The sequence below is a fragment of the Paramormyrops kingsleyae genome, chromosome 13 (genome assembly GCF_048594095.1).
Source record: "Paramormyrops kingsleyae isolate MSU_618 chromosome 13, PKINGS_0.4, whole genome shotgun sequence".
NCBI lineage: Eukaryota > Metazoa > Chordata > Actinopteri > Osteoglossiformes > Mormyridae > Paramormyrops > Paramormyrops kingsleyae.
In genome coordinates, this window is record NC_132809.1 from 8,815,585 (window position 1) to 8,939,245 (window position 123,661).

General features: G+C 44.1%; 2 protein-coding genes and 2 long non-coding RNA genes across 5 annotated transcripts in view; 1 reads left to right on the forward strand and 3 right to left on the reverse strand.

The window, feature by feature from the left end:
* The window catches only part of LOC140578151 (uncharacterized), a 22,844-nt gene extending 17,230 nt beyond the window's left edge, over positions 1-5,614 (reverse strand). The window contains exon 1 of the long non-coding RNA XR_011982173.1: positions 5,163-5,614. This is a non-coding gene — a long non-coding RNA (uncharacterized lncRNA). The remainder of the gene's footprint in view (positions 1-5,162) is intronic.
* Positions 5,615-8,574: 2,960 nt separating this feature from the next.
* LOC111848224 (uncharacterized) lies at positions 8,575-49,692 on the forward strand. The gene is made up of 4 exons (XR_011982174.1): positions 8,575-8,896; positions 20,981-21,091; positions 22,785-22,952; positions 48,329-49,692. It is a non-coding gene; the product is annotated as an uncharacterized lncRNA (long non-coding RNA).
* LOC111848223 (thrombospondin type-1 domain-containing protein 4-like) lies at positions 38,663-85,174 on the reverse strand. Its single transcript, XM_023820063.2, has 19 exons — positions 84,975-85,174; positions 83,866-83,906; positions 83,577-83,619; positions 83,406-83,484; positions 82,016-82,320; positions 80,922-81,306; positions 80,141-80,243; positions 73,304-73,440; positions 52,660-52,864; positions 50,125-50,300; positions 49,947-50,034; positions 49,163-49,318; positions 48,949-49,078; positions 46,673-46,877; positions 45,908-46,081; positions 45,581-45,754; positions 45,298-45,477; positions 44,181-44,325; positions 38,663-39,381 (listed from the first exon to the last, which is right to left on the reverse strand). Exons 3-19 carry the CDS (start codon positions 83,603-83,605, stop codon positions 39,239-39,241), a joined length of 2,814 nt encoding a protein of 937 aa, XP_023675831.1. The 5' UTR covers positions 83,606-83,619; positions 83,866-83,906; positions 84,975-85,174; the 3' UTR covers positions 38,663-39,238.
* A 4,390-nt stretch (positions 85,175-89,564) lies between these two features.
* Positions 89,565-105,208, reverse strand: LOC111848225 (leucine-rich repeat-containing protein 49-like). Of its 2 annotated transcripts, none has more exons than XM_023820064.2 (9): positions 104,954-105,208; positions 102,217-102,294; positions 99,571-99,737; positions 99,387-99,479; positions 94,977-95,211; positions 94,688-94,873; positions 94,498-94,607; positions 91,578-91,731; positions 89,565-91,438 (listed from the first exon to the last, which is right to left on the reverse strand). In XM_023820064.2, the coding sequence occupies exons 1-9, from the start codon at positions 105,074-105,076 to the stop codon at positions 91,196-91,198; spliced, it is 1,389 nt and encodes a 462-aa protein (XP_023675832.1). In that variant the 5' UTR covers positions 105,077-105,208; the 3' UTR covers positions 89,565-91,195. The 2 variants fall into 2 exon arrangements, with proteins under 2 accessions (XP_023675832.1, XP_072554229.1); XM_072698128.1 differs by lacking the exon at positions 104,954-105,208 and adding an exon at positions 104,630-104,808.
* Positions 105,209-123,661: the final 18,453 nt, after the last annotated feature.

The window sequence follows — 123,661 nt, forward strand, 5'->3', positions numbered from 1 at the left end:
GTATCTGCCTTTGAACGTACATGTGCAGGTAAAAGGATACAGCAAGTAAATAGAAGGTCTATGGACTCCCCTATGCACTGCATGATGATGTGAGAAGCTTAGTGGGTGTTATCAGATGGCTGCCCCCCCATGCTGCCCCCCCGTGTTGCACGCTTCCAGGTTCCATTTCTTTCCCATGTAATGGTTGTGTCCAGTTGGTTTCATGCAAATAATCCATTCCATTATCAAATAATGCAAGAAAGAAGGTCAGCCAGACGGCTTTGATTCTGGTAAATCTGAGATCAAAAGGGTCTGCCCTTCCATTCAAAAGAACACAGAGAATAAGCAAATGGTGATGCCCTAATGGGGAACAATTCTGACTCTTAACTTGGCTCAGCATTTAGATATGAATAGTTTAATCGTCCACCTCCCCCCACCCACGCATGTGCACGTACACCTGCTGCTGTTGCTTAAATAAACCAGTTTGTGGGATTCATGAATAATGAGTACTGCCAAATGGAGGAACAGTCATCACAGTGCCAACTAATGTAGCAGACTAATGTAGATTATCCTAGTATTAACTACACAAGCAGCCACATGCTACCAAACCCCGTAGATGAGTAAGGGTATACTCACACTAGCCGATGCATACCATGCCTGAGCAGGTTAGACCCCCCCCCCCCAAAGTCCAGTTTGTTTGACTAGTGTGATTGTTCCTGGGTCGCTTGATAAGATGGGCCAGAGCACAAGTAGTCGGATTAGGGTTCGGTACGGATGCAGTGTGATCCCTAGCTGAGCCCAAGTACGGAACACTGACATGACATCAGTGATGCGACTGACGCATGCATGCAACATGCACCCTATACAGGAAATGGACCTGGAAAGCGCTACCTGACTGGCTGGCAAACATGCTCCTATCGTCATGTGCTACCTGTTTCCATGCCCAACACTCCTCACAGAATCCAAGCACATAATCTTAATACCATTTTGCAACCTTTCATAAATAACATTTTATTAACCCAAACAAGTTCTTAACTGCATTTCCTTCAGTCATTGTTTGCAATGAGAGCTTAGTCTACATTAAATTTGGTGCACTTTTTCTAAAAATTCCAACTTTATCTATGAATTAAAGTGTGGAGACATCATTATTCAAAAGGAATCCATCTGCTGTAAGATATTCGTCCAAAGCATGACTGTAAATTTTAAGCATTTGAACCAAATTGCAGTACAATCTGTCCTCCTTATCACAGGCTAATAGTATTTTAACTTATGGGTTCTGGTAGTTAGCATAGTTTCATAGATGGTTAGCAATTAGCATGGTTTCCTAGGTGGTTAACAATTAGCATAGTTTCCTAGGTAGTTAGCTATTAGCATGGTTTCCTAGATAGTTAGCGATTAGCATGGGTTCCTAGGTAGTTTGCAATTAGCATGGCTTCCTAGGTAGTTAGCGATTAGCATGGGTTCCTAGGTAGTTTGCGATTAGCATGGTTTCCTAGCCATAATGAAAGTGAGTGTAGTTCCCTGTATTTTTCTTCCTTCTGATTTTTTTTCCCTCATGGTTCTGAGTAAAAACCCTGTACCATGCCTTGTATACCAGTAAACAGACACGTCTTCACATAGTACACATGAGCTTCATGAAGCAACAGTTTCTTTTAAGAAAACATCTTACTTTTTAATAAAATTGTGTTAGTCAGAGGAAGAAGTAGTGTGGAAAGATTTACTGGTATAATATAGATTCAAGCCTTTTGTCTATATTCAATTGTTCAATTTCCATTAGAAATCCAATGCGTCATGAGCATCCACATGTTATATTCAGTACATTTGTTTAATTTAGATGGACAGAACAGGTCAGTGTGAAGGCCATCAAAACCTATTAATAATGAAATGCCTCTTTTGGAAAGCTTCTGCAGTATCTGGCTTTGGGGGTTTGACAGTTAATATTATAGTAGCCACAGCAGATTTTAAAGTGGTGTCATTATTGCATATTCCTAGTCTTTGGTTGCTAAAACAGAATAAAACCAAAAGTTTATGCTGATTACACGGATTTAAATTATTTTCTCCCAGGGTAGCATCATACATCAGTTTAATTATATTTTTTCTATTCCAATATACTCCCTATCATTTAAGTGTTTTTTTAAAAAAATAAAATAAATCTGACCCGGTGAATGGTAGATTAAAAGTTAATCTTGCTTCTTCGAGCCCTTAAATTGAGCCTTATGTGAACCTCTTAAACCTAAGTGCATGTTCACCAGTGTTTCCCAATCCGGTCCTCAGGGACCCACATGACAGTCCATGTTTTTGTTCTCTCCCAATTGGGGAGCAAAAATGTGGACTATCCAGCAGGGAGCTGGGAGGGAGCAAAAATGTGGATTATCTGTAGGTCCGTGACAAACAGGTTGGGAAACACTGAGGTACACTACACAAGCATGAGCACCATGCCAGCACTAAGCAATAGTGATCCACTGGAATGCAGATACATTATTCGCTAATGCACAGTCATGCATTGTAAAGAGTTATTTGTTCTACCCTAAGTTTTGTACTATTATTTAGTAAAATTCAGCTCCAGAACTGACATGTCTGTGTTTCTTCAAATCGATTCATATCATTGTGGATGGCCACAAGATATAAGTGCTCATTCTGTATGAAACACAGGACTTTGTTTTCACTAACTTGTCATTTCATTTGCTACAAATGATTTAAAAGAGATCCCTATACTCTGCAGCTGACCCACCTAACAGGCAGCAGGCTGAGAACTGCCCTTCGCAGCTGGGAAACTCGTAAGGAGGGGGAGGAGGTGTCAGTGTCATGTGCAGATTTCTTTCAAACCCAAAACCCCAAACCTATACATAACTTGTCATTTTTAGCTGCATGTGTTAATTCCCTCCCTAATAAAAAAATATTTTAAAAACGTAGTACTTCATGCTTCCCTAGCGAACTGTGGTAATGTTAACATCAACAAGCTGAAATGCTGCATTATTGTAATTTAAGATTATTCCCTTCAACTGAAGGAGATCTATCTATCTATCTATCTATCTATCTATCTATCTATCTAGTACCATCAGTACACAGATTTGTCATACAGACTTAGTGACAGCATTGTGCCCAGCTAACTCATGCATATTGTGGCTCTTATTTTAAAGAGGCACCTCTATAGACTACTTTCCCAGTGCCTCGCTTTCTTCCAGCTTTTGTTAAGTGAGCAGCTCTCACTGTTGAGCGGCTATAATGTGACCTCAGTCCTCTCTGCCCCCTAATGAATGGCTCAGATGCAAACGGCTGGTTGACCCTGTAACCTTGCCTTGTTTGTCTTCCTTTAATTGGCTGGTGGTTTCTGTGCCGATCACAGATTTCATGCACCACACTTAGTCCTTGAACTGTTGGCCCCTGTTGTCATTTTTAGCCGCCCTTTTGCCCTCAGTACAACACTCCCATCAGCCAGTAAGGAGCGGGACTGCAGGAGGACAAAAGTTTCCAGCCTGTCCCTGGGAATAGCTGACAACAAGTCATTCACAAGTGCTTTTGTTGATTTTTATTGATTAGCTATCTAAGGCAATCTCTGCATCCCTAACTATGATGATAATTTTAGTTTAATAAATTTCCAGTAAGGGAAACTAACAATGTTGGTGCAGCCATTTTAATTTGTTTTTTTATAAGTAGCTGTAGCTGATTTGGCTATCCATTTTCAGGGTGTACCTTTCCGCCATCACAGGGATACTGTCACGCCCAACCAATCTGCCCCACCCGTTTCTCCCTGTTATGCATCAGTCTTACCTCTTGTTCCTCCTGCCCTTGTGTAACACACCTCAGCAGCCTCTCGTTCTGCCCCCTACTTAGTCTTTGTATAAAGGTGTTCCCCAGTCCTGACACTGACCTTGTTATCCTTGTTAGTCTAGTTATCCACAATCTTATCCACAAAGGACCGGTGTGTATGCAGGTTCTAGGGATTTAGGTCAGCTATTCAAATCCAGGTGTGAGGACTCTTCAGCCAGTCCTTAGTAATCCAATTAGGGAGTTGCTGCGAAGACCCACATACCCAACAGCCCTTTCTGTATAAGACTGCCACCCCCCAATCTAGTTCCAAATCCCAATTCTGAGCTTCCCTGCAATCCCTTTGTTTTTCTGTTTTGACAGTTTTTCCTTGTTTTTTTTTTTTTATTGGAATAAACCCATCTTGTTTTTGTTTTGGTCTGGATTTGTACTTTCTGGACCTGAACTTTGCATTTCTGATGTTTGCCCTTGGTACTGAAGGTCACCTTTCAGCCAAAGACCAAGCCACAGAGTGAAGCAGAATGTGAACAGGGCCCCCAGCCCACTTGGCTTTTCACTGCACATGGCAGGCCGCTTCTCCACACTCTATAAATCTTCAACCTGTCACGACCTTCAACCTATCGATCCTACTGCAGCCCAAAAGATGCAACGTCATTGGAAATGAAGACACCGGTAGATCCCCCAACCCCCACCTGAGTCTGATCAAGTTTAAGCCACAAGGCTGGATGATTATTGACGTGTTTAAATTGCCATTCTCAAATTGATAGGGCTACATTGTGCAAAATTTTATGCAGCAGGAATTAAGGTTGAAAGCACCATTAGTCTCAGGCACGAAATAAATTGGATTTCTGTGTTTGCATAAAAATCACAGGCAGTTAGAAGGCTTACAGCCTTAAAGAGGGACCAACACTTTTGACTTGTGAATCAATTGCTTTTACAGCTGCCACTTTGTCTCCCGTTCCTTAACCTTGTAATTGTTCTTCTTCATTATTCTGACATTTTGATACCTTGAAGACCATTTTAATTTCTTAACATACATATATACCTATTTCCTACAAATTTCTTTCTTCCTATTATTCTGAACCTTTTCACAGAAATGATTTCTACTCAGACCAAGGTAATATTTCTCCAGGGCTGGACACCTTTCAGAAAACATTGTTGAGAAAACTTTGTTCAAAAGCCTACAAAGCATATAGAAATGACACCAACATTAAGCATATTTGATATTGATCTACAATTCTGCTTTTCTTGACTGTTTGTCATCTGAACAACCGCCTTCAGTTGAAACTGGATTAAATGAAACATTGACTTTTCCATGTGTTATAATATAACTGCATTCAGGGTAATCTGCGGTTTTATGACATTACATAGATCTGCAGATCATCCTTTTTTGAGATTAGCAAATTTTCATTTACCTGGTCAATATGGCTTTTTGGAGGGTTGGAGATGAAGGTTGTCTGCGTCTTGCGTTTGCCAAACCAGTCTTGGCCTTCAGTTTCTCACGTTTAATTCCTAACGAGCATCAAGCGGCCGGACTGAATGGTAGCAAGATATTTCACGGTGAGGGTTCACCTTTGCCTCCGTCATTCATTAGTGGTTCATCACCTCCGTTCATCTGAGTCCGGGATTCAGTGCTACCTAAAGTGACATTTAGACTCACGGCCACTGGGATCCTCTGAGAGGATGTGCCATTTAATGTTCTCGGTATCGGGGGAGTCACAGTGTCAGGCCCGGGCATGAGCAGATACTTCTGTTTGCAGCGCAAAATGATAGGGAGCCTTAAACCTATCAAGTCGTTGTCTGGAAACATACAATTCGAAGGGTGTAATTTTCATTACATGGCTGGTTTGTTTTATTTATTATTAATGCTGAGCTATTTTCCCAGCACTGGCATGTAGAGATGGGATGGAATCCCGCCACCTGGCTGGTCCCCGGGTGCTCGGCGCTGGACCGTGTGCGACGCCGGGCAGCCATTCCGTGGCAAGCGTCCCGCTGATGATGGGATCATGTGATACGGCTGTCATCCCTCTGTCTCGATGCCCAGTGATGCAAGGAAGATAAAGTCAAACTGCCGTTTTTACTCACTTTCTGTCACTTTTGTAGTGGTTTAGAATTTCTACTACTGCTAACAGGTGCAGTCATTCCAGGAGAACCACGGCGCTGGTGAAATCTTAAATCTGACGGGTCAGAAGGATAATGATTTATGTTCTGTAACCAAGCAATCATAGTTAACATAAATCAATAATAACACAATTACTACACCCTTAGCTTGCACATTTACACCTAAAGATATTATTTTGACAAAACCTTGTCTATAGAATAACTGATTTATCTATTGTGTAATTAGATTGTTAATCTTATTATTTGATTCTGTCGTGTGCCCTACCCTTACATATTTAATCATATTACTTTTATATTGTTTGAAACGGCCTTAAAAACCTTGACAAGACCTTCTTCGAATCTCATCTAAAACTTCCCTCTGGCTCCATACACCCTGTAACCTTCTAGAAGTGTAAAATTAGCCAGGCTGGTTTCATAAACCCTTTAATTATGTATACCGCAAATTTGTGATTATCAAAGGTCATGAGTATCAAATAAATACTACGGCTGTGATTAATGTATAATTTATAATTGTCAATAATTAATTAAAGTAATTAACCTCAACATAATTGTTATCTTGCAATTTAATTATTATGTTTACTACATTCCACTGGTGTCCAGCACAATTTAATCTGTAAAGGAGGACAAAAAAACACATCATGTCTTCTCTTTATCCAAAGCAGGACTGGGATGAGTCTGTGGCAGCCCTGCAAGCTCAGGGCACAAGGCGACGTCGACGTGCCTGTGCACCTCAGGGCCCAGTGAACTACATGCAGTTTAAAATCCTGTCATGCATGTTAAAAAATTGACTTTGTCAGATTAAGCCAGACAGGGCATTGTTTGCTCATTTTATTTTATAGGAGCAAGTGATAGATGTATAAAAACACTCTAAACGATTCACAGACGGCTACTCTCTTTGTGAAGTACTCACATTTGCTTCGCATTAAAAATTCAGGATTACTGACACACCGTATATAATTTAGCAGGCAAAGATCTTGACACAATTTCTTGTTCTGATGGTAAAATCTTGCTGTTCTCTGAAATCAATATCTATTTTAGTGAAACCGATTACTGTTTCGAGGACTTGGCTTAGTAGGCACCTTGCCATTTACGTTTGTCCTCCGTAGTAATTAAGCTGTGTCTGTCCACAGACATTCAGCTGTAAACCATATTTATTGCCAGTGTGATGAATCTGTGTTCTTGCCTCGTGTCACCTTCTGTAATTTGACAGCCAGTGCCTGTTCTGCTCACGCTGCAGAATTGGTTACTCTGCATTGTTTATGGTTCACACCCCCATCCACATCCACACATGCACATATGTCTGTATTGTTTTATTTTGTTTCAGTGTTGATTCATGATATTGTTCCTCACTTTACTAGCCAGCGTGTCTTTATGCCGAAGCTGATGCCCTTGTTTTCTGCCAAAAACTAGGACCAGACATTTAAAAACATTGTGAAATGTAATTTTTTAACCATTTAATATGTCTGTCTGCATCATTCAGATTGAATTAATGATTAAATGAATATAAGAAATATATTTAATACAAATTCCAATCGCCTTGCGCCTGTCATTTCTGGGATAGGCTCTGGACCCCCGCAACCCTGCATAGAACAAGCAGGTATAGAAAATGGATGGATGGACAAATTACAATAATTCTTTTAACTGTTTGCCCCCCTCCCCCCACCAAAAAAAATCATGGATCCAATAATTGACCTAATGAGGTTAGTAAATATTGAACTTGGACCATTATTGATTTTGCTAAATCTTCCTCAACTGTAGAATAAATTGTTATCCCTAGTTAAATTGCAGAGCTTTTTTAAACTTTTGAATAAAATCCACAGATGAGAAATATTACACAGCCAAGACAGCAGAAGACATTCTGAGACAAAATAAATTTGCAATCGAGGGGCAATTTAAAGATTCAAATCTATCAGCTTCCATTAAGGAGTCTATTTGCATGTAACAAATCAGGAAGAATTTGCTATCTTATGTGGATGATGATCAGGGGAGGACAGTCTTCCAAACTGGAGTCATTTAATTTTATGGGTATTTTCGCAGAGAATACATAATGAATCTGTGGAGGAATGTGTTGTACAAAGCAAGGATTGGTTTGTTTCTTTGTAAATGAAACCGCATCTTCTTATAAAAAAATATTCAGCTCCTTTAAGGTAGAGAATACCTTAGTGATCTGCATCTGAATCTTCTTTCTGTTGATTAAAAGCAGCATCATAGAGATTGTCTTTATACGATTTTTATTTATATTAAGTATATGCTCTTCAGTGAGATGAAATTATGCTTTACTTGCCATTTGCACAAGTATAAGTACAGGTACACCAGAATGCTTCTTTTCACCATCATGCTCTCCACTGAGACATACACACATATGATATACAGTGGTTCCTCAGGACTCGAAATTAATCTGTTCAGAACTCTGGATCGAATCCTAAAAAGTTCGAGAGAAATCCTGTACAACGGTTACATAAATTATAGTAATTAAGCAAAACAAATTATTTAAATTCAAGGTTCAAGAAAGGCTGAAGCTGGAACGCAGACAGTCCCCAGGTTACGAACGAGATCTGTTCCCTAAAAGCTGGTTCATCTTCTTCTCACGCGTACTAGTGGACGCGTCCGCTCAAACGTTTATGACGCGTTTGACGTAATTGTGCGTCTCCGCGGACGAACGCCCGCTGCGCTCCAAATTTGGGTACGTGCAGCGGTGTACGCAAAGCTCTGGACACACTGCGCATGATCGATTCGTAAGTCTGTCTCTAAGTCGGAGCAGCAATAATACATAATGAAATTAAGTATGAGTTGTCCGTAAGTCAGACATTCTTAACTGCTTTTGGAATTGACACAATGCAAAATGTTTCACCTACCCCATCTTGTTCTCCATGACACACACATGTTGGTGAGAGTAAGCTTGGGTGGGGTCACAATGCAGGATTAACTAACCTTCAGCACCCCTGGAGCTGGGGGTTCTGGGCCATGCTGAGGGACATTTGACCACCGAGCCTGGATCCAGTGACCTTCTGATCACAGACTTATTCCGGTGAGTCACACATCGAAACAATGCACGATAAAAGTAATTTAAACATTCTCCTTTATCGTCTCCCCCCCATACTACGAAACTGCTTATCAGTGATTTCAGCTTCTGGTCTTTAGTTCACTAGCAGACTGATGTTAGGCTTTGTTGAACCTGCAGCAGTGAGGGCTCTGCTGGAATCATACACGCAGATTATCCTTGCTCATTGTGTCGGTATATAAATGCATTGCACTAAAGGTCCTGGCCCAGGCCGTAAAACTCAAATGTCAGCCGATTCATTATTCACCCACAAATGCTAGAGGATCAACTCTCATGTCACAATAATCAAAAGAAAGCTTCTCTCCTCCGAATGCGGGAGATCGGTGTTGCATTCCAATACTGTTTCTCTCTCCCGGAGACAGTGCACAATTATTGTTGTTTGTTCGCCAGTCTTGTCATTTGTGATTGTGAGATGCAGGTAAAGTCTTGGGAATATTGTAAGTGCTTGTCAGTGACAGATGACAGTACATATTCAGGTAATCGCGAACTCTATTATAGTTAGAATGATCTATGCGTCCTGTGGTCTGCTGGCAACTCCTAATATATTCAGGAAATCCTTTTGGGAGGGGGTCTGTTAGGGTGTGTTTATAGAGATGGACAGAGGAGGGCGTGTGTTCAGAGAAGCACTGAAAGTGAGCACTTTCACGTGAAGTTTAATCTGCAAAATACAGCTTCCATAAGCTCATTTCCCATTATTCTCTACACGTGATTGAAAGTCACCCCACAAATAGCCTGGGATTGCTTGGGAAATAGGGAGGCTTATAGGTATAGCCATTCAGCACAGCCATCTCCATTCTTACGTATTCACCGTCAGCTCAAGGGACGCAATGACCATCATCTTGGCCCGTTACTAATGAAAAATGGCACTGATCAAAGGTTTGAGTCACCGCTCCCAGACCGGCAGTGAGATCGAGTGTCTGTGGCGCTTTCCAGAGTGATTTCCTGACACTCGATGAAAACAGGACTTGTCTCGCCGCTGTGCTTCCTCCCTTGGGCAGCGCCTTCAGGCAGCCCGCTCCGCCGTAATGGTCTCCGTGACTGCCCCGGTTGCTCGGGGTATTAGTCCCAGACTCTCATCACTCTGTGGGAAACAGGTTCATTATAGTTACTCTTCACTGCTCTGTAGGCTCTCATTTTTCCCCCCACTCTCACTCATTACTAAAAATAACAAAACGGGGTTCGAGGGAGCATCCATCCCGATGAGCTTGACGCCTGGCAAATAAGGAAGAAAGCCACAGCAGCACACATTTCTTGTGTGTAACATTGACTTTAACAAAACCATTGAAAAACTTCAACCCGCGCTGACTCATAGTGCTTATATATGTGCCTGAGCTGAATGTCGTCCAATTAAGGAAACTCCTCGCAATAATACAACGGCAAAGGCTGTGAGGTGGAATGAAGCCGAGTATTACAGTGACCTTTAACTGATCCTGTTTTCCTCCAGATGCTTTGCCTGTCTCCTTCTGTCGGGGGGAGCTGTAATGTATCTATATGTGTAACCGCCTCGTCTCACCTCTGCTCTATGTGTGAGGAGTTTGCATGTTGTTTTCATGATAGGCCCCTCTTAGTAGATTTCGCCGATAAGAGCGTGGGAGGGTCTCCCTCTGTAGGGGGGGCAGAAGCAAATTTTAAAGGGGGTTCCGGCTCGTCGTTTTACTACCTGGCTACATGCCTAATAGGTAGCAAACAAAACCCATCATCTTACTACGTGGCTGCGTGCCTGAGTTTGGCTAATTGGCACCTATGGCCTATATTGTGTGACTGTGTTCATGGTGACATGCAGTCCCAGCCTGGTGCCATATGCTGCTTGGGACGGGCTCCAGCTCCCCCCACCCCCAACCTGTATTGCATAAACAGATGGAAGTAGGATGAATATCATTATAACGAGAGGTTTCTGTGTCTTGTGTAGCCAAGCACGTGTCCATCCTTCCATTCCTGTGAATGGCTGCATTCTCCTCACATTTCAGCAGTAAATCTAATAGTTTAGTGCTGTGAAAAAGTGCTTGATCCCTCCTTAATGTTCAGGATCATTTTGTATTTTATTCCATATTACATTTGTTCAGAGATTTTTTATTTTTTTTTTTGCTAAAATCAGCAAACTGAAGGAACTTAAGAACCGAAAAGGGCACAAAATTTTGACCCTTTTTAACTTGGCAACCAAGAAATGTGATTTTTTTTTTTTACTGTTAAAAAGTGTTCCCATATACTGTAGTTAACACAACCCTAATGAAGAGGTAATTAGGGTCCCCGGTGGTTTGAATGCTAATCTGAGAAATTAGTTTTCAGTGACTGGATTTACAATAATCGTGAAAACTCCAAAATACCTTTTTAAAATAATAAATAAATTTTAACGTCTACCAGCCTGGAAAGGGTTTTCAGTACTGGGACTCCTTGAAACTTAAGCAGAGTGATGTTATGTAAGCGCGTGCAGACTGGGAGAGGACTGAATATTCTTCAGAACAGTCTCTGCATTCCCACAGTAAGAATTTGTTCTCGCATCAAGGTTTGGTATCACGATTTAAAGATTCCTCACTACATTTGGGCCATTATGGGTGGAAACTTGAATTCTGTTCCTAACCAGAGATGACAGTGGAATTACATCGACCCCGCCAGTGTAGTGACACCGTAGTCTGATACACAGGATATGGTCAGATGAGGGTCTAGTGACAGATACTCTTTCCACACAGAGGTGCTGTTTGTCACTTAGTATTTGTTTGCTAATTTGCTGTCCTTTGATTGCCCTTCTTCCTTTATCTAATGCACAGTTTTGGTTTAAAATCAATAACAACATTAACAATTAGCAAAAAATCAGACCATCTACGATTGTGTTTTGGTTTTTTTTTCCTTAAAGTACGGGACTGTTACAGAATGTCACAAGTGTGTGCTTTTTATAATACACTAATGTTAGATTTTCCCAGCTATATAAAAAACAGCTTTTACGGTTCCAACTGGCTCCATTCAGCATTCAGTACATTTTTCCAGCTCTGACCATGGCCAACTACTGGGACTGACTAGAATTTAATAGTTCGCTCATAATGCATATCCTTTTCCCAGTACGAGTAAGACTGTTTTTTTGCAGGTGGCTCTGGGCTTGTGACCTGACTGAAATCCCATAATAATGACATCAAATGAGAAAAAATGGTTCCATAAAAATGAAGTGGTAAGGCAATATTTTACGATTGTAATGTTAAATTAAAAAATGATTCTTTTTAAAATTCATCGTCGGCTTCTGCATAAGAAATTCTGCAGCTTTAAGTACCGTTAAGTACCGTCAGTGTCTGGGTAGATGAAGGCAGTTTCTGTCCCAAGCCGGAAATCAGAGGGAAATGTGAGCTGATGAGTGCCGCTTGGGGGCCAAACCATGGCTTGTTGTCTGCTTGCAGGTGGTCCCAACCCACAGCTACCGCGATGTCCATGAAGCGAATCGGGGGAATTTAACAGACGGCGCAGCGTACCGCGACTCTGCTTGTCATCTCGCTGTTCTGTAGCTGCCTGATGCGGCACATGTGTCACGTTACACGCGTGGCAGGTTGTGGCAGTCGATTCTGCTATGTGGTGCTGTCACGGTGACAGTTTAATTGACTGAAATGTATAAACCGTCTTTAGTGAGGCTGAATAATGGAGACAGCTGGGAAAGACTGGGCCAGAGTTAGGAAATGGAGGGGATGATTGTTTTTGCACCTGGCATTTAAATATGAGGTGTCAAAGCAGAAGTTTATTTTTATTTTCTCTTGGCGCAACTGTCATGTTCCACTACAAAATTAAATACCAGTTTGAATATCCACTCTTATAGTGTAGATAAGTCATTAGGAACAGTTTAGACAGGTGCTTTTAAAACAAGCACTACATGGTCAACATAGTCTTACTGTGACTGTAATTAAAATACATTTCTGTCAATATCCCTTTCGCTTGATTTAGCCATTACAGCAGTGTTTCCCAGTCCGGTCCTCAGGGACCCATAGACAGTCTACGTTTTTACTGGGGTGGGAGGGAGCAAAAATGTGGACTGTCTGGCAGGGAGTTCAGGGGGAGCAAAAACGTGGACCGACTGTGGGTCCCCAAGGACCGGATTGGGAAACACTGCCTTACAGGGTTGCAGTGAGCCTGGATTCTCTCCCAGAAATCACAGGCCACACGGTAGGGGACATCCTGGATTGAATGCCTTTCTCTCTCAAGGTGGACACAAACTTAAACATTAAACATGTTTTCCACACACCAATTCATCTAGCCTCTTGTTTTTGGACTGTATTAAGGCTGCTTTGGAGGTGATGTCATGGCACTAATCAGTCAGCTGTCGTGATCTTATGCCAATAAGCACTAATTTATGAACGTGTATCATGTGTGACTGTTTTTCCTTCCAAGTGACCTCTATACCAGAAGGCTTCAAAGGTCATGGGGCTTGTACTGTAGGTAGCAAAAAAAAAAAGGACTATTTACCACCTACCTGAGAAACAGTGCTGACAAGGTGACTGCAAAACTCTGATCGGTGTGACATGACTGGCTCACGTTAGCTCCCCCCCCCCCCCCCCCCCGGGTAATTAAAGTCCTGTTTTAAGCATCTGGGCCTGTTTAAGTTGTCTGGTCACGTTAGGCCTCTCTCTTGCCGTGATGTGACGTCTGTTTCGCGGGCTCTCCTCCAGCTCTAAATCACGTCGAGGGTTCCTTCAGAGGACGCTCCCTGAGCGCTTTGAAATAAATCGTGAATATTTGATGCCATTGAGTTTGGGGTCAGAGCAGTGAAAATCTCCATGGCACTGGCTGACAGGGGTCGCCCTTAAAACCATTACGTCATCTTCCAGGCATTTATATTTGTAAGGTACGGATGAGACATTTTTTGGACCCGAACAATCTAAAAAATTACACATTGCAGAGACAACTCCATTCCATAAGGAACTTCTAAAACTAAAGTTACACTAGTAGCCAAAATTGTGGAAACACCTAGCATTTTTGGCATTACGCTTTAAAAATTACTACCCGAATATTGGTGGTAATGTTTATCAATGATCAAAGAATGTTACAAATATCATACATTAGACGATTAAATAAGTAACTAGAGCAACCATTACTGTATAAAGTGTTTCCATGATTTTGGCCACTAGTGTAGTTTGCTCTTAATTTTTGAGTTTTAGCAGTTTGATAAATTTTAATTAACAATCCCAACCTCCCATACATAGTTCCCGGAAGTACTGTGTACATGCTTATCTGTGGTTTCTGTTGATGTATTTGGTAGCAGCCTGAGACAGCTTTCCTCTCAGTATAAAAATAATAATAAAGTCCTGTGTTATTCTTGCCTTGTTTAAACGCTGACAACCATGAAAGTTTTGTCCAGTGAACAGAAACAGATATTCATTGGCATGATATGTTGTGTTTTGACTGGCGAATCTGTTCCATGGAGGCCGTTTGTGGGTTTTTGGATGGCCTCTCAATCAGCCAATAATAAAGCAGTGGTTCTCAATTCCAGTCCCGGGGACCCACTGTTATTGGCTGATTGAGAGGTCATCTCAAAAACCCACACCTACACTGGCTCTCCATGGATCAGGATCGCCATGTTGGTTTTAGAAAATGAAAATGACTGACGGTCATTTTCCATTCTTGTACACTATGCTTCAGATGAGATTTTTTTTCCCTTGTGCTTGTGGGTATTGGAAAGTTCAGGAAATTTCCTGGTGGGCATTCTAATGAGGGCCGGTCAGCAAATTATACAACAGGGACGCCCTCTCCACCCTCAGTGGCAAACTATCAAATTGGGGCCACTTAACAGCAAATTCCTGGGCTGTTTTTTGTTGCCAGTTCGCCCCCTCTAGTGAGTTGGACTTTGTCTGCAGTAATGTAGCCTTGTGATTAGTGTCTACAGACCCTGCCTTTGCTGTAAGGCAAAAATCTTTATAATATGATTAGTAGGACCTGTTCCCTAGCATGTCTGTCCAGCTAAACGGCAACATTATGAGTACGCAAGGTAAAATGCTGAAAATGTGCCTGTAGGAAAGCATGCATTTAGTCCACATGTGAGCTAACCTTTTGGAATAAATCGTTAGGTGATGGAGCCATGCCTCACTGTGCTTGAAACGTAGGAGGAGGGGGGAGGGGTGGTAATTCATGTGGTCCGGTTCAGTGTTAGTGACATTTGTGCATCCAGTGGTGATGTGGCAGAACAGGAACAACGCTGCCCCCGCAGGCTGCAGTAGGGTTTGGCTGCTGCGTTTATGTTCCTGCTTACGACTGTGAGAAATACTCCGTGACAGGTGGACGCCTCGTGTCAGACGCCCCCTAGCAGGCTGTCATTGCATCGCGGTCAGCGGTGAGAAGCGCTGTCATCTGCGCCTTTGTTCCTCCACTGAGTTGTGGTTTCTAGGTACATAACCATCTCCCGGACTGTAGACAAACCAACAATGCTTGGGGTGGCTGTGTCTTCCAATTTGGGTTAAAGGTGTTGCCATTTCAGCCACGCGTGAATTTTTTGAAAGAAAAGTTTTCATATCAGGTTTCTCCCTTATGATTAAAAATCTAAAAACATTTTTGTAATAGGAGTTTTTCTGTCAAAGCGCACAGGCACTGTGATTCAGAGCCATATAGAGGCAGCTGGCTTACCTTCAGTTTGGGCTGTTTCTGTGTTGTCACCTTGAATAACTACAAAGAGAACAGGACAGGTGGATGTTATCCTGACTGTGCATTAGATGTCTCTCAGAAGAGGTGGCCACAGCCCAGCCAGGAAACACGTGTCTGTTTTAGCGGCCACTGAGATTTAAAGGTGCTGTCCTTTGGTAGGTGGTTAGCCGTAGGTGAGGAAGCCGCCGGTCACCCACCACACTTGGAGGTTAATGTTGTTGCTATCTGAGGTTAATGTTGAAGAGATTATTTGAGAATATCATCCAACAATATAGTTGAGGTCCACTTAAAGCATGTGGTCAGTGTTATTTACAGGAAGAGCCTGGTGCTCTCTGTTCTATTGCACATAATTTATTTTCATAGACTTTATCAATCTTATTGTAAATATGTATTTGTAGTATAAATTGTATTTGTAGTATAACAGTATTCTGTTTTCATTGTATTTTATTTTTTACAGTATACAGATGCTCCCCAGGTTACAATGGTCCATATTATGATATTTTGACTTTATGATTGGTATGATTATTTAATTACATGGGATATTCAACACTTTATTATAAAATAGGCTTTGTGTTAATGATTTTGCCCAACTAATGCAAGTGTTCTAAGCATGCTTAAGGTAGGCTAGGCTAGGCTATGATGTATGTTAGGTTAGGTGTGCTGTATTGAAATGCATTTTTCCCTTTTTGCCTTACAATAGGTTTATCGGAGTATATAACCATCGTAAGCATCGGTACTTCTTAAATCTGTTTGCTCTACGTTGTACTTTGTTTGCACGATGTGCACTGTCTCTGCACCTTGTCTGTTTAGCACTATATGCACTTGCTCTTGATGGTGTACGCACCAGCATTTGACCCTGGAATCAATAAAGTTACTCTTAATGTTTTCTTAATTTGGCAGCTTTATTTCCATCTCTGCTTATCATGCAGATACTGACACTCTTAATTTAGGGCATGATGTGGTTGAGCCTCTGGGCCGACAGATCACACCCCGGCCCAGACTAACCTGGATCAGGATCCATCCCCATGAAGGGAGCTGGTGGGGCTGCACTCGTTCTCCGAGGCTCTTGCGGCCTGAGAGCGAAGGCAGGCAGCACTGCTTCTGAGATGAAAGGACGTACGAGACCACAGGCATGAGGGAGAAGACCAAAGACGCTCCTCCTGGCAGCGATGGTCTCGCCGGCTGCCCTGGAGCACAGCGGCTCCTTGCAGGGACGCTGGGAGCTCCTGGCCTTCACAGGATGGGCCCAGCTGGCAGAGTCTGGCTGAAAGACGACCTGCTGCAGTAGCGCAGACAGGAGCTCCTCATGAGCACGGGCCCGTCAGAGCATCGGTGCTCTTTGACTGCGTATCCTCACACTTACTAACAGCTGTCTGGAACGCACATCAAGCAGATTAGCGTTTCCTTTAGCCCATTTGTGCCGCCATGGGGAAAGAGAGCTCCAAGTGCCTCTTCCCAGATTTCAGTGTTTTTCTTCTTCTGTGGAAAATTTGGCACTTGTAAGAACTGGTAAGAACTGCACCTTCACACTAACCCATCGACTTCTCTGAATGCAGGGTTACAGTATTGTATTCAATACTCCCTGTAATAACATACTCGCATGGTGTGCTGCCTTTTCCCTTAACTTTCACAAATGCTCCCTTTACAGTATATACTGTAACCGTGGTCATTCTGCTATAATACACTTAAGATTCTGATTCACCCAAGTACCTTCTGCATCATTACAATTTTTTTAAGAAAATGGAGAGCTTGGGAATACAGATATAGCATATAGATGGGCAAAAATGGGCTTGGTGTGTGTATGAGTATTCTATAGTCTGTTTTTCTATATAGACTCTGGATGCCATTATGCTCGTATATAAGTATTTTCTGGTGGAGCGGAGTATCCGAATCCAGGATCCAGTGGGAGGGCAGCCGGTGCAGTCGCGGTGAGGAACAGAAGGGGCACTTTGCCCCAGAATGCACCACAGCCATGCAGAGGAGTGTAACCAAGGGGCACTTCCCAAAGGGAGCAATTAGTACTTAAGGAAGTTTCTCTTTCTTGCCCATGTTGTGGTCTTTGATTATCAAGCAGCACCTTAACCCATCCATGGCACTCATTTGTTTTCCTGGAGGCATGTTGCCAGGGATCTTCTGTGTCGCTCAGCATGGTTTTAGTTGCCCCCACACCCTGTTTGAGAGTCAGATCAGAAAATTGTAGGAAAGCGAGATGTCACCCTTCAGTTATCGGTGTGTCAGCAGCTTCTCATATAGCTGGTTTTCTGTTACTTTTTACTTATTACCATTGTGACGGTTTTCTGCGAGTTCTGCGGCCCTCAGCTGTGTATTTTTAAAAGATGGCGTGAGTGTGTTAGGGACTTCATGCGATTCATCAAACTTTTCTGGAAATGACAATTAAGTCACATGGCTGTGTAACACAAGCCGTACAGATGTATCGCTTGGAGGTGTGTATTGCAGTATTTGTTCATTTTTTTTCTCCCAATCCACCTGGAAAGTTCTTTTCGTCCAAATACACATGTGCATTAATACATCAGAAACATGAGTTAAAAGATGACTATGGTCTCCCAGGAACAAAAGGAAATGGGTGACAGGAATTCTCACAGCCCGGTGAAGAAATTCTGCAGTTGTTATGGTTACAGGTTATAAATAGAGTCGGTGGGTATGCAGGTGACAGGGGAGTAGAGAGTTCTGGGATGAAAGGCAAAACTGAAAGGCATCCCAGAATTCATTTCTGTGTGGTTCTGTCAGGAAAATGAGTAACTGACAAGTCTGCAAACTTTTGGGAGAAAAATGAGACATACTTTTATATGAAGTTTTGTATATGCATAACAAAGTTTTAAAACTGTTTTCTTGCTCTTTTAACAGTAACTTTTATTCTGCAGTTACTGGGCGAAATTCAACATATCCGTCTGATGACATTTAAATTAAGTTTGCTGATCAGTAAATGTCGAATTTTGGTGACATTTCACTAAGGTTGGCACTCACTGGTATGATTTTAAATAATAATAATAATAATAATATTTAAAAATGTTTGCTCCTCCCCTTTGGAGATGCCAATGACTGTTGCTATACACAGGTTCAGGACAGTGAGGTGGCCCTTGGTCATTCTCAGAAACCTCGCAAAAACACAGTCCCTGCTTCAAAGTGTGAGATGGCTGTGTGGGAATGGCGGAAGGTGATGATCCGTCATTACTGGTTACAGAATGGTGCTAGCAGAGTAATGGCAGCACAGTGCTTATTATGGCAGCACATACACTAAAACCGGAACGACACAGAGAAGGCCAGCATGGCCTCAGTGCAAGGAAAATTTGGGGGACAGCGAGCGGCTTGGTGGACTAAGCCCCCGTGCTTGTGATTGGAAGGTCACTGGTTCGAGCCTGGCTTTGGTGCAATAGCCACATCTGTATGTACTTCAGCAAGGCTCTTAGCATCCATCTCCACAGGCACCACTATAGATGGCTGCCCTTCACTGGCAAGCTTGCTTTCACCTGTCTTTGTGTGTCATGGAGAGCAAGATGGGATGGGCGAAAAGAGGATTTCCCCACAGGGATCAATAACACTTCATTTTCATTTAATTGAATGTGATTCCCCCAATAACTAACAAATAGGCCTAACAAACAAAACAACTTGCTCATCCTCCATTATTTGGGGGTGGCGGCGTAGCTTCCTTTGAAATTACGTGTGAAGTTTAATCTACAAGCTTTTTGCATCTCCCGTGCTTATTTAGCATAAACATCCCACCTTGCGGTATGAGAGCGACACACAAAAGTAGCTACATAAATTCCAGGTGGAGACCGGAAACTAGAGACCAGCAACGAGGTTCTGGAACTTTGGTGTGAAAGGATCAGTGTACAATTTGTACCTTCATAGTTCTCTTGCGACCGTCCATCATCTCCAGTACCATAAATAGTTCTCATGTAAGATTCAGAAACTGCAGGGCTCTGTATGGGAAGGACATGTTTCACTGCATGGATACACTTGCCTTTCCTCACACTGAAATATAATTGTGATCAATCTGGTTACATGCCACAGGTCATTTAGAGAAAACTGTGTCTCTAAAATTAGCATTCTGTATTCTCACTCAACTGTTCTATCTGTGAGTCTTAATAGAATCACAAGCTAGAATGATTGATCAATCCTTTATTCGCCCAATTAATCATTGTTCAAAATGTGTAATCAGTTTTATTGTTGAAATAAGCCTTTTAAGGTCCAAAAGTATTTGGATATTATGTTGTAAATGTGTTATGTTGTCACTCGTAGGAATACCTCAGTCGATTTGTTTTAACACCACAAAAATTACATGAAATACTAATTTTATTTGAACAGCTCAATTAAGCCTAATTAAGTACTCAAGAAATAAAGATCAAGCTGTAAAAAAACAGTGATCCCTGAAGAACACAGATCCTAAGACAGTTATTATGACACGCTTATTTTAAAATTACACACAATTACAGGGTTTTATTCCTCTTGTCTCTCTGTTATTCATAGAACTGCTGAATGGTGTCAGAGTCCCAGATCAAAACTGGTCTATTTCATCCCACCATTGTTTGCAGTGATTCTAATTCTGGATAGATGTGTTCCCCAAACTCAGCTTTTTGCCTTGTCATCTTTGGCTAATCTTGCTGCCGACGTACCACATAGAACCAAATGTGGCACAAATTTGTTGTGACCAGCAGAGTCTTTTAAGTGGATTTTTTTTCGGACTGAGTTGCTGCTGGACATGGTGCATATTGCTGCCTTTTAGAACATCTCTACCAGTGTGTGAGGACTGAATTTGCCAAAAAATAATAATAAAAAAAAAGATTAGGGAACAGTCCCAGACAGTAATGGCACCCACAAGCAAAATATAGGCCATCTGTAATTTTCAGTAAAGCAGGTGCAGATGATTCTTGTAGCACAATCAGTTTGGGCACTAGACCTGCCAGCAACTAGTGGCCTGACAGCAACAATCACTATTGTTTATGTAAAAAAACAATTGGCTTGAATGGACCACTGATGGTCATACAGTCTTGTTCCTTTAGAACATGCATTGACCCTTGGGCTTAAAATTGCATTTTTATCTGTGGTCCATGAGATTTTGCTAAATGCATAAAATATGCATGTTCCAGTTTTGTTACGCTATAGACCCAGCCTTTGTTCATTTCAGCCTTGGAATTATTCCCCGGGAAACGTCTTCATTATTTAGCATTTAAATAAATCAGTCAGGGGCTTAATTGGAGCATTTGGTATGGCTGATCTGTATTTTATTTTTTTCTTAATAAATAATTCTTCAGTTCATTTAATTGCAGTTTGTCAGTTACATAGATACATGGTGTTAATTTGGTTTTAAAAACACTTATTTGTGGGTAATTAAAATCCATGCTGCTTTTCTGAAATGCAAATGTGTTTGTCTGCGTTTGCCCCGGAGAACCTGTCTCATTACTGCTGCCCCCTGTTGTTCACTAGTCATGTGCACTTTCCCACGGTGCTCCTGGTGCTCAGAGGGAGAGTCAGACACACCAAACATCTGCCAAGCGCAGCTCAATAGGCGGCAGACCTTGAGAGACTGAGGGCGCCGTAAGTATACACTATACAGTATACAGTACTTACAGTATACACCACTTATACACCACTTATACACCACTTATACACCATATACTTATACACCACTTATACACCATAAGTGGGTGTCACACTCTGTGAAGTATTGTACGTGTGTTGTAATGGAGAGTCCCCACAAAGATATGAATACAATCATGTGTCTGTGTCTGTATGGAGTGCCTGTGTCTGTTTTCATGTTCTCCCTATGCAGCACAAATTTAATCCTACAGTTCGGCTAATTGTATGCGACAAGTTCCCTGTGCTGCTTGTGATTGCCACCAGGCCCCCTGTTACCCAAACCAGGATAAATGTTTGTAAATGTTTTCTTCCCAAAGACATATATGACCCAAAACTGTCCCAACACATTTTGCATTCTATCATTGCAAATAATAATTTATATAGTTGCAGCTAAATGCAGCTACAACATTGTGTGCTCTGTTGATCAGACTGTACCTGGTCTTTCTGAGGATAACGATGAAACCAAACCAAAAGTCAGAGGCTTTAATCTACAGTCTAATATTCCATAATAAGCAGCTGTCCTGTGCTATTCATGTCATGTCATTTTTACCAGTGTGCTTTGATCTAGATTTTTTTTCTTTTTTTTTCGTCCAGGCAGCTGCAACATCCCCCCGTAATCTTTCTCTGCCATCTGTCATGTTTCCATCACCTAATAAATTCAAGGTTTTTAATATGAATATTGGTCTAAATACATTGTTAGAATGCAGATGACTGCTGTTGGCTGATGACTCTCATAGCCGAGGTAAAGAAAGACCTCCATTAGATAACAGGACTGTCGTTAAGCTGGATTTGTAAATGATACAACAGCTTTTGATGCAGAATATTATCAGAGCACAGCACCCTCTTAAGAAGAACTAATCTGCCACTACGATTGTCTTGCACTTCTGCTGAAGCCACTGGTGTGTTAATGGAATTGATGGGTTATAGCAGGTTTACTGTGACGTAAAAGTATAAAAGAAAGGGGAGAATAAGGCTTCAGTCAATTCATATAAAAAATATCCGATCTGAATCTCTTAGCAGGTTTAATTATACTCATAAACACTATCAGGTCCATCCATCCATCCATCCAATCATCCATCCATCCATCCAATCATCCATCCATCCAATCGTCGTTGCCAATCCTGTGGGTGCTGGAGGGCTGGAGCACCCACAGAGCAGGCCTAGTGCTGCGGGAAGGGTCGAATGCCTATGTTTTAACGTGATTGGCCAGATTCCCTAGGTGCCGGGGTGTGGATCGCAATCCACATTCTTTGTGAGGTCACGTTAATTACAGTGGTACCTCAGTTCTTGAACTCATTAGAACTCGAATTTGGTTGAACCAACCAGTTCGAAAAAAATGTACCTAGAGCTCGATCTTAATCTCAGAATTCAAACCGTTAACGCTGATCTAAGATAACTTTTAAGCGCAGGGAAATGAGTCACGCAGCACGTCTCAGCGGAAACAAAGGGTAAAGCTTCAGTCTCAGCCTCGCATTCGCTGTGATAGCATCCTGCATGTTTACACTAACTGAATACATATATTTAGACAGTAAAAATACATTTAGACAATGATAGACAGTAACAGTAATTATTATTATATAATAAAATACATTTAAAAATAAAGATTTCTTATAAATTATTTTAATACGGGGAATACGGGGTTTAATTACAGGTAAGGCAGGCAAAACGCAGACGGACAATACAATGACCAGACTGGGGAAACAAACTGAAACGCGGACGAAATACAGAGGACTAATGACAACAACCAGAAACAGCTGATCACACAGGGATTCCACACTGGGTTAACGAGGGGGCGTGACGGAAGGAGCGGACGATCAGGGTAGGACACATTGTTTGGATACATTTATTTTCTTACTTAACAAATTACTGTTTTGATAAATGTGCTTAGATGTGTTTAGTACAGTATGTGCTCTTCTTGTTTTATCCGGTTCATTTTGTATTTAAATGCTAAAAAAACATATTTAGGTGTAATTTTTTGGGGCCGGGAACCAATTAATTGGGTTTTCCATTATTTCTTATGGGGAAAATTCGATCACAACTCGAACTTTTTAGGATTCGATCCGGAGTTCTGAACGGATTAGATTCGAGTTCTGAGGTACAGTACCACTGTATATGCTTAATGTATCTGTGTCAGGTTGTATGTATAAGTGTGTTATAAATATTACAAGTCTGGGAACATTATTTAAAAAGTAATTAATTCTGTTTAGGCAGTTATGTCCCGTTTTGTGGTAACGTCGACCAAGTCAATCTGGATTTATTTTCACTGTTTATTTTCAGTTGCTAGTAGTTAAATTTGTATATGTTGAAATATACACTCACCTAAAGGATTATTAGGAACACCTGTTCAATTTCTCATTAATGCAATTATCTAATCAACCAATCACATGGCAGTTGCTTCAATGCATTTAGGGGTGTGGTCCTGGTCAAGACAATCTCCTGAACTCCAAACTGAATGTCAGAATGGGAAAGAAAGGTGATTTAAGCAATTTTGAGCGTGGCATGGTTGTTGGTGCCAGACGGGCCGGTCTGAGTATTTCACAATCTGCTCAGTTACTGGGATTTTCACGCACAACCATTTCTAGGGTTTACAAAGAATGTTGTGCAAAGGGAAAAACATGCAGTATGCGGCAGTCCTGTGGGCGAAAATGCCTTGTTGATGCTAGAGGTCAGAGGAGAATGGGCCGACTGATTCAAGCTGATAGAAGAGCAACTTTGACTGAAATAACCACTCGCTACAACCGAGGTATGCAGCAAAGCATTTGTGAAGCCACAACACGCACAACCTTGAAGCGGATGGGCTACAACAGCAGAAGACCCCACCGGGTACCACTCATCTCCACTACAAATACGAACAAGAGGCTACAATTTGCACGAGCTCACCAAAATTGGACAGTTGAAGACTGGAAAAATGTTGCCTGGTCTGATGAGTCTCGATTTCTGTTGAGACATTCAAATGGTAGAGTAAGAATTTGGCATAAACAGAATGAGAACATGGATCCATCATGCCTTGTTACCACTGTGCAGGCTGGTGGTGGTGGTGTAATGGTGTGGGGGATGTTTTCTTGGCACACTTTAGGCCCCTTAGTGCCAATTGGGCATTGTTTAAATGCCACGGCCTACCTGAGCATTGTTTCTGACCATGTCCATCCCTTTATGACCACCATGTACCCATCCTCTGATGGCTACTTCCAGCAGGATAATGCACCATGTCACAAAGCTCGAATCATTTCAAATTGGTTTCTTGAACATGACAATGAGTTCACTGTACTAAAATGGCCCCCACAGTCACCAGATCTCAACCCAATAGAGCATCTTTGGGATGTGGTGGAACGGGAGCTTCGTGCCCTGGATGTGCATCCCACAAATCTCCATCAACTGCAAGATACTATCCTATCAATATGGGCCAACATTTCTAAAGAATGCTTTCAGCACCTTGTTGAATCAATGCCACGTAGAATTAAGGCAGTTCTGAAGGCGAAAGGGGGTCAAACACCGTATTAGTATGGTGTTCCTAATAATCCTTTAGGTGAGTGTATAGGCTGCAGTGTGTGTGTGGGTTGTGGAAGGGGGATCAATCATTTAGGACCCCCACTGACAGAAAGATAAATTGGCACCCTTGTATCCATCCACTGAATGCAGGGTCACGGGTTTAGAGCCTATCCCAGAAGCTACAGGTGTAAGGCTGAGAATAACCGAGGACAGGACACACACACAGCATTCTCACTCGCACTGACACCTACGTACAGTTTGGCACCTCCAGTTCACCGTAGCATGTTTTTAGATTGTGGTGGAAAAATGGAGAATACAGAGGAAACTCACGACAACGGGGGGAGACCAGGCAGAGTCCGCACATGTCGAGCGGGGGGCTGAAACTCAAATCCCAGTCCCAGAGTTGTGAGACACTATGCCACTATGCTGGCCCAACATCAGGTCTATAGCACAAACTGTTAAGGATACAGTATATTGATGTTTGATCTGATACTGTGGCATTTTAAGTGTGCATGTGTCAGATCCCTCCCCAGTAAAGTTGTACAAAAGAGCTGACAAACTCATTCTCAGTTGTAGCAGGACTTCCTGAGCACTTAAGACACATGGAAGGCAGTTCTGCCCCAGAGTTTTCAATGACTGCATTTCATTCTCACATTAGCTAGCAGGTTCGGCCACCCTGGAGAGTTCTTGGTCATGCTCTGTTCTGCTTCATAAGGTCCCTTTGCTTGTATCTGGGGTATCAGTATCAAGCCATGAGTGGCCTTTTTGCCAAGACTCTGCTGCTCCTGTCTTGGGGTTTTCAGATAGGTTTCTGGCAAACTGACAAGAAATGTACAGAAAGCAGTGCAAGAAGCGAGCCTAAGCTTGTAATCATAATGTCACCTTGAGAATATGATGAGCTGAACTGAATTTATATGTAGTTCCGCCAGGGAAAAGTGTGCTTGCAGCAAATTAAGGTCCCATGTGCAAGGGCATAACTTTCAGTTGGGGGGGGTTTGAGGTCTCCACCCATTTAAGCGCGTCCAAGGGGTTGTATTGGCTGGTTTTGATTATCAGGGGGGTTACAACCCCAACCCCCACATTATTTACGGCCCACGTGTCTTCTGCAGGTGAATACATACATGAAAGGTTCAATTCCCATTTGTACTTGGATTTTGTGTTAGAAACCCAGCATCCACAAATTACACGGACTGCTGATAGTGATGCACAGTCCATTTTCACTGTTATGCCGGATGGCGGATTGTGACAAGTGATTTCATTGAATGCTCCTTTCTAAGGATCCACTATCTCGTTAGCCTGTTACCAGCTTAAACTCAAATCAAGCCCAAACACAAATCCTATAAAGTATTACATTAATGCTGCAGGAATAAATGTATTATTAGAGTCCTCTCCAAAGAATCGGTGTGTCTGATTTGTTGAGCTATTTCTTTCACTTGTGGATGACACTTACGGTGTTATTGTTTATAATTATTATGGGTCACATGTTGATGACCTTGGCCGCTAGTACTTACAAGCTCAGCATCAAATAAATGCGTAATCAAACAGCTGCAGAATCCAATCTTGTGCGTCAGTGAAGAGACGGTCCGAAAAAGCCTGCTAGTCGCACATTGTTAAGCCGAGAGGCCAAACGCACCCATGGATGCCGTGCTGTTGTCAGCAAACTGCCCTCTGTCCTATATCCTATCAGCGGTTTCCTGTTTACTTGATGCAATATAAGAAGCTGGATTTTGTTAGTGCTAATGATCAACGGAAGAAGTCAATCACCAGTAATATGCTCAGTGTCCGAAGGTGTCTCCATTAGGTTCAGCACATGTTTTTGAGGGCTGGTGTTACATTGTCTAAATGTATAAATTGATATCTGTCAGTGAAACCTCACGTATCTGCAGTGTCGGCTGGGGGGGCGGGGGCGGAGGATGTGGTTAGTACAATTCAGCTTTACTTAACGGCAAGGTCACATCCCTGTGTGCAGTACAGGGAAAGATGGTGCCGTAATTAATGGCCTCCAATCTGTGAGAATCATGACTCATTTAAAGCAAAATCCTCATGGTTGAACAACAGGGGGCACAAAGGTTTCCCTGTTATCAGTTTGTAAATATTAAACTTGCTTCAAACTCGCTTTTTTCTGCCCCGAAACCTGCCTGCTCTGTGTTGCAGAGCCATTAGAGAGATTGTGCTGTTTGATCTGCCGCCTTTTTGGGTGATTAGAGGAATACAGAATCACTTTTGGAATCACGGGTCATGGCTGAGGCAGAAATGTTTGAGCTATTCTCTAAGGAGTCTTCTAAGCACAGTCATCTTTGATCAGCTATGTTGTTTTTCTGGGCTCGCCCCCAAAAGGATGGGGCTTTTAAAAATAGCTTTCACCACGTAAGAGGAAATGTGCAGAAAATCGCCTTTAAAAAGACATTAAAAAGACTAAAAGCTGAAGCTTTGGGATTTATGAGAGCGTTTCCTGCTAACGACTTTAGATAATCAATTGACAGGTATCATTTCTGCATGATATTAATGGCAGCCTGATCGATCCCTTTGCATTCGATACCCATTACCTATAAAAGCAATACATCGTGATTCTGAAAATGTCACCCTTTCACTGCAAATGCATAAATTAAATAGCGTTTATACATAAAAATGCAATGAATGTCTTCAGTACTTGCCATTCATTAACAGCCTCAGACACGTGATCCTTTGATCTATCTGCTCTTCTAATTAAAAGGTCTGATCTCCACACAGGTCTAATGGTAACCAATCAGTGAGCAGAGCTTACTTCCTGTTTCTCTCTGACACCTCATTGGATTTTAATTAAAGGCTCATTCTGGGTGCTGGAAATGTGTAAATCATCTAAATACAGAAAGCTCCCCTTGGCATCCCTCTGTCAATGTAATTAACTGAACAGCTTAGCTAGGGAAGATGCCTCTCTCCCAGTTTACTTCCGCGTAGCGGGTCTCTCCCTCCCGCAGTTCGTGGTCTCTCTCCATGGAGCTACTCTCCCTGATCTGATTCTCCCACACACCTGACAGGAGAATCAGCCTTGACCTGCACTGGTGCAGACTTTTGTTGTCTTGAATCCCACTTCCTTTTGTCCTTTTTTGACCTTTTATTTAAAAAAAATATATGTATTTTAATTGGACTCTGCAGACTAATTCCAGTGTGAGCTCAGATTTGCTTATGTTCTATTTTTTTTGACCAATGAGATGACGTGAAACTGGGTATTTCTGCCTGCACACTTCTAAAGGATATCTATACTTGAACTCTGCTGATGCCTCAGTTAAGCAGTGCTGCTGTGCTGCTGTGTGTGGTAGTATTTTTACACTGCATGCACACACTTCCAGTGACTCTTCTGCAACACTGGCATCACACAGTCTGAACCTGCAGTAACCGGGAGCCATTCCGGGAAATAATTGGGTTTGTCCAACTGCTCACAGGGCTTTGGCAAGTGGCCAAATGAGTTTCTTAGAGGTTTCTCTGCAGACTCAACGATATACACAAAGTACCAAAATGCACATCAATCAATCACATTACGGCTGCACCTCAGTACTCATTAAGCAGGGAAGTTTACATGGCTATTGAGGTTGAACTACAATAATTGTATAGCACAAATATAACAGAACGGCAGCATACTGATATCTTATCAGATGATGTTTCTCCTGCTGCGTGTTGCTACAGCAACTGCACACAGCACGCTAACGCTACAGATGTGAAAACTTATATATAGAAATCGTGCGCCGAAAGAAACACAAAAGACTGCTTATGTTAAAGCAGAAGTTTTGTTCCTCCCCCACTGCAGCAGCGCGATTAGGATCTCAGGCGCTGCTTTTGCTCTCGGAGGCTCTACTCCTTTGTCTTCTTCCCTGGAGCAGTTCGAGGCCTAGAATCGGGGTTTTCAGTTCAAAGCTGGTGGTTCTTCTGCACCATCAGTTAGGGCAGCTTGAGCTGGAGTTAAAGCAGAGGACGCTGCCTGCTCTCACTCTCTGGGTACATGGTGAGTGGTGGAGTTTCTGCTCGGCCCTTCCGGGGTCCCCATGAGAGGTGGCTCGTTCCAGCTTGTGGCTCCAAAAAACTCTCATAGTGACTGCAACCCAGATGAGCTTATCAGCATGACCTGAGCTTTGAGGCTAGCATTCAGGGCTAATATTATAATTTTCTGATGGTTCCTGTGATGGCAAAATGAAGATAACTAGTTGAAATTTTTGATTTAAATCTTCTGGCTGTAACTCTTCATTGTCATCCTGATTGCTCTCACCCAGCACGCAGAAAGTGTCTGAGGAGCCAGTGAAAATAGGTATTAAGCCTAATAGCAATGAACAATTATTCTCTCTATGACACATAATCCTTCATTTACAATATGAGGAAAAGGAATTATGGATAAAACCAGTAATTACACACCACTATCCAGTTTCTTTGCTTTCTGTCCTTCTTGGAAAGAAGCATGACTTGTGATTCAGTTGTCTATGTCCCATTGGCAGTGGTCAGGCTGTATTTACATCATCCCCCCTAGATTGATATGAATGAGTTGGCACCATGCTGAAGCTCCAATGGTGTAACTGGGTCAGGCAGGGATAAATGTATTCGGCCACCTTGACCTGTCTGACTTCATTATGAATTCATATTTTCTTACAGGAAATGAGTATGTTAATTTGATGCATTTGGCGTAGAGCCGAAAGGGTACGAAACCAGGTGACCAGTAAAGCAAAAGCAGAAAAACACTGAAGGAACTTTTGAGGGGGGTGTGCATAGTTGTGAAGAGGTGCTTTGGGGATTGAGCTGTGTTCAGAATTGTACCTGGTTTGATAAAGTAGAGATTAAAAGTAGGGATCTACAGTAGACCGTATCAGCCTTTGTCTCCATTTACTACTTTAATTGCAACCAGAAGTCTACAGCTGTACAAATACTCATCATATGTTCTATAAAACCCATGAACAAACATTACTAGGGATTGGTTCTTCTCACTAATTAAACTATATACAATTATGTTAGTAAATTCATCTGATATAACTGACTAGAGTGATGATTAATGATGCTGCATTATGAGTATTTTTAGGATTTAGATTTTTTGTTTTATAGAGTGTAGCTATGTGACAGTTAGGACCCTTGTGTCTATTTGACCCCTAATCCAACTTTAGCACCTAACTTTGAAGCTGATGGTCCTTATTATCAAAATGTACAAATTTTAAGGGTTTTTCCTTCAAATTTGAGCCGGTTTGGCGGTTTTGAGTAGATGCAGTCGTATTGTAGACATTTGGAGCAGATTTCCAATTAGGACTAGATAACACTGACAGGTGGCCGGCAAATTTATATACAAGTGTACAGCAGGTATTGCTGGTAACTAAACAGGTGGATATCACTATTATCTAACAGAAGATGTACAGAGCAATGTTCTGGCAGAAGGAATGGAAATGTTCAACATATCTGCTTCCTTCAAACTCCATGTTCAGCTATCGCTCGACATAAGATACACACAGCAAAGGCAGAATACATTATACATCATGCAGTATACCTTGGTTTGCTATTGCCTGTTTATGCCAGACGTTTTGTGATTCTTCACTGCATATTCAAGTTTACATAATTCTACTGCTCTGTGTACATAAGCAATAACATTTGCATAATGAAGAATCAGCTCCTAACAAGATAATTAACGTTAGAATAGTATGTAGGTTTTTATACTAAAGCTTTAGATCCATCACTTCCAGTTAAATTGCACTTAGGTTTTTCTGAAAGCGTCCCGAGTATTAGTGTCAACAGTATCCTTTTTAGTTACACTTGAATAGACTTAGGCTATGTTGTATCTCCCCCTGGTGGCAATTTTGTAGTCTTGTTTAACTTTTTGTGTTTTTTCATTAAGTGCATAGTTTATGTTGTCATTCTTCTGCATATGAATGAGGAGTTCTTCGATGTTTATAAAGTAAACATAACACTCAGCGTTTGACTATATCGGATGTGCCTGAAATCCATCACTATGCACATCCGGCATTATAAGTATCAAGTCATGCAGACAGCAATTTGAATCTGCCACTGGCTTTTAATGAAACAGTGGTGATAGTAAATGAAGTGTTCAGGACATCTTGTCAAGTGCCCCTGTTGCATCTCTTGGTTTTTTGCTCACAGTCTCTCCCAGTGGTATTTGATTATAGTAGAGAGCAAAGCCCTTCTCTCCGTCCCGCGCTCCTTTCATTACCAGTGCAAATAAGAGCAGCGATCGGAGCCTGTCCAGCCACTGCCCGATTCAGTCCTGCAATTCTGCATTTTATTCATTCCACTTTTGTTTTGGTTAAATTGACTTTTTCCCCCACATGGTTTTCCTTTGGAGAATCCTTCAAGACTTGAGCTACATACGTGGATCTGTGGGGGTGGCAAGGGGTGGCCACGGCCACCCGAGACTGAAACCAGCCCACCCTATTTTCTAGGTGCCTTATATTCATATTTAGATTTACCTGCCACCCCAAAATGGCCTCTGGTCCCACCCTGGCCCACCCCACTAAAAATGCTCTGGCTCTGCCACTGTTGAGGTACCCCTTGGCTTCTGTGGTACCCTGGCATCGTTGTTTTTTAAGTTTCATTTCCTTAATATTAATCTTATTATTAATAAGATGCCAATATTATCTTAATATTAATATTAATCTGACTGAACTGTCAGTAACTACACAAACTCTGCTAACTGCTAATACAACGCAAAGAGCAGCTTTCTGTCAGCACTGGCAGCACTACATCACTTGTAACTAGGTGTGAGCTTCTTAGACAAAGGGGTCCAACAGTAACCTCTTCTTCAAACTAATTAGTGTCATCCGTGCTGGTCATAGCTCATGGGGTGCACTGGGAAAGCTTCAACGTTTTGCTCCCAGACGATGGCCCCGTATGTCACCTAATGTGTTGACTGGTAAACTCCATCGACCAGTTAATCCCACAATGGATTCTTGTTGCTCTGACACACCTCAGGAGTTTCCTGCTACACTATAACTTTGCGATTCTCCAAATATCTCAAGGAAAAAAATCTCGCTTTATTTAATTGCGCCATTTCGTGTCTTTCTTCTTCATTTTTATTGCATATGACAGCGCTAAAGGAGTTGTAATGCAGGCAGATGTCCCATTACACACAATGCTTATCATCCGGGTGTTAATTAGCAGAAGTGTTTGTTTTTGTAGGCAGTGATCCTGTTGGGCTGAATGGTGGCCATGAAAGCGTGACCAGTAAACCTGCCGGCCTACTGTGCTGGGCACTGGGCCGCAGCGGAGCGCAACCAACAACCCCTATCCAATAAAAAGGTTGGCGATACATTTACGGCAGCTAAGGCTGTTTGCTTCCAGAAAGTCGAAGCGTTGGAAAAATCATGTGACAGCAGTGAACCTGGCGGGGAGGGCGAGGGCACAAGGGAGAATGATAGGTGGATGTATGATTTCGGCCTACAGAGACAAGGGCCACAGGCTGTTGACATGGCCTATTTATTACTAAATATTAAAATCAGCCAAATTGTGGTACTGAGGGACCCACTCCATCTCTTGTATATGATTCAACCTTATTTTCAGTGGGAGCTTCTTCTACAAAGTTTAGAATCTGAGGAACTATGTGTTTGACATGCAACTATATCAACTGGGAGGGGTGACGGTAAAAGTTGGGGGGTGGCAACAGTAAAAGTTGTTGACATTAGAACACCTTCTGCTGTCTTGTGCACCGTGTGTGTGTGTGTGTTAACATGTGACACCCAACCATACCAAATTTCCACCATTTGAGTAAAAATTTGGTATCATTGTGAAAAATGTCCATGAAACATCTATATCTTGAAATGTTTCACAAATGGAACAAAATGGTTACTCTGAAATGAAGGTGGCTCACTTGCATCCATTTACATAGCAAAATATTTATTTATTATTTTGCAAACATGTTTTTAGTTTACATTTTGATAGCATGGATGGGATTGTGACCCATGGCAGATTACATGCATACTGACACATCTAGGGCAATTTACACACCATTTTACCTAAAAACAAATTTTTGGAGTTTTTGAATAATGGGTGGATAGTCAAAATCTGTTTCATAGTCATTGTAGATATTGTGTTTCGCCTCTGGAGGGCAGAATAGGGCACTCATTTATCACGGAGACAAAAAAAAAGATACCAAGGGCAGTTTTTATATTTATCATTTTCATTTGAAATCCAGTTTAGTTTTAGTTTTTAATGTGGTTTTGTTAGTTTTTTTTGAAAATATATTTCTATTTAGTTTATATATAGTTTCATTTTCATTTTTATTAGCTTTATTTTTAGGGACAGACTGTCTGATCTTTAGAGAATCCTTCCTGAATACACAGTGCATATTATGTACTAATGTCCTCAACATGTTCCAGGTATTATTAATGTTAATTAAATATAAACAAATCATTACTTTAGCTATGTAGTATTTCAAAATGACACCCAAATGTATTTTTTTTTTTGTGCATTTTTTTTTATTTCAAGCAATTTCTGAAGCAATATTTATGGTTTTGTTCAGTTATATCCTTTCATGTTTTCTTATATCAGAATTATATCATACATATTTCAACTGTTGGAAGATAAGATGTTTTCTCGCCTTTGTGCCTACCGACACTTCAGGCGTTAGTCAAGATTACAGATTACAGTTTACAGTTTTTCTGAGTCGCTCTGGTACATTTCTCGAATCATCCTTAAAATTTGCCAAACAGCATTTCTTGGAGCAATTCATACAAACAGCACCATGTGACGGATCATCTGCAAAAGCCTGTAACTTCCTCAAAATTCTTAGTTTACTCCTCAAACATCAATATTTAGGTCAATAAACTTGTCAGTGTCATCAGAATGAAAAGTCATTGTGTCATTGTTCACAAACAAGATGGTCAAAATGCTTAAACATGTTGTCAATATAACAATATACTATATTATCAAATGTAAACAACGGCTAAGGTTTTGATGACAATGACTAAATATGCACGAAGTTGTACTTTTTCTGTATGACGTATATCAGTTTCAACAGTACAAAGTTACAAATACTGTATATATACTATAACACACAAACACACACATATGTATACATATGTACACACTAAGTATGCATGCATATATGTGTGTGTGTGCGCTACAGTATACACACAGTATGTAACTGTATAAACTATATTTACTATATACCATAAAATGCAAGTGGAATACTGTAATATGAAGCATTGCAGTAAGTACACAATATTACAGTACAGTGCACATTGTTGGATTACATATCTGTTGTCTCTTTGAAACGTTTGACTGATTGAGGATATGGATGTTGTCCCAACATTCAACCGTACCCTTCGACAAGCCTCGGCCATTGTAAGGCCACGATGGAGGATATGTTCATTTCCTTGTTGTCCTTCCACTGCCAAATTGTAACATTGTGTTGTGCTCTGTCAATATATGCTTGCCAACTGAAGGTTCATGAGATGTACCTCTGAACAATTTTAGAGTTCTGGTTGATCACTGGTCGATCTAACGCTTTAAACATTCCCCTATTGGTGAAAACCAAGATTCAACTCATTGAGCAATTCAGGACACATTTATTTTTTAAAAAACTGTAATAGAAGATGTATAGACAATAGGTTCGACTGATTATGTCAACTGGTTCATCCATTTTGCATGTAATGACTTATACAATGAACTAATGCCTGGATGTGAAACTCTGAGCTATTAGTTAAGTTCTCCCCAAGCGACCTCGATGGGCCGAATGGCCTCCTCTCGTTTGTATAGTTCTTATGTTCTTATGTTTTGGGGGTAAGACTATTCAACAGAGTACCAGAATATTACATTTTGATTAACACGTCATAAACAATTGTAGGAATCAGTAGATGATTGACTGTGCCAAAGCATTTGTAATTTGATCAAAACAATGAAACTTTGCATTTATGATGTGCACAAGTGAGTCGATGATGTGGAGGTTGTACAAGTAGTTATATTTTCATTTCTGATCTGAGAAATGTACCAAAGTGACTGAGAAAAAAGTGTAACTAAGACTAGACTTAAGTCTTCAGTCTGAGCATTATATCTAGTTGTTGTTTGCCATTCATTATACCTAAAGTTTATTGCCATCACAGCCTGCCTACTTTATTGTTTAAAGCGTAAGATCCATTCGGCATCCTGAGTGTGCAATTGACTCGCTCTCCGCAGTTAATTATGCACCAGAGAGAGCGGCAGCTGGTTAAGCGGTTTAAAGTCTCCTCACTGTCGGAGCTGCTGTTCCTTCCGCATCACCAAGATATTGGGTGAATTTGTTTTGTTTTTGAACAAGGCGTAAATTGATTGAATTTTGTTGTCTTCTTTATGAGATACATGAAAATGTCAAGAGAATTATCTGGGATTTTATTTGTGGTGATTTCCTTCTTGGTGCGCTTATTATGAAAAAAAGGACAGGATTGGTTTAACTGAGCTTGACCTTTTCTTTTTTTAGGTAGGAAGGTATTTTTTAGAGGAAGGTATTTCTTCACTTAAGATTAAATCTGTTACTTGTACTTAATACTATACAGTCACATTCCTATAATACAGACCGAGCCAAAAGTATTGGTGTCCTTCCACTTTTTAAAAAAATGAATCACAATTTTCCATAAAATAAGTTGAAATTGACATCCTTTATTCCCCATTGCACAGAGCAAGCAGTTTTCTGTTCATAACCAGAGCAGAAATGTACTGGGCCAGATCCGGTTCACGGATCTGCGGCAATTTCTGAACAACATTTGTCCTGGATCCGGATCAGACTCATCTTATTATGTGGGTAGATGTTTTTAGTAATTTATGCCTGCCTTATGAAGCTCTCAGCTATAATGCACTATAGATACCATCATAATGCAGTACAAAGCACCCTTAATGCTTATACTGACCATTACAATGTATCATTAAGGTATCCATAGTGCATTATAGATACCTATAATGCTTCATAAGGCAGTCATAATGTGTAATAAACATGGCTATAATGTCTTATGCCTTTTTAGAAATATTTATAGCTATGTTTATGAATGAATTATTATTTGTTATGAATGTACTTATAAATTGCTAAAAACAAGTCTGAAAAATTAATGCCGGAGAAAAATGTCTTTGATCTGCTTTTGTTGAGTGAATATCTGTATGATGATTCAGGAATTTGCATCATGGACTGTGATTTTGCAGTCAGTGAAATGTTTTGTAAAATGAAGACATCAAGCTCAATGAGTGTTTTCATGCCAATTTCACATTAAGGCTAAGCTGGGGGAAAATGAGTAATGTTCTGCAATAATAAGTATGAATGTAGGCTCTGTCCTGCATGAAGGAAGATGAGTACCTTTATCCTTTGTATTTCTGAGTTGTTTTTGATTCTGTTATTTAAATGGAATAATTATGAGTAAGCTCACATGTCAGTAATTTACTGAAAGGTCTTCCAAATACCTTTCTGTTTACTTGTTTGTGTGGTTTAAAGCAACTGAAGCGAGCAATTGCACAGCCAGCAGCCAGAGTGAGTTTGCGGTACCTTCGTAGGTCATTTCGGCGCTGGCAGAGAGTCAGGCTCTTCACTCTGCTGTTTGTGCGCCCCCCCAGGCAGCGCCTTGAGGCAGCTCGCTCAGCCGTAATGGTCTTCGTGCCTGCCTGGCTGCTTGGGATATTAGACCCTCACTTTCATAACTCTGCATCACTCTGGGGGACACAGGTTCATTATAGTTACACTTCACCGCTCTATAGACTCTCATTTCCCCCCCCCAATCTCACTGATTACTAAAAATAACAAAATAGGGTTTGGGAGAAGATCCGTCTCGATGAGCCTGACGCGGTGTGAATAGACGAAAAGGCCACAGTACAGATGCATTTATAGGGGTGAGAAAAACATTACAGGTTACTGGGTACTGATGGCAAACTTCAGAAAGGCAGAGACGTACAAATAATCACTGATTCTTTTTAGTTAATAGAAACTTATAGAAAAGAAAAGAAGTTAAAGAAATTGTTACCTGTACGAAGGTGGCTAGGGAAATGTTAAATCCAAAATGTCAGGATAAACAAGAGTGGCTTCCAAGAGGAGTACGGGCTGGGCCAGTAAAGTTCAACACATTGACTGGAAGGAGGAGAGAAGCTACACAGCCCCAAGCCAAACCCTAGCTCTAATTCTGAAGGCCTGCCATTTCAGCTGGAAGCTTCCAGCAGCCCGTGCACTGCTCATCACCATGGCTGAGCGCAGGTTCCTCTTGAGGCCTGTAGTGTTCAGACCTGGAGTTTTGCGTCCCTTCACCATTTCTGGTGCTTCACTGACAACTCTCACCTCAGAAGTTGTGTGGGTTTGTGCTGCATGTGATTACATGGGATAAGGTGTGTCTGGCAACCATACTGGATGGTGGGGTGAGGGGCACCAGATGGGCATCTCCTTCACTTGCAGATGCCTGACAGAGAATAGAGGGAGAGCTGAGAGTTCCTGGCTGCACATAGATCTCCAGTACAATCCTGATAGGAGCACAGAGAACATGCAGGTATAGGGCTCCTTTATCTGATAATAGAGATTAAAATGAACAGCTCACAGGTGCACATCTTATTATTTTCATCACAGACATCCTCCATCACGTCACCTGTCCGAACTTAGATGTCTTATTCCTTTGAAACTTAAAAGAGAAGGTAAGGAACAAGCAGAGCTGCACACCTGAGCACAGTCTATCCAAAGTCTTCACCCATGTCTGGTTACGCTCACAATAAGCATCCTGCACTATGAAATAAACAGCCGCAGAAAAAAGAGACCGCAGTACAGCTTTTTTTTCCACAGAGTTCTCCATTTATGGGTGTGCATCTGTGAATAGTATATTTTTTGCAAGCTGCAGCCTGATTATTCCCTGTTTCCCTGATCAATGAAGGGCTACTTCTTTGCTTTATGGGATTTCACTCCTGCTTCTAGGCCTGAAACGAATGCAGATTTGTTTTAAAAATATTTTTTTTTCCAGAGCTATAACACACAAGTTTTTATATAATTGTAAATGATTTCCGTATCGTCCTTTCTAAGACAAATTACATGCATCTAACTGTTCATGTCTGGGATAATGATTTACTTAGAATTAAACTGTAGTAAAAATACATACTTAATTTTGGAACCTTTTAATAAATGGGGAGTGATGACCCCGTGTTCAAACAGTTCTCAGATACTTTGCACTTCCAGTCTGTATGTGGTAATAGTGGCCTCTAGTGTCAAATGTGTGTATTTCCATTTTTGGTATATGGTATGTGATTGAGCCACCCTAAGTATTTGATTGCCCCTCCCCCAAATGAGCCATCATGCCCCATCCCAAATGCCACCCTCTAAAGACACCGTGTTTTATTTCATTTTAATTTTATTTTTTAACAAAGGCATTCATCCTAAAACCACTTTTATCCCCACTGCCTATAGCTGACACCAATCCCACATGATGGATGGGAATCTTGGGCTGGGCCACTCATCAGAAACCAATGAATATACCATTTTCATTTTTTTTATTCAAATAAAGCACCTGAGGTTTTGGGCCTTATGGTATCATATATATCACCCAACACAGACCAATCCAATAAAGTTCCAACTTTCTTAGAGCCTCTGTCACTCTGGGACCCTTGGAATCGTCCTAACCTTCCCCTCTTTATGGCACCTCAGCACACCCTTAGACCGGCCAATAGCGATCAGCGACAGATAATAGGCCACACCCACCTTCCACTCCCACGACCTGACTGTCCAGCAAATCCTTCATATGAGGAGTTGGGAGAAGCCAGGAACCGCTCGCCGCTGGTAAGCTGCAGCCTGCCTTGCCTTGCCGTTCCCATGGCGATATGAGCTACAGGCCATCCGAGATGCCTGCTAAATCAACTGGATCATCTGCGGTGCGTTTGACTTTCAACTAAAATGAACCGGACTTAGAGTGCCAGACACAATATCACTTTCAGGTGTTCATCATATATAATGCTCATTATACTGTTTCTCAAGAAAATTATCTGTTCAGTTTGGATCAACACTGAGATTTTGGTTTAAGTTGTGTACAATTTTGCTTGGTAATTTGATTTTACCAAGAACAGTCTTAACTGAATTTACCAAATACCACCAAACTACAAATCTTGGTAAACCAATTTTTAATGTATAAATCAAATCTTATAAATATGCATTTTATATTGACACAGAGTACAAAAAAAGTATACATTTTATACAATCCACAGTGAAAGCGGGAAATAGAGTCAGATCGGAATCCTGCAACCTCTCTCTGAAATCCTGACCCGAAGTGTCGTCATTCCGTGATGAAACGGCAGAGTCGAGCAGAAGATCTCAGTGATCCTGATCAGGTCCACTTCACAGTTTGGTGTGAGGTCACTTTCGGATTCTCCGGTGTGGTTCTCTTTTCTCGTCCAATGAGAAGGGTCCAGCTCCCTCCCGTTTGAGACGTCCCCATAGCACAGCTCCCTCTCCCTCACAGCTCGCTCCTGCCTCCTCCTGGCCTTCACTTTAAACCACACGCACTTCGTTTGTTTTGCTGCTGTCAGTCTGTGCAGACTCGTGTTTTCACCGCCCCCCCCCTCCGCCCCGGGAGTGTGCCCCCTTGTGCTCTCTCGACCAAATGCGGATGAGCTCAGCAAATGCCATCACGTGGTGGACAATGCCGTTCCCGATGGGGGAGTATCCAGGCGAAGAAAGGGACGCTATCGGCGCCCCCTATAGGCGCTCTGTCGCTGAGCCACTCGCCTGCAGGAGGCGCAACACGCGGTCTGGTAGTAGTTATACACGCAAAGGCGGGCCTGAACCACCACGTTGCAGTTGTAGTACTTGTCCTGACAGTTCTCATCTGAATGAAAACAGGACAGATAATGCATATGCTGAGGACATGACTTATCCAGGCTTATCCAGACTGAACAAACTGTGGAAGTTATATGGAGTAACAAGTTGTTGTTATGAGTTTTAGAAGAGACAATACTGACTGTTGTACAACACCGTGATGTAATTCATTTGTGGTTTAAGAGGCACAGTGACTTATGTCATAGGCCTGGCCCATGAGGTACAGTACCATGCAAAAGTCTTAATGTTAAAAGCTGTTGGTAGTAAGTATATATTTGCTCAGAGAAAAAAAACACACACTTAACATTAGAAAGTATGCAAATTAACAGTGACATAAAAAACAAGCAAGAATATCTTCTGTTCTCCAAAAAGTTACTGAAGTATCTTCTTAGCTGGCTAGATGAACACAGCTTCAGTTCCCAAACCTCTCCTCAGGGGCATCCCAGCCATTCCATGTGTTTGTTAAATTTCACCACCAACTCAATTAATGAATCAACTCAAATTTAGAACATAAGAACATAAGAAATTTACAAACGAGAGGAGGCCATTCAGCCCATCAAGCTCGTTTGGGGAGAACTTAACTAATAGCTCAGAGTTGTTAAAATCTTATCTAGCTCTGATTTAAAGGAACCCATGGTTTTAGCTTCCGCTACACTAGCAGGAAGACTATTCCATACTCTAACTACACGCTGTGTAAAGAAGTGCTTCCTCAAATTTGTTTTAAAATGTTCTCCCGCTTATTTCCACTTATGGCCACGAGTTCTAGTATTTAGACTAATATTGAAATAGTCATTTGGCTGAACAGCATCCAGACCCGTTAGAATCTTATAGACTTGAATCATATCCCCCCTTAGTCTCCTTTGCTCAAGGCTAAACAGATTCAGTTCCGCTAACCTCTCCTCATAAGACATTCCTCTAAGACCAGGAATCATTCTCGTAGCTCTTCGTTGCACCTTTTCTAAGGCAGCAATGTCCTTCTTGAGGTATGGTGACTAGGGTTGCAAAATTCCCGGAATTTTCAAAGATGGAAACTTTCCATGGGAATTAACGGGAATTAATGGGAATAAACAGGAATTAACGGGAATAAACTGGGAATTTTCAAAATTGAAGGTTGGCTCTTCTTAGGGAACTTAAATATAGTTGAGCAAAGTATATTTTAGCATAATATTGACAAAAACAAACAAATGCAATTCAAATACACTTGAATATCCATGCCATTCCTTAATCACATGTACAGAGCACATGCTTGCTGCATGGCTATTGAGACCACCTACTGACACTGTGCATGCCTCCATCACATGTACACATGGACCACACTTTTGAGCCTGAAGGACAAAGAGTATTGAAGGCACACATTTGAGCCTGTGGACTTAACAAGTGAGGTAAGTTTTGATGATATTATGGGAAAATATATTCATTAAATGTTTAAATTGTGAATATCACATAAAATGTATTAATCTGGTAGATAGCAATCTGATAAGATGCTAAATAAAATGCTAGCATCTGTTAGATGCTAAATAAGCCATAGCTAGTATAACATAAAGAAGATGCTAGCTTCCTCATTTGGCTGTTTTGTTTTGAAGATCATTCCAGGGGCTCGTTCTTCGTACGTCGCTAACTCAGTTAGCTGGATTTGATTGTTGACGATTTGGCATGATCTTGGATTGTTTGGTTCTTTGAAGCTCATCCTGGACTTGCTGTCATAGCAACAGGTGCGCAAGCTTAAACCTGCTCGGGAGCAGGCTTATTTCATGTAAACAGGGTTTAGGCTGCGCTCCTGGCGGGTTATGATTGGTTGAAATGGCGAGGTCACATGTGATTGGTTAAAGAGCACGACTGATTATATTTATGCTTGGAAATAATATATTCCCAGTTAGTTCTCCTAAATTCCCATTAATTTCCATAATTCCCATTATTTCCATGGAAAGTTTCCAATATGGAATATTTCCAAAATTCCCAAGCTTAACTTACCATGGAAATTTACCGGAAACTTTCCGGAAATTTACCGGAAATTTTCCGCCCCTTTGCAACCCTAATGGTGACCAAACCTGCACACAGTATTCTAGGTGGGGTCTTACCAAGGAATTATATAAGTGTAACATCACCTCCCTTGACTTAAACTCCACACACCTAGAGATATTCTGTTCGCCTTTTTTATTGCTTCCCCACACTGGCGAGAGTGGGACATGGAAGCATCAACATACATACCGAGATCTTTCTCGTAATCAGCTACCTTTATTTCAGTGGAACCCATAAAATGTCTGTACTTTATATTTCTGCTCCCTGCATGGATTACCTTACATTTATCTGTGTTAAATTTCATCTGCCAAGTATCAGCCCATTCGCTAGTTCAGCAACTAATTGAGCTATTGATGAGCCATATGAGCTGAGGTTGTCAAATAAACACTGGAGTATTGGATGGTTGCTGCAGGTACTGGGGTAACTTCAGGAGAGGTTCTGAAATGGTTAAGCTGACACACTTTGACAGGCATAATATCATAGTTTTACACCAACATAAAGATCATTTAAACATCATTTTCTTTGACTGCCTAAGGCAGGGGTATCAAACTCCAGGCCTGGAGGGCCGGAGCCCTGTGTAGCTTTGTTCGTTCTATGTTTCTCTGACCCTGCAGGGCTGGAGTTTGACACTCCTGGCCTAAGGCTTTTACGCAGTACTGTAGATCAGGCGTAGGCCGGTATCAGCACTTCAGGATCAGGGTTGCCTATCCCTGGTATAGTCCCATCAGCCCAACCATGTTTTTTAAAACACCTCCAAACATCTTCTAACAGATTATCATGGTCATGGTGGCAGGGGCCTGTAGCCTGTCCTGCGCTAAGGGCACAAGGCAGGGGTACAACCCTGGACAGGATGCCCGTCCATCGCAGGGCACACGCTGACACACACACACACACCCATACACAATGGCAGGGTTCCCCAATTCCAATCCTGGAGAGCCAGTCTGCAACACAGTTTGCAGGTTTCCCTGCTCAGACACTGCTCAAAATAAATAAATCACAGGGCCCTGATGGCATCTTACCTATAGTGTTAAAAGAGATGAGGGATATTATTTGCCGACCCTTAACATTACTGTTTCAAAAATCCTTATCTGAAGGTGTGGTACCTTCTGATTGGAAGCATGCCAACATAACGCCCATTTTCAAAAAAGGGGATAGAAGTAATTTGTCAAACTATAGGCCAATCAGTCTAACTTGTATAACTGGTAAAGTTATGGAGGCTATAATCAAAGAGAAAATGGTAGATTACCTGGACTCAAATAACATTTTGAGGGATAGCCAGCATGGATTTAGGAGAGGTAGATCCTGTTTAACAAATCTGTTGGAGTTTTTTGAGGAAGCTACTCAGGAAGTTGATGATAAGAAGGCCTATGATGTCATCTACTTAGATTTGCAAAAGGCTTTTGATGTTGTTCCCCACAAGAGGCTCTCACTTAAACTCAAAGCGACAGGTATTTTAGGAACTGTAGCGACCTGGATTGATAACTGGTTAACGGATAGGAAGCAGCGAGTAGTTATAAGAGGCTCAATGTCACAGTGGGCCTGCGTTCATAGTGGGGTACCGCAGGGTTCAATTTTAGGACCACTTTTGTTCCTAATTTACATAAATGATATAGACACCAATATATACAGTAAACTGGTGAAATTTGCAGATGACACCAAGGTGGGTGGTGTAGCAGATACTGAACTAGCGGCTCAGCAGCTACAGCGGGATCTTAATTTAATTAGTGACTGGGCTGACACCTGGCAGATGAAATTTAACATAGACAAATGTAAGGTACTCCATGTAGGGAGCAGAAATATAAAGTACAGGTATTTTATGGGACCTACTGAAATAAAGGTAGCTGATTATGAGAAAGACCTTGGTGTGTATGTTGATGCTTCCATGTCTCATTCTCGCCAGTGCGGGGAAGCAATAAAAAAGGCCAATAGGATGTTGGGGTATATCTCCAGGTGTGTGGAGTTTGTCAAGGGAGGTAATGCTAAGATTATACAATTCCTTGGTGAGACCTCACCTAGAATATTGTGTACAGGTTTGGTCACCATATCTTAAAAAGGACATAGCGGCCTTAGAAAAGGTGCAGCGTAGGGCCACAAGAATGATTCCTGGTCTTAGAGGAATGTCATACGAGGAAAGGTTATTTGAGCTAAATCTGTTCAGCCTCAAGCAAAGGAGACTGAGGGGGGACATGATCCAGGTCTATAAGATTCTAACAGGTTTGGATGCTGTTCAACCGAATAGTTACTTCAGCATTAGTTCAAATACAAGAACTCGTGGCCATAGGTGGAAATTAGCGGGAGAACATTTCAAACTGGATTTAAGGAAGCACTTCTTTACACAGTGTGTAGTCAGAGTATGGAATAGTCTTCCTGATAACGTAGTGCAAGCTGAATCCTTGGGTTCCTTTAAATCAGAGCTAGATAAGATTTTAACAACTCTGAGCTATTAGTTAAGTTCTCCCCAAGCGAGCTCGATGGGCTGAATGGCCTCCTCTCGTTTGTATAGTTCTTATGTTCTTATGTTCTTATGACACACCTACTAAACCTGGTAATTGGCTAGTGAGCTGAATAACTGTGTTGCAGACTGGTCCTCCAGCCCCGGAACTGTGGACCCCTGCTCTATGGACAATCTCAAGGTGCCAGTCAGCCTAACTGCATGTGTCTGTAGTGCAAGAGGAAACCAGAGGAAACCTGCATGACACGGGGAGAGCATGCACCCATGCATGGGATTCGAACCCCCAGTCCTGGAGGTGTGACCCACAGCTCTCCCCTGCATGACAGATGCCCGCTTACCGAACTCGGGGAGACAGGGCTCAGGGTGGCAGCTCTGTCGCTCCTCGGGGCGCAGCCAGTCCTCGCAGGCCTTGCTGGGTACCATCTGATCTGTGAGGCAGCACACCTCCCGCACCTGGAAGCCCCCCTCGCACGTCTTCGAGCACTGCGGGACATACACAGGGGTCACGACCTCCCCACCGGTCAAAATCCAAACAGAAAGAGGACATCCACCTTTTGTGTATGATTAACTGTTTCTGTTCATCCATTTGAGGGTTCAACATCCTCAGGTCTAATATCTCCACTGATTATCTATGATGTTGAATATCTAAGATGTTGAATGTCTCTCACAGCGTTTCTGCTGGTGACATTTCTCAGTGGTGGCCCCTCCTGCCAATATCTTTGTCACCATGGCAAAAAATCATCAATCCAACCAATCAATCATTGAATCCAATGTCTTGGTGACTCGCTGGGGAAGATTCCCACCCCCTAAGGGGGGACATAAGATGCTCTTATAAAATTTAGGCAAAATGGAAAAGGAAAACTGGTGCAGTTAGGCTGAGCCACATACAGTTAGGCTGAGCCCCATATAGTTAGGCTGCATGCAGTGCAGTTAGGCTAAGCCACATACACTTAGGCTGAGCCCCATACAGTTAGGTTGCATGCAGTGCAGTTAGGCTAAGCCCCATGCAGTTAGGCTGCGTGCAGTGTAGGAAGCGGGCAAACTGCTGAGGAATTAGCAACTGTTAAACAAGTAATTATAACTGTCACTGAAAAATAATGAGCTTAACAGTAATTTAATAATGAGCCTATTAATTCAGATAATTATTAAGTGTATGTGTAGCTCCATAGGCAGAGAGGGAACATTCCAACACTAAACAACAATAATAAAAAAAAGAAAAATGCACTACAATGGTCTTATGTCTGCATTTTTTCCAGTAATACCACCCCCCCACCCCATAACACTCCCCCCACACCAAACCTCTTGATCCACAGTTCACATGTTCAAAAATATCAGGCAGGTCCTTCTGAAATTCCCTTTATGTTGCTTTTAATCAGAACTGATCTGGTGTGACGCTCAAATCTATAATAAGGGTTTTCGTAGATATCTAAGCAGCCTAGATGGCAAAGGACTCACTGCACTCCAGTCCGTGTGGTACCACTTGGCTCCGCAGGCCTTGAGCTGGCAGCTCTGCTGGTTGGGTGGACGCTCCAGGGAGGAGCACTCAGAAGGGGGCAGTACAGTGAAGGAGGCATCTGTTGTGGCCAGACACACCACCGCCCTCTGCTGGTCGCCCGGGCCACACTCTGCTGAACACTGATGGACAGCCGCAGAACAGGAGATCGGGCCATCAAACCGGGGCCGTGACGGCTAATGACAGGAAGTACTGAAAGGCATGAAGGTACCCATCCTTCCCCACCTGACTCCAGGAGCCCGTAAACCATTCTGTCCGATTCTCACAGGGGCCGCTGTTACAGGCTTGGAACTCAGAGGGGCGCTCCAGCCCACAGCCATCCAAGGGCAGGCTGCTGACAAGGTTTTTCAGACACAGGACACTACGGGTTTGGACTCCCATGCCACACTCAGCAGAGCACTGCGGACATGGGGTCAAAGGTCAAAGGTCAGCGCAGGTGCAAACGGTCTTATGAAAGAACAAGGATATAGACCAGGGGTTCTGTGTATAGCCAATCAGAAGCCACCCCAGGTCCTGGTCACATGCGTGTGGGAGGGACCTGTGTGTACGTGCCTGGCTGCTCCACTCAGAGAAAAACCAGCTCTTGGCGCAGGCGCCCATGTCGCAATTCTCCACGTCGTTGGGCCGCAGCTTCATGTTGCACTCGTCGTCGGTCACAAAGTCACCCACGTTGCTGACGCAGCGTACCTCCCGCGTCCTTTGACCCACGCCACAGGGCACAGAACACTGAGGAGAAAAAGAATAGGTAGAGTCATGTGACAGTCGTGTGACAATGATATTATCACCAATGTGACAGCATATGGCAGGTAGACATCAGTGATGCAGAACCTCACGTGGGAATATAATGCATATGTCACTGACGTGGAGTGAAATGTCAAATTATACAATGGATGGAAGAAAAATACACATTATGCAGAGCAAAGAAGCAGTGAATGAAAAATGAATTAAAATTTTAAGTGTTATATTATTACATTAACACCTCCACTGGTGGATGAGAATTGAGGCGGTGTTTGCATAGGGCCAGCGGACCCACCTTGCAAAAACACCTAGCTACAGAAACTTGCATAGTATATTAAAATAGAATACACTTCTAAAATGGCATAAAGTGACAGTGTTGAGTGTTTCAGGTCCAGAAACTACAAATCCAGACCAAGATTTTGTTTCTACCAACCAGGTGAGTAGCCTGTGAGTGCGACTCTTTATGCTCTACTGATTGGTAGAAAGAAAATCTTGGTCTGGATTTGTGGTTTCCGGACCTGAAACGTCCAACACTGCAAACTACAAGGCGGAGAGTAAAACGAGGAGGCAGAGACTCACGCTGGTCCATTCGGACCTGATCTGCCACTCGCTGCAGATCTTCAGCTGGCAGGTGCTGGCCGTCTCGGGCCTCTCCAGGTGCTGGCAGAGGCCCGCTGGCACGGTGAGGGTGCGGTTGGCGTACGCCTGCCTGCAGAGCACCTGCCGGTGCTGCATTCCCAGGCCGCAGGTCCGGCTGCACTCGGACCACTCGCCGATGTCCCAGCTGCATGACGCCGGCACAGAGGCCACAGTTTAAGCCGTCTATTCATTGCAGCTGCCGCAGCCCCATCTACTACATTTCCCGCATTCACCCAATTTATGTCGGTTGCGCAGATTATAAGGTTCTTTGACACACTGCAGTAAGCTTGAGGCACACGGCTAGAAACTACAAGCTATGACGACATCAGCCATGTAGAAATTCTTTGACTTGAAAACTTCAAGTAGCCCAAGAGCTATTTAAAATGTTTGCAATGCTGTCCTTTTGAGAGGAGGAAGCAACAGAGTGTTGTTTAATATTAAGTAGGCACTTGTGGAAACATCATAAGGAAGAATATTGTGAAATTGCGAGGCTTACTCAGATGAAGAATGCACCACTGTCTACTGTAAGTGTATATATATTTAAATAATTACTAAAAGTTCAGATTGGGACTCAGAATAGGCAGATATAGATATTGAATGGATCCAATCAGGCACCAAAAAAGTGGATGGGGATATCCCTAATATCAGTGTTGGACAGGGTTCCGCTAATCAGCTAACAGTTAACTTTTTTGTTAGCAGATTACTGTTTGTGCTAATTTTGAAAACAGTTAGCAGACCAATTAGCTTATGCTAAATTTAGTTCCGCCAAGCGTAATTTTTCTCAGGTAAAGTCAATGAAGTTACAAACATTTGTAAGTCCTAAAATCACACATATTTACACATATTAGTTTCGGTCTGTTGTGAGGATGTCTGTATCAGTCTATCTGGCACACTGTTGGCTGACTACATGTAAACACAAGACATGATTGGTCAATAACTTGTCATATATAAGGTAGTCTGGACTAAATGTAAGAAATAAAGTCCATTTATCCCGGGGAACCCTGAACTAAGTGAAGTACTGGGGCCAGTATCACAAATCTGGATTTCTTGCTTAGTCGTATAACTCGTCAGATTTAAGAACATAAGAAATTTACAAACGAGAGGAGGCCATTCGGCCCATCAAGCTCGTTTGGGGAGAACTTAGCTCAGAGTAGTCAAAATCTTATCTAGCTCTGATTTAAAGGAACCCAGGGTTTTAGCTTCCGCTACACTAGCAGGAAGACTATTCCATACTCTAACTACACGCTGTGTAAAGAAGTGCTTCCTCAAATTTGTTTTAAAATGTTCTCCCGCTAATTTCCATTTATGGCCACGAGTTCTTGTATTTAAACTAATATTAAAATAGTCATTTGGCTGAACAGCATCCAGATCCGTTAGAATCTTATAGACCTGGATCATGTCCCCCCTTAGTCTCCTTTGCTCAAGGCTAAACAGATTCAGCTCAGCTAACCTCTCCTCATAAGACATTTCAGGTGCCGCAGTTTAAATGGACATTTTCTTCATTCACCTACATGTAGCCCAGACTACCTTAAATTCTAGTTTTCAGACTAAGCAAGAAATCCTGCTTCAGCCTGTTTATTTTCATTTATTTTTCAGGTTCTGATTGACCAAGCTATAGACTAACCAAGAGCTGAGATGGCGGCATGTTTGTTTTCCCCAAGCGGCATCACTGAGGGCAAAATGTCAGCATGAACCAGCCGAGGAATAGGATTTCTCCAACAAAAACGCTTATATCTTGCAAATAGAATATCACTGAAAGAAAATTTACTCTGGAGACTGTACATAATCCAACGATACCCAACTGTGAGTCTTAAATATCCCCAGGTAATCAATCCAGTCCTGCTGAACTAAATTTCTGAACAGGTTAAAATTTCAGTTCTCTAGGTATGTTTTTAAGGGTTCAGAGCCCAAAACTAAACAGAAGTTTAGTCTTAGTTGAATCATTAGCTTCCACGATTTTTTTAGTGGTTTATCGGTTTAGCATTATAAAATTAAACTTTTCAGTTAGCTTTGCCCACCGCTGCCTAATATTTATGTTTGTATTATTACTTATATATTACACTTTGTTAGACACCCCACCCCCACCAAGCCCATCCCAGCCCTTCCTCATGTGACTGAGCAGGCAGATTGAGGCAGGTTTCCTGTATACTGCTCATACCGAAGGCCCACAGAGGATAGCTGATTCTCAGTGTGGGCAGAGGTGGCGGAGCACTCACAAAGCGGGGCAAGGCTCCACATTGCAGGCTTCCTCTTGCGGACTGGGCCTGGAAACGCTGTCACACAACTCGTCCCCCACCGGCTCATGAGTGACTCTCTGGACACAGCCGAACACCGTGCGCCTGGTGCCTGTGAGGAAGCGGCTGCGTTAGCGCAGCTACGGTCAGGCCTGGACATCTCAGGCTCTCTGCGTCGGCTGCCTGCCAGCCCTACCTCGGCCACAAGAGGCGCTGCAGTCCATGGTTCCCACAAGCTTCCAGTTGTACTCACGCTGGTGCCTTGGGGGTAGCACTGGCTCTTCTGGCATCAGGGAAGGATACCTAACCCTACTAGGTGCTTCATGGTCACCTTGACCGTTCAAGGCATTCCCTGGGGGACAGAAGGTGACAAGCACTTCAGACCCCAAGAACTAGTAGTACAGATGGGCAGATAAGCTGGGGGAAAGTGTAAAAGTGACATAAAATGCTTACATGTCCAGAAATGTCACATTTATATATTTTTCATGAAGATGAAGTATATTTCTTACTCTTTTTGCCAACCTATGTTTTGGCATTATTTTTTCCAAAAACTGCACTGAAATTATTATCCATGAAAATGGCACAATTTTCCCGCATTCTTCAGTTAAAACACTGATCAATTTCATCCTCAATTTTCTCATAGAAAAATCTACAAAACCTCCAGTAAACCTGGTAACACTTGGAAAAATTGAAAGTTTGAAGGAAAAAAAAAAAAGCTTTCCAGGGTATCCATAGCGACATCCCATATTCAACAGCGGAAAACTGTAGTGGAAATTAAAGTGAGGTCCCCACACACCAGGTCAGTGCTACACCTCATATGTCAAAAACCATTTGGAATATATAATGACTTGATTTTTTGATTTTCCTTATTTGGAATCAAAATGAAATATTGACATTAAATTAACTTGGGCCAGTTTTCAATTTTTACCCGCCGCCACCTAACAACAGCCATAAATGTCAAGACTGACTGAGACGAGCACCTGGGCTGGAAGCAGAGGACAGCTGTGGGTTTTCGACAGGAAGGATGAATTCATAATGCACCCCTGGATTAGGCTGCTGGTAGATCATCTGACATAAAGGGACATTGATGCAGGTGAGAAACCCAAAGTAACACAGAGCAGGCATCAGAGACGCTACCCCTTCCTCTTCGTTACTCACGTAGACGTCCAGGATCTCGTTGGTGGGGCCCTCGGCGACGAAGGACTCACCCGCCGTGCTGCTGATCTCATTGGGCCGCTGGTAGGTGAACATGGTCCCTACCCCTTGGTACTTCCCGGGCCGGTCGATGGCCCAGTTCCCATTGATGATGGAACGTCCAGAACGGCTCCGTAACGCTGCAAGACACGCGACCCTCCACGTCTTTAATGAAGAGGATAAAATGGGAAAGCAAATGACAGAATCCCTGACAGACAGCTAGGAACTGCCAGCAGAGGTTAAGGGAGTAAGACTAAGGGCTCCTGGTAGAGAAAAGACATCTTTTTGTGGAAACAGAATCAATATCCTCTAAAATTCCCGTCCTAATCACTATAATTCCGTAGCACTGCACTCCACACTCCACTGAGTGCTCAAACCCAGACATCTGAAAGTGTTCATCCCTGCCACCACCTCCACCAATTACAGCCACAAAGAGCCAAAACAACAGAACTACAAGGCATCCCAAGAAATACACTACCTAAAGTGTCGTAGATTTATATGAAGGTGACATGCATGTTCAGAAAATGCTGTGGAAGCAGACAGCCTCTAAATTTCCCTGTGATGTAGGCAAGACAACTTCTAAATATAAGAACAACATGAAACTATTTAGCCTTGTACAGTATATTGTGTCGTATATTACAGATAATCCTTGACGATGAAACTGATGTTACGTGGAATGGTAATATACAAGTCCTGTCACTCAGACTTTTGATTTTTTCCACTTAAATTGATATCAGCTGGCAAATCAATCCTGAAATTGTCAGGTATAAGAAGAGAAAAGTAAATCAAAGTAGAAAATCTGGTCAGAAATATTGAATGTGCTGGTGTGAGCAGCTTAGGCTTCCAAAGAGAGCAGGAATTTGCCTGGAAGTGATGGCCAAGTTCACTTCAAAAGGAATCACTCTGATAGCTTCTCTGTGATTGTAAACATCTCTGGAAACAAACACCCCTATCCACAATTGGCGTTCATTTGAAAAATGGAATAATTTATTAGTTGGGAGTTAATAACAGAGACAGAGCTATCATGACCGTGCCAGGTGTCTGCTGGAGAATGGAAACCAATTTAAAAAGATCATTAATAATAAACATTTTGCCTTTAAGAGGCATTGTAGGTAATATGCTACATTCATCTGTGTATATGCTAGTGCAGGTTGTGGAGGTTCAACAGTGTAAAGAGCAAAAGTGAACAATAAGTCTTCAGTAAATAAACTGCCGACGCCTAATGACAGAACCATCTGGAAGCATTTTTACTTCAATCAGTGTGGCTTGACACAACAATCATTTAAACTATAGCTTTCACTGATAAGCAACTCCTCAGATTCCTCTGACCTCATATAACCTGTTTGCTCCAAAATATTTACATCTGCCAGCAAATGGCTGAATCCGGAGCCGTCAGTAATTCTGGATGAAAAACCGACAGACATCCTTTCTGGCAATGATGGTATGAACAGAGCAGGAGCGGGATGAAGGGTGGGGTTTCGAAGAAGAGGAGAAGAGGTGTGGCAGCCCGTCCTCTGCTGCTGTTGCACAGTCCGCCATGTGGCTGAGAGGCTTGGTGGAAACCAGCCGCATATCTGCTAGTTAAACTAAAGCCTCCCCATAGCACATGACTGCTTTTTCAGGGGCTCTTCTCTCTCACTTCTCCCTTCTTTGGCAGCCAACAGGACAGCTAATGAGTGGAGGAATTTCTCCCTTGTGTGTCTCCCTACTGAAAATCCACGGTATCACCAGGAGCTAATGTGTCATCTGAGGAGGCACCTTACCAAGGATTCATCACTCCGCTCCGCATTCTTGGAAATGTCAAGATCCCGCATCTTAATCGAAATGGATGGAGATTGGAGTGGATAATGCTCCTCCAATGAAAACCTATTTTTCCAATTTCCCTGAAGGTACGCAGGGCCCTGAAATCCCCGTTTCCGAGCCGGATCCAGTGCTGAGTTGCTGCATGGCTTGAATTAGCCCTGTCCCTTTAAAAACGAAAGACCTCCAAGTTCAGAAGCCCTTCTTGTAAATATCCCACTTCCTTTTCCAACAAGTACATTTCTGTAATGGTCATGATTATTTTTTATCGCATACCAGTAAATCACTGTGCCAGAGTCTGCACCCCAGTTGCTGGCAATGTGGATTCTGGGATATTCCAATTAAGTAATACAATTTTTTTTTTAATAAATAAAAATCTGTTCCATACATTATTTTCAAGCTTTTAGCCAGATGTAGAGGAGTCATTGCGTGTATATTGTGATGTATATATAAATAGCAATCTTAATATATACATTAATTTTATCAGACGGAATACCATTCTGGGGAGTCTGGACTCAGAAGTCCATAAACAAGAGAATCACACCAGTGAAACAGAGGTATCTTTTACACATGCAATGTACAACATCTACAACAGCTGGAAAAACTTACGTGAAACTAATCATTAAGAACGAGGGGTTTGCTGGAGAGAAATGCTGATGGCAAAGCCCTTGTGGACCTGCAGCAACCCCCAGAACTCACCCAGGTAGTTGCGACTCTTGACCATCTCCGTGACATTGATCCTGGTGGCGCCCTCTGGTATCTCCACGATCATGTGGTAGCCCATCTTGGCGAAGGTGTGCTTGAAAACGCCGGACACCACCTTGCAGGCCGTGTTGTCTCCTCCACACACCCCACATCTGTCCACCACTTTATCTGAGCCCAGGAAGTCATCACAGCCCAGGCTCTGTCCAAGAAAGAACATGGGAGCTTCAAAATGGACCATGTGGTACTGAGAGGGCAAGAGACTAACCAGGACACCCTGCACCTGGACTAGCATTACAGCTACCACTAATGCGCTAAGTGCTAAAGCTCGACTTCTTGACGAGCTACCAAGGTTTTGATGCAAACGAAATATTTTGATCCAAAGCAATGAACTAAATTATGACTCACTTCAGTCACATAAAGGCCCTTTCCTGAACAAAATGACTTCAATAACAATTGCTTGCAGTAACTGCGCTTCCAATCATTTAATTGCAAAAAAATGCAAACGTGCATCTTTTCCAACATCTTCACAGGATCACCATAAATCCCAGCATCTACAGATGGCATCAATTACTGCCTTCAGGAAATGTGATTCCTAACATCTTTTTACATTGCCAGATCCCAGGATTGTGGTGGTGGCCCACTAGGGCAGTGTTTCCCAACCCAGTCCTCAGGGACCCCCTAGAGGGTCCACATATTTGGTCCCTCCCAGCTCCCGGTAGGAGCAAAAACGTGGACAGTCTGGGTGTCCCCAGGGACTGGGTTGGGAAACACTGCACTAGAGTATGAAGTGAGAGAAAGAGACACGCTTGACAAGATGGTTATAATACAGCATGGACCATAAATTCTCATACATAAAGTTTTGTCTTCACGGACAGGTGCTCCATGACCTACAGCTGGTCCAAGCAAGACCCGTTCTTAAGTTTCACAGCAAAGAATACGGCCATACCATATTACTTCCAATACAAATAAGGCTCTGAGTTACTCAGGACTGACAGGAAATACAAAGAACAATAAGTGACAATCGGCATGCATGAACAAAGCTCTCACGGAGCTGGTTAGCGACTAATTACACTGAATCTCTCAGAAGATGTGGCGTTACCTTGCATTACAAATCCCCATCCCAAACGAGCAGTCATGCAGGAAGATGTAATTTCACAATAATCCCTTTTTAGAAATTAAGAAGCTCTATCTTATGTTGTCTAGGTGAGTGTATACATTTAATTCATAATAGAGTGAAACAGAAAACATTCTGATTGCACAGAGTTACTATAGCAGCATGTAAATATACCTTAACATCCTAACATACCTTAACAGCTTTAATATACAATAATAATTAACATTATACAATTATACAATATAATGCTTGTTATTATATAATGTTTGTTATTAATGTATATTGCCTAATGTATAATGTAAGAATATCTTAACATGTTAGGATGTAAAGGGACACCTACATACCGCTTATAATGCATTATAAATGTATTATAAAGGTGCAGTTAATGTAAAGTGTTGCCATATATTTTAATAGAAAATTTAATATATTATGCAGCTGCTGTTTTGTCTAAGTCTTTGTTCATGTCTTAGTATGTCATGTTTAAATTGTCAGATTGTCAATGTTTAAAATGTCATATTTATATAGGATATTCACTGTTTTCTTGCACTATGACCAACCTGTAATTTCATCTCAATCGATTAATCACAGCTGTGTCATGCCCCGGTCGTCCACTCCCTCCGTGTGCCACGCCCCCTCATTAACCCTGTGTGGATTCCCCGTGTTTACCAGCTGTTCCTGATCGTTGTCATTAGTCCATTGTATTTAGTCCGCGTTTCCGTTTGTTTCCCCAGTCCAATCATTCTTATGTCAGCCTAAGTGTTGCTTGCTCCTTGTGTTGCTGCGTTCATTAAAATTCGTGTTTGTCCAAACGCCCGGTTTCCAGCGCCTTTACTGTGCTCCGTGCGCCATTCGGCAGGACAGCTGAAGATAACAATAAAGATACTTTGACTTTGACATAAAGAGGCATCATTAGGTCCTCCTGCTGAAAGTCTCAAGGACGCCATGGGGATGAAGCAGGTGAGCTGTGTGCTCACCTGCTTCATGCTTTCAACATGATTCAGGCCGACCTTGCAGGCTGGGTGAACTAAAACAGGAGGGCAGCATTAGGAGACCACCTCAAGGAGAACTCCATCAGAGCCAGATAAACGAAAAGCTGAAGGACAAGTGATGGAATTGACTTTACATCAAAACTCATTCCAAGGCGGAGCCCATCATCTGCTCTTGCTGCTTATTGGACTGACTGAAAGGTAGATCATCCGATGAGTAAGGACAGCCAGACCAGCACGTGTTTCTGTGCTAGAGATTAAAACTCAGACAAAGTAAATCCTGACGGCTCTTGAAGAATGGCCAAAGATAGTCACCATCCCACCAATGAATGGTTTCAGTGACTCTAATCTTATCACTGAAGCCTGCCGGTTTACGCTAAGCACGCCTATATCTGAGATTTCCCTCTGGGGGACTGCGGGCTGGAGGTCAAACCGAGAGAATACAGCTGCCAAGCCCATCAATTCCACTTGTTGCAGTGGAAATACAATCTAGCTATAAAAACAGCCTACAGAGCAGCAAAGACCCATTCCTCTACTAATCTGATGCCTCTTTATGCTCTTTGAATGCATTTATATTGCACTTCTGGCCCTTAAATGGTGTTATTTGGTTCTGACTTTGCTAACCCTTGTTGTGTAGCTCCTGCTCCGTACGTTTTACACTTGTGCCGGGGTATTCATTGGAAGCTCAGCCTAGCCTCACTAGTCAACTCCTTTACAATGTGCTATTTGCCTCACTTGTGCGCTGCTTAGGACAAAAAGATCTGTAAATGAATGGTGAACACAAGTTGTGATTTTCTGCACTACTATTTCTGTTTCTTTACATATATATAAAAGGACAGCCACCGACCTGTAATGCAAAATGTACTGAAGATAATTACTACAGAAATCTATATACAGTCAAACATTCAGGTAATCCTTTACTCTGCCAGTATTTTTTTTCCCAATTACCAGGCATTAAATTAAGAATCAAAATTGCACAAGTACTGTATAGTACAGAACAGTGACACTTCATTCATCTATGTGTTGAAGGTGCCCTTTGCTACCTAATCTCTCTCTCCATGAGACGCACAGACACATACATGGGCATTGTTAGGTCCCATCACTCAAGGCTATAACCCTGAGTATTTTAAGCCCAGCCCCCAGAATTTTAGCCCCGATGCCCCATGCAATCTTGCCTTAGCCCCTGATCTTCTCAATAGCTAGAAACTCCCCGGGACACATATAGAGGTGAGAGCATGTTCTTGGGGGTGGCAGTGCAGGGTCAGCCTGCATCCAGCTCCCTTGGAGTAATTGGGGTTAAGAACCTGGAGCCCAATGGTGAAGTCACTCTGCTGGCCATGGGATTTGAATTGGCAACCTTCCAGTCACAGTACGAGTCCAAGCCCACAGAGCCACACATCACCCTCTAAACAGTGCAATAGTGGTGGATGTCATTTTAATGCCTTGGGATCAAGAATCTGTTTATATCCCTATTTATTTATTAAATTGCCTTTTTTAAAGAGCTCTTAATGACCCACAAGTGGAATCATTACACAACTATTTATAGCAGCTGCTGAATTTGTTCCAAGCTATTTTGCTAACCAAAGTACGAATTCAGTCTGTTTACGTCTCATAGATCTTTGTCCTTGTCCCTTTAAAATGTATCATAAGCAGGGAAAAATAAATCCTCAAGCAAAGTAATCTGCAACAATTTCATAAGCATATTAATTTTACTTACACAAACCATGACGTAGGAGTTTAAACATTAGATGCAGCTCTTCAGTGACTAGAACAAAATGGAGATAATACTGTCCAGGAATTTTTAACAGATTTGACAAAATAATGAGATTTTGTGACAGGTTCAATGTCAGTGCCTTATTCTTTATATAAAAAAAAACAATGTTTCTTGCTACAAATATGTTTCATAATTAAAAATATGACAATAGGTCATATAGTTGTGGTGAAGGGAAGATCTAGTGATGCTGATCTTGAGAGGTAATTTATTTAGATAGTATTTAAGGTACATTTTTGGTGAAAATTACTAAACTAAACCATGACCCTCACCAGAATGTTGCATGTATGGATGGATGGATTATTAAATTAAGCATTTAAATTTGAAAAACCATTTGTCCTCCCAGGACACTAAACATTAAAATGCACTACAAGTACTATTCCTGGCATAGAAGAAAATCCATTGTTTTCTCAGAATCACAAACAGATTCACGAGGCTACATTACCAGGCTATTCACCAATGAGGCAATTCGCTCAAGTTCATCTCTAGTGCTTTTCGGAAGAACAGGAGAGAGGCAGCGTGTCAGGTGAGGCCCGTATCAGTGGGCGACTGCCTGGAAGGGTCACGATGCTCTTATACAAACAGAACTATCTATATTCCTGCTGTTTTAAATCATCAAAGTACGTCACACCCTGTAGTGGGGGAAGCAGGGAACAGCCAGGGAGCGAGTGATTGTCCAGATAGAGTTTTAATCAACCCTGAGTTCAAGCGAGAAGAATGTCAGGATTCATCCGATTTGCTCGCTTGCTGATGGTGATGAGGAACATTTGTCCAGGTGGAAGGACTTAGTAAAACATTACACGCCAAAAAAAATTAAAAATCAGATCTGCTGTATAACAGCGGGATTTAGAGAACTCGTATGGAATCAATGGGCCAATAACAGATGTGTACACTGTTTATAAAGAACATACATCTAAAGTAAGCTGAGAGGCAGCTTTGAGGCTTTCTGCCACCAACATTACGGGTTGGATGCCCCGACTCCATGTGAGCAGTGACCTGCTTCCTCTAAGGACACTGGTGGTCTGTTTCACAACCATGATGGATTTTTGGTTGTGTCTCTGTCGGTTGTCTGACACCTTGATAATGAAGGCGAATGGTCTTGACCACTGCGCAAGGGGGGAGTGCTACGGAAAACAAAAAAACAAAAACAAGGTTTATGAGTCGAAGTTGGACATGGGGTGTCTAACTCAAATATGCAAAGTTATTTTCAAGCAGGAAAAGGGGAAAGCAAGACGGCAAGAGAAGACACAGACCAGGACAAACCAGTCATCTCCCCTGGAGAGAGAGTACGCCTCAAAGTGTTAACTCCAGTTTCCTTTCAGTCTTAAGACCTGCCGTTTGGGTGGATCTCCACATCGCAGTGTGTGTGCCGTGTCACAGACTCCCTCCCCTTCCTTATTATGTCAGCATGTGGTTCGGCACCTTCTTCCATTACAAATGCATCTACTTGGTGTTCCAAACCACTCGTCCCAGTGCACCTTTAGCTTCCAGGACTGCACACAGAGCTGGAGAGCAATTTTAGGGTAGATGTAGGGCACTTACCGCGGTGTTTATAAGGCCGTGTCACTTTCACTCTGTGCTGCTACTGAGACAGCATTTGTCATAGATTCAAGGGCTTTCCCAATGACATGCTCAGTGACAAACCTCTACCAGTCTGTGACACTAAATCTCTGCATGGTTCTCTCAACCTTCTCAAGACTGATTTATGTTGTTGCATATGGGTTTGTATGGGATTGTTTTGGCGTGGCACAATGTGTAATGTCTGCAACCTCATATTGGCGACCACAAAAACAAACTAAATCATATACCATCACTTAGGGTGTGGGAACCACATACTGATAGCAAAAGAAAACATTGAAGGACAGCTCTGGTGAACCAGCTCTGGGGAGAGCTTGTTTTCTAACAACAAATCCTGAGGTTAGCGTCACATAGCATAGCTGAAGATCAATTCAATGTGACAGACCATGAGAAACAGTGATGACAAAAGTGATTTCCACATAAATACTGAGAGGTAAAGGAATGCAAAGGTAATGACTTGTCCATTTCAAAAATGTTTTCTTACGTCTGTCTGAGAAGATATGGAAAAATAATTTCCAGAGATGTGACGTCCTGTTACTTACATTACTGTATGCTACTGAAGATAACCTTTCAATCAGCTCAAAAGTACTACAAAAAGTACTATGACACAAAAAAAGAGGGGAAGAGCGTACTTTACTCACATTCCACTTTCTGCTGGGCACCACGTTAAACAAAAAACGCTTAAAAACAAAAGGGAAAAAAAACTCCCACAGATTTGCACACTGACTCCCAGAGTGTTTAAATCTTCATGTGAAAGCATCCAAAATTGGTACGCTAGAAGTCGTTGACGTCAACAGGTGCATAGAGGCACACAATGGCCGTGGTCTTAAGCAATCCTTGAGTCATTTTCCACTGGAGAAGAATCACTCAATGTTGGAGATCCGTGTGGAGTCCTGTAGCAATTACCCGTGAATACATTTTTGCATTACAGGGATCCTCGGGATTAGATGTGAAACGCAGGGGGGTATTCATCCTATAAATAATAGGAATCCGGGTGCACAAGCCACAACTCTCGCACAGAGCCTCGTCTTTTCATTACTCTATTCATCTGGGCTGGATTTCGCATCATAGTTAGAAAACACTGGGCTGGGTGGAGAGTCCTGTCACAACTGCCTGATTTAAAGTTATCTCAGCATTCCGGAACATTTGTCCCGCATATGAGAGAACGAGCGAAACAGCCTCTAATTCAAATGTCCAAATTATTTTCCATCGATATAAATCTGCTTCACAACGAAGCATCACAGAGCTTTATTGTGCCGACGCTCCGCGGTGGGGCTGGCGATTCTGGAGCACGGCCAGATCCGTTATCAAGCCTCGGAATGCATCGATAGGCCAGTTTCTCTGGAAAAGCAATAATTATAATCCTGGTCTTCCAGACCTGAAGATGCAGCGACAAGATCACCCCAGAGGGTAATTTATGGGGGGCGGGGGGGAGATGGCCTTAGAGCAAGCAGGGTGTGGGATGGAAATGATATTACTGAAAACCACACAATCCCACAGTCTGGGCACAGCATGAAGAAAAATATAAAAGAGCAGTCCACCTTGCTGTGAAGTCCCTCAGGGGCTCCTTAATGAAATCCATAACTTACAGATTAGTAAAAAAAACCTTGTTTTTTTAATTATAGAAAATTCCACATCTAAAAATATTTAAAAACATCTAAAAAATATTTACTTCATAAAATATGTTTGACGCACAATTAAGCTTACCATTTCCCCCACTCCATTCAGGCACAAGGCTGCATATTTTAATCCCTTGTTCATGCATACAAAAGGAATCGGTCCAGAGATTAGATTTTTTTATGCACCAGTCCACCTGCAGCGTAAACCGCTAAATGCTATTCCCAGCCTTTCTCTCTGGGGTGATCGACTGATGTTTCTTGATAGCCTGACAGCTGCACAAACTGTGTGAGACTCTACAGCCCCACGTGGGTAGCAGACAGCGGGACCGGCCGCTGGGGCCTGCTGCGACCGGCACTGACGCTACGCTAACCTTGATCCCCAGGCTGCCCTCCCTGGCCAGACTCCCGGTTGCTACCGCGAAGTCCCACGGCGGAGGCAGCCAATAGGACGAAGTGAGGGGGCAGGCCGTCTGGGGAGAGACGCCACTCCCCGTGGATTTCCCGGACTCCTGCCCATGTCCAGAGCCGGTTTTATGTGGTGTGGGGGCGTCTGCTATCACCCCCCTGAGTCCAGGCCTCGCTGGACAGCTGACGGACACGTCTGCCCCCGCCGAGGGTGCGGAGCGCCCCCCCCCCGCGCTCCACTTCCTGGTACGGAAGCTACATGTCACACTGACCGGTGTTTTTTCAATTCCAGGGGACCTTTTACAAGAGAGAGAAAAAGTAAAAAGTGCGCAAAACCGAAGGACAGCTGTGCAGTAAAAACTCGGCAGCGCGGGGCGGCCTCCCTTCTCAAACACGGGTCACTCATCGCTCGTCATTCCGCTCCCCGCATCCGCGAGACCCAGCTGGACGGTAACTGGGACAATTAAGCGCTGTGTTCGGCACACACTTTAATTCACAGTGCTAACATTAACTGACAGCTGCCCAGCGAGATGATAGAAGCGTGTTTTTATATTACACGAATGAGTTGCTCTCCAGTCAGTTTTTCCGGCAGACCACCTTTGTGTCAAGGACCAACTGGCCACCAAAATTACCGCGCAAATCCCTCAGCTCCAGATTCTCACACCTTAAAATGAGGAGCCGTTAAAATCTTACTGGATAAGAACCAGTGTGATGAGTTTATACCAGTGATGTTGGCGGAGATTCCCAGAGCATTTAGTCTGACTCTCGCGTTTTGCTTACTGTTGCATGCAGACCTTCATCCACGCCACACTGCCCTGGACCACTGCAACATGCCAGAGTCGGAATAGTGAAGAACCATTTTTTTTATGGTGTCAGGACGGTTAGAGCACAGTAACTGCACTGAGGTGAGGAGGCAGGACAACCCTGGAGTTTGTTAAAACGATGTAGCCTTTGGCCAGGACTCTGAAAAGGCAGTTTTCCAGACGACTCTTCTACAGAATTTCCTCCAAAGTAATTCCACACTAAGCTAAATTTTTATTTTAAGCCAACATCAGTGCAGAATCAGTGCAGCCATGTGAAGCTTGGCGGTGATGCACAGAACGCATAACGTCTCCCAAATTAATATTTGAAAAGTAGGGCTTGAGTAAACTGGGTAAACACATCCTTTTGAGTTTTAGGGCCTTTCCAGTATATAGGAACTCAAAGTAAGAACTGATAAAATAAGTTATTATCTGCAAGCTGCACCTAAGACCTCTGCATATCAACCACTGTGCTATAAATATTTATATAAATATTTTTTTCTGTTGTTTTGCTCGTTTAGCCCATCAATAGTACGACTCGCCGAAGCCCACCTCACTCATCCAGGGCTGAAACACCATCCGGTACAAGCCAGTCACCCTCACCTACCATTTGCTCGACTCTACACTCGACATCCAGCATTGTGCCGAAACCGCAGGACTTCAATTAAGCAAAAACAGATGTACTTCAGTGAACAAGTAGCACAAATAGGGGAAAGGGAGATCGCAAAGGAAAAAAAATGAAATTTGACATTGGATGATTAATACGTCCCATCTGAAATTAAACAGCAGTCTGCACTCTGTCCTCAAGACACTAACATACATGTAGTTCATCAATATTTTACAGGACAAATTGGGTGCATCATGAATCATATCTAATTATCAGCGAGGCAAAAAAAAAAGGTTTCAAGCAACCAAACTAAATAAAGTCCAAGCAACAGCAGCAGCAAATGAATCGGCGAATGCAGCGGCGGAGGCAGCTGTGCCGGCAGATGCGACAGCAGAGCAGTGCTGACCCCAAGAGAAATAAAGCGAGCCTGAAAAATCCCCCCATATGAACACAGTCATTATTTTAGAGCTGCAGAGTCTCCTCTGGCATATCGATGCTCCTGCCCCCCCCTACCCACCCACCCCCAGCGTAACATAAGTCTTGCTTACCTGCGGCCACGGTTTCCCCAGCACGTGCGTCTGGAGGCACACGAGAAGCAGGAGGGCCAGGGCGGGCAGCATCCTCTCATGCCAGCAGGACACTCAGAGGGACAGGGTACCGCGGAGCTGCTCTCCCTTTTGCTCTCTCCCTCCCTCTCTCCCTTCCTCTCTCTCTCCCTCCCTTTTTCTCACTCTCTCTCTCATTTCTTCTGTACCACAGACCTTCTCACTACAGCAACAAACTTGGGGCAGAGACTTGTAAACTGAGCCGTAGGAGGAACAAGTTTTTTCCTGGGGGGGGGGGGGGGTCGGCCTAGAGACACAGAAGAATGGACCCTGATATGAGTCTCTACACATACACGTGTTTGTATTCCTATCTTTATGGGGACTCCACATCCATTTCTCTGGGCATTACCCTAATCCCAACAAGACGACCCTAACCCCTACCCAGCTCTACCCTCAATAGGTAATCAAACAAAAAGTACAAGACATTTGGCATTTTTTTTATTTTAGTTTATCCTTCTGGGGACCAAAAAAATGTCCCCACAAAGGAAACAGTTACAGGTTTTTATAACATCATAGGGAAATCTGGTCCCCACAATGTGATCATTTCAAAAACACACACACACACACACACACATACACACACACATATACACACACAAAGTATGTTTGTTAGGAGCTGCTACAGGCATAAATCACCAGGAAACGGCACTACAATTGGCTAATAAAAGTCTATGTATCACCCTTGGCACCATGGCACGTCTCCTATGGCAAGGCTCAGCCACCATGTACCCACGAGAAAACCATCCCCGATCCGTGGCAAGAAACCCGAGGTAGAGTCCCAACTTTGAGCCTTTGCCACTGTTCAATCTCATAAAAAGTCCACATTATGGAGTCTCCACACGGCTAATGGGAGCCAAATGGCCTGGAAGTGACGCACTGTTTCCTACTGCGGCTCTATTGTTTCCGCGACATTAATTCCTAATTCATGGTATCCTGAATCAGCGGTATCTTAGGTACAGTCTCTCCACATGGACGCCAGGGCTGCCCTCTTATTAAATCAGCATCTGGGCATCGGGAGTTAGCCATTTCAGGCAAATAATGAATTCTGCCATCGTTCATTTAAGCATTCTGAAATGGGCTCACATTCCATGACATGTTCCGCCATGTAACTGGAAAGGGCTCAGATTCTGTGACGTGTTCTGTCATGTAACTGGAAAGGGCTCAGATTGCGTGACGTGTTCTGTCATGTAACTGGAAAGGGCTCAGATTGCGTGACGTGTTCTGCCTTACAGGTTTTTATAACATCACAGGGAAATCTGGTCCCCACAATGTAATCATTTCAAAAACGTGTTCTGCCTTGTAACTGGAATGGGCTCAGATTCTGTGACGTGTTCTGCCATGTAACTGGAAAGGGCTCAGATTGCGTGACGTGTTCTGCCTTGTAACTGGAAATGGCTCAGATTCCGTGACGTGTTCTGTCATGTAACTGGAAAGGGCTCAGATTCCGTGACGTGTTCTGCCATGTAACTGGAAGGGGCTCAGATTGCGTGACGTGTTCTGCCATGTAACTGGAAAGGGCTCAGATTGCGTGACGTGTTCTGCCTTGTAACTGGAAGGGGCTCAGATTCCGTGACGTGTTCTGCCATGTAACTGGAAGGGGCTCAGATTCCGTTACGTGTTCTGCCATGTAACTGGAAAGGGCTCAGATTCCGTTACGTGTTCCGCCATGTAACTGGAAAGGGCTCAGATTCCGTTACGTGTTCCGCCATGTAACTGGAAAGGGCTCAGATTCCGTGACGTGTTCTGTCATGTAACTGGAAAGGGCTCAGATTCCGTGACGTGTTCTGCCATGTAACTGGAAAGGGCTCAGATTCCGTGACGTGTTCTGCCATGTAACTGGAAAGGGCTCAGATTGCGTGATGTGTTCCGCCTTGTAACTGGAAAGGGCTTCGACAGTGACCTTAAGAAGGCACATCTCCCACACCTGAATTGATTCTGGAGGATTACATTCCCTCCTGTGATTATTTTAAAGACAATGAACAATAACACAGCAAATCCTGAAGAAACAGCCTCTGGCAGCACCTCCCCCCACAGCCCTCCAACTGAGACATAAGGAGAACAGACTGTTCGGAGAACTCCCAGTACGAGGCCTAAACAGTACCCCCTACTGGTCCGGAACAGCCTTTCAGGCTGTGCTAGCCACCACTCCTGTATGCTATTCTCAGTCGTTTACTGGTGTTGCAATATTTGTTGCCGTATTTGTTAGGAGGTGATCATTTCCAAAGGCAATGGTAATGTGTATCATATGTTAGGATTTTTGTTCTGTACAGAGTCAATGTGAGCCTGGAACCTGTCCAGAGGGGTTCTCACACATACACAAACACTAACACGGTCAATTTAGAGACACCCATTCACTGAAATGCATGTGTTTAGACAGCAAGAGGAAACCAAAGCAGCCTGAGGGAATCTATATAACTTGAGGACAGCAAGCAAACTCCACACCCACAGAGCAGGCGGGATTCAAACCAACAACCTGGAGGTGTGGGGTTATGCACCAAATCACCATGCTGCCCGTGATAAGACTCCTCCCACCAAATCCCATTAATACATTTAACAAGCTGGGCATAGATACCAAGGTCCCTTGTCGATAACATTTCCATCTGGAAGGTACATGTTGCGTAGACTGTAGTTCAACCAAACCATAAAGTGTCACATTTACGTATTTTCTTAGTCAAGAACTTTCTTTTTAATGCTCCTTTGGAGAGTTGTGTGACTCAGATGTTTCCAGTAAAGGTTCACAGTCAGAAATGGTTTACCGAGCCGCATCAGGGTTAAGGGAACCGTCCCAGTGCACGAGCATGAGCCCCAGTGTTAGCGCCACTTAAGAATTGAGCCGCAGACTCTGCTGCTGCGAAAGAAAGGAAGAGAATGTACATCTGGGATACAAATTAACTGCAGCAAGGCCAGGCATGTAAATCCCCTGACCGTTTCCTTCAAGCTACGTGTTTGACTAAAAGCCCTTTAAGGAAACAACTAGGGCTGTAAATGAATAAAACATGTAGTGTATGTGTGTGCGGGGGTGCGTGCTGTCATTTTTCTTTAGTCTCTTGGGGTCACGACCCCAGTAGCCAGAGGTTGGCATACCTACAGCAGGGAATCTCAGTGTCACAGTAACAGCCAGGGGGAATCCGACAGCTTTACGGCAAGTCATGTGACCTGGCCGACAGAACGCGGGCCAGAACGACTGGCGGAAATTGCGTTAACCTCTCATGTGTCATAATTTAAAAGTGGTGCAGCTCCCTGAGTAGCACTAAGCAGTCCGGTGTGCAGACAGCACCCAGATTAATGGGCCCGTGGCAGGAGGTCTCTACTGGTGCAGTTCCTCCACCTCACTCTGAAACGGTGCCTTGATTTGCCTGCTCAGGCCGGCCCACGAGACGGGCATCACACACAGTTACCTTCCAAAGCACTCCGCAAACCCAAAACAAATAACAGCCCCCCCCCCAGACCCAGAGCCAGACCCAAGGCTGCTCCCACATTTCCCTGGTAGGGAGACAGAGAGTGTAAATTTTAAATGCCCTTATCTCGCCCTCCGAAGGCCATCAGCAGTACTGCGCCCTCACTAGGGGACAGGAGCGATGTCCTTCTCTATCATGACCACACAGAGTGGCACATGACTGATGTCATTTAGTCACCAGTGTTGGGGGTGGGGCTGGGGGGTAGACAATAAGCCAAAGCTCCCCAACGAACAACCAGTTAACTGTATCTTAAACCAAAGTAGTGACAACCACATGGCTTAGAGAGGACAGGATTTACTTCCTAACCATCCGTTTTAAATAAATGCTTTAACGGAAACTGTGTATCTACTCCTGCCAATGACGGTCTGTACTGTAATTTTAAGCTGTCAGTTAAACAATCTCTGTTTACACTCGTTTCATGGGGTTTAAACTGTGCTTCTCTCATGACACATCTGTATATTTCGTACTGAACACCCATGGCAACAAGCGGGCTTTGTGTTCATGTAGGTCCACCACCGTGACAAAATGGATTATTCCTCAAGCAAAAAAAGAATGAATTTACAACTGGGGGGTGAGATGGGCTAATGTGAGGACACCAACAGGAAGTAGTCCAAGGGGGGAAGGGGGCATAAATCACATGACTACTTGTTAATTGACTCCATTTCACAATTCCTAAGGATGAGCTCCTTTAGCAATGTCAAACTGATGGACAAATGCAATAAAAAACGGGTGGTCTGGCAGGATGAAAGTACTGGTCTTTTTGGTTAAATTAGCTATACCCCTCTAGACTTTTCACCCATTGGAGCCTGAGGCCTGTCAGACACAGAGGTAGCTGACGTGCCTTGACAAAAAAGTCTCATAAAGTTAGTGAAAAACGCTAAAAGAACAAGTACCTAGCTACCAACAGTTTGCCTACATTTTTTTCTTTTTAGTTTTAGACAATTTTGATTACAGTAGCAATCAAAATTAGAAAACAAGTGACATTTTGTAATTTGCAAAGTTACTGCTCATCCGAATTCGCAGTTATCCATGAATTTTAGATGTATTTTACCACATTTCCTCGGTGAAGACTCTCTCACATCACAAAATAAAAGCTTGCAGCTCCTCAGTCAGAGTAAACAGAACCTAGACATGTGCTCTTGTTTATGGGAGTCAAACTGGGCATTTTCACTTGTTTTCCTGACCCAATAACGACTGTCAGATCATCATATCATTATCATATGAATAGCACTAAATGGGGGGGCGATCAGCGCTGCTTCGAGATTCAGACACTTGAGTCAGTCACGCTTGTTCTTCTTATTCTCCTTACAAGGCTATATATACTTGCAGAATTCTTTAAATGGTTTTGTGAGATTTCTGTCTTATCCTATGAGCAGCATCACCGACCCCAGAGAACTAAAAGAAAAACCTCAGTTTGAATAACAGGAAGCAGAATTATACATTGAAAACACGGGGCTATTTGCAACATGAAGGACGTTACATGCCCCTGTTTTAGAGTTAAAAGTCCCCCCCCCCATCTGGCAGATACTTTACGGGTCCTGAGTATGTCTCCTCCTAACCGGCAAGGCCAAGCTGGGGGCCACTGTGGCCAGAGGGCACGACCCCATAGGGGCAGCCTGCTGCTCTCAGCTCGTCCTCCTCGTAAAAAGGGGGCCCTCCTCCTGCTCCACAGCTAGAGGTCATCCTCAAAGTCCCCCCCCCCCCCACCGTTCAATTTATTTATGATAGCCTCCCCCCCCAGCCCACCCATCCAAACCGCAATGCCAGGGCCCCATCTGACCTTTATTGCCAAAAAACGGTAAAATGTGGGTTTGGAAAGAGTCTGTCACCCCCCCCCCAGTCAGCGCAGGTCAAATTTCAGCGCACCCATGTCTGATTTCACAACTGTGGAGGATGGATAAAACAGACGGCAGCGGCGGAAGTGGCAGAGCCAGGGACAGGGCCACCCCCCCCCCGCCATCTTTGACAGTGAGGTCAAGCACCAAAAACACAGAATTGAAATGCAGAACGGTGGGTCAAGGTGCTGTCAAGGAGTCCGGTGCTGTGGAGCTGGTGGAAGCAGGGGGGGGCGGCCTGGTGCAGGGAAAGGGGGCTACTGGTGAAGGTGTCAGCTAAGGGCCAGGGCAGCCGGGACTAGCTCGGCCCCCTCCCACAACCACACACACCCATAAACACAGGGCACACTCACGCTCTTAGATTTCCATGATTTTGGTTAAAGAACCCAAGTAATCACACATGCAGACACAAACGACCCCGTCTACATTTATCATGACGTGGCTTTTGATTCTTCTCTCTGCAATATTGATTGGCAGCAAAACGAGGAAAATGAATTTGCCACAGAATTTTCATTTACAGAGACAGATCTTTTTGCTGACAGCTATGTTCAGAGCTGGTACCGCTTCCTTAAAAGAAGGAATAAAGAAAAGATTTAATGATGACAAGCCCGGCCTGTATCCTTCACAGACCATTTCAAGACACAGACGTGTGCAAAATCCCTATGGCCTGTGGACCGGAAAACCACACTAAGGTGTTACGCTCCCAACTTGTGCGATCTGACGCAGCTCCAGCTTTTTCAGAACCTCACTACAATCTGTTTGAAAGCGTGTTAACTCCCTGGTCCATGGAGCCATCTCCAGCAGAGTACCACTGCAGTAGATTGATGAATATGAGATGCACAACATAGTGAAAAAAGCAGGGAAGCCTTTTTGTGTGGCCATAGGGACTGTGTGTGAGGTGAGGACAGTAAATTACCTAGGACAAGGAAAAGGCCACCATGTTAGTTTGTGTTTTTATATAATGATTGTGACCGGCTGCACTAACATCATCACTAATTATTACAGCCATTTGCACATCTCAGAACTTAAACACATAAACTGTGCAAAATCCTTCAAGAATTCCAGTTTCCAACACCTATGATTCCCAGCATTTTTCATATGTGGTTATATTATCCAAAGCAATAGTTTTAGTATGAATCAGCATCAGCGGAAAGTGTCAAATGTAGAAATATATGAAGCGCCAATTTCAGCGGTGTGGGAGCAAGGCCTTATTAGAACAGTGGCCTGTAAGCCACCAGGTGCCCAATGCTGGGTTACCCCCCAAAACGCTCTGCTGTGTGAACATTAGGATTGCAAAGGGGCAGAAAATTTCCGGTAAATTTCTGGGAACTTTCTATAAACTTTCCATGAGAAATTAAGCAAGGGAATTTTGGAAATATTGAACTCCACGCAAGCTGTCAGTATAGCAAAGAAAGCAAACTTGAAGAATACTACATAGAATATGACTTATAAGCAGTGTATTTTGATGCAGATGCTAATTTTGGGGTGTTTTTACACACAAATAATTACTCAGAAGCACCTGGTTACACAATGATATAACTATTAGTGCTGTCAAGATTTTTTTTTTAACCACATATAAGTTCCCTGTGAAAGACTAACCTGCAATCTTGCAAATTTCCAGTTTATTCCCATTAATTCCTATGGCAAGTTCCCTGAATTTTGCAGCCCAAGTGAACTGAACTGAAACAAACCCAGTCAGTCACTGAAAGTTACTTTCAAAGCATCCTGCAAAAAAACAGATGAAAGGAAAACATCACACAGGCTTTTAGATGCATCTTTGTGAGGCCACACCTGCAGTACAGCAATTGCGTGATAAGAACCATGTTTATGTGAGTGTTACCATTCCCTGATACATCTCTCTGATGTTCTTAGACCCTTCAGTTCAGTGCTACGCGGCAGTAACCCAGAGCTGAAGTGCTGCTCCACGACGACGTCAGACGACGTGCTTCCAAGACGCTCCTCTTGTTAAATACTCCATTTAGTAAATCAATGCCATACAGAACGACATAAAGAAAATAATGTCCAGTTTTTAATGCCACTGAATTACCAGACACGTATGTCAGCAACTCCATAGCGGATGAAGACTGTTTGTTCCGCCGACCTGCCTTGAGATTTACCTATGACCCAAACTTCCCTACAAGCAGAATCCCAGGTCAGAATGCATGACGAGGTGTAATTACTCGGATGGATTCCAGTAACTTAACATATTATCCATAGACATTTCGCAATAACATGTACAATAATATGTATATATATTTTTTATTAGTTTCTTCTTTATATGTTCTAGCTGAAAGGCAGAAGCCATCCTGGGACAGTGAAACTCCTCACCTCTTGTCTTTTATGAAAGAGACAAAAGTTTAGCAGAGGGTCACCCAAGCTTCTGGAACATGTGGATGAGCAGCCAGCACCCCCATACCCCCCCAAAACTATCTCTGGAATCCCGGCAACCCAACGGCCCAGCGAGCAGCTGCAGGCTTCAGGAGGCAGCTGGCGTGTCAGATTTAAACACCAGAAGGATGCAGATGGGCAGGAGGCCGGCCGGTGCTTCCCGACGCCCTGTCTGGCGAGGGCCGGGGGGAGACGGCTTCGGAACAATGCCCAGGCCCGGCCACCTCGCCCGCCCCAGAGAGCCTCAGTGAAGCCCTAATGAAAGCTGGAAGCGCTCGTTCTGGGCCCTCTGGCCGCTGTCCAGGCACTGCTCATTCTCCCAGCCCGGCCTGCTGTTTAATCAGGTGTGACATGCAGTCCGGTGACAGCGAATCAACTCACTGCTGCCTCTACAGGCAGGATATAGAATGTGCATCGTAAAAAAAAGCAACACTCACACAGCCGGTGTTTACAGGACAACAAACTGTCACCTTAAAGGTGAAAGCAGAATATTGTCTTTCTACCACAAGTTCTACACTCTCGATAGTAAGTATTGTTTTTTAAACTCACACATTCTAACCAGAGGGATCCATCCATTTGCATTCACAGCAAGTGTAACTATACATATTTTTTTTCTTCCCAGCTTGAACTCCAAAGGCATGCTGGGGACTCTTCTGCGTAATGCCCAAAATCTCTGCTCATGCCCTCTAACCCCTATTTTCACGGTTGTCATGCGATGCAGCTGAGTGATCCTGCCCCCTGCTGGCCCTAACAGTCCTCAGCAGGCGCACCCTAGGCATGGGTATTGTGTTGCCCAGGTCAAAGGGCTGTTTGTTCATCTTGTGCAGAATAGCGTAGAAAGCTACCTGAAGTTTTTAAAAAAAACTGCATTTAAACACAGCAATGATCAAAGTGTGTCAATGATCAAACGTCAAACAGGAAAATCCCAAACTGAGACATTGTACTGCCTGCATGCTTAGACAACCCTGCAATTACTAGGATCACATGACAGTCACAAGTCTCATATGAAGTATTTTGACTGAATGATGATTAGCCGATGCAGTGAATATAGAAACACAAATTAAGGTGATGCTTCAGAATCATTTTCACATGATATTACCACCAGACTTGCAATAAAAAACCCTCATGAAGCCCAATGAATTAACTGGCCAACAGCATGCCAAACACCAGAACGACGGGACGCACTGGGAACAGCTGCCACCTCTTCCCATATCTCACCTTGCTCCTAGAACCTCGTTCTCCAATCTCTCCCTGCTCCTTCACCTCGAGTCTAAAACGCAAACAAGGCGCTGTACCGAGCGTTTGGAGAAACGGCAAAACCGCTCCGTAAAAGGAGCCAGCCACGATCCACGGCGTGAGAGACGTCGAGTCTGGGAACGGGAAAGGTACTGGGCTCGAGTTCAGGGGGACGGGAAGGCCACGGAGCTCCGAAGCCGGCCGTATGGCGCACGGCGGGCTGCCTGGGTGTGGAACCCGTAAGACAGAAACGCTGAACCTCACTGAAGCACCACATTGCTGCTGCATATATTATGCATCAGGGTCTGCTGTAAGGTCAGGGCGTGGAATACAGAGTCAACAGATCTCCAGGCAGTCAGTGGCCATCATCCAAATGCCTTCTGATTCCAGGGGTTTGGGGAAGACCCACTGGGCTGCGTAACACAGCCCATTACAGGCCTACGGCTCCCACAGCCCCGTACTCGCCCAGGTTTGGTTTGGCTTTCAATGCCTTGAACGAGCCAAAGCCTGACAAACACAGAGCGCTATATTAACAGATCTCAGCACACTGTATTACACTGCAGATTGTGGTTTGTCACAGGTGGGAATTATAAAGTATAATAAATATAGAAATGCAAAAAATTATAAAAACAATTAAAAAGTCAAATCAGGGGACAGGAACGACGGGCTCATAAATTTTGATGTACAGCATAATCTGGATTGCTGACTATATACACAAAAGCCCCACAAAAGCATTTTCAAATGCTCCGGCTGTGTTGGAAGAGAGTAAATTGCACATCAGTCAGAGGTGGGGCATTTGAAAACTCTGCTTTGTTAATTACAGGATTGCTGTCTAACTGCAACTTATTGAGCTCTAGCTAAAAGTGTTTCTCAACCTGGTTTTCCGGGACCCCCAGGCAGTCCATGTTTTTGGTCCCTCTCAGCTCCCTGCCAACACTGTCCCCAAGGATCGGCTTGAGAGTCACTGGGCTGAAACCAGTTCACTAAATTCTTATTACAGTGGTACCTCACTCGAATTTCTTGAATGTCGAACAAACCAGTTTGACCTAGAACTCGATCTGAATATCAGAAGTCGAACCGTGAAAGCTGACCTAATATAAATTGTACGCGCCAGGAAATGAGTCATACTACAATGCAATTCTTACTTGAATGCCTTCATCACAGGCTGGACGATTAACCAAACAAAGCAGCGCAACATTACAGTAACTAACAATAAATAAACCACTAACTTACGTGTACTATTAGAGCATTTATGTCATTTATTTAAACTTTATTTTACCAGGTAAATTAACTGAAAACCAGTTCTCACTGCTTTACGTGATATTCGGGAGAAATAGCAGATTACGCACCGGAACTGCCTGGGATACAAACGTCATGCGTGTAACTAAACTCTTCAGTCAATAAGGGCAAAGGTGTGTCGTGACGGAGGCGGTTCCAGTTTGTGCAGCCGGGTGAGAGGTCGCAATGCATCTAACCATAATGCATTGCGTCAGGATCAGAATGCGTTGCTTTAAGCCAGCGCTGTAAGCAAGTCGAACGCACCCAATGACCGGACTGGGGAAACAGACTGAAACGCGGACTTAATACAGAGGACTAATGACAACAACCAGAAACAGCTGATCACATGGGGATCCCACACGAGGTTAACGAGGGGGCGTGGCACACGGAAGGAGCGGACGATCGGGGCAGGACAGGGGTAATGTTGGGATAAGATCTTTATCGTTTTGGAAGTCATTAAGAAAAAAATGCTCTTCTTGTTTCATCCTGTTCATTTTGTGTTTAAATGCTAAAAAAAAAAAGATCATATTTAGGTGTAATTTTGGGGGGCCGGGAACCAATTAATTGGTTTTCCATTATTTCTTATGGGAAAAATTCAATCAGAACTCGAACTTTTTAGGATTCGATCCGGAGTCCGGAACGGATTAAGTTCGAGAACCGAGGTACCACTGTATTATTGTATTCTGCTGCCCTCTACTGGACATAAAAAACCATGACATAAACCAATGGGTCTGCACAGTGTCTTTACCGAAGGTGGAAAGTTTAGGTCCAGAAAATAAAAACCCAGCCCATGATTTTGTTTCTATCAAGCTGTTGAGAATAAACAGTCACATTCATAGAATATTCAACTGGTTGGTAAAACAAAATCTTGGTCTGGACTTTGACTTTCAGGACCTGAAATTAGCAATCCTTCAACAGAAACCCAACACCCAAGGCGAAGATGTGGACCCAGGCCTACCTGACACTTCCCAGCCACGCAGACAGACAGGCTGCCCCGGCCGCACGGTGTCCCGTCGATGACAGAGTCAGACTGCCGCACGTAGAACCGGAAGCCGACGGCCCGGCAGTTCAGCTCACAGCTCTGATCCCCCTGGACTGCAACAGCCAACAACAGTAGTACAATTCAGACACTTTCTCATACTTTCTTTCAATGAAACTTCATAATAGGTTTCTATAATAACCACAAGGGGGCAGTATTGCTCTAGTTTCTCACAACCCCGACCGCAGATTAATACAAGCACCTTTACACTGGCACTGTAAAAAAATCATGTTTGTTCTTCAAACATGAACTGTAAATAATAATTATTTTTTTACTTTAATTTTGGATGTAGAGTGATTACCCTAAATCTGCAAATTTAGAGTCAAACTAAGCAGTGACTCATTCCCCATCTGAGGGACATGATCCTTGGGGACTGAAACCAAGACAGAAGAAGACGACAAAAAAACCTCATGTGAGAGGCTGAGAGGTAAGGGTCAGGTCACGGGGATGACGGAGGACTGACTCTCCGTCCTCCAGGGACTCCGAAGGGCCACCCAAACCGCCAGCCTCTCAATACATGAAGGACCGCAGATTGCAGAGTCCATGATGGAGAAGAGCCGGCTGATTGGCTGTACGGAGACGAAACTCAAGATGCACTCTAACGACCGGCTAAAGGTACAAAGAGGCAGCACTGCTCTGAAACGGACTGCGGCTGCGTGCGCTAGCAATGTGGGGCGGCAGGAACGGGGGGGGGGACGCAGGTAAGTTAATTGGAGGATCATGTTTGATGTGAACCTGCCCAATCATACTGCAGGATAAGGAACTCTTTTGTTTCGTAATTACAGTCAACTACGTCTAATAGCATTTTTGGGTTGATTACAGAGCTGGGTATCTACTCGCTTTGTAATGTCTGATTGCTTGAGATGACCGGTGCTTAAATAATTATTATAATGAAAAAACTGGGTTTAAAACCACCCGGTACAACAAATACATGAGCATATAGCATATACACACAACATGGAGTGGCTGTAGGAGGTACCACTGCAGCCTCACACCCCCAGGATTGTGGGTTTGAATCCTGCTCCCAGCTTTGAGAGTCTGCATGGACTCTGGATACTCTGGTTTGCTCCCACACTCCAGATTAAGTGGCATTATTTTCTCTTTACTGTCTGTGAGTCCTGTGACACACTGGAATGCTGTTGAAGGTGTCCTGTGACACACTGGAATGCTGTTGAAGGAGTCCTGTGACACACTGGAATGCTGTTGAAGGAGTCCTGTGCCCTGTGCTTCCCAGGATAAGCTCCAGAGTCACTACAACATCAGGCTACCCCCTAATCCATGCCAGGGGAGACACTATGAGCTACTTCAGGTTTTTACAAACTACTTTAAAACTGAAAGACTCCTGTGCTTGGCTAATTAGTTCAATTGTGCTTTTACTGATTTGTGTCCTTTATTGAAAGACTCATCCAGCTGATTCACATCAACATTAGTGACACACGCATGATTATAGGAGACTGACCAATCAGCACACAGTAGGAACTCGGTGCTAATCCGGTTAATATGGTTGAAATAGTAGTTTACAAACCCTGCTGGATTCCGAAACACAGGATAAGGAGTTAATATCCTTTGTGCACAGATGTTACTATTCTTTGTGCAAGCAGGTACAACAGGTTCACTGTTAAGCTTGTTGGTGGATGGCGAATACTAGACTTGGAGAAGCTTGGTATAGGTTGAAAAATTTGGGATGCATCATCAGTAGTTCTCCTCTGGTTCATGGGGTGTTTCGGCTATACATCCTCACCAGAGGCGGCCAGCTATAGGGTGATCAGCCCTAAGCTTGCGTCCCATGCCCAATAAGTCAAGAGAGTCGCCTTGATGTCAGATGACGGACATCTCATGAAACTATATATGACAGCCTAAGCTTGTCACTTAGGAGCCCAGCAGGGGGCATTCCTCTTCAACCAGAGCCACTGGCTGCTTCTCTCTGCTGCCTCTGATGCAGCTTTGATGGCTGCACACTGGCTCTGGCCCCTGATTCCCAGGTCTCTCAGCAGTTTGACGGTAGATGTTGCTACAAACCCTCTGCATCCAACTTCTACTGGGCGAACTTCTATGGTTGTTTTGCTTCAGCAGCTAACTCAGCATAGCATAGATATTTCCGCTCGTATGCCTCAGCTACAGAATCCTCCCAGGGAACGGTGAACTCGATAATGTAACCCTTCCTTAGGGAAGGGGACCAGAGCACCATATCAGGCCTCAAAGTAGTAGTGGCAATCTCTGGAGGAAACATCAGTTGTTGGCCAATATCTACCAGCAGTTTCCAGTCGCGTGCTAATCACAGCTTGCCTCTCTCCGATGGTGTTGAGTAACCGTAGTCCCCACATGGACAAAGGGTATCATCCATGTGGGGTTAGATATTGGTGGTGATGAGGAATTGATGATAGATCGTTTTTCCTCCAATGTGGACGCAAGGCTCTTTAGGACCTGGTTGTGGCGCCAAATATATCGCCCTTGGGTGAGACTGGTCTTGCACCCTGTGAGAATGTGCCAGAGGGAGGCTCTCCTGGAGCAAAGAGCACACCCTGGATCTTCACCAACCCACTGGTGGAGATTGGTTGGTGTCGGCAAGACGTCATAAGTGGCTCTGATGGTAAAGCTCAAACTCCTCGCCTCCATAGCCCACACATCATTCCAGGTGAGGCCACTTCTTGATGTAGGCTGTGACTCTTCTTTCCAGCTTCTCTACTATTGAGATGAGGACCTCATAGACTGAGAGGGGCCACAATGCCCGGGGTAAGAGACCGAACTGGGAACACCGGGTCTTTAATTTCCCAGGAAGTTGGGTATTGTCAATGGACCATAGGCCAGTGTTAATGTCCTTGCATAGTTGCTTCATCTGGCCTCTGTCTTTCAGGTTTGCATCGTAACAACTTCCGCGGCTTTTTACAGGCTGCTCAGATATTGTGGGGATTGGATCATCTCCGATGATGAACCTCTGGTCAGTAAGCACTCCCTTCACCACTGAGATGCTGCGTGACTTAGATGGCTTTACCTTCATCCGGGCCCAACTGATGTTCTCCTCCAATTTTCTGAGCAGTCTCCTGGCACACGGGACGGTGGTAGTTAAGGTGGTAATGTCGTCCATGTAGGCTCTGAGGGGAGGGAGGCGCAGACAAGACCTGACTCGCTGTCCACCAACTACCCATTTTGATCGCCATCGCCATGGTAAACGCCAAGGGAGAGACTGTGCATCCAGCCATGATACCTACCTCCAAGTGCTGCCATGAAGTGGTAAATTCTGGAGTTGAGAAGCAAAACTGCAAATCCTGAAAGTAGGCTCTAACCAACGACGTGATAGTGTCAGGGATGTTAAAGAAACTGAAGGTAGACCAAAGGAGCTCGTGGGGCACAGAGCCAAAGGCATTAGCGAGATCTAAGAAGATTACATGGAGGTCCCTTTTCTCCAGCTTTGCCATTTGTATCTGATACCAGATCATGCTAGCATGTTCTAAACAACCAGAGATGCCCGAAACCCCCGCCTTCTGTACCGATGTATCAATGTACTCATTTCTGTGCAGATACTCGGCCATCCTCCGTGCAATGACACTGAAGAAGATTTTACCTTCCACATTAAGCAGGGAGATTGGACGGAACTGGCCGATGTTCATTGCGTCCTTTTCCTTTGGCATCAGGACTCCACCTGCCCTACACCACACTTTGGGTATTGTCCTCTTCTGCCATACTGTTCTCATGAGCCTCCAAAGAAACCTACAAACATCTGGTGCATTCTTATACACTTTATACGGGACTCCATTTGGCCCCGGGGCTGATGCTGTTCCCGCCCGATGGACTATCATCTGCACCTCTTTCCATGTTGGAGGGTCAGTCTGAAATTGATGTTCTGGGGGGTCGATTGGTGGAATGTCTGAGGGGATGGCTAGCTGTTCATATCGCCTTGGATCAGAATGCGTTGTTCTCAAGTGCTCCTCCAGGTCATTCTTTGTTGTTTTTAGAACTCCACTTTTTTCCTTGGTGAAGAGAGTCTTTAGGAATTTGAAAGGATCTTTGTAGAACTGACTTCATGTTTGTTCTCTCTTCCTTCTTCGTTTCCGTAGATTCTTTGCCCTACGGAGGGATGCCAGACGGGTTTTGATGTCAGCTTGGAGAGTGTTTATGCCCTCTTTTTCCACTTTGTAACTCATGCCGTCCCTCCTGCCATGGGTTAGGTGGTCACCCTACCACAATCCACAATGAATAATCATTTATAGGAAATGGAAGGATATTATATGAAGTATTATTTCTTACTTAAATGAGCTAAAAACTAATTTAATGTAAATGTACCAAAGATGGACAGACACCGCCCCCCCCCCCCACCCCCCCATCTACCAAGGGAGACCAGTCGGCAAAATAGGGGTCAAGAGTCTCTGCCACTGTTATTTTGGGGGTCGTGGGATGAAAAGGTTGGGAACCCATGTTCTAGAATCTAGATCTTGAGCAAGAACAGTACACACTGTATCACACTGATGTAGCTCTGAGCTGATTTACAGTGATGCTATTGATACAAAGCCGGTATCAGTGCTGGGGGAAAAAACCTGAACAGATGAAGCACATTCCCCACCGCGTGCTTTGGAGATCCACTGGCGGCAGATGGCATGGTTAGTTTAAACCCAAGCCAAAGCCTTGTCAAGCTCAAGGCAGGCTGGCGTCAAAAGCCTGACCTGTCTCCTCGTAAACCCGCCTCACGCCAGCCACCGATCATGGCCGATTAACTTCTGCTTAGCTGTGCGACGGCGCACCGCCTACGGGCAGAAGGCCCACTGTCATCAGAGGTGGCTCATAGGTAGCCTGCGGGCGGCAGATGGAGGGACTCTAGGCTCCTGGCTCTCCTTCCTACTGCATCTTGCAGTATAGGGAGCAACCCCCCTCCCAAAAGGTTACAGTAGCAGTCAAAAGTCTGGACACGTCTGCTTCTTATGCAGTGTTAATTTTCTTGTAGAAAAAATTTTCGTCATAGTTATCGTCAATGACCTTTATTTTCAGACTAAAACGAGACGATAACTAAATAAAAATGTTTTCGCGACGCCTAAGACTATGACAAAGTGTATTGACAATTTCGTGAGCGAATAAAAACTAGACAAAAATGTTTGCCAAAGAAGAGACCCAGTCAGAACTAATATAGTTCTCGTAAGGCTGGGATCAGTTAGAGAAAATTTCTTGAAGCAAAGGTCCGGAAGATCATAATGTCTAACTATTTATTGTGATATATATATATTTAAGTAGCCTATTAGTTGTATCAACATCTACTAAATAAAGGTAGGGCAGCATTTCAAAAAAAGAGAAAATAAATAAGATGTGGAAATTGTGCATGTTTAAATCTAGTTTTAATATAAATACATACGAACTTATCATTTTATTCGCTGTTAGAGTAGGATATGGACAGTCATATTATTTTGAAAAGATATAAAACGTGACCTGTTTTTCTCATATTCATTTTATATTTGTCGGAGTAACAACGCAAACGGAAAGACGAGCCGTTTCAGGCGAAAACAGCGCATTTTACTTTTTATTTCAAATAAAACGCGGGGTTGCCAACTTCGGCCAGCTGGCTGGAGTGAGATTTTCAATTTGAGATGTCTGCACACATGTAACAGTTCTTACCTTATAACTAGTCTGCTTCTGTATTTTACCGTGTAAATACACTTTGGACGTAGCTAATTTTACGTTTATAATAGTATAACGTAGATTTCCCGTGTGAGTCTGAAAGCGTGAGTGTCATGCGCCAGATGCTTGACATTTCACAACCCTGAATGTACATTATTTGATTTATATAACAAATAACATCACTTAATACAGTTGTTAAAAAGCGGAAACTTCAACAAACATGAAATCACCAATAAACTACGTCTACAAATATTTATTTTAATATTTCTATTCTAATATATCGAGAGAGCAGGCCTGGTAGAATTATAGCCTATGCACTTTGAAGTGATTTTATTTTTGCACTAATGGCACTACTGATTTTACAGTACTCAGTTTCTGGGTAAATAAACATAAGTTTGTGTTTCAAATAAGAATGAAATCTGAGACCCTTCAAAACAGCCTCCCTTTGCTAAGATGACAGCATTGCTGACTCTTGGCATTCTTTCAACCAGCTTCCAGATGTAGCCACCTAGAATGCTTCTCCAACAGTCCTGAAGGAGTTCCCACAAGTTCTGGGAACAAGTAGACTACCTTGCTCTTACTCTTTGATCCAACTCATCCCAAACCAGCTCTGTAGGGTTTAGGTCGGGGCATTGTGGGGGCCAGGTCATCTACCACAGCACTTTACTTCTTTCCTTGTTCACAAGCTAATGCAGTACTTACATAACATCTAGGTCTGCTTAGGGTCATTATCTTATTGCAAAACAAATTATTTTCAGTAGAAGTGTCCAGACTTTTGACTGGTACTGCAGGTGCATGTTCACTTGCTTTTGTTTATTTACATAGTGAATGTGGTTGAGTCCCACGCTCTGGGAGTATAGCGACCCTTGTGCACAGTGGGGCAAGCTGGCTACATCCTGCCTGCCAAAATAGTCATTCAAGGTCTCAGAGTAGCAAATTAAAGTTAAAGCTCTCTGTCTGTTTCTGTATCATGTGTTTTTATCTGAAAATAAATGCATTGCTGCATTTTTTATGCAGCTTTGGACCAACAATAATGCTATCAACCTTTATGGATCCCGTCGTAAGCTTGAAAGGTAATTATTAGTGCACTTAGACAATTGGGTGAGAGGCATCGCCTTTGGGGTGTGTAGGGGTAAGTTTATGGGTGACACTCACCTTCATTGAAAGGCTCCCATTCGTAGAGGCGGCCCATGAACGGGAAACTGTTGTAGGAGGAGCACTGCACCTCTCGAATGCCCCTGCTGGCCGGTGGGCAGGTCTGCAGGCAGACGGGAAGACAGCTATAAACCCAAGGACCCCCCTGACCCACAGTGTGGCCTGACCTCTGGCTTTAAGAATGATTTCTTGTATTCCTTCTGCATACTCTGTCTCCCTCCCATTTTCTGAACTGCAGGAGGTGCACTCTGCATCCCAATCCCCCCGTGGGAGTCAAGGTTATCCCTTTACAAATTACCCACAATACTTAGCAGACAAGAAAACAAAAGCTTGAGCAAACGGGAGTGATGTGGCTGGCTGTTGTAGAGTGCAGGCGATGTTATGGGAAAGTCAGTTTGCATTTCTCACTCATACAGTCAGCTCTGGGGAGACTTTCTGCATGATCATTCCTGTCAGCAAGAGAGGCCTGTATTTACGGCATCTCCACAGAAACACATCCCATCTCAAGTAGCCCCTGTGGTTGCAAACAATTGCACCCCTTCCCCTGCATAAACAGCTCATCAGTAAACGGGTTCCAACAACACAGAGATCATAAATAGCAACGGTGGAAAGTTCAGGTTCGCAATGTACAAATCCAGACCAAGATTTTGTTTTAAGCAACCAACTGAGTATAAAGAGTCGATCACGTTAATAGAATGCTCAACTGGTTTGTTGAAACAATATCTTGGTCTGGATTTGTACTTTCTGAACCTGCATCCACTCTGAGGAATGGTGCTCTTACACTGGAGTTACAGAGCCGGTGATGCTTCTGGGCACCAGCGCACGACGAGGCTGGTAGAGGGTTGTAGGTTCCAGCCCAGAAGGACTGAGAAACTGGATGCAGGTCCTGACGGGGCTGGTACAGGGGCACCCTGGCGGAGTCAGTGCTGGGCTCCAACTCTAGTGATCTCTGATGGCCGCCATCGTAGCCGTATCGGGGCATGCGGTACGCGTAGCTCTGCTGCGGGCCCCTGTGATTGGCTGGGGACACCTGGCCCGACCTGGGGGGCTGTCGCCGAGCTCGGGTCCCTCCTATCTCCAGGCTGGTGGGCTTCCTCAGGGGAACGATGAAGGGCATCCTGCCATACCCATAATTCCCAGGAGCGATTCTTGAAGCGCCCAGTCTCCTGGAAACATTCACATGCCCTTCTTGGTACAGAAAACAGTAACCATTCATGCAAGTACTGGGAATTTTAGAAGATATGAGGAGGGGGAGCAAATTGTCATCATTTGTCAATACCCTCGCTGGAGTAAACGCTGAATGAGGGAGGAGGTTTGGAAGGACAAACAAAAAAAATTTGTTAGCATCATTTATGGCCATACAAGCTTGCTCACTAGTAGCTATTTTCTGGTTTTTCCCATTAATAAGCTGTCATGGACTTTTAAAGCCTCTTAAAAACATCCAGAAATAAAACAGACCAGGCAAAAATAGCACATTTTTGGTCCTTATTTGGACCAGCAGACCCTGAAGAAATAATTTATTAGCCACACTACACTATTTTGTGCATGTTAAGATGGCTGTTGTTTCATGGACTGAATTCCTAATAACTTCTGGTATAGATAAATATATAATCGGTCCTATCTATCCATCCATTTTCTATACCCACTTGTCCTATGGAGGGTCGAGGGGGGTTCAGCCCCAAACATACGGGTGCAAAGCAGAGAAAAACCAATGATGGGGCGTCACCCCATCGCGGGGCACTCACACCATTTAAATCGCCCCCAATGGGAAATAAAATGATAATGATTAATTGGATAAGAGTTGCGTCAGGTGCTATTGTGTCATGTTTGGGGGGGGGGGGGCAGTGGAGTCAGTATGCTGAAAAGCTACTTCACCTGCGCCCAGCCGGGGGGTCTCCCTGCCGGGCCCTCAGCTCGCCAAGGTACCGCTGCCCCACATTGCTATGCGAGGGCAACAGCGGCTGTGGGGCTGAAGCTGGGTGACTGGGAGGGGGGGGGCGGGGGAGAGCCCTGGGGAGAGCGTAAGGGGGCAGGCAAGGCCGCGTCTGTTCCTGGACCCCTCCACCACATGAGCGGGAGCAAGCAGTCCAGGGACTCCAGGAGCCCCACTGCCCCCCAGAGCCGAGAAACGCTCCATCCTGGACCCCTAGGTCCACCTGGGCCTCCGTCTTCCTTTGGACCTGTAGACCCATGACAAGGGCAATAGATGCTCAGAATAGTCAGATATCTTCAGCACTTCCTATAGCGAACACTTGTGGGGTACCTAAGGACACTATATAACAGGGTCACATCACAAAGTCAGTCTCAGTAAAAAGTCACTGACAGGCAGCTGTCTGCCAGACGAGAGCCAGCTGATCCCAGGCTTCAGCCTGTGTTTGTGTGAAGACGGGTCCTGTGCTTTTATCCTGCTTTGCATACATATAGATGCGTGTGGGGCAGAGCTTAGGGGAGAGAGCAGAAGGCGAAGCCAGAGCTGGGGCTCATCTCCTCCTGCCAGTCAGCCAGGGCCAGCTGGCAGTGCAGAGAGCTCTCAGACACCCCCCTCCCCCAGTAGACCTTGGAAACTCCACTCCTCTCCGCAGGGTCAAACGTGGGTCAAACTGTCGGACAGAGGGACCTTTCCAGGAGCTGGAAGACAGCGTGTCGCCAGATGGAGACAACTACAGTACATGGGACGCCCTGGGATTGGTTAGAGTCAAAACTCCCACAGTGTCCAGGGCCATTTATCACCCAGGGTGGGTGTATTGGGGGTGAGGTTAAGCAACCAATCTGATGCCATCGCCTACATCTGAAGATCTCAGCTCCCCACTGATCCAGTCTATCAATGTCTTTCTCATCTCCCACACCCTCCTTTGAGGTCAGATTTAAGCTCGCGCACGTCTGAAGATCATTTACACAAGGGATGTTAGCTCATCACAGGAATTCCTCATCACCGCGGTTTGTTTTAAGGCATGGAAACAAACCGAGTAATTGTTTTGCGAAAAACAAATTGAGTCACGACCGCATAAATACTTCAAGAAGAACAGTGACAAGCTGCTTCGATGGTTCTTTATAAGATTAGGGATACCGTTAGCTTTGCTACTATTGACAGGGGTGACCCTGCTGGCCTGGAAAAACTCAAACACACCAGGTCCCCCAGTTTGAGCTGAGGAGTGGGACTGGAGCAGCCCTGTGTGTGAGTTGCCCATATAGGTAGATGTGAGGTGGACAGGAACCAGGAGCCCAGGACCGCATAGTCACATGCTGCAGCGCGATACACACTTACCCTTCTTTGCTCTGGTTCTGATATGTGCTGAAAGTCCACTGGTTCGGAGCAGAAGAACACCAGCAAAATCACGGAAAATCTAGATTTAACAAGACACCCATATTAACTTATTTTCTATAGTGACACCACACTATTGCAGTAATTAATGGTATAATGAGATATTTGCATTACCTGAGTGTCTGAGCACAGGTATGTAACATAACTTCCAGCTTGTCTATAAAACACGAAAAAAGATAATCATCACTGGAAAATCACGGATAGGCCTAGCCACTGGGAAACAGAAAACATACCAGTCACACCGGCACAACAATTTACTTAAAATAATCCTTTTTGACCAAAACACTTTTTTTAAACTAAGAAGTACCATAATACTATCTTCAAAATGCATCCTCAGTTATTCTGTTAAAACATCTATGCTGTGAATACGTTCCTGACAGAGTCTATCACTTAGCACACATACCTGTCCAACTAAGGAACGGGGCGTCAGCACGTGCAGTCAACCTGCAGGACCGTGACGTACAGAAAAGGTGATGACATGTGGAAGTACAGTACAGATAGAATGATGACATTTTGTGGAAGTGAGGCAAAGGAGAGTCAAGCCGAAATGGTATGACAATGACGGAAACTGGCAAGACGCTGTTGACGGACAAAAGCATGATATTCACGCAAGTGCACGAAATCGTGGATAAACGTGGAATAAAGTCTGCACCGATTACTTTTTGCCCCCCATCAAGAAATTACGAAAAATACGAAAACGCCCCTAGACATTTGCAGACAGTGGCAGCGTGTTAAAAGCAGCCCGAGCGCATCTTTTGGCCGCACTTCTTCTGTATAACTAATGAGTTTCAGCTTTGAATTTCAGTCAAGTTTGTAAATTTGCCCTACAACTTTCCTACAAATGCTGCTCAGCCTGGTGGACTGACAGCTGAGGAACTGGCTGCAGGGACAAACAGGCAGCAGAGTCGGGCTGGTTTGTTCCTGCAGATGCGGGATTAAAACCTGAACGTTCAGGAGGGCGCTTGGGGTATGAGAGGGTGCTTCGCTGGAAAAGTGACACCTTATTGTCACAACAGAGCATCATACCGATCATTCTGACGAGACCGTCTTCATAAAGAATGTTACTGATCAGACGCGCGCTCATGTTCGCTGAATGGGCAAAAAACGCCATGAACTAATTAACTAATGTAACAATAAAGACACCATGCAAAAGAAAACCTCCGGATGCCGTCACATAAATAACAAAAATAAATAAATAGGCTACTGCGTAAAAATATGCCCAAATTTTTAGTGCACGTTTGCTAAATTTAAAGGTAGACAGACCGATCACGTTACTAAATTACAGAACTACCCGCTAAATAAAATAAAGGAAGATACTGCAAGGACTAAAAACTGGGGTATTAATGGCACTGATCGCCCTACTACAATGAATTATTACTATTTCCATTTATTATAGCCCACGAATACTGTTGTACAAGTATTTAAAAACTTTTTACAGAATTACTGTAACATTATATTTAAAATATTTATCCATGAAACGCAGAGTAATAAAGTACTGATGTGCGATTTTACCCAGTGTCCGGACCTGGCCTCTTAAACACCTTGAGTTAGAAGAGCGGCACCTTGAAAAGCGGGATGGGGTCCTGCGCCGGCTCCGCTTGGAAATCCAGATGCCTTTAGAAGCGCACACTGCTTAAAATTTAGTCCACTGCCTGGAATAATCACACTTACAAAATCATTCCTACATCCAAAGCAGACGCAGGTCACGTACATGAAGGGCACCGGCGCGCGTCTGGTGTACATTCTGAAGCGCGCTTTCACCAGGACAAAAACAGCGTTTTGCGCCCCCTGTCGCTGTTTATAGGTAAAGGTCTTGTGTTTTTCAAGGGAACATTTTAATCGAATTTTTGGTTACGTGCATTCCTGTTTTTCCGGACTGCTATTTCAACATTGGAATACGCAGCTAGTGCTATAGCAGGCTTAACATCATACACTGGCATCGATAAGACAAAATACATTATGACGCTAACTCTTCTGTGACATCCCCTAATAAAAAATAGCGGAAACGTCCTCTGGTCACCCGTACTCCCACCGCTAACTACATATAAAGTCGAACATGATGGAAGAGAAAAATATGGGTCAGGTGCTGGATTCCCGCCTGGTTTTCTCTTAAAATGTGAACCCGACACACTCCCTCAGAAAAACCCACGTGCTCTCCCAGCAGTGGGGAGAGGGTCCCTTCAGGTCTGGTGCATGGTGATGTCAAATCAGTTACAGACACTATTACATGCTGCTTTTGGAAAGACGACCACAAAAACCTCGAGTAACCATGCACGGGCGGCAAACGAAAATTCACTTAAAATAAACAGGGAATCCTTTATGTAGTCCTTTATGTTTATGTAAATACGACTTCAAGTACGATTCCAATTAAAAACCAGCCTAATGAGGACTTTCAGGTGCCTTGCTCATTCTCATCGCCCTTACAAAGCTATATATTTAAGTTGCTGCTCTGTGCTTTTAGTCTCCTTTTACAGATAGTCCAGCAAGGCGATTTGTAGCGAGAGCCCTCAGCAGCCACCAGCCTTTGGTTACTAAGAGCGTGTTTTCAGCGCCAAAAAAGCGGTAATGACGGTCCGATTCAGAGTGGAGCGCCTCAGGTACCAGACCGTGGAGCCCGAGCTTGTTTTCGACATTGGGCATGCAGTGCTGCCTGAAAGTCTCGCTCTGTTAGCAAAAGAAAAAGAATCCCACCCAAAAGGAGAAGGGTTTCTGGGGGCCCGAGGTGCTTTGTTCCACTAGGCCAGTGGAGTTGCCTAATTTGACTTGATAAATGAACACCATGCTTCACTGAGCACACCCCCGGCACGCCACCGCCTGCAAGGGAGACGTCTGCAGCGCAGCTCGGCTGAGAATCAAAGCCTGCAGCTCATCCGCGAATATTTTTGGTTTCAGTTAGAAGCTGCTGCATTTAAGTCAAAAACTGTATTCCCCCCACTTTTTCACAAATTTTCCAGTTAGCCCCTACATCACTGAGCACAGGTCATGGGAGACTGAACCCAATTAGACAGCACTAATGAATCCCAGAGCTAGATGATCTATTCACATAATAGCACGAGGATTCCGAATGGACCGATGTGTGTTTCTTTGGATGCGACTGAGTAGCAGCAAGGACCCAGCTAACGTTAAAATGCATGGCAACAACACTATCCACCTGCAGCACAAACATCCTGAATGTTTTCAAGGCCTATCTTCAAACATTTCCATTAAGTCCTGCAGTCACATTCAGGTGAATGTGTCACTTCAGTCCAAAACAGATACAGTGGTACCTCAGAACTCGAATTTAACCTGTTCAGAACTCCGGATCGAATCCTAAAAAGTTCGACTTTTGATTTTTCCCCATAAAAAATAATGGAAAACCAATGAATTGGTTCCTGGCCCCAAAAAATTACACCTAAATATGTTTTAGCATTTAAACACAAAATGAACCAGATAAAACAAGAAGAGCATATACTGTACTAAACACATCTAAGCACATTTATCAAAACCTATGGAAGAGGATTAGGGCCATCATGAAAATATTATTTAAATTCTGACTTTAATCTCAGAATTCTGACTTTAATGTCAGAATTCTGACTTTTTTCTCAGAATCCTGACTTTAATCTCAGAATTCTGAGATTAAAGTCAGAATTCAAATAATATTTTCATGGTGGCCCTAATCCTCTTCCATACAAAACAGCAATTTGTAAATTAAGTAAATAAATTTATCCAAACAATGTGTAAAGTTAAAAAAAACAATTGGTATTTTCTATAACCTCGTCTGCTTCTTCCGTGTGCCACGCCCCCTCGTTAACCCCGTGTGGAATCCTCGCGTGATCAGCTGTTTCTGGTTGTTGTCATTAGTCTACCGTATTTAGTTCCCGTTTCAGTTTGTTTCCCCAGTCTAGTCATTGTATTGTCCGTCTGCGTTTTGCCTGCCTTACCTGTAATTAAACCCCGTATTCCCCGATACCCTGACGTCTGCGCCTTTGTCTCAGTTCCGTCCCCACTCGGCACGACAATATTATTATAATTAAACGTATTAATGGTTTATTATTAATATTAAAATAATTAATATTTTAAAATATATTTTATTATATAATAATTACTGTTACTGTCTATCATTGTCTAAATTTTTACTGTCTAAATATATGTATTCAGCTAGTGTAAACATGCACGATGCTATCACAGCGAATGCGAGGCTGAGACTGAAGCATGAGACTGAGGTACCTATGTTTCAGCTGAGACGTGACGCAGGACTCATTTCTCCGCGCATACAAGCTATCTTAAGTTGGCGTTCACGGTTTGACTTCTGATGCCTTGTCCACACGTAGACGGGTATATTTTAAAACATACCTTTTTCTTGGGCTTTTGTCCATATGTAAACCGCGCCTCAGGTCACTGAAAACGTAGCTTTTGCAAAACTCCATCCAGGGTCAGGGACGGATTACGGACCGGGCCAGCGGGGCCGCTGCCCAGGGGCCCTTGGGGTGCAGGGGGCCCGTGGGGCCCCTAGCCCAAAACAATTTGCAACGCTTATCAACAATGTATTTTCGTTTGTCTATTTTAGAGGGCCTACATTCTTTGATCCTCTGCCTACAAGGGCCCCTGACCCTATAGGGCCTCTGATGGAAACATGGAGGGAGGGCGTTTGGCTGCCAAGGGCCCTTGAATTGTGGTGGTTGTGGTGGTGGTGCTGGTGGTGAGGGGGGGGGGCCTCGCGAACGTTTTGCCCAGGGGCCCACACAACCCATAATCCGTCCCTGTCCAGGGTGAAGATTATAAGATACTCCGTTTTCAGTGTCGACATGAAGACAGGGAAAACTGAGTTTTTGGCTCGAAACGTCAGATTGTGCGCCGTTGTCCACTTTGTTTAACGTCAGAGCGTGCGCTGTTTGCTGTATACATTAGGCGAGTTTGAGCAAGGGCAGACTTAGCCAAAATAATGCTTGTGCTAACCTTGCTGACAGGACTTCTTACATGTGTACAGATAAATTTTGAGTCACTCTCGCATTATACTGATCAACACAGGCGTCAGAATGTGCGCCATGATTTTCAACTTAACAGGACTGGCAATTAGGCTTCTGATTGGCTAACATGGCAGTAAGGTTACAGTTATAATGCTGCGTTTTATTTGGCATGCTTTTGACAGCGCATTTTAGCGGTTTCATGTGGACGGAAATTTTTTAGAAGACAATGTTCGTGTGGACGGGGATTTTTTTTTAAACAGAGGAGGAAAAACACCGTTTTAAAATATACCCGTGTATGTGTGGACAAGGCATGAGATTCAGATCGAGTTCTAGGTCATTTTTTTTTCGAACTGGTTGGTTCAATTTTTAAGAAATTCGAGTTCTAATGAGTTTGAGAACTGAGGTACCACTGTACATAAAACGCTGGGCGTGGCCATTTCCTGACATTAACCTTGTATCATGTTACACAGCAAAACACAGTGTGGCGATGGCTGAATGTGGTATAGTACAAAATTATAGACAGGAGGAAACTTTAGTCAAAGATTTTTTTAACCATTTCTCCTTCGGTCATCTTAACTGCGAACTTTGATCTGTGCAAAATCTAGGAAATGAGAGTTTTCTGAACCCCCAATAACATGATTCATTTATATAACAATAACAAGTTCAGGAGGCAGCATACTGGCTAGCACTGTTGATTCACGCCCCTAGGACCAGGGTCCGAGTCTCCGTCTCCCTCGTCGTCATGGCGCCTCCTCCAGGTTCTCAGGTTCCCCCCACAGTCCAAAAACATGCAGAAGAATTGGAGGGACACACATTAATCTAAGAATTGCCTATAGATGTGAATGGTGTGCGTGTGCCCTGCGATGGGTTATTAATGGGATAGGCTCCGAACCCCGGTGACCCTATGCAGGTACAGAAGATGAGTGTATGATAAATTTTCCTTAAAGTAACAGTTGTGTATGGCAGTATGATTATCTGCTGTGCTAAGCAGTTGGAAGATGAATGGATGGACGGTTATCCAAACATGGTTCAGTTCTGTTTATGTTTAAGCACAGCTGGGTGGGGTAAAGGTGGGGACCTGTTTAACGTCACCATACGCAGCCCGTTTCTCTCTGTTTTATCTAATTTGATACACTTCACTGGAGTTCCTGTTGAGTAGGTTTTAGAAGTAGAGATTGCTTTTTAATGAGCAACACTATCTTACAATTATAGTCAGGTGACCAAGCATCATATGATCAACGGCCATAATTGGAGAGTCAGACTGCAGTGCAGTCATATTCACATTGGCAGCCATAGTCAAAGGCTTCTGCTGCTACAGGGAAGTTTTGAGCATTAGGTGAAGAATATCTTCATCAAGAGCTGTGATTAGTGGGTGACTCCTACAAACTGGCATCTGTGTATAACAGACTCTTCTGTGCTTCACGACGGCTGGGCACAACCGTTGCCCTCCACCTATTAAGTTTAAAGTTTATACCGCCTGGCTACAAGGTGCCAGGGATTACAAAGGGGCAACTGCAGTCATTCCTCATACTGGACTAAAACACAGTGACATACACCCCCCAGTGAACAGCGAGCCAGCGACTGGCAGTTTAACTCACTGTACATTAGCTTTCTTGTCAACTTACTGTACTGCTAGCTGACAGAATTGTGCAGTACCTTCCCGCACTGGCAGCGCCCCCTACTGTGTGAGGAAGAATTGCAGAAGCAGCAAGGCCAGAGAAATAGCAGAACCCTATGCACAGCTTACGGAGGCCTTCCTGTCCCAAAGCTGAGCACCCGCAGTTCTCCTCTGCTCCTGGGGTAAGCACGCTCCAACATCCTCACTGCAATACAGCACTATTAATCTGGCCACCAGTTTGTGGGCAAACTCCATGGGGAGAAGCTTATGCATATACTTACATTTTAAAAATACACTGAAAGAGCAAAGGTTTGGGCCAATTAAACCAAGAAACATTAACAAAATCTGTATGTCTCTCCTAGTGACGTACACAGACTTTTGGTGGGGGGTCCTCGAGCAGAGAGGCGTGGCCAACTGGTACTCATTGCTGGCCTGGGGGGTGTAAATTTTCATGAGATTTTAAGTGATTGTGGGTTATAGAAAATACCATATTGGAATATCATGGGGGGGGGCACTTTCATTTGTTGATGTGAGAGGGGCAGGTACCTGAATACCAGCTGTTCAGTGATTAGACTAGTTTTAGTAAAACTAGAGTTTTTCTAAATTTACATTTTATAAGAAAAAATGCAGATATACAGTATTGAAAAAATATTTAGTTTCATTTTCAACAACCTTCCTAATATTTTCATGGCCTCCATAACACTAACCCATAACATACTGTCCCGAACCTCCAATGTCATTAACGGTCAGAGAAAGAGGACAGGCTGTTAGAAGGACGGGAGTTTGGGGGCCCTCTGACGGCGGGTCAAGACACCGCGGCACGTCTGGCGGCACCGGTATCAAACAGGAAGGGAAGACGCTAATCATTGCAGCTGTGTCCAGTATGAACTAAAATGTGTCCGTTCATAAGCATGGTGCTGTGCATTCACAACAGGAAGCCTAAACGAGAGTCAACGAGCCGGCATTTCCACAGCAGTCCTTGGCAAAACCTAAAGTCCTCCGCAGACACTGGGAGTCAGTTAAAATAAGACTAGGAGGTTAGTAAACAAGAGCAGATGTCTGAACGGTGTATTCAGTACCACTTGCTAAGTGCTCGGCATCCTGGTAGTGCTGCGAGATGGGAGATTGGGTGGAGCAGAGGGCATATTGCGGCAGAGAGGGGCTGGACATTACAGTCCTTCCCCCTGCGCCTCTGCTCGCTTGCCTTTGGAGAGCCTGTTCAGGCAGGAGTGGCGGTAAGCTGTCCGGTCCCTCATGTCCAGCACACAGTCCCGCACCATCTCCGCGAACACAGAGGGCCACAACTTGTTCAGTGCCTCCCCCTTGGTGTTGGTGTCCAACGCCCTTTGCAACAGGCTGCGCAGGTATTGCTGGATAGCCTCGGCCCTCTCCAATGCCTCCACGGCGCCCTCCTGTGGCAGGGGAGAAAATGGCAGGTTGGCGTGTGCTGATGAGCACGATATCTACCTAAGTTCCGTGGGCATGACGGCACTTAGATGAGCCTTAAGCGGAACAGCGGTCTGAGCCGGGCCTCCAGCGGGTGATGCTGACCTCCGTGTTCTCCACGGCGGCGTCGCGGGTCGGGTAGGTGAACAGCGAGCGGCTCAGGCCCTCTCCCAGCAGCTTCCCATTATCGCGCAGCTCCTCGGGACTCTGCCCAGCCCGGCGGCCGCGGCCGTCTAAGAGGAACTGCAGCTGACGCTTTCTGCGGAGCATCATGGGAAAGAATACAAGCCAGTGACCGAGGAAAAGTGCAGTGAAAGTATGAGAGAGGATGGAGTACCGGCATCCATCTATCCATTCATTGTCTGAAATCACTTTTCACGGGGGGGGTGTGGGGCCTATCCTGGAGGCTACGGGAGCAAAGCAGGGAACAATCCAGGATGGGGCACCAACCCATCACAAGGCACCGGGGAAACAGCATTCAGGGCCCAAATAAGGCAAACGAGTTTGCGCTACTAAATGTGAGATGACTTATGTACAATTTCAAGACATTTTTTGCATTCTTACAAGTTCAAGCTGCCCCTAACAGTGTCCTGTGAGGAGGAGAGCAGACAGCCGGACTTTGGTATCACAGTGTATGTAGCAAGCTAGGAACAGAAGAACAAGAACTATGAAACACATCCATCCATTCATCCTGCTACCGGTTATCCAGAACAGAGTCAGGGTGGAGCTGGAGCCCATACCAGGAAGCACAGAGCACGAGGCGGGGGGCACCAGTCTGTTACAGGGTACAGGGTATGCACATACTCACACAGAGTAATTTAGGGACACACATTAATCTAACTGTCTTTGGTCTGGGGGGGGGGAGGTGAACCGTCGCAGCCCACACAGGAAACTACAGTGGAAGTGGGATTTGCTGGAGGCTATTGCAACCCTGGATGTGTGTGGTGACAGACCTGCCGTATCACTGTACCACCGGACAAAAAACAGCCTGTTTTTAAAAAGATTTTCAAAAACGCTATAAAACATGAGCTTCGCTTATATGCGGAATGGGCAAATAGGCTCTCCACTAAAACCTAAACCAGTGTACACAGTCATACAAATGATGTCTGAGGATTACACAGTGGGAGATCTTCTCAAGCTCTGGAAGAGAACCAAAGCTAAACAAATGAACAGCATTGAAAATAAAATGATATACAGAACATAATGATATACAGTTTACAATGATTCGACGTATAATATTTCAGCCTTATGGTGGTGCGATAGCGATGCACAATCGGAAGTGATCCAATTAAGTTTTGATCCGTTCCCTGTCTAGCGATACGCTGGACGACACTCTACTGATGCCAGCTGATGGCAGCATCACCATGTATTTCTTGTGTTTAAACACATACTGATTCAGTACCAATAGTCATTAATTTATCATATCATATTCATATTTGCTGTGATGAGTTTGCGCCCCATCCTGGGCTGCTCCCTGACTTGTGCCCATAGCCCCAAGGGTAAGACCCCTGCTACCCTGAATAGGATACGTGGTTACAGAAAATGGATGGATGGATATTCATATTTGACTTATGGTATTGTCAGCTTATGATTGGTTAATCAGGATGTAACCCCATCGTAAGTCAAGTCGCATCTGTACGGTGTAATTTATCAATACCATAAAACCGTAATTCCATTTGAGTAAAGCCCATCTATAAAATACCATCAAAAAGATCCACTGTTTCAGACAGACAGCTTGGACACATACTGCCTGCAACAATTACAACCTTTATCGGAATCCTGACAGCTCCCTCTAAGCCCTGAAATGCCCATGTCAAGCTTCCAGCAGAACAGCCAACTGGGGCGCGACTCCAAAACTGACCTTTTGTTGGCGTCTTGCTCGCAAACACCCGCATGACCATTTTCAGCTGTGTGGCTTCTATAAGCTGAGTGGACATCCGAAGCGGATACAGCTCTGGATTCTTCCATCCTATTCATCACTATTATCTGCCCGGAATACCGGGCTACACCGACCTGATCCAAACACTCCTGCCAGAAAGCTTAAGTGCTTTTTGTCCTGAACGAAGGGCCTGAGCAGTTGATGGGATCAGCCTGCCTCTTACTGAGACAGGAGAGGGGTTTGCGGGAAGCACTGAGAGACTGATTTACATCCACATATATGGACAACCATTAAACACAACTGGAGCCGCGTCCCAGAAAAGCGAGCCGGGGTTTATACGCTGCAAATATTCTTTGGGAATAAAGTATTAGAGCAGCCAGAGATGTCTTGGCAGTGTGGCTTTTGACTGTCGTTCAGCATGACAGAATTTTCCATTCATATTTTAATGATGGTGAATGTAATGACAATTAGTGACAGTGAACACTGGGACAAAATCTTATTTTACAGGAGCAATTAAAAAAAATAATGTCTTAACAACAATTGATCTGGTGCTTTGGGGAAACAGACCAAAATAAGTCTTTGGTCGCTGTAAGATCTACGTGGGGCTCTCATTGAAGAATGAACTTGAGTCATGTCCGTCGTGCACTAAGCAACCAAGTGCTGCATGAGTTATTTAAGAACTATTACAGCACACAGGACGGAGTACAGTATGTATGGCTCTTAGCTGAACGTTATGAGTCTTAGGCCGCTGACAAGGGGAGCTCTGAATCCGACATCATTATAAAAAAATACAACAATTTCAAAGCAGCAGAACAACACCTAATTTCCTGTTCCACGTGATCAAGAAAGTTCCCCATAAAATGAATGGCAGGTTTGGAGTCCTTCCACGTTTTGCTGAACTTATGTTGCAACAGCAGTCTAGGAGGACATGTTTAAAGACTCAGACAGATATTAATAGTACATCAGCACAGATGAGGTGAGACCAATGATTTTACTTTGCTCGTTTGGGTTTGGCTATTAATCATGATCATGAATCAGGACCGATCAGGCCGATCGAAGGATGCCAAATGGCTTCCGGTTCAGAGGAAGCTGCCTTACCGTCATCATGTCAGTCCACATGCCACACACACTACAAATTGGACTCACCTGGACTCATCCAGTAACAGCAGCAGGCGATAGTGTGGGGTTTCAGTGCCAGTGACATGACCCAGGGCTCCAAAGAGTCTCTCCGCCGTGATCACGTCCTCCAGGGTCACCTGTCACACACAAACCCATCACGCTCATCGCTCGACAGGAGGCACCCCAAAACGTGGGTCATGAACAACCTGGAACCGACCTCCTGGCCGTTGATCTTCTGCAGGTTGAAGTGGCTGAGGCGGAAGATGACGAAGGGCCGCCACAGAACCAGGTCCAGCACCGGGTTCCCGTCGGGGTGGATGGTCAGCTGCTCCAGGCGCCGGACCTGAGCCAGGGCGCCCAACTGGGGCAGCCGGCTGATGTTGGTCTCGAAGAAGATCAGGTGCTGTCAGGAACACAAACAGGAACGTTGAAGGAACACCACCAAGCCCTGGCCCACAGCGCCCCAGTGCAGGGGTATCCCAGTGGACGATGGCCCGCGACCTCACCGACAGGTTCGGGAACTTCACCCTGATGCGGGGCAGTGTAGGAGCGATGGCGTCGAAGGGGATGTAGCGGAAGGCAATGACGGTGACAGCGCCAGCGGTCTGAGCCCCCCAGCCCCGCTCCAGGGCCTCCAGAGCCCCCAGCCCGAACAGGCGGAGTGTGTCACCATCCAGCTCAGCCAGGTGGCTGTCTGACAGGGACAAGCTCTGCACACTGGCGCCCCCTGCCTCCGGGGACCTGCAATCACCACATACAGCATCACACACGGCCAGGGACAAATCGTCCAGCAAAACATGATAATCGGATTATTTTCTCTTGATTTGCAATTTTTTTTCTCTCCCTAATCATACATTTGCAATGAAACTTTATTTTTAAAAATAAACAGAATGCATAGACACTATTAAAGTTACTGTATGTCAAAATACAAAGGCAACAAGAAAATAAGACAATAAACAGTAATGATAACAATAAAAACTGCAAATGAGAAAGGAACAGTATGTACATATAAGCATGTAACCCATGGCTATTCAAATCACGGCCCTCAAGGTTCAAGCTGATTTTCCAGCCTTCCTTTAACCATGAGCCGGGTGTGAAGCCTCTGGCCAATCAGAATCAATAATTATTAAACTAACTACCTGGCAGAACGGAAAACAAGGCCTGGATTTGGAATCAAGGGCCAGATTTAAAGGCACTGATATAACCAATCAAGTCAAACTCATCAGAGGTGCCCATTTGCTGATCTGCTCCAGATTCCCCCTTAATTCATGAAAATGTAAGGTGTAAAGTTAAATAAGATCAAATGTGAGAGAGGCCCAGTGTGCCTCCTGACTATGACAGCCAGTGTCAATTATCTTTCCCGATGGTGTGTTGACCTGACCGAGAAGTGTCCTATTTCAGTTGTTAAATTCATGGATGCCTAAGCTGCTGAGTTGTAAGTGACCCATTGCCCTCTGTTCCCCATCCAGCTGTCCCTACTTGATGTTCTGTACATTCCAGGTTTCAACCGTGATTCTTTCTTTGCAGGTGTGGATTTTCTTTTCCAGCATCACAAATGGCCATTTCAGAGGCATCGAGGCATGTTAGAAAAACCAGCCGTACTCTGAGGAATACATAGCCCTTCTTCAGTAGCAAACTGAGTGACTTCTGACCAGAGGAATTCAGCTTTCAACTCCACACTGTTTTCCATCCTGATATCTAACCATAAGGTTTCCTGGTAAGGTGAGGAAGTAGCTGATCTTTGACATCTTCAGCTGTTACCTTGGTCCTTGAGCAACATGGCAAACCATGTTGCTCATTCATATCCTGGAATGAGCAAAGTCCTGATTTGTCAAAAAAAATTGCCAAAACCCCTCTAGATGATCATTAGGGAGAATTACATGGTTTCCCTCCTGGCTAAATGTAGTACTTAGACAATCTTACCCAGCATCCTCTCTGACTTTCCCCCATACTTACAAAGAGGTAGGAATAATACTCCCCATCTAAAAATTAGATTTCTCTGCCCAGCACCTGTACACAGTAAATCCTGCAGTCCACATGGTCTTGCACACGCTGCCTCTAAAAACTCATCAGGGGACCTCAAATTCCTTGCTTCTCCAAACACTTAATGGCCCAATTTTAAAAAAGCACAATAAGTTTAAATTTGGGGCAGCCAGGTGACCTGTGCATTTGCTTCACTTTAAGATGGTTTGTCGGTCTGATCCTTGTACACTTTCCTCCCCAATGTGGGACACATTTCAGCAATAAATTTAGGTGGTGGAGCTGAGAGTGTCATAAATTGCAGAAAATTAATCCAGGCTAAAATATTCATCTTGACAACCAAAACCCTGACTTGTAGAGGAACATGAGGAGCACGCCATCTCTATAGATAATACTTTTATTCTTCCTGCCAGGAAAGCTTTCCTGAACACTGGCTAGCAAACATTACACCCCCTAACCAGAGTGTGCCCTATGTAAGTCTCAAAGGTCCAATTCTTTCAAAACAGGCCAGGAGAAGTGAGGAGCCAGCAGCCAATGTCATGTCCGTGGTGGTGGCAGCGACTCTCATGTCTGTCTCTTGTCTCACGGCGGATTGGCGTTGAGGTGGCCGATTGCCATGTTGCCATAGAGCCCCGCCTGGAATGTGGCGTCCACTTTCAGCTGGACGGCGTGACGATAACTCACTCCAGTCATAACAGAGGACTAAGTCTACATCAATCTCATGTTCATACACAAAGCAGATTACAATAACAATCCCAGCTTTATGAGACTGTCCAAGCTTGGTAAATTACAGAAAGTCAGCCTGTTCAGTCTTCTCAAAAATAAACATAAACCAGAATTAGTAAAACATATTTTGAAGAAGGACTGGATGAATATGTGTATCAAATGTAATTCAGGAAAATTTTATCATTTTAAGAGTGGTTCAATCGTTTTGCAAGGAGCTAATGTTCTATATTTCAAGAGTCCTCAAAGTCTGTATGTAGGTGACAAATTAAGGATCTTGAATCTTGAATATTGGTGGCCCCCCGTCCAAGGTCTCTGGGGCTCAGTTTCACTGTAAGTCTACACAGGTTGATGGAACAATTTCCTTCACACTCACCATAAATCTTCCACCTCTCTGATCCTTCCCACTACTGCAGCTGTTTTTCCTAAAACACTCACTCCTGCTAGTTTTCTCCATACAATTACTAAAACATTTCCCAGATTTAACGTTTCACAATGACCTCTCCTTCTTCAGGCCTGCAAACTTCCTACATTCATCATTTTGATGCCTTAATGATTTATATTCTTCCCGCCGGTCACCTTGGTCCTCTTAACTTTAGGTAAAATAAAATATAGTTAGTGGGTGTGCACTAGCTCTAACACTAATTTTCTGGAAAGTTTCAGGAACACATTCTCTCAATCTTTTGTCTTTGCGGCAATCACAACACAAACAGATACAAAGAAAACAGTTCAAGCGCTTTTCATTACCAAGAAAAAAATGTCTTCATAAATTCTTCAACAGATACTTTGGAGACAGACCCACAATGGAGAGAAACACCCATATATGCACAACATGCACACACTCGACCTCAGACAAATCTAAAAAATACACTTCACACTCACAGGGAACCAAATTTCAACTCGCATTCCATTTCCCAGAAGAACAGCTGGGATACTTCAAACACACACACAGAAACTCATTCATCCTCGCAAACTGTCACACTCACCCTGATACGCCAACATGTAACTCATTTTTCTAGCAACTCCCAGTCAAACACAACACACTAAGAGGCCAGCAGCATGCCCATCGTGTCATACATCCATCTTCCTTTCTGATATCATCAGTTTGATTGTGTTGAATGGAGATGAGTTCATATGTTTGCCTTTGCAATGTAAAGCTGCCAGTCAAGCCACAATCAGCACCATCATTAACGAGGCGCTTATCAGCTACAATTACTGATCCATTCAAAAGTAACAAATGAAATGACAAGGATGGAAATCCTGTAATCAATCAGCTGTTTTCACACTAAACCGGACTATAGTTCAGTGCACAATTTCTCTTATTCCAAGAATAATGGAAAAAAATAATTAAAGGTTAGATGGGGAAAAAAAAGAGTTTTTTGTTATACTTTGTCTTTATTGACTGATATGATAAATATTGTCCTCACAAAACACAAAGTGTGATATAATCCATCAGGGGCTGCAAAAATATGAACCATCTGTGGATCCCCGAGGAACAGGGAAACACTGCTCTACATGCATCAGGGGTGGAACTTAGGATTTGAATCTGCATCCTCAACACTCACAAGCTTCTCATTTTCCCAGAAAGAGACTCTGAAGCGGGCCCCAGCTGTAGCTCTGCAGCGATTGAGACACACTGAGCTGGGAGGGAGCAAAAATGTGCACTGTCTTGCAGGGAGCTCAGAGGAAGCAAAAAAATTTACCCAAATTTCACCAGCCACAAAGCCAAAGTCTGTGGTTGGTCCCCCTCGCTAAATGGGACCTGGGATGCGTGCTTGAAGGATCCGCACACCGAAAGAAGACAGCGACACTGTATTCATCCCTGTTGAAACCTGGAATGTACAGCTCAGCGAATTCTCTTTTTGCTGACCCCATCTTGCTCTCCATGACACAAACAAACAGGTGAGAGCTTGGGGGTGGAGTCACTGCACAGGGGCAGCCAGTGTGCAGTGCCCCTGGAGCTGGCTGTTCAAGTCCTTGCTTAGGGTCCCACCAGTGGCATCAGTCTGGCGGCCCTGGGATTTGAACTGGTGACCTTTGTTGACCTTTGATCATGGGCATAGAGTCACATGCTGAGCCACATACCGTCCCCCAACTTACCAACTGTATCCCAGCATTCTTCTATCCTAACGAGGCAATAACGATGATTTAAGACTCATATCTACCAGATGGAACCTGCATTCTGCTACAGCACCTCTTCACAGACCTCGTACCTGGGATCCCGTGGGCTACTGGGCCGACTGGTGCGTATTCGTGCCTCGCTGCCCCCAGCTGGTCTCTCCGAGGCTCCGGCTGGACACGTCAGCCTGCAGAGAGAAACCAAGTAATAATCTCAGTCACCCGACCTCCCCCTGAACCCCCCGAGTCCCATCCAACGTGCTACAGGCCTGCACGTACTTCAGCTCGTCCGGGGAGAGCTGCTGGCTCGGCCCGTCGCTCTGCTGGGGGGGGCAGTGCTCAGGGCTGCCCTCGTCCCTGGAGCCAGATTGGGCTGGCAGCTCCAAGCAGGCCTTGAAGCCCTCCCACTGCTGGGCTGCATTGCGGATGGCCTGACGCCGCTTCTCCTGGAAGGACACGGGTCACACGAACACACACGGGTTACACGTGTACACACACATACACACACACACACACGCGCCGCCACCATCCACATCATTACCCCGTTAGGACCAAGACGCTTTACCATGGTAACTTTATCACAAATCACATGGTTACTACTGCGTGACCTATAAGGTTCATAAACTGCACGAGGCATTAAGGCTGCAGCAGGTTTCCCGCTTTAGCACCCAGTGGTGGAGAGACGGAGAGGCTGAGCGTAACTCACACACTTGCAGAGGCAAACAGGCCCCTCCCACAATCTGTCCACACTCGTCCCATAAACCTGAGAGCACTGCGAACATGGCACTACACAAGTATCTAGGGCGCTTTAAATACCTGCTCGCCATGTAGCTCTGGTGATGATGTACACAGTATTTGCTCGTAATGGTGTCGTACTTTAACTTCCATAGTCCCCACAGCAATATTTTCTGTAATACTTAACTGGAGACTTTTCACAGTCACTCAAGCATTAACTGTCAGGGAGGCCAGCGCATGAAAGTTTCCACCTGTCTGGCTCAGAGACACCGGCAGGTCATCACTACGGGATGTAACCACGTGCACGGACCATCGTGTTTAACCCAGGAAGCGTCTCAAAAGGGATAGTGACGAGCTCGAGCAACTTGCCAGAGTGATCATTCTGGCCCGCTGTGAGAGAAAACGATAGCGGATTGCCGGCTGTCACTGAGATGGCCGGTCGGCCGGATGGTGTCCGCTTGACACCAGGGTAGATGCTCTTTGGCGTAGAGACGGCCCGACACACCGGGAAGGACAAGGCGGCACTGCGCCCCCACATCCTGCTGGCCGGCAGTGTGATCCAGTGATGTAAGCAGCTTCGAAACTGACCGTGCTGCTTCACACAAGCCCAGGCAGGGACAGAGATAAAAGCCACGCCGGGGTCCAGCGCCCCCACGAGCCATGGGACCCGCACCTCAGCGTATGGGACACACCCTTACATAGGCCATCTGGCTTCTGTTCTCATTTGGAGGAAAACAGGTGATGTCGTGGTACACTGAAACTTTCACCAATACCGATAGGGTTAGGGTTAAGCTGATTTTATTTTGTGGAAATTGGAAAAAAATGGCTCTACAGGTTACATATTATAAACAGTTTGAGGGCCGGTACTTTTGTGAATGAACCGACAAAATCCCTCGTCCTCCATTATTGAAAACAGCTTTCTGTGCAATACAGCCACCACTATTATTGTACTAGTCGTGTCTTTAGCTCTGGTACTGCTAATGTTTAAATATCGGTCGGCAACATCGGCCAAGACTGAGTAAACGGATGGATACCGATATTTCCGACATCATTAAGATAATGCAGAGGCAAAGATACACTTCATTAAACATTAAGAAATAAATTGCATCGGGATACAAAACTAAATGCACGTCACTCATGCATTGGTGCTGCTGCAGAATCGCTTGCAGTGAAACACACTGCTAGTGCTTTAAACGGCAAGGCAGACCCACACCAGGCCTAAAAGGAACAATTCACACACCTACTCTGGGAAACGAAGTCCTTGAATTAGCATACATGAGCATCAATCTCCACGAAGCCCTCCTGCAGGTTGGGTTAACAGGAGACATGGCTGATGTTTACCATGGTGTCATAACACACCAGAGACGAAATATTAAAGAGGCGGGCGACAGAGGGAAGGAGGGGGCAGCCCAGGCACTTCGAGGCTAAATCAGGGCTACCGGGTCCATAACAATCACCCAGCCACAAGCCCAGGCATACAGCTCCACTAAGCATCGATATTCCAAACCTCAGCAAACTCGTAATTCACCTGAAAGCACCCCCACCACCTGCAGAGAGAGTAAAACGCCCCCTCCATTAAAAAAAAGACCAAGTGGTTTCGGGGGCTCTTAAATCATGGAGAAGCAGCAGCCAAGGTAGGGAGACTGCAGTCATTTTTCTATATATCACTACACCCTGCAGTAAGTTTCCTTCCTCAGGACACGTCATAGGAATGTCATAGACTGACAGTGTATTAAAAGGACTATGGAAACTATCTGAACTTACAGTAACAGCACAAAATAGTTTAAGACAAGGCCTACGCTGCACATTGAGGATGCTGGGAGGCGCTTCTCAGATCACTTAAAGCTCTCCTTCGTGCAGTCATGGCACGTGTGATCAAATCACCGCAGCCAGTGGGCCGACACTCACAGTTCCAGCTCTAGCGTGCCACAGCTGATCACAGCCAAGACTCGCTGAACTCTTACGTTTTAACCCTCCGTCTAATCACCCATTTTTCTGGGTGGTTCCTACTGACCAAAAAGCCTGAAATTTGAAAGTGTCTTGGTGAATCTTCAGGGTATTCTCCTAACGAGATACATCAAAGAGATACATCAGTATGATCATGTCTCCATTCCTCATTGGAACCTTTAGGAGAAGGAATAAACAAAAGTGTAGGAAATGAAGAGGTAAAGGCCTTTCCAGTGAGCGTACCTTGTGCACTGCATTCTTGTGGCTCTCTCTCTTCCGTTCCTCGTCTTTCCGCGGTAGAACACAGGCCATGTGCCCCTCCTGCAACAAAAAGCACACAAGTTCATCAGACCATTTTCTGCATGCACTGTTAGCCCAATCAACTCAGCACTGAAAAGCACACTGACATCCATCCATCCAACCATCCATCCATCCATCCATCCAACCATCCATCCATCCAACCATCCATCCATCCTAACCACAGCTTCTGTTTACGGTCACAGGGAATTAAAAATTTGAGTTTGCAATTTCAATAATTAAAATTTCTTATTATTAATATGGAGCAAGCAGAGATACTGCCATATTTGGGTCTGGCTCCCCCCCCTAATCAGCACTCCCCCAATCCAACGCCTTCGCCGCTTCATACCCCCAGCGTGAACAGGCGGGTCTGTGACCAGCGCCTCTGGCTGCAGGACCGGATGGCTGTCTGTCTATGCTGGACTACCTCCACCTCCCCATTCCCCTCCCCTGGTGCAAGTCACGACTTTTTAAGGTGTTGTGACCATGTGCTTATGTTGCTGAGGTGTTTTTTCTGTTCCTACATTATACTCCCTACTGGAGTACAGTCTGGGGGCTGTTTTTTTATTCTCCTCCTCTCTCCTCATGTAATTCTGTTTTCTCTGTTCTTCCTATATCCCCCGTCTTCCTGACCTGTCTACCCCCTATTTGTACATGTATGGTCGGGTTGATGGCCAGTTTTTCGCTGGTACTTGTGACTAGTGACATGGTATGCAACAGCAATAAAGGGTCATTCTATTCCATACATTGTCACCTTGAATTTCTATTTTCCCCTCATCACATTTCATCTCCCCAGGTCACCTTTGACCTCACCGCACCCCTCTGAAACGCTGCCACAGTGCCAGCAATTTTACAGCCTGAAACATTAAATCTTGATTTTGCCTGCCCTCTGTTCAATGCCTCCTAGCTCTTACTCTGGAACTATGTATGTAATAAACTATATAAAATTATGGGAATTTTCTGTTTTCACCCCATTGCTCTGCAGTCTGACAGCTCGACAGAACCTCAGCATACTGTCCACATTTTGTAGATGCAATAAAGTCAGACAGGGAGGTTTCCATCATCATCTTCTCATGTCTGATAAGCTGCACGTCAGGCAAACTGTCACATACATAAGTCCTGTATAATCTTCCATCTGCCCAAATGAAAATGTACTGATAATTGATTAAAACGTTTTATTCTTCATACTAGACACTGTACATTTAAACAGCACCTGTCTGGGCTTCTCAAATCACAAGGGTAAAAGCAGAGTGATAACAGGCTGCAGGTTTGCGCCTGTCGCCTACAGAGATGGTGCAGAGAAACCAGAGGCCAGGTACTGACTGCGAGTGTCTGGGCACCGAACCTTTTAGAAGCGCACACTTAATGCGATGGAGAGATCTTACAAGGCACACGCCGAGATCTGCATCTCAGCACTCATACTGCATCTGAAGGGAACCACCAGCGGGCAGGATGCACTCGAGGGCCAAGCCTTCATCCCTCCCTCAGATCAGTGTATGAATGCGTTCGGCTGTTTCTGAGCCTTAAAAACGACACAAACTCCACCCCTTCCTGGTATATTCTGCTTCTCCGAGGACGTCACTTGATACATCCTGTTCACACGATGGTTAAAGTCACCCATCTAATAACTCAAGCTAGCTGTGCATCTCTCCATGGCCACTGTGCTCCCCCAGCTAAGATGGGGAGTGGGGGGCTCTAAGCCATAGCCTGCCACAAGCTGAGGCTTTGCTATGTACTCTCTGAAGCAGTGGCCTAAGCGGGGGCTGAAATGGGCATCATGGAGACCACACATACACACACACACACACAGCTGCAGAGCCCCACCCTGACTTTGACAGAGGTGTAATCACATGCAGCATGACGTTTTAAAATGTATTAACATACAAAGCAGAAGCAGGAAGGAAGGCAATTGAAGCTAGTTAAGAAAAATAACCAGGATTTTAAAACACAACCCAGTGTAAGCAGCCTTTGTCTGCAGATAACAGCCCCCCCCCCACCCAGCCAGTAAACCCTCCTGTTTCTATGCTAATTCTATGAGTTAATGTAACTTTATAATAGCAAACCACTCAAACCCAGCTGCTCCAGGAGCATGACTGGTGCTCTTCCCCTTTGTGGTAAAGGCAAAATGACTTCAGGCCTTTCCTTGTCCCCCCCCCCGACACCCCGGGGACACCGGCAGGAGTAGTAATGCACATGTCTCCAGCGACCAATGGCCATAGATGATCCTGGAGACACACACCAAACGAACAAGAATCTCATTCCGTATATGAAACCAGCAGATTAGCAAGGACAGCTCAGAAAAGGAGAGACAGAGGAAAGAAAAAAAATCACAGCAGGCGACAGTCGCCCTTGATCAGACCTGACATTGTCTGCTGTCCTTATGCTACATTTCCACCCAGGCGAGCACAATACAGCTTTATCTGCTGCAGTCTGGCATGCTGATGCGGGAACTTCGAGCCTTTGTGTACGCAGACGCAGATGCACGCGCGCAGCTGACAGCTAGCAAGGCAGCGACAAGCCGCGTATCACGGCAACGAAGCGGGATCCGTCCTCCGCCGATGGGATGCCTTTCCCGGATAAAGCGGCGTCCGGACAGAATGTGACGGATCCTGAGTGGGATCAGATGCAGAGACGCGCCCCCCCAGGCGTTATGCAGGGGGATGGAGACCCCTGTCCCTCCTACCTGGTGTGGTGCCCGCTGGCGGGGGGGCGACGCGACTCCGGCGGTGGGCAGTGCCAGGCAGGAGGCGAGCGACGGGCAGCGCGTCAGTCCTTCCCAGCCGTGGCAGCCGGCAGCCCCCAGCATCCCCCTCGCTCGCTCTCTCGCTGTCCGCCCGCCCGCCTGCCTCTCAGGGAAACACAAGCGCCGGCTCGCGCATGCCCGGCCGCCGAGGCTGCTGCGAACAGGAAGGGGGGGTGGTGATGACGAGCCGCACGGTAATGCGGAGATCCTGACTGCAGGAGCAGCGCTGCGCATGCTGATGGCCAGTGCCGGGATGAAGGGCGGTAATCCATTGGGACACGCCCACACGTGTGAATAGCAGTGATCTCCCCACCATCGTAGGGTGGGGGTGGGGCAGCAGGAACATCACAACAAGATGCATTCAAATGCATGCTGTAATTAACACACAGATCCCCACCCGTCCAAGCTGACGTCTGCATGCTCCCAAGCACAGACACGCTGAGGAGAGAGGTTACAGTCTGCCAGGGCTATTAAAGACAGGACACGATTCCAGGCAAGACATTTAACATAAAGGTATTACGCACAGGGATATGAAACGATCAACTCAACTTCTTAATCACCAATAGCATTGTTTCCCAGTCTGGTTCTCTGGGGGATGGCTAATGCAGCAAAAACACGGACCGACTGTGGGTCCCCACGGACTGGATTGGAAAACACTGACCAATACTATGTTTTAATTAACCATTTTTCTTTGATACTTTAATACAATTTCAGGACCACAGATAAAAACAGTGAAGCAGATTTCCAAACTGCCCCCCCCCCCCTTAGGAAAGATCTGCATCATTATGCATTCCGTAACAGATATTAACAGATATCCTCATCTTTTGGGGGGGGGCACATCCCAGTGAGATTCAGAGGCCCCGACACCCCCCAAAGCAGCACTGAAGGTGTGGAATCACACTCCAACACCAGCATCCATTCAAACCGCCTCCAGTCTCCTCCTGCTCTCGTCCCATTGGCTGACGGGAGCGATGCTGTTCTGTTTCAACAGGATTACTACACGTCTCCTATCAGCACAGATGATAAAGTCTAGGAGCTAAAAGGTAAGAAAACACAGCCGGATGAATCCTTGGCCCACGTCGACTTGCGAGCCACCCGTATGAAGGTCCCCATGTTACCCGTAGACCCAAAAACCTAGCTGCCATGCATCCAGCAAATTACCCTGCAGCTTGTCCGGGACGACAACCAGCACTGCCTCACGTGGGTCATTAGTACCCACCAGTACTCAGGACTCCAACATATTGTGTGTGTGTGTGTAAATTATATCCACGGGCATGCATTTGAAAAAAACACACGCCCACGTCTTTTCTTTCCCGCTCTCTGTCTGGACCGTGGCTCTTTTGTCAGCCCAGCAGAATATAAATTTAACTTCCATGCCTTAGTGAGTGAGCCTGGATACGGAGTCTAAGCTGATGTGACAACAGCCAGCCAATCAGAGCCAGGCTAGACCCGCCTTCAGTGGCCCTGCATTCCTCAGCCGTTTTCAGAACCACACATCACCATCGCGATGCACTGCGGCAGGACCTTTGCCTCCCATAACTTCCGTACAGTAAATGCAGCTCCAGTTCCTTACTATTCATCACGAAGGCCTGAAAAAATTGATATAAAAATTGTGGGTTCTATTAAGGCACTGGGAACTAGTGGAAGCAACATTTCTGTTGCTCTTTGTACGGCTTTTAAATGAATGCTCCCGGATGGAAAAGGATGTGTACCAACGTTCTGATTCGTACTTCTGAAGTCTGGTTCATATTTCACATGTACGTGACAGGAGCACAGTGCACAGTGATTGTGATGTAATTTAGGTCATGGGGTCTGCCCTGGACTTGAACACTTAAAAATTAAAAACACATAAGGCTGGTTCATAGGTCTTGCGTGCACGCCAGCGGCCCAACACACGGGCATTGTGACATAGAAACGTAAACGCAAAGGATCCACTCAGGGGTGCAAATGAACCTCAACTGTTCATTGATCAGGGAAAAAGTAGCAGAAAGTCAGAAAGTAGTCAGACCAAAGATTGTACACAAACACCTTTTCTACCCTTTATGATGAAAATGATAACTAAAATGGCAGATCTGACAAATGGTTGACTGAGAAAGTTTAGAAATACTGGCATTTATATGATTCCTCATTACAGGATTATAAATACTGCAGTGCCCGGCAAACCCAGGCTTCATGCGGGCAGCGAAAAAAAAGGAGACTTGCTTGCTGGGAAGAACATTCTCTTTAATTGCAGTCCTTAACAGGATCGTACAGGGTTCACACAAGACACGGACCAACGTACGCGCCTCAGTGGGGAAATACAACACAAGTGTTTACAGTTACGTGCGGTGCGTGCGGGGACGAGCACACCCCGCCGGCACGACACTACATTTGTACTGCAACACCATGTCCATCTATCCATCCATTACCTTCCGCTTGTCCGGGGTTCGGGTCGCGGGGGCAGCAGCTTCAGGAGAGATACCCAGACCTCCCTCTCCCCAGCTACCTCTACCAGCTCCTCGGGGAGGACGCCGAGGCGTTCCCAGGCCAACCGAGAGATATAATCCCTCCAGCAAGTCCTGGGCCTGCCTCGGGGCCTCCTCCCTGTAGGACAGGCACGGAAAACCTCTCCGGGTAGCCGCCCAGGAGGCATCCGCACCAGATGTCCAAACCACCTCAACTGGCTCCTTTCAACGTGGAGAAGCAGTGGTCCAACTCTGAGACTCTCCCGGATATCCGAACTTCTCACCTTATCTCTAAGGGAGAGCCCAGATACCCTGTGGAGAAACCTCATTTCGGCCGCCTGTATTCGCGATCTCATTCTTTCGGTCATTACCCTCATCCCTGCCGCTTCGCACTCGGCCACGAACCGCCCCAGAGCACGCTGGAGATCCCCAGCAGATGAAGCCAACAGGACGACATCGTCCGCAAAAAGCAGTGAGGCAATCCTGAGGTCACCAAACTGGACACCCTCAACACCCTGGCTGCGCCTAGAAATCCTGTCCATAAATATTATAAACAGGACCAATGACAAAGGGCAGCCCTGGCGGAGCCCAACCCGCACTGGGAACATGTCCGACTTATTACCGGCAATGCGGACCAAGCTTCTGCTCCGTTCATACAGGGACCGAATCACCCACAAGAGCGGACCCCGGACCCCATACTCCCGAAGCACCCCCCACAGAGCACCTTGGGGAACCCAGTTGTAAGCCTTTTCCAAATCCACAAAACACAGGTAGACTGGATAGGCAAACTCCCAGGCCCCCTCCAGTACCCTCGCAAGGGATGTAAAGCTGGTCCAGTGTTCCACGGCCAGTACGAAAACTGCATTGTTCATCCTGAATCTGAGATTCGACTATCGATCTCACCCTCCTTTCCAGTACCCCGAAATAGACTTTCCCAGGAAGGCTGAGAAGTGTGATCCCCCTATAGTTGGAACACACCCTCCGGTCCCCTTTCTTAAATAAGGAGACCACCACCCCGGTCTGCCAATCCAGTGGCACTGCCCCTGACCTCCACGCACTGTTGAGAAGGCGTGTCAGCCATGACAGCCCCACAACATCCAGAGCCTTTAGGTACTCCGGGTGGATCTCATACTTACAAGAAGTAAGAGGGTGGTGCCATCATTTGGGAACCAGAGGGTTGCAGGTTTGAGCCTTGGTTCCACCTGACCCCCCTCAAAGTGTCCTTGAGCAAAACACTGAACCCCAAATTGCTCCCAGTGTGCAGATTGCTGCCTTGCATGGCAGCCTCCTCCACTGGTGTGTGAATGAGTGACATTGTAAAGCACTTTGAGTACTCGTAGGAGTAGAAAAGCGCTATATAAATGCAGTCCATTTACAAGTGTACTTAAAGTATAACAACAAGTCCATAGTTATATACTTCTAGTCCACATTTTAGTTTATTGAAGTATACTTTTATGACCTTAGAATTACTAAAACTAAAAAATAATTTATTTCGCTAAAATAGCAAAATATCAGAGACATGCACACCAGTGGCCTGCTGGAGGTCATTTTGTAGGGCTCTGACAGTGCTCATCCTGTTCCTCCTTGCACAAAGGAGCAGATACCAATCCTGCTGATGGGTTAAGGACCCTCTATGGCCCTGTCCATCTCTCCTAGAGTAACTGCTTGTCTCATGGAATCTCCTCCATGCCCTTGAGACTGTGCTGGGAGATACAGCAAAACCTTTGGCAATGACACATCAATATGCACCATCCTGGAGGAGTCGGACTACCTGTGCAACCTCTGTAGGGTCCAGGTATCACCTCATGCTACCAGTAGTGACACTGACCGTAGCCAAATGCAATACTAGTGAAAAAACAGTCAGAAGAGATTAGGACAGTGGCCCCCACCTGTTAAACCATTCCTGTTTTGGGGGTCGTCTCTTTGTTGCCCCTCTAGTACACCTGTTGTTAATTTCATTAACACCAAAGCAGCTGAAACTGATTAACAACCCCCTCTGCTACTTAACTAACCAGATGAATATCCAAGAAGTTTAGTTTACTTGATGCTATACTCTGATTAATAAGCGTTCCTTCAATTCTTTTGAGCAGTGTATTTTAGTTTATGATTTAGTCATTTCATTTCTTGGGATAAATGCTAACTACAACAAAGTGTCACGATGAAGTGTCATCGGCTGTTTCTGTGGTTCAAGAGAATTGCACAAGAGCCCAATAATAAACAATGCATTACTTTTGATAAATAGTACTTAAAAACGGTTTAAAAAAAAAAAACTGGTTTTTATTTAATTTCAGCTGGATTTTGGAATTAATATTTATAGCTCTCATTTAGTTGTAGATTTCATTTTATTTTTGTATCTTGTTTTATTTCAGTTTATGGAAATTTTTTCGTGGACAATAATCCTGCCTTTGGTACTGTAAGTTAGGGTGCATCAAACCCCCCAAGTGAAAAATATTTTCATGGCTATATAAAAAAAATGTTCTATCTGTACTAAAAACACACTGTGCAAAATAATTTGAAATTTGGATAAGTTCTACCGGGTCCACAACAGCCATGAAATTCTGAAATAACAGCAATAATTCATACTTTGGAATAGTTATACTGCAAGCATTAATGATTTCATGTTTTAGTATTTAAAGTGGTTAATAGTGGATATCGATGGCACCGGGGAAAAACCGCGTATCCAACAATTTGTCAATTTTACAGGGGAACGTTTTTTCTAAATGGTGGAAGTAAAACGTGACCTAGATTTGAGAGCCCTTGTGAACATACTGAAAATACTGGTGCTAAAATCTGAGCCTCGTCCATGTTCACAAGCTACTCACTTCCAAATCACAGCACAGACTGATGTCCCTTACGCGAAAATTGCATGATATGAAATGGATGTGGTTTTGTTAAGTTGCTTTAGTTTCGTTCCCGCCCATTTTTCACTTACGCGGATTGCGCCATACTATAGTGCACTTACGCGGTTTTTCCCAGGTGCCATCGATATATCAGTCTTCTTGATGTTCACTATCAGTTCTTAAGATAGACATACTATTATACTTGCCCAGAAGTATATTGCTATTATATTGCTGCTGGAAGTATTGCTCTGTAACAGTAGGCCTATGCCCTATACACCTGTACCAACTATATCAGACATCAGACATGTATCACAATAATTTAATAATTTAATTTGTGCATTTAAAATATATTTGTGAACTTCTGAAGTACCTTCGTTTTTCTTGCGTTTATCATTATTTTTCATATTTTCAATCTAGATGTGGACCCGGTAGATGTTAATCAAAATTAACGAAATTTTGCCCAAATTATTTTTTCATCCGGTAGAACATATTTATTATACAGCCAAAAACATTTTGAAAATCAATGGGGGTTTGATGCACCCTACTGTAAGTACATAGTAAATGGTTAGTTTTATTAAAATTCTTATTTATTTTTATAACATCCATATCGGGGCGGCATGGTGGTGCAGTGGTTAACACGCTTGCCTCACACCTCTGGGACCTGCCTTCGAGTCTCTGCTTGGGTTACATGTGTGTGGAGTTTGCATGTTCTTCCCGTGTTGTCGTGGGGTTTCCTCTGGGTTCTCCGGTTTCCCCCCACAGTCCAAAAACCTGCTGAAGGTAATTGGCATTCCTAGATTGCCTATAGGTGTGCACGTGTGAGTGAATGGTGTGTGAGTGTGCCCTGTGATGGGCTGCCCCCCTGTCCAGGGTTGTTCCCTGCCTCGTGCCCATTGCTTCCAGGATAGGCACCAGACCCCCCACAACCCAGTAGGATAAGTGGGTTGGATGATGGATGGATGGATGGATGGATGTAACATCCATATCACAATACATAAACATGACTTAAGAGCAGCTTTGCTCTGCAACACTACCCCAGGCCTGACCTAGAGATAAGAACACTCAGCATTGCAGATGGTCCATTACAGTGCAGCAGCTTTCACATGAAATATGAATCAGCCCAGAGTCACAAATTACTCACAGAATAAGAAGTCCACATCAACTGCCCCAGAATTCATCTACAGCATCCCAGTCACTCCCAGCTCAACCAGGAGAAAATCTTCTGTGGTACAGATGGAACACACTAAAAAGCCACCTGTGTTTTCAGTTGAAAAATAGCTCTTTTCCGTTTAGATTAGACTTCTGGGCTTTTCCCAAATAAAGCCACTTTTCAGTATGAAAAGCTGAACCTTTTACAGGTTCCTGAAGACATCTGTGCTCACTTCACCCTCACAATGAGGACTTGGCAGCAGAACCAGAGAGAGGAAAATAAACTCAAGCTGTTTCTTTATTCTGCTTGTGACTGATAAAATACAGCCTGTATGCGACAGTGCGCAGAGATGCTAAAGGCCCTGTCTCAGTGAGCTGGAACGGTACACTTTCATTAATACTGTCTGATGGGGATGTTAATAATAGATGCCTTTTAATAATTAGCGGGCTGGACAGGAAAGTAGGAACTTTGTGTCATTTAACAGATACTAAAAGGCATCCTGCTTGAGGGGAGTATTGCACTTCTTCCCTCTTCATCAAGCTGAGAGGCCTGAGGCCTCCTCTACATTCGACCAGGTTCCACGTTATGCTAAGAGCCGCGATGCTGTTTTGCCAAATAACAGAATGGAAGCAGGAACCACGAAAGCACAGCACACACAGGCTAACTAGACCAGTGATTCCTAACCCGGTCCTCAGGGACCCCCAGAGCCCAGTCCATGTTGTTTCTATTTCCCAGCTCCCTGTCAGAGTCCACATTTTTGCTCCTGCTGGGAGGGAGCAAAAACGTGGACTATCTGGGGGTCCCCAAGGACCGAATTGGGGAACGCTGAATTAGACAGAGGAGCAAAGGACTGAGAGGGAGAAAAAAACCCACAAGTGGTGAGAGATGTTGGGCAGGTCAAGGACATCTGACAATAAAAGATCTGCGGAATATGATCAGATGGAAATGCACAATTAGATGCACCTAGAACACAAAGCTATGAAACCAATAAAGCAATTCAAGGGACTGGCCACCATCTAAGGGCTAAGGAAAAGCCAGGATGAGATCAGTGGGAAAGGCCCGGCAGCCCAACATAAAAACACAAACACCCATAAATTTCAGCAACATACGTGGCTCTTCGCAGGTATATGCACATTCCGCTTATATATATGTGTTTAGCAGATGCTTTTGTCCAAAGCAATGATGATCAGTCAGTAGGATCAGCCAGTGTCCCAGGAACCGGGGTTAATGGCCTTGCTCAAAGGCCCAACGATGACATCACTCTGCTGGCTATAGGATTTGAACTAATGACCTTCTGATCACACACACACACCATAACCTGCAAGACTCTCACACCAAATGACTCTGAATTGCATGACCTCTGAAGTGCAATGAGTTCCACATGAGCTTAATCCCTTTTCAGTCAAGTAGGAAAACCCTCAAGTGAGGTCTCTGTTGGTTCCTCTGATCTCTAAACTCTTAAGTTTCTCATAAAACCCCATAACACACCAGGACAACGCATGTCAATAATACATAAGGCCGAGAACAGTTTAAAGGGAGGGGGGAGGTCGATGGATCTTAAATGCACTTTAGCTGAAGTCCAGATAGCCAGGGACACTGAGCAGATGTTTGGATTTTCTATAAGTACAGCAGCGCCGTCCCAGTAACCTCAGTGGGACGAAGGTCTCCAAGCGCCTGCAGCAAGGAAGCAGCCAACTGGCCCCCGCGCAGCACCTGCTGAGAGAAGGATCGCCGGGATGGGGCCTCCACCCTGAGCCTTAGTGGTTGGAACAGCGGGTGAGTGGTGCAAGTGCAGCATGTTCTCACACAAAGTTGTAGGCAGGCATCAGTCAACCATGGACCTCCACATCACTATCAAACCCACATAGTCGCTGGTCAGACCCAGGTAGACGTCACCCATCCGATGTGTCACCCTGCAGCCCAGCAGGCCACCTCTGCTGTGTGGCATGTCGGCCATCCCTAAGACGTATCAGTAACAGCCCTGCAGGATAATCATTTTGCTGAGCTTTTCATGGGCTCATTTCCACCCTCCCAGATAAATGCATCAGTGTCAGCAAATGAACCCCCCCCCCCCCCCAAAAAGATTTAATTGCATGAGTAGGTCTTCTACCAACATCCAGGTGCTCAGCACTTCCTGTCTAATGGGCCGACAGTGAAACAGCCAATGGAGGAAAAAAAATCAAGAAGACAGTGATTACGCAGCATTTATGAAGAATTCATAGTACCACAACTTTAAGTTTACCCCACCCTAGATGAAATACTGAGAGAACATGTAAACTCCACACCGGCAGGCATGCATTTGAAAGCCCATATCTTGGGGGTGCCATGCAACAATGCTCGTTCTGCGACATAGCATACAAACAAAATAAATAACAAAGAAATGACCTTGCATGTCAGTGGTGCTCACAGAATGGCCTACAATGAGGTCCGCTGCCCTCTGCGGACTATAGTAGGGAATGACAGGCACAGCACTTGACTAACATCTGTAACATAAAACAGGAAATGGTGGAGCAGCACGAATCACCGCAGGACAGGCTGACACATGGTAATGCACCTTACTTTCTCAACACTGCTGAAGGCCATGCGACTCCAATCAGATCTCCATTTTTCAATGGCTTTTAAGAACAAGCAACTCCCAGTCAACACAAGTTTGCATTTCATATGTGCTCAGCTTCTATTTGAGAGAAGTTCCTCACACAGAAAAAAATTGTGTAGTGTTGTGCTAAACCCAGTTTGAGGATGAAGGAAATTTAACCCTGTTTTCTCGTCACACCTTATTTGATACCAAGAAGAGGACAAAGGACCATACAGGCTAACAGCAACCTACCAGTTTCTGGTGTTTACCCACACACACTGTGTTATACAGTACAATATGCTGGTGCAACAGCATACCAGCACATTTCTACATGTTCCAACTTCAAACATCTTGTCCCATATCACAAATTTCATTGAACGCATTTAATTATTGAATAAAAATCATCCCTAAAAATCTTCCATAGCTCAGAGTCACCAGATTGTTATACAGTGATATTAGGATTATGAGCAATAAAAATGATGTGGTAGTTATGGGTGATTTTAATCTACCGGGGATGCAGTGGGACATTGACACTGGCTCTTCTGAAAATGAACTGGAGATGGTGGAATTAGTACAGGATTGTTTTTTAACTCAGTTTGTTAACACCCCTACCAGGGGAGATGCCATTCTTGATCTTGGATTGGTAAATTAGATGTTTTAGAACCACTTGACAGTAGCGATCATAACATGGTTAAATTTGAGGTTAAGTTAAGTGTTTGAAGAGCAAAGTCCAAATCAAAAATATATAATGTTAGGAAGGCTAACTTTAATTGTATGAGACTAAAACTAGAAACTGTGAACTGGATGGAGTTAAATAACAAAACTTTTGAAGAGGCATGGGATTTTTTTAAAAGCACATTATTGCAAGTGCAAGAGGACTTCATACCTGTTTCCAGCAAGAATAAATCTAGGAAGCTGCAACCTAGGTGGTTTACTAGGGAAATAAAGTATAAAGTAAGGAGGAAAAGGGCTTTGTTCCAGAAATGGAAAATAACTGATGATGACAGAATAAAGCAAGAGTATCTAAGTCTACAGGTGGAGTTAAAAAATGATATTAGACGAGCTAAAAGGAATGTCGAAAGGAAGATTGCTGTCATGGATAGCACTGAGGAACCCCCATCGTCGTCTCAGCCACGCCCCTCCGGGGGTTCCGATCGATAGGGCTTCCCCGAGGTTTTCGCGTCCTGTCAACCAGTTTTGCTCCCATTCCAGACACTCCTCTCCCAGCTGTGTCTTGTTTACCCCGGTTTCGGTGTCACTATATCAGGCAACTCGGCTCTCTGATCAGTGCGAGATCTTCATGGTTTGCCCTGAGTTCGAGCGTTTTTTCCGGTGTGTGTTTCCCTGTGTTCTGACCTCTGCTACGTTTCCTAGACTCCGAGTTTCTGCCTGCCCCCTTTCTGGACCGACGCCGATCGCCCGACCTCAGTCTGGACCCTCGACTGTGACATTTTGAGGGATAGCTAGCATGGATTTAGGACAGGTAGATCCTGTTTAACAAATCTGTTGGAGTTTTTTGAAGAAGCTACTCAGGAAGTTGATAAGAAGGCCTATGATGTCATCTACTTAGATTTCCAAAAGGCTTTTGATGTTGTCCCATACTATGGAGGGAAATCCCGAACATTTTTCAAAAGGAATTGCAAATTGCATTTGCAATTGCATTTCCCATGTCTTACAAGGGAAATCCCGGACATTTTTCAAAAGGGATTGCAAATTGCATTTGCAATTGCGTTTTACATATGTGGACGCATAAAGTGTGACATAATTCAAATGCAATTGCAAATTTTGCATTACCGTTTGCTTTTTCGCTTTCGCGAACGAACACTATGGAGTTAATTTTAATTTTTAATTTCCAAACGAATAATTATGGAATGTGAGGGGGACACGTCCCCTGCAGATTTAATGGCGGCGACGCCCATGATTATATCGGGTATCGACCATATATAATATGGATACAGCGTACTAATTAATAACTTAGAAAGTTATTCTGAAAATGCAAGGGGTCCTCCAGAGTCCACTGATCAAGGCACACTCCATAGGACATGGCTGTCCCATTTTAAAATTGTTTCAGAGCTGTTAACCCCTTATAGTGTGTTGCCCCATTGCACTTTAAATGGATGCAATATAATAATTAGTAACTATTACAGACAAAAATAATCTGAAAATCCAAGGGGTGTGCATTGTTCCCTGTAGTCCACTGATCAAAGCACATTTCACTAGATGTGTGCCTGTCTTATCTAGTTTTAAAGTTATTAACCCATTCATGTATTATCCCATTGCACATTATACGGATACCTTCGAACATTCAAAAATTAATTTAAAATCGTATGTAAAGCAATCTGGGAAAGAAAGGGGTGTGCAACAGTCACCATATGAGCCCAAAATGCTAAACCACCATGTCATTATAGCTGACAGGGCCTATTACATTAGCTATTAACACGATTTTGCACAAATCACGAAATGGTTTGAAGCGCAAAAATAATCGGTGTGCATCGTTGTCTGTGTACTGGAAATCTACAGGCTGAATTAAAAAATGACATTAGACGAGCTAAAAGGAATGTCGAAAGGAAGATCGCATTGGAGGCTAAGGATGACGTTAAAAGTTTCTTCCAGTATTTTAACTCTAAAAGAGCTCTAAAAGCTGAAATTACTAATCTGCAGGATAGTAAGGGTCTTATAATTGAAAACGACATTGACATAGTAAATGAGTTCAATGATAGTTTTGCACGGGTATTCACTGTCGAGGACACTAGTAACTTACCAGTTCTTATTACTAATCCAACATCGTCTATAACTAATATATATATAACTGAAGCTGATGTTTTGCAAAGCCTAGCTAAGCTCAAAATAAATAAATCACAGGGCCCTGATGGCATCTTACCTATAGTGTTAAAAGAGATGAGGGATATTATTTGCCGACCCTTAACATTACTGTTTCAAAAATCCTTATCTGAAGGTGTGGTACCTTCTGATTGGAAGCATGCCAACATAACGCCCATTTTCAAAAAAGGGGATAGAAGTAATTTGTCAAACTATAGGCCAATCAGTCTAACTTGTATAACTGGTAAAGTTAAGGAGGCTATAATCAAAGAGAAAATGGTAGATTACCTGAACTCAAATAACATTTTGAGGGATAGCCAGCATGGATTTAGGAGAGGTAGATCCTGTTTAACAAATCTGTTGGAGTTTTTTGAGGAAGCTACTCAGGAAGTTGATGATAAGAAGGCCTATGATGTCATCTATTTAGATTTCCAAAAGGCTTTTGATGTTGTTCCCCACAAGAGGCTCTCACTTAAACTCAAAGCGACAGGTATTTTAGGAACTGTAGCGACTTGGATTGATAACTGGTTAACGGATAGGAAGCAGCGAGTAGTTATAAGAGGCTCGATGTCACAGTGGGCCTGCGTTCATAGTGGGGTACCGCAGGGTTCAATTTTAGGACCACTTTTGTTCCTAATTTACATAAATGATATAGACACCAATATATACAGTAAACTGGTGAAATTTGCAGATGACACCAAGGTGGGTGGTGTAGCAGATACTGAACTAGCGGCTCAGCAGCTACAGCGGGATCTTAATTTAATTAGTGACTGGGCTGACACCTGGCAGATGAAATTTAACATAGACAAATGTAAGGTACTCCATGTAGGGAGCAGAAATATAAAGTACAGGTATTTTATGGGACCTACTGAAATAAAGGTAGCTGATTATGAGAAAGACCTTGGTGTGTATGTTGATGCTTCCATGTCTCATTCTCGCCAGTGCGGGGAAGCAATAAAAAAGGCCAATAGGATGTTGGGGTATATCTCCAGGTGTGTGGAGTTTAAGTCAAGGGAGGTAATGCTAAGATTATACAATTCCTTGGTGAGACCTCACCTAGAATATTGTGTACAGGTTTGGTCACCATATCTTAAAAGGGACATAGCGGCCTTAGAAAAGGTGCAGCGTAGGGCCACAAGAATGATTCCTGGTCTTAGAGGAATGTCATACGAGGAAAGGTTATTTGAGCTAAATCTGTTCAGCCTCAAGCAAAGGAGACTGAGGGGGGACATGATCCAGGTCTATAAGATTCTAACAGGTTTGGATGCTGTTCAACCGAATAGTTACTTCAGCATTAGTTCAAATACAAGAACTCGTGGCCATAGGTGGAAATTAGCGGGAGAACATTTCAAACTGGATTTAAGGAAGCACTTCTTTACACAGCGTGTAGTCAGAGTATGGAATAGTCTTCCTGTTAACGTAGTGCAAGCTGAATCCTTGGGTTCCTTTAAATCAGAGCTAGATAAGATTTTAACAACTCTGAGCTATTAGTTAAGTTCTCCCCAAGCGAGCTCGATGGGCCTAATGGCCTCCTCTCGTTTGTATAGTTCTTATGTTCTTATGTTCAAGATTCTGACATTAAAAACGCCCCACCTTACTTCCGTTAAATGTTATTAAAGCCTGAAAACTGAATATCGAATATGAAGCTAACTTAACTGCGGTGCCCCAGGTAAACTTGACTTAGCCTCTCATCCTTTCAATAGCTAGAAACTTCCCTGGTCAGCGCGTTGGTGGAATAGCGAAAGTTACTGAATTGGATGGGTTGGTGACATTTTATGAACGCGAAATATGTGTTGCATACACCGATTCCTAATAAAAGTACACTATTATAGAACTACAAAGATGCAATTCCATGCTGTAAACTTGCTCCGGAGTAGAGCCCTGTGCGGGACTATTTTTTTAATCCCGCTCCCGCCCACTCCCGCTGAATTTCTGACCATTAACGCCCACTCCCACTGAATTTCTGACGATTCCCGCCCAATCCCGCCCGCTGTCTCTGTCACTCCCGCCCGCTCCCGCCCACGACAATCTAAAACCCGCCCAATCCCGTGAGATTTGCGTCCCGCGGGACCCCGCTCCCAATGCAGGGCTCTACCTGGGAGTAGGGGAGAGTGGGGTGATTTGTGCCAGGGGGGAAGTTGTGCCACCCCCTGTTTCTAGGGAACCATAGAAGAAATTAGTCATGTGACAACACATTTTTGAAGGGTCAGCCATTTTACTCATCCTGCAAAGAAGAGAGAGTAATTGCATGAGAGGTAAACACATTTAAGTTCAAAAAACTGTTTTTTGCCTTTCAAAGTAAAATTTCTATGATCAAGGTTTTTTGATTGTTGCGTCTGAACAGTTATACACAAGTTTTAAAACATTTCACACATGTTTTAGTGCTTTGGTAAGCTACACTATGAGTCTATACAGCTAGCATGATGTTAGCTGAAAGCTGCTGGATGATGCATTTTTTCCAAAAGGATGGTGTTGGGGTGATTTGTGCCAAAGGGCCTGGGTTAAGTTGTGCCAACTTATGAATATTTTAAACATATTATTTTATTGTAATTGTACATTATATTCTTACATTTTATCACTAAAACTATGTGGCATTCTTAATTTTATACCAAAAATAGAAATAGACCATCATGCCACGGAGTTATAAAAGGAAGACAGGCAGGGCTCCCACTCCTCTAGATGAGATGGACAGAGCAGTGAAAGAGGTGGAGAAGGGGAAGTAATGAGGTCTGTGGATGGAAAGCCCATCTTCACTTTCAAAGAAAACGATGAAGGACTCATCCCTATAGAAGATGTGCATAAGAAACTACCCACACCACAAAAACTTGGTGGTACAGCCAGAAGGAAGCAGAAATTTATATTCCCCTATAGCTTCAACAAGTGGGATATCATGTAGTCGGCCAGATCTGTGAAGAGAACTGCAGTCAATTTGGTCTTCATTTCAATTTCATTTTATCCTGAACATGTGCTCATGTGGCGCAATAGGCTTGTAGAAAATTGACCTTTGATGTTGTAAAATAACTTTAAATAAACCTTAAATGAGCAATTTTGTTTTGAATTTGTCTAGCTTTTATATAGCATTACAGTTTCTGAGATCAAAATATACTGTTTTACTTAAATAATCAATGGCACAATTTACCCCAATGTATTCTCTCCAAAGGCACAACTTACCCCACACCGGGGGCAAGTTGTGCCATGGGACCACTTTTTTTCAGAAACCTATATTTCTTAAATACTGTATTTCAGATCCAAAGTGATTGTTCCCAGGGATGCACCACACCCTGAAATATATGTACATATTTTAGTTGGAAGTATTACTGTCATGGCCTCGCTTTAAAGTCACTTTAAGTAAAAACTGGCACAACTCACCCCACTCTCCCCTACAGCAACGGGGCAGGTGTGTCGCCTCAATCCTGAAGTGCCAGATTTGTGCCCGTTGTACACTATCGCTTTGCCGCACTTCACACAACACACAAAGTTCAGCTCTTTACCCTCTTTGTTTGTTACAATTTTAAAGTTTTTCCATATCTCCGATTTCCCCAATTTTAGTTTTGTTTTATATTCTCCCTTTGCAATTTTATTAACAACATCAGCTGCATCCTCCATCCTGCTAAGCTAACAATTTTGGGACCCGCTGTCTATTTTTATCTCGCCCGCTATCTCTGTTGCTCCCGCCCACGACAATCTAAAACCCACCCAATCCCGTGAGATTTGCGTTGGGTCCCGCGGGACCCGCGGGATCCCGCTTCCAATGCAGGGCTCTACTCCGGAGCTTCCCGCTATGTTGCGATGTTCTGATGCGTCATGGAGTGGGCGTGCTCAGATGGTTAAAGGCGTGTTCACTCCAAATTCCAGCTGACCAATAGACGTGTAAGCTGCTAAGGCCCGCCCACCCGCTAAAACAGTGCCAAAAGTCAGAAGCAAAAAAGCATTCCAAAAGCAAAAAAAAAATCCAAAAGCAAAAAAAAAAATCCAAAAGCAAAGAAAAATATTCCAGAAGCAAAAAAAAAAAAAAATTCCAAAAGCAAAGAAAAACATTCCAGAAGCAAAACAAATTAGAGAAGAAGAAGGATAAAATGATTTTATTTGACTTTTTTGATATTTGGAATACAAATTTTCATTCTGATACTTAATGATTTGCTTGCGGTTTTCAAAATTTTGATTGATACTTTTGGCACAAAATTAACTCCATAGAACACTGCCATATTTCAAATGAAAAAGCAAAGTCCAAGGGAAATTCCGGACATTTTTCAAAAGGAATTGCAAATTGCATTTGCAATTGCGTTTTACATATGTGGACGCATAAAGTGTGACATAATTCAAATGCAACTGCAAATTTTGCATTACCGTTTGCTTTTTCGCTTTCGCGAACGAACACTGCCGCATTTCAAATGAAAAAGCCTGTAACTGGAACCATAGTAAGGGCACCGGCTCCCAGACAGATGGGAGATTTCCCCTGAACTTTAAAGAGTTTAGAAGCATTGACAATGGCCTTGACCCTCTCACACTGTCTCAGAGCATGCAGGGCGGCTAGGGCCGCTGCCTTAACTGGAGGGAAATGGAAAAGCTGAGAACCATGTTGCGCAAAAAGAATCTTGTAACATTCACCAAGCGTATTCATACCTAATATGCCTGGGACTGCCATCTTACAGCCTTGGAGGGTCACCTCCCCTGGGTCCCTTACAACCAATATTCCCCTCCCTGGAATACACTGCCCCAGAACTATTACATCCATTTCAATATAGCCAATGTAAGGTATATCTAACCCATTAGTTGCTTTAAGACCTAACCAATTACATTCTCTCCTTTGTAAGTGGAGAAAGTGTCAACGAAAAAAACTCTGTTATGGTTGTACCCATTGACCACATATCAATGAGACAAGGAACCACTACCCCACCCATGCTCACATTTAGCACTGGACAATTTCCCACTAACTGCCCATAAGCAGCAGGACATACAGAGCCAGAGTCTTTCCCTCCCAGTGCGTGGCCCTGCACATTGGAGGCTTCTAGTTTCCCGACTGACTAGTGGAGGCATTAACTGGAGCCCCTGGCTGACTAGTAGGGTCTTCAAAGGAAGCATGGGGAACCAATCTGCTACTGCTTATGGAAGAAGCAGTAACAAGCTATATGTCCAGGTTTATCACATCGAAAACAGATAGGTTGCCCATCAGGAGCGTGTCTAGAATGACCTCCCCTGTATGGCTGTGGACCATAAGATTTACTGGTAGATTTCCCTAAATGCTTAACCAACATATCTAACTGGGCCTGCTGTTTCACAACCATATCTTTTAATTCTGCCAATTCAGAGGTTTGGGCAAAGGCAGCCTCACACTGAGATGTATAATGCATCTCACTGGCACGCCACGGAGCACGATGACCTCGGTCACGACCTGATTGACCCTCCTCCACCCACCTAATTGCCTCCCGCCTTACATCCAAAAGGGTCAATCCCCCCTCGGCCCGCACCAGTCTCTTGAGCTCCCTCCGCAAGGTATGGTCATAATCATTCTCACAAAATTGGTCTCTCAATACTTGGTCAGGATTAGCAATAGCATCAGTCTTAGACTTTAACTCTTTCCATGAGTTCCATCAATGCATGTGAAAACTCAAATAAGGACTCATTCTTTTTTTGTTTCCTATCAAAAAAAAACACTGCTGCCAGAACACATAAGACTTTGAACACCCATATACCTCTTTTAAAATCCTAATGATTTCTGTTGGGCTCTCTCTAATTGTTACAGGTTGATATTTAATCTCATTTTGTGCTTCCCCTTCTAAATGATCATACGAAAACAACGCTTTCTCCAAGTCAGACATATATCTTGACCTAATACAACTCTGTGCTTCCTCAACCCATTTTTCCACACATGGAGACCCCACCGCTATAGAGCCAGAGAATTTAGGGCACCGTCTCTCTCTCGGCAGAAAAAGAGTCTGTTCCCGTCATGTAAGCTGGGCACCATTATCATGAACATTGTCCCTGATGCCTCCACTGTATGTGTCAGACAGTCTTTGGTTTTCAGCTTGGAGCTGGTTCACTTGTTCCCACAGCCGCTCCACATTGGATCCCTCGCCAGTGCCGTCCATCTTATGACCAGCTGCTGTTCTCTATTCACCTGTGTAGCTACACACACACACACACACCACTGCTGCCGCTGATATGACCAACCAAATACCGACAATTAGCGAAAAAAAAAAAAAATCCTGTCGACTGCGCCAAATTGTAACACCCCCTTGTAGACAGCTGACCACACCACCCCTTAAACTACAACTAATATGTTATATCAGAACAAGGGGGAATTAAGTCCCTAAAATTGAATTGCACAGGTTTTATTTCATAAAAACACAAATCTTTATTAAATACATTTAAAAGAAGGTCAGACAGGTTAGTCATTCTGCTTCTGCAATCTACCCCTTTCCATCGGCAAACGCACTACACTGCGGAAAGCTGGTCAAGAACAAGGGGCACTCAAAATAGACTTTGCTACTTCCAAACGCGAGTGTAATATATATACAAAAAACTCTAAAAGGGTAACCATTTCAGCTTCCCTTACCGCTGGTCACAGCTCCCATAAAAAACGCTGACGCAGACAATAGCAAAGCTAGCAACAATCAAACGGTCTCTCTGCCAGGGCCAAATACCCATTTCAAAAACACCACCTGACTCCAATCAACACTTTTCTGAGCTCCAATTAGTGACGTAGCAGGAGCGTACGTCCGTAGGAGAGCAACAGAAAAAAAGACGAATGCCTAACTGATTAACCAACAGGGGAATGGAAGTGACAAAATAAACACCAAAATATCCTCATGCTACACA

Coding starts and splice junctions, on each gene's coding strand:
- LOC111848223 (XM_023820063.2), bottom strand. CDS start 83,605: ATGTTACATACCTGTGCTCAGACACTCAG. Junction 82,321..83,405: donor CAGAACCAGAGCAAAGAAGG/GTAAGTGTGTAT, acceptor ATGGGTCTACAG/GTCCAAAGGAAGACGGAGGC. Junction 39,382..44,180: donor GCCCTGTCTCCCCGAGTTCG/GTAAGCGGGCAT, acceptor GTTTTCATTCAG/ATGAGAACTGTCAGGACAAG.
- LOC111848225 (XM_023820064.2), bottom strand. CDS start 105,076: ATGCTGGGGGCTGCCGGCTGCCACGGCTGGGAAGGACTGACGCGCTGC. Junction 99,480..99,570: donor CTCTCCCCGGACGAGCTGAA/GTACGTGCAGGC, acceptor TTCTCTCTGCAG/GCTGACGTGTCCAGCCGGAG. Junction 94,608..94,687: donor AGAAGATCAACGGCCAGGAG/GTCGGTTCCAGG, acceptor TGTGTGTGACAG/GTGACCCTGGAGGACGTGAT.